At 36.4% G+C, this 144,179-nt stretch overlaps 2 protein-coding genes across 2 annotated transcripts; both read right to left on the bottom strand.

The window, feature by feature from the left end:
* Positions 1–8,407: 8,407 nt before the first annotated feature.
* On the bottom strand, positions 8,408–9,076 carry LOC131876352 (NADH-ubiquinone oxidoreductase chain 5-like). Its single transcript, XM_059221483.1, has one exon. It carries the CDS (start codon positions 9,074–9,076, stop codon positions 8,408–8,410), a length of 669 nt encoding a protein of 222 aa, XP_059077466.1.
* A 31,337-nt stretch (positions 9,077–40,413) lies between these two features.
* LOC131035746 (proteasome subunit alpha type-6) lies at positions 40,414–137,947 on the bottom strand. Its single transcript, XM_057967485.2, has 9 exons — positions 137,618–137,947; positions 136,717–136,811; positions 136,322–136,403; positions 117,925–118,021; positions 67,427–67,485; positions 67,187–67,269; positions 43,218–43,313; positions 42,554–42,613; positions 40,414–40,724 (listed from the first exon to the last, which is right to left on the bottom strand). The coding sequence occupies exons 1-9, from the start codon at positions 137,691–137,693 to the stop codon at positions 40,632–40,634; spliced, it is 741 nt and encodes a 246-aa protein (XP_057823468.2). The 5' UTR covers positions 137,694–137,947; the 3' UTR covers positions 40,414–40,631.
* Between the last annotated feature and the right edge of the window lie 6,232 nt (positions 137,948–144,179).

Below are 144,179 nucleotides of genomic sequence, written 5' to 3'. Positions count from 1 at the left end.
AAACCATATCAGAATCTTCTAGTCCCCTGCAAGTGAAGGTTAAATAATTTGACAACTCGATGGTTGAACTTACTCTAGTGAGTTGTAGCCTTGATCTTGAGTAACTGGAGCAACCCAATTGGTAGAGAGTTTTCCAAAAGAGTTTAGGTGTTGGAATTGATTAAAGAGGAGAGCGGGGCATAAACAAACATGAAATCCCACAATAATACATCTTTCTAACCTACGAACCAAATTACCACTCTTTTGTGAGAATCTCCCTATCAAAGTGGTATCAGAGCTAGTTAAGATTTAGGAAGGAACTAGTTGATGTCAGAGACTGAGTCAGTGGGTGAAAATAGTCCCAGGATGGTGACCAATGCAGAGTTAGCCAAAAGGGTAGAAGACCACGAGGAAGAGAATATATTCTTCAGGGAAAAGTTGCAACGATTGGAGAACAAACTAGGTGAAGTAGAAGACAAGACTAAGAAGGTGACTATCAAAATCAATGAGGAAAAGGGTAAAGGAGTGGTAGAAGAGGATGGCACACCTGAACCAGACCCTATCTTGCCTGAAGAACCTTTCCATAAAGCCATCAAAGCCTTAGTAGGTAAGTCCCTAGAAGGAGTGCCACTTTTTTTTGGAAAAATGGAACCAAAAGTGGTTATGGAGTGGATTGAAGGGTTAGAGAATCACTTTGAATGTGATGGAATTAGTGAAGCACAAAAGGTGAAGGTAGCCAAATCTAGATTGAGAGGAGTAGCCTTGACTTGGTGAAAGTTCATCCAAGAGGAAAGACAAAAGGAGGGTAAGAACCCAATTGCCACTTGGAAAGGAATGCTAGCTAAGGTGAGAGAAGCTTATATCCTAGAAGACTATGAAATTTAATTACACAAGAGGAGACAAAATCTGAGACAAAGAGAACTAGATGTGAGCAGCTACATTGAAGAATTTCAGAAGTTGTGTTTGAGATCCAAGGTGGTAGAAGATGAAAGCATTAAGGTTGCTAGGTACTTGAATGGTTTGCGGTAGAATATCCAAGAAGAGTTAAGTTTGTTGTGTCATAGTACTATCCACAAGTGCTATCAATTGACACTCAAGGTGGAAGAGAAGAGTAAAAAGAAACAGGAGCAAAGCAATAGAGGCAGAGGTAGGGGAAGAGATGGCAGAGGTCATAGAGGTAGCTATGGTGGAAGAGGTGTAGAACAAAGATCCCAAGGGGAATCCATGTTGGTGGAGAAAAGTGGGGATTCCAATAGCAAGAGCAGCTTTAGAGGAAGGGGATCTAGCAAATCTAATAGAGGAAGGTCTAGTAGATCAGGAAGAGGGTTCTATTTCTCCACAATGAAATGCTACAATTATCATCAACTTGGACACCCGACCTATAGATGTCCTGAGAAGTCTTCTTCATCCGTGAAAGGAGAGTAAGTTATATTCAAGAAGATGCAGCAAATGTGGAGACATCAGAAGTAATCTTAGATTCCGAGGTTGGAGAGAATCTCATGATAAGAAGAGTTTTGATCAAGGAACCGATAAAGGAGGAACCTAGTCAAAGAAGATCCTTGTTTAGGATAAAGTGCAAGATCATGGGAAAGGTGTGTAGAGGGGTGGTGGATTCAGGATCCACTGATAACATAGTGTCAGAAGAAGCAATAAGCAAACTCAACCTGCAAAGAATCCCACATAGTGATCCTTATAGGGTTACTTGGATCAACAAGGGGCAACATGTTCTGGTGAATGAGAAAACTTGGGTAGAGTTCACCATAGGAGGCTACAAAGATAATATTTTATGTGATATCTTGCCAATGGAAGTCTGCCACCTACTCCTAGGTAGGCCTTGGCAATTTGATAGAAAGGTAATACACCATGGAGAAAAGAATTCCTATACCTTTCAAAAAGATGGAGTTATCTATAAAATTCAGTCCATAGGAGATGAAGAAGAGAGCAGATCAAAAGGTTCAAATGTGTTACTAGTTGGTGAGAAGGAGTTCATAAACACTCTCAAAGAAGGTGAAGGAGTGGGGTTTGCACTTGTTGTGAAACCAAGAGAGGAAAAGAAGGACATGAAGGTTTGTATCCCTGTTGAAGTGCAACAAATACTCAAATAGTTCAAGGAAGTCATAAGTGATGGAATACCTACTACTTTACCTCCCCAACGAGCCATAAGTCATCAAATTGACTTCATACCTGGAGCCTCATTTCCTAATAAAGAAGCCTACAAAATGACCCCAGAGCAGAATAAGGAAGTGGCTAAGAAAATCCAAGAACTTTTGGGTAATGGTCTGATAAGGAAGAGCATCAGCCCATGTGTAGTTCCCACCATTTTGGCACCTAAGAAGGGAGGTACTTGGAGGCTTTGTACTGATTCAAGAGGCATCAACCGGATTACAATCAGGTATAGGTCTCCCATTCCAAGAATTGAAGATTTGATGGATTGTTTAGGGGGTGCTAAGTATTTTACCAAGATAGACCTCAAGAGTGGCCACCACCAAATCAGAATCAAGGAGGGAGATGAGTGGAAGACAACATTCAAAACCACAGAAGATCTTTATGCATGGCTTGTTATGCCATTTGGACTCACAAATGCCCCTAGTACATTCATGGGGCTCATGAATGAAGTACTCAAAGATTACATTGGTAAATTTGTTGTTGTTTATCTAGATGACATTTTGATTTTTAGTAAGTTTAAAGAACATATTAGGCATATAGAGATAGTATTGAAGCAATTATGTGATGAGCAACTAACTATCAATTTGGAGAAATGTGAGTTCATGAAACAAGAGTTGGTATATCTTGGGTTTCTGATCTCAAGTGGTGATTTGAAGATGGATACCTCAAAGGTGGAAGCCATAATTAGTTGGCCTACACCTAAAACAACAAGTGAAGTGAGGAGTTTTCATGTTTTGGCACAGTTTTACAGGAAGTTCATCAGAGGGTTCGGTGAGATATGTGCACCTATGCTGGATACAATCAAAGGAGGTGTAAAGACTAAGTTTCAATGGACAAAAGAGGCACAAAAATGATTTGAACGCTTGAAGACAAAGGTGGCTACTAAACCTGTCCTTGTTCTTCCAAGCTTTGACAAAATCTTCACCATAGAATGTGATGCAAGCAACATAGCAGTTGGAGCGGTTCTAAGTCAAGACAATAGACCGGTTGCATTTTTCAGTGAAAATCTCAATGAAGCCAAGAAAAGGTATTCTTCCTATGATTTGGAGTTATATGCACTTGTTCAATCACTTAGGAAATGGAGGCATTACTTATTACCTAAAGAATTTGTGGTTTATACTGATAACTAAACTCTTAGTTTCCTTAACTCCCAAGAAAAGTTGAATCATAGGCATATCAAATGGATAGAGTATTTGCAATCTTATACTTTTACCATTAAGCATAAGAAAGGTCAATGTAATAAAGTTGTTGATGCATTAAGTAGAAGGTTGCTAATAGTTCAAGAAGTGCAGCTCAAAAGTATTGGAGTTGATAGTTTCAAAGGGCTATATCAAGATGATGAAGATTTTGCTGCCATCTACAAGGTTTGCCAGGAGTTTAGGAATCGTTTTCATAGTGAATATGCAAATTTTACTTTGCAAGATGGTATTTTATTTAAATGAGGAAAACTTTGTGTGCCAAGAGGGTCCATGAGAGAGAAATTGATGCAAGAGAATCACAATGGTTCCTTAAGTGGTCATTTTGGGTTGAATAAGACTTTGGAACTTGTTCAAAGATTCTACTATTGGCCAAAGATGCAAAGGGATATCAGAAAGTATGTTGAACAATGTGTTGTTTGTCAAAAGGCAAAAGGAACCTCTTCTAATGCTGGACTCTATCAGCCATTACCTATCCCAAACCGGCCATGAGAGTATGTAAGTATGGATTTTGTTGTTGGTTCACCCAAGACCAAAACTGGATTTGATATTATCTATGTTGTGGTAGATAGATCTAATAAAATGGCCCATTTCATTCCATGTAAGGTGACTCATGATGCTATCTATATTGCTCATTTATTTTTCAATAAAGTCATTAGGATTCATGGTTTACCAATCAGTATAGTGTCAGATAGAGATACCAAATTCATTGGTCATTTTTGGAAAACTTTATGGCAGAGATTGGGTACTAACTTGTCTTTTAGCTCAATATACCATCCCCAAACGGATGGCCAAACAGAGGTGGTAAATAGGACACTTGGTAACCTTATCATATATTTGACAAAGGAGTATGGACAAGCTTGGGATCAGATCATCAATCAAGATGAATTTGCTTGCAATGACAGTGTGAATAGATCAACCGGTAAGAGTCCTTTTGAAGTAGTTTATGGGATTCATCCAAGAGGTGTGTTGGAGCTTAGAGACATTGGAAGTATAAAGCAGAGGAGTGGACATGGTGTTGACATGTCTCAGTCCATTAAGGAGATTCATGAGCAAGTTAGGTAATCTTTACAAGAAAACTCTCAAAGAATCAAGGACAAAGTGGATGAAAAGAGGAAGAATGTACAATTTGTTGTTGGTGACTTGGTAATGGTTCACTTGAAAAAATTAAGGATTAAAAAAGGTGTCCCAATAAAGATTCAAATGAGAAGGATTGGACCTTGTAAGGTCTTGGCTAAGTATGGGCAAAATGCTTACAAAGTTGATCTACCTGGGGACATAGCTTTATCTCCTATTTTTAATGTTGCAGATTTGGTGCAAAACAAGGGCACACTTCCAGAGGAATGCAGTAGAGTCTCAGATGTATCCCACTCACTTTCAGACTTGCCTTTACCACCTACAACTATTCTACAAGCCGAGAAGGTGTTGGATTCAAGAATCCTCAAGAAGACTAAGCATACTGGCTATATGGAGCATTTGGTTAAATGGCAGCATCTTCCAGAAACTAAGGCCACTTGGGTACCTGAAGAAGACTTTCCAAAGTTTTTAATTTCCCTCTCTTTGTTTCCTAAAGGAGTCACTTGACTTCTTTCTCATTGGGGGGTATGGTGCAAGAGCACCCTATATTTCTTGATGAATTTTCATAATTTTGGAGTGAATGATCCTCAATTGGATAAATGAGTGAATAAAGGAATATTGGTAGGTCCAAAAGTGTTTTTTAAGGTTATTGGTAGTTTGATTGTCTCTAGTGTTAACTTATTTTCTCGGTTTTGGCCAATGTGCCTTTGTAAGCCTAAAATGGCATCATTTAGCAAAATTGGGTAAAACTCCTTGTAAGGCCTCATGTGGATTTTGGAAATGTTGGTTTGATGTTAGGGAACCATCCTAGGGGGTTTAGAGTGTGTAGATATGCACAAGTTTCAAAAATGCATTGTGGAGCAAAAGTTGTCATGTTTGCTTGACAACTTTTTGCAACAATGTGAGCAACTTTTGAAAAATGATCAAATCGGTGGTTAGAGAACCGATGGGTGGTTGGTTGTGAGTGAGTAGGAATATATAAGGCTTTTCAAATCATTGTAAAAGGGCTAGAAGATCCAAAGAGAAAATTTTGAATAACAATTGAGGCAATTTCCAAATTTTGCATAAAAACTTGTTAAATTGCTTATAGCAGTCCGGACTAGATGGATTGATTTCGGTACTGTTCTTTCATGGTGGTTTAGGATTCATTGTTTTGGTTCTTCATAAGTACTTGTTCTCTTCCATTATGCAGGATTAGTGGTGTGTTTGAAATATTTCTTAATTGCATTGCTCTCGGCCTGAGCAAAGGGTTTAAGACCCTAGAAATGACTCCAACTTGAATTCCCATTGTGTTTTATCAATGGCCTTTGGGATTAAATGAATGGAGTCTATGTAGAGTGTAAATACTCATTTTTGTGTCCTGGAAGTTGCATTGGAGCAATTTACTATCATGTCCTAGGCGAGCTCTGCCATAGCTCAACTAGGGAACATGACTGCTATTTTCATTATTTCTTGCAGGGATGATCAAATGTGATTAGGCCAAGTGATTGGAATGGAATATGGTTGTCTATAAGAGTCTCAGTGTGAGTATGGAGGTGTGAAAGAGTGTGGAGACCAGTAAACCCTATTGGAAGAAAGCTCATAGACCTTAAACCCTTGAAAAGTGCCATTTTGGGGGTCGTACTTGTATGGACATATCAGACCATCTAACCTCCTGAATATTAAATAATGTCCAAATGGGTATCCAGATCACAAAATATTTTATGAGGTCATTTGGAATTCTTTTGTGCAAATGAGCAAAAACCGTGAAGGTAGGGCTGAAAGGGGCTCATAGGGCTACTAGGCCTTAAAAATAGGAACTTATGAAAGCGATGAAGAAATGAAGGGAAACAAGATACAAAACCACATGGTAGGAGTTTTAAACCATCTCAGACTCCTCCTAGGCCCTTGCAAGTGAGGGTTAAAGAATTTGACAACTTGATGGTTGAACTTACTATAGTGATTTCTAGCCTTGATCTTGAGTAATTGGAGCAACCCAGTTGGTAGAGAGTTTTCCAAAAGAGTCTAGGTGTTGGAATTGATTCAAGAGGAGAGAAGGGCATAAACAAACATGAAAGTCCACAATAATACCTCTTTCTAACCTACAAACCAAATTACCACTCTTTTGTGAGAATCTCCCTATCACTATGCCTGGTTGGGAGACTATGGCGAGTATGAGGCCCGAAATGAGAAGGGGGTTGGGATACATTACAAGACCTGGCATTCGATGACTAGTTGTACACTTACTTCATGACATAAGGCATAACATTGAGGGAAGAAGCCAAACTAGATAGAAAGATGGGGGATAGGTTCAATGGCGGTGGTACCAGCAAGGTCAAGTGCAAGTGATAACTGGATAAGCAGGTTAGTAGCATTTGTAAAGGTTTAAGGACGATGAGAGCGGTCCTGATCTTCGGTAAGGTACTTAAAGTAAACCCTCTATACTGGAAAGTGTAGAAAATAGGTCCTAAAAGGTCAGCTTTGCTTCCCCAGTGATGCCTTACTCCCTCCTTCCAGAAGGCCCTGACCCGCTTACCCATCGTAAGGACCTCCTTCCTTGCACTATGCTGGAAGGATAGAATAGATGGCCTGCCTTAGCCAGCCTTAGTGAGAGTGAGGTTAGCCTCAGTGATAGTGAGTCAGAAATGAGCTTAGCAAGCAAGCCAGGGGCTGCAGGCCTCTCGATTTGGTGAATCTAATGGATATACTATAAGGGATTATCCATTTTTTACTTTCCTGGATAAATAACTGGGGATTTTTAAGATCTCTCTTTTCCCAGTACACAACTCCATAGAAAACATTGGATTGTTCGGCTTCATTCACCCTCCCCTACCCCCTACTATTGTACCAATAGGGGAAGGGGAAACTATCCTACAACTAGAATTCCCTTTGCACCAGAGGTGGAGGATGGGCCCCTACTATTCGAAAATGAAAGCTCAGGTAGGCGGGGCTGACTCCCTCATGAATTCTCTTCATTCTCCAATTTGTTAGGCCGCCAGAGTTACTTCCTTCTCGTTCCCCACCCTCAGAGCTAGACCGATTAGCTTTCTCACTCCTAAGCCCCTGCACAGCGATCTCCTCTACATGCAGAGCCCCATTTGCGTAAATAACGGGGGGACAAGGATAGCTAGAAACAAACACTCTCCAAAGATTGATCATCTCACCCTTAAAATAGTAGGGGATCCATTGAACCCCCCATCCTCATAGTAGAGATTCCCTCGGTCTGGTACACTTTTACACCCATTCTCTTATAGATAGTAGGGGGTAGGTCGAGAACCCTGAGGTTTATACCTTTGGCTTATACCTTTTAAAAAGTAAGTTGTTGCCTTGTTTTCACATAGATAAGACGTTGTTGGTATCCTTCCTAGAATTAGTTGTTTTTGTTTTTCAGAAACTAATCTTTCCCTTAAAAATAGTAGGGGGCCAATTGGGAAGATAGTTGATTCTATACGTAACATGCTTGAAAAGACCAAAGAAACTATAGGCCCTATAGAATAGTAGGGAAGTTCTTCACCTATGCAAGTCCCATAGAATAGTAGGGGCAACCAAGCTTTGTTTCTTGGTGGGTCATTCCTATTCAACTCTTGTCCCTATATATAGGCTCTGATCATGGTTATTCCCCTTGCAATACCGATGGAGGAATCAACGCATTCTCTCTGCACGGATTGACTACACGCAGAAGGCCCCTGGGACTGTGAGGAGATCGTGACCCAATCTATTCTTTCTATTGTTGTTAATGCTCTAGACATAGAGTCAGCTCTGCCTCAATATCTAGATTGGAGAAGAAAGCTTCGACTTGCATTAGCAACAACAGGTGAACTCGAAGCCTCTGTTGTCGCTGAGAGATGGGATTCGGGTGGGTGGGAAACTATAGATCGTGCCAAGGCCCGGATCAGAACATGATAATATTGTCGCATAAGCAGCACTTTCTACCCTATCTTGACCCGACATCAGAACAGTATGTGAAGCTTCGCTGCCTCACACAGATCCTTTCGTTGGATCAGAGATAGTTATAATATTCCAATGGTTGCCACGGAGGATGACGTCATAGCCCCTGTAAAAGAAATCGTAGATAACGTCGTGGGTGGGTATTCAAATGGAGGGGAGCAACTCGCTATCATGGAAACGCCCGTTGTTATCGTAGTAGCTGCATGAAGCAAAGTGGATACTAGAGTGGGACCCTCCATCGCATCGGGTAATAGACTATGCAATCCTATCTGTGCGGATTTTCCAACAACACCAATAGAGAGTGAGATACAAATCACAGTTATGGCATGAAATCTCACATTGCTGAAGATGAAAGAATTTGGGGGTTCAGAAAAGGCACTAGCACGAGCAAAAATGGTCGAGGACTCTACTGTTTGAAAGAGAGTGAAACGACCCAAAATCCTGAGAGATAATCCGAAATCACCTACTCGATTGACAAGCATAGCTTTGATAGCTTCTTTATCCGCCTGAAGTCGTGTGAACCAAAAATTGATTAGAAAATAGGAAGCGAGACCTACTCCCTCCCATCTCGAGAATAATTGAATTGAGTTATCCATGGTAACCGACATGAGCATGAAGAAAGTGGGAATGGATGAATAACACATAAATAAAGGGCTATGTGGATCCTCGGACATATAGGAAATGGAATAGAGATTGACCGAGCTACTTACGAATGTAACCGCGATTAACATCACTACGGTCGGGCTATCAAACACAAGGTCAAAACTGAATTCTTAAATATATAAATATATATTTTTATATTTTTTATATATATTTATATTTTTTAATATAAATAAATATATATTATTAATAAATATATTTTTATATGTGTATATATATGTATATATGTGTATACATAAATATAGATCTTTAATATAATATATATTTAAGTTACACCAAGTTATGGGTACTTAACATCATGGTCCCACACTATGATGGTAGTCATAATTAATTATTTTAATTTCCATAAAAAACTTCCAGCGACAATCCTAATGGGTTGTGCAAATAATCTCATATTTGAACATATATTAAGATGGAAAGTAACCCTATTCTCTTATTTGAACATTTTCCCAAGCTTTCTAACCCTAGCCTCCTCCATTGAAGCTATTGTTGCAAGTTTCTCAAAAGTGCTTCATCAGACAAGCTATGGAATCAAAGCTCTATTTTTTTCTTATATTGTTTGTAGATTTGCAGGTTGGGAAGGAGTGGCGGCCATATGAATTTGTGGGAGATCAAAATCCCCATTTTATTTGTTTTGGGTTTGTACCAATTTTATTTTGAGATTTTTTTTCTTTCCCTCTTGTTTTTTGAGAACCCTAGATCTAATTTTTCTCTTATATTGTTTGCAGATATCTAGTTTGGGAAGGAGTGGCGGCCATATGCATTTTTTGGGAGATCTAAATCTTCATTTTATTTGTTTTGGGTTCACACCAATTTTCTTTAGAGATTTTTTTTATTTCCCTCTTGTTTTCTCAATAAAACCCTAGATCTAATGTCATTTTTCTTTTGTTTGTAGGTGCAGATTTAGAAAAAAAAGGTGACCATTTGATACATGGAAAATTAAAATCTCCATTTTATTATTTGCGGAGATTTTTATTTTGATATTTATTATTTTTTAAAAAAAATTTATTTGGTTTTGGGAGGGTGCGGGGAGTCGAGGCTCTACCCACGAACCCCCCCTCCCCTGGGCAGTTACCACAACCGTCACAGCCACGATTGTGGTTTACCATAGTCGTGGAACCCACAACTGTGGAATCCATGGCCTATGGTTTCCCACTGAGCCGTGGGATTTCCATGGCCTATGGCATCCATAGTCGTGGAACCCATGGCTTGTGGTTTCCCACAAAGCCATGGGGTTTCCATGGTCTGTGGTTTCCATGTAGCCGTGGGTCTCCGCATAAGTAAAAAGTTTTTTTTAATTAAAGTTTTTTTTAAAATTATTTAATGGTACACACACACACACACATATGTATATATATACATGTGTGTGTGTGTGTGTGTGTGTGTGTGTGTGTGTGTGTGTGTGTGTGTGTGTGTGTGTGTGTGTGTGTGTGTGTGTGTACACACATATGTATACATAATAGTGAACATTTTACTAACAGAGTTGCAATATTCTGAATTAAAATGAATTTAACCAACATTTCATATCTAGATGACATCCAAACTTATGAATAACGGTCACTATCTCTTAACTATTTTGATACAAATGACTAAATATACTACTGATAGACATAAATCAATTGGTATTTAAATGGCATTTAATGATTACAATGACTAAATAAATGACTACCATGACTAAGTAAATGACCAATTAACAAGAATCAATGACTAAATTAACCACTAAATATATTAGTATACTACCAAATTCATGACTAAATATATTAGTATACTACCAGATTGATGACTAAAATAAATTAGTTTTTGTCAATTTTCCGACAAAAACCGGTTCATTGCTATTTCGACGAAATTAGGTTCGTCACTTTTCCACGAAATTTTTGCGATGAAATTCACAAAGGTGTTTCGTCGGTAATATGAAATTTTTTTATCGATATTTCAACAAACATTCATCGGAAATTGGTGCCAAATACAATAGTGCAAGCATAAATGCTCTCATCCTCAATCATGCCAACACATAAAGATAAGAAGCCATCAAAAAAGATGTCACGCTATCTATAACAATAAGCATAAGTCTTACCTCAATTGTCATCCAAAAAAAAAACACTCAATCCAAAGGTGACAATACGAATCAATAACTACCATGAAATAATGTCCATAGCTGAAATGAAACCTATAACAAGTTCTAAAACATCTAACTATCCATACCTCAAAGGTATACAAATCATAACATGTGAAACTCATGTCATCAACATATACAACCCATAACATGCAAGCATGAGCTCTAAGTGCCAAACTTGTCAATCAAGAATATACACAACTAAGAACTCCCATTGGATAAGTAATGTCAAATCTAAAAGCGATCAATACATCCAAACATCCATTGATAGAATCACACAAAAAGTGTAATCATCATCATTTAGTACCAAGGAACATCCATAATGATATGTAAAACCTATAAACCAATAAGTCACAAATACAACTCTCACCACAAGTCTCCATAGATCTCCCAAATTCTTCACACTAAACAATGGTAAGAGATAAAGTAACCTCCATATCATCACCAATAAACAATGAAGTACAAGTGACAACATATGACCACAAACCCAATGATTACCTTATCCCCACACAAGACCTCAACTTAAATGTCATGTGAATTGAAACATCTAAAAATATAACCAAGACCAAGGAGGGAAACTATAAATCAAAACCTATAGCATGTCCTTCTACACACACCTCTAAATGCTAAGTTGTGATAAGTATTATCTCCTCTTAAATACAAAGAGAATAACATCAACAATACCCACCCATTCAATCCCATAGATCAAATACAACATATCATGTAACTAAAATGGATGTAAGCCTCTCAAGCCAAAGAAGATTTGACCAAACACATCCACAAGAAAAGGGAATAATCCCAATGAGATCTCCCAAACTCAACATAAATGACTCACAACACATAAGGAGATAAACACGTCATACACTCAAATGAACCCTCCAAAATCAAATGAACAAGCTCAAGATCCATATCCATGAAAATTTAAATCATAAAACATAATGTATATGAAAGAAATAATGCACAATACCTCTCAAATGATAAATCGTTGAGTAGACAATAAGAAGGGAATGATAAATCTCCTCCAAGTTATCCAATCATCATGACTCACCCAAGAATATTCTCCTCATATGTCCATGTTGAACTCACATCCAACCAAGGTGTAGACTTTTTGAACTTTCTTGTTGAAACCTCAGAAAAGGAGTATCCTCTCAACATATGTTTCTAATCATAAGAAAACTCTTAAGCCTCACCTATGTATCCATTTCAAACTTAAAAATGCAACACAACAACATCATGAAGCAATCAAGAAAATGAGCAATCAAGAAGGTGTACTCAATACTAAGAGAACCAAATAAAATCAATGTCAAATCTCTAATCTTGAGAATCGGGAACATAAACATAGCAACATGATCTCACATCTACACAAAGGAAGAACATAGGCTCAAATGAACATAACAAGCACATATATCATGTAAAAACTCTAATGTTTACAAACAAGAGTATACCATGACATAATCTAGAAAATATCTTGTCAAATAAGAGTAACATGTCAAATGAAAAAACATAAACAACACCTCAACCAAAGACTCCAAGAGTCCTCCATAGATCAAAGATGTCAACATATCTAAATAAATTGAAGATAATAATCTCCTACCAAAGAAACCTAAGATGTCAAAGAACACTAACTGCATAGGAGAAATGGAATCCAATAGTCCATCCATGGCACCAAAGAACACTATACAAGATCATCCACCATAAAATGGTGAATCCACATCATTACCGCAAGATCCCACTAAATTGTTGTCATGAGTTGTCAATGGCATCATGAGGAACCATCATCTAACTGAAGATCATTTGTGGCCCCAATGATGAGTAGAAATTATGACATTTTAATTAGCACGTTTCAAAAACTTTGTTAAACTATTTTAATGATATCTAGAACTAAAAAATTATGATATAGTTATATTTTGTAATATGTTAAATTTAATAGTTAATGAATATAGGAATTACACTAGTATGTGAATTTTTTCTTTTTGATGAATTAATTATGGAATGACTATGTATGGATTCTCTTTTCAATTAATATTTGTAGGTTATACCTCCTAAAATAGGGAGCTAATGATAGCATTAATAATTTTGCTTGTGTTTTGCATTGAAGTGTCTCCCTATTACTTTAATGATATAGTAGAGCACACTTTAACTCTAACCAAGTGGCTCATGATATCCTTGATCTTTATGTGCTACATTTTGAGTATAAAATAATTGTATGTAGAGGGAGTGATTATATTCTCTATCTCTTGTCCATATAATTATGTAAGTATACTTATTGTCTTTTGGAGTGATTGTTTCTTGATAATTTAGGATGGTGAGGTATTCTCCTTTATGTAGGTATCAATCTTTGATGAGAATTCGAAATGAAGATCGGTTCAAAATAGTGTTCTTATGTATATTCCACCAACATGCAACATTGTAAACCAATGTGTTTTGTCATGATGTCATCCTCACTTTTTCCTCTTTGAATGTTTTCTCCATTTTTGAAATATATTCATTGACATATCAAACTCTAGAAAATAAAGGTAAATTAATATGGGAGATATATAGTTTGATGTTTGGTGTGTCCAAGACCAGTTCTACATTATTTAAGGTTGTAGGTGTATGACTCCTAAACATGAATTATTGATGTGAGATTTTGCCAAGATCAAGGGCACAATGAAAAGCATAAAAGAGAAACAAAAGAATGACAAGAACAAACCGTATTCTCATCAATATGCAAATGATCAACAAGATTAACCAATACAATGAATATGAGCCTGCTTATATAGGCAAGGCCATATGGATGTACGAGCACACAATCATGACATGTGGCTCAATGAGAAAAAAGGGTAGGTAAGAAATACTAGGGGTAGGTAGGAGAAATAATATAATATTCCACTTGAGAGATGGATGACCCACCGAATGTGGAGTATAACAACAAAATAAGACCACAAAAGGTGGAATTTATCCTACAAGCTATATCCCTATGTGCACACTTCCCTAAGTGTCTCATATCCAAACTATGAAGAGATGCATTATCCTAAGTTAACTTAAGTAAAGTGTAATAATATCCATGATGAATATATATTTACACCAACACCCCCCCTTAAGTGCAACTTAGGGGAATGAAGACTCAAGTCAACAATGCAAGATGGGTCTCGGCTACTAGGCCATTATAGGTACCCATGTACAATATGCAAATGCAAGCAAAACTATACAATGCAATCTCTTACAAACGGAGAAAGGGAGAAAACCCAGTGGGAAAAAACTCCCCCCCAAAAGAGAGATAAATGTACAAAAGACTCTCAAAGAAGAAGGACAAAACCTCAAAGAGGAAAAAGTCCGCCCCATAAGAGAGGAAGGAGAAGTCAGCTGACCCCCCCTAATGACACATCTCGCACCCCCAAGAGAGCTCGCAACTGTTGGAACTTACTCTCGATGAAAGGTTTGGTGAATATGTCTGCAACCTGCTCCGTTGTAGGACAATACTGCAAATCAATGACATGCTCCTGAATCAACTCTCGGATATAGTGCATATGGATCTCGATGTGTTTGGTCTAATGGTGTTGGACTGGGTTCTTCGAGATTGCAATAGCACTCTGATTGTCACAATGTAGAACTGTCGGTCGTGGAATGGTGAACCCAACCTCTGTGAGAATCTGCTAAAGCCAAATGGTCTTAGTCGCTGTGTTAAGAACTCCTCGATACTCAACCTCAGTCAAAGAGAGAGAAATAGCATGCTGCTTCTTGCTTTGCCAACAAATGGGGCCTGAACCAAGGTGAAAATTGTAACCTGAAGTAGACTTACGATCATCAAGATCGCCAGCCCAATCAGAGTTTGTGTAACCAACCAAGCGAAGTTTTGTGCCTGCTGCATAGTGAATCCCATAGTGATGTGTACCCTGGATGTAATGAAGGATGCATTTGGCAGCTTTCCAATGAAGCTCATGTGGTTCCTGCATGAAGTGGGAAACCATGCCAACCACAAATGGAATATCAAGGCGTGTGTGAGTCAAGTGGATGAGACTACCCACAAGCTGACGATACAATGTGGCATCAACTAGTGGAGAAGAGCATTGAGCCTCAAGCTTGACTCCTGAAAGAAAGGGAGTCGGTGTAGGCTTACAATCAGCCATATGAAAGTGTGCAAGAAGATCAATAAGATCAAAAGAACTCTTCACATCCATCTGATGTACAACCCAACCATGAGCTACGACAATAGCAAGTGTCAAGCGAACGGAGTTCATCTTGGCTACGGGTGCAAAGGTCTCAGTATAGTCAACACCTAGAACTTAAGAGAAACCTTTCACAACAAGCCGAGCCTTATACTTATCCACACTACCATCCGCTGCAAACTTAGTATGATAGATCCACTTACATCGAACCATCTTTCTCCCCATAGGGAGAGGGACTAACTCCCATGTGTTTTTCCTCATCAAGAAAATATACTCTTCTTCCATAGCTTGGTCCCGCTCAGGAACCCCCGATGCTTCCCAAAATGTCTATGAATCGAAAGCAGTAGCAATGAATGCATGTGGAAGGTCTTGATGTTGTGATCGAGTTCTCCGTGTATCTGAAGGATCCCCAACAAGAGAACCCGCTGACTCAAGTGTTTTTCGAGCCCAATGAGGTCTAGGTGGAGGTGGAGAACGAGGTTCCTCAACTGCAAGTGGACCCAGCGGAGGTGTAAACCTGCGAGTAAGAGTTGAAGGAGTCTCATCATTTGAATCACTAGCATCACTATCCACAAAGGAGGAAGGTGGAGGAGGTAGAGAGGCCAATCTAGGAGAGCTTTCCTCAAAGTGAACACTCCTCTCAATAAACACCTCATGTGTCTCAGGATCCATCAATCTATATGCCTTAACACCCTCAGGATATCCAACAAAAATACAAGGCCTACGTTGCGGTTCCAATGCCTTGCATTTCTACGGAGGTATGCGAGCCCATGCTGGACACCCAAAGACTCTGAAATGTCTCACAATCAGTTTCCTACTATCCCAAGCCTCAAAAGGAGTAATACCTTGCAAATATTTGTGAGGAACTTGATTCTAGATGTGTGTGGCACAACTGATAGCCTCTGCCCAAAACACGGGATCAAGAGAACATGCATGAATCATACAACTAGCCATTTCTTTGAGAGTTCTATTCTTGCATTCTGATGTGGAGTGTATGCAACAGAATGCTAAAGATCAATCCCCTTAAATGTACAAAAATCCTTAAGTCTTTTGTTCACATATTCCCTTCCATTATCTATGTGAAGAATCTTGACCACTTTCTCGGATTGCTTCTCCACATGAGTCTTGAAGTCTTGAAATCTGTCAAATACTTCACTCTTATGAATAAGAAAGTAGTCCCAAGTGAAGCGGGAGTAGTCATCAATGAAGGTGAGGACATAGTGGGCCTTACTAAATGAAGGTGTTGTAAATGGACCTGCTACATCGATGTGAACAAGTTGAAGAACTTCCAAAGCTCTCCAAGCTTTCCCCTTATCAAACTTCTCTTCGGGATGCTTGTTCATGGAACAACCTGAACATTCACCCTCTGAAAAATTGATTCGAGGTAGACCTGTGACCATTTCTTTAGTGTTGAGCTACTGAAGATAGTGGTAGCTGAGGTGACCCAACCGCTCATGCCATAGCTAACTTTCTGAATTTGAATGAGTAACCTTTGATGGCTCCAATGAAGAAAACTGCTCCTTTGTAGAACCCATTTGATAAGAGGCACCTGAGTCAAGTATCCATTGCTATGAAGAACCTATTGTAGCCACAAATGCTTGCCCTTTTCCCTTAGATTGTGAGGAAGAGGAAGGAGATGAATGCTTCTTTGTGTAGGCGGATGGAAAGTTGATGTTGTTTTTCTTAAGAAGATTTGTCAACTCATCAAATTGCTTGGTGTGGCATCGATGCTCATCATGACGATACTTCTTGCAATAAGCACAAGTTGGTTTATCCTTCTTAGGTGGAGTCTCCTTCTTGGAAGAGGATGAAAAATCGCCTTGTGATGGAGATAATGATTGCCCTTTTTCTTGATGTGGCTTTGACTTAGATTGCTTCTTCTTGTTGTTGTAATCTTTTCCTTGACTCCCTTGACTCCCTTTATTAGCCACCAAAGCCTTGGACTTTAAAGACTTGAGAAGCCCCATGTTCAACAACATAGATTGTTCCAATATCAACATTTATGTGAAAGCATCAAATGAAGGCATAATGTAGGAACTCCCCACTGTCAAACGATGAGTTTGGAAGCTTGAAACAGATGTTGCATATTCTGATGCAAGCTTGTCCAACAAGTTGAATATCAACTGAGCATCCTTTTTGTCAATTCCACAAACCTTAAGCTTTGCTCTTAGCTCATTTGCTTTGGTGACATAATCTTGGATTGTATCAAAACTCTTGGGATCCAATTTGGTGAGCTCATTGTCAATCTTGTAACCTCTGATTTCATCAACTTGACCATACAATTTATGAAACATATCCCAAGCCTCTTTGATTGTAGTACACTTCTCAATGTGAAAAATGAGGTCATCTGATACATACTTACGCAAAGTTCCAAGAGTCATGCAATTCTTAATGAGCCATTCTAACTGAGCATTAGGATAAAACTTAGGTTCAGGCGGTGCTTCTATTGTTCCATCTATGTAATGCGTAAGACCTTTTTCCATTAATTTGCTCCATACTTTAATTTTCCAAGATGCATAATTATGTGGAGTTAAAGGTGGAAATTTATGAGGAATCATTCCAACAAAAATGAAAGAGCACAAGGAAAGAGAGGCACAATCACATAAGACACCACCCCCCCAAAAAAAAAAATTCACTCAATCAAAGAAACCCCCCCCCCAAAAAAATGATGATTTGGCACTTTATACAGTGCGTGTACAATGGGCCACTTGCAAAAAATGGCAAAGTGGACTTCTAATTTCAAATTTACAACTGCCTCAATGAGGCCAAAGGAGACTCAAAATAATAATGCAAGAGATCTAAATTAAGATCCAAGCAAATTACAAGTACCAAATAGGCCAAAAAAGACCAATATCTGAAAGTACAATATCCACTCAAAATCTCTGAAAACTGATCATAGATTATGAAAGTATTCAAAAAATTATGCACTTTCAAAAAAAATGACACCTGAAAAGGAGGTCGTATGAGCCCAAACGAAGCCTTTGAAGTTGCAAAATCGAGGATTGGATAGGTACAACTGAGAGAATCCGAAAATTCTGAAAAACATGTTCACCAAAATCAGAAAATAACCACACCACTATGAAGAGCACAAAAAATTAGCCCAAATAAAAAAAAAATTGAACCCAAAAAGGAGCAAAATTGAGCAAGTTATGAGCCTCCAAAGTTGACCCAAAAATCCAAACTGCTCAATGGAGAGGGGTCTAAAATTTTCAAAAAATGCTAACATCAGCAAAACATTGTGCTAAATTTGACGATCGTCCGACCATCAAAATGGTCGTCGCACCCCTGGACCAGGCTGACTAGGTAGAAGGTACAGACCCCCCAAAAAAAAAAATTGAAAAAATCCAAAAATTTCGTACCGTACCGCCCGAATTGGGCAAAAAATTTCTCCAACACCCAAAATGCAACTTTCACCAAAATAGGTCGATTTTTATGGAAATGGCCTCCCAGACGCAATGGTGAGGTCGAAAACGCTCTAGGATGCCTCCAAAATGTGCAGTACCTCAGCTCTGAAAATAGAAGCCTACCAAGATGTCTCCCAAAACCAATCAATGAAGCCCCAATAGCTCTGATACCATGTGAGAGTTTGCCAAGATCAAGGGCACAATAAAAAGCATAAAAGAGAGACAAAAGAATGACAAGAGCAAATTGTATTCTCATCAATATGCAAATGATCAACTAGATTAACCAATACAATGAATATGAGTCTGCTTATATAGGCAAGGCCATATGGATGTACGAGCACACAATCATGACATGTGGCTCAATGAGAAACAAGGGTAGGTAAGAAATACTCCGGGTAGGTAGGAGAAATAATATAATATTCCACAAGAGGTGGATGACCCACCGAATGTGGAGTGTAACAGCAAAATAAGACCACAAAAGGTGGAATTTCTCCTACGCGGTATATCCCTATGTGCACACTTCCCTAAGTGTCTCATATCCAAACTATGAAGAGATGCATTATCCTAAGTTAACTTAAGTAAAGTGTAATAATATCCATGATGAATATTTATTTACACCAATTGACATAATCCAAAGAGTGTGTGAATTATGCCCAATGCATTTATGACACTTACGCATTATGCCTGGTACATTTATGACAAGCCTTATGATCAAGATCTCATTACTTTGACATCATCAGGTCAAAAGACAAAGTGCCTCAAATTGCTCCAAAGCCTCATTAGGGACCATTTGGTGAGGATGACAGTACATCATGTAGACGTATGTGTTGCGCTAACATCCTATCAAATTTCGAATCCAGAATCGTGTATCCTACATCAGATGTTTTCGGACATGTGGCCCTTCGCTTGAATTCATCCATAATTGATCTTCACGCCTGTTTGTTGCATTAAAAGCTCATTTTCTTGCTCATTTGTCCCTCTAGATACTCTTGGAAAGAAAGCTCTCAAAAGATCATTCTCTCATTCTCTTGGCTCTCATTGTGAATACTTGGCAACTATCTCGCAACAACAACACCATCTCAAGCTCCATCATGCTCTTATCTCAAGATAGAGGTTTGGTTGGAACGCTTTGTCTTCTCTCTTATGTCTTATCTTGTAACATTGTATGTCTTTCATTGTTGTATTTCTGAATGTATCTACTGACTAGGTGCATTTAGTCTATCATTTGTAATTTTATCTTACATCTATTGCAATAAGGGATTTCCTCCATTAAGCAAGGCTTGTTTCTATTGCATTTATCATTTATCTTGCATCTCATATAGTAGGGATTTTCCTCCATTAAGCAGGGTTAGTTTCTATTACATTTATCTTTTTATCCAATCTAGTTATCCAGTTGTCTGTGGCAGTGGAAACACCAAAACATGGGTTCGATTGAGGAAAACCCCTATACATCCCCAACATTTTGCCCCCATCTTTATGTGCACAGGCAGTGAACAGGTTCTGGAGCATTCTGGGCACATTTCATTAATATTTAAAACTTTATTAGTCTTTTATATGTACTTTGATATTCTGCAAATTGATAGTTTAATTTAGTGTTCATTCCATTGTTGCATTTTTATCCCTTGGCTCACCTTTAGCACCATTTTAAGTGAGGTAGCGACGACTAGTTTGTTCTTTAATATTTTGCATCCTAGAGGTAACAAATTCCCTCCTCTACTTTTTGGTGAACCTAACGTGAATGTCTCATGTCGAATATTTTTCTCTTAGAGTTTGATGCATTTGACAAGGCATTTTCCAAAGATGATTTTGATATGTTAGATGAGGTCTTAGATGATTTCTTAGAAGCATCTCCTTCTAACAGAGATGTAAAAGATAGTTCATCTTCGAACTCCTCTTCATGGAAAAATAAAGTATGTGAATGTCATTGTTGTCTTTGCAGTTCCACGAAAGCCTAAGAAACCATGCATTTATTTGATTGCAACTAGTCCTTCTCCAAAGAAAATTAAAACCATTGGTGGGAAACCATTCAAGGGAGATGCTCCTGATTTGTATACTAGGTTTATACAATCTAAACAACCTTCTTATAATACTATTGCTCATACATTTAATACGAGGAGTAAACAACATCTTGATCAACCACAACCTTCTTTACCACCTTCTCAACCTAGTCTTCCTCAAGCACCTCCACTTGTGGTCAAGTGCCCTAGTGACTATGATCTTGTTGAGAAACTTCAAGTTACTCTTGCTAAGATCTCACTATGGGATTTTCTTCAGACTGCTCTTGTGTATCAAGGTATGCTACATGAAGCCTTACAAAAGATTGTGTTGCCTTCTTCTGCAAGATCGACCGATGTAAATGCATTGATGGATCATATTCATGCGGATACGTTGAATATTACGTTCTATCCCCATGAACTCCCACCTCTACAATTAAGAAACTTGGTTGATTCTTTGATGATAATTGTTCATGTTAATGGTGTTGGGATTAGATGAACACTTATTGATATGGAATTGACATTTAATGTGTGTAGTTTAGATTTTTTGTTGAAGATTAAGGTGGATTTAAATGCCTTAGCAACGTCTTCTTTGTTTATCCAAGGTTTTGATAACAATGGAAAGACTGCTTTGGGAATGGTCATATTGTCCTTGAAAGTTGGACTGGTCACCATTCCAACTCTTGTACATGTGATGTACGGTCCTTTATCTTATAAACTTCTCTTGGGTAGACCATGGCTTCATGCTTTGGGAGTTCTTTCTTCCACACTACATGGCATAGTGAAGTTTGTGACAAATAATCAAGTGGTTACAATCAAGGCTGACCCTGATGCTATGCATTTGTATCAAATAATGGTAGTAGGTCAAGACTTGGTTAATCCATTCTAGAGTTGTGCTCCAACATTGTCCTCTATAGTGACGACTTCTACTTCTGTTGTGTCCCCTAAAAAGGAAATTCAAAAGAATAAAGAAGTTATGAAGGAGGAATCACCTAAGAAGCAAGGTTCCTTGAAAGAGGATCCTCCTAAAGAAGATCTCTCAAAGGCACAAAACTTTGTGTCTACCTCTACTAAATCATCTCCTAATGAATCACTTTCTCCATCCAAAGTGAATGCATGTCTAGGTGATGATTGGGGTTCTTTGGATTTCACTGATTCTAATGTTTGTGAATAAAAAGCTGACCCTGTTGACTTGAGGTTTCCTAAAATCTCATTCACCTCGGCTACAAAAGATGAGTCTGCATCCATAAAGTCAGACAATAATTATCACATTGATCATCTTTTCTATACCAAACCTCCAACCTTCAAAGAGTTGTGTGATATTTATGTTCTAGGGTATAATCTTCTATGAAAGCTTGGTTATGATGGTAAGGGTTGTGGACCTAATGAACAAGGTATTCAGATTCCTTTGGAACCTGAACGTCATCATCATAACATTGGACTAGGATATTGACCTACATCTCGCAAAGCTAAACCATGGTTAACTGTCAACATGGATTATATTGAGCATTTGCCACTTAAGCTTATACATCATGAATATATTGATACTACAACACCACCTGACGAAGTTGATTTGGACCTCTTCCCTTCAAAGGAGTCTTTAAAAGAATTATTAGGTGTGTTTGCTAAGTTACCTTCTTATCATCATAAACGTTGATTCCCGTTTTTTTTAAATGCTCAATTATACTTTGGGGAATATGTTGTGAGTGTTGATAAAGAAGCCTCCTTATCCCATGATGAGGAGCACATATCTTCATCTCATCCAGAAGATCGTAGTTCTCTCCTTAACAGAGAAACTATTGATGTTTCTATAGATGACAAAACCCTTGATAAAGTTATCAAGGTTGGAAAGTGTCTGTCCTTGGAGGAATCTAAGGAATATTCAGACCTCTTACACCGATTTCCTAATATCTTTGGTTGGTCAAATGAGGAAATGCCAGAGATTGATGAATTAGTTGTGGTTCACAATATTGTGCTAAGTCTTGATGCCAAGCCTATCAAGCAGAAGATATGAAAGATGAATCCCAAGGTAGCCTTGTTAGTCAAGACCGAGATAGAAAAGCTTTTAAAGGCTGGTTTTATTTGTCCTATTAACCACTCTCCTTGGATTTCAAACATTGTTCCAATTGGTAAGCCTGATGGTCAAATCTGAATCTATATTGACTTTTGAGATTTGAATAAATCTTCCCTCAAGGATGACTTTCCAATCTTGAATATTGATATGATCGTTGATTCAACTGTAGGTTATGATTTTCTCTCTTTTATGGATGGATTATCAGGTTATAATCAGATTTGCATTAACCCAAAAGACTAGTACAAGACCGATTTCATGATCCCTTGGGGTACCTTTTGTTATGTCATCATGTCATTTGGGTTAAAGAATGTAGAAGCAACCTTCCAATGAGCCATGACTCTCATATTTCATGATTTCATCCATAAGATTTTAGAAGATTATGTTGATGATATCCTTGCGAAGTCTATAATCTGTTAAGATCATGTCAAGAATCTTCAATCTATCTTTGAAAGACTTCGATTGTATGAAATGAGGCTAAATCCTCTTAAATGTGTGATTGGCGTGGATGGTAGAAAAATTTTATGATTTATTGTCTCTCATCGAGGAATCGAGATAGATACAAACAAAATTGATGCAATTTTTAACATGCCTCCACCAACGAACATCTCTCAACTTCGTAGTTTGTAAGGGAAGATTCAGATCATTCATAGATTTGTGGCTCAATTGGCTGATCACACCTTTCATTCATGCAACTGTTGAAGAAAGATGTACACTTCAAGTGGAATACAGAGTGTCAAAAAGCCTTTGATTCTATAAAGAATTATTTGGCTAATCCACACATTTTGATGTCGGCTATGTCAGATAGACCCTTCCTTGTCTACATCTCCACCTCATCTAATGCTCTGGGAGTTTTATTAGCTCAGTATGATGATGATGGTTGAGATAGGGCGGTATATTACATTAGTCATGTTCTTGTTGAATATGAAACTTGATATTCTGCAATGGAAAAATAATGCTTAGCTCTTGTCTTTGTACCACATAAGCTAAGACATTATGTCCTGCATGCGGAAATACGAGTAATTGTTAAGAATTATCGTATTAAGAATCTCTTTTCAAAGTCGGATCTCTTAGGGTGGCCAAATAAATGGGTAATGTTGCTTTCTGAGTTTGATTTAAAATTCATGACTCAGAAGTCAATCAAAGGATAGGCTATTGTCGACCGATTGGCTGAAGCCGCTTCTATCAAATCATTTCCTACTTTGGATCTCCTTCCCAATGAGGATTTATAAATAATTAGTCAAGATCCCATATGGGATATGTATTTCTATGGATTGATATGTTAGACTAGTTCAGGAGTAGGTGAGGTATTAATCTCACCCGAAGGGAAGCAAATCCATCTTTCTTTCCATTTAGAATTTCATTGTACTAATAACATTGCTAAATATGAAGCCCTAATTGTTAGGTCACGTGTCGGGATTGCAATGGAAATGAAACATATCCGCATTCATGGAGATTTTGAGCTCATTGTAAATCAAGTCACAAGAGAATATCGTGTTAAGTAGTTGAAACTATCCCAATATAAAGATCTCGTAATTACCATATTGAAATATTTCACTACTTACACCATTGATAGCATATCTTGAAGAGAAATCGTCATGCAGATGCAATGGAAAGCATTGCTTCCCTTGTAGGCTCGAATTATGGTCAGAACAAGTATCATTTCATGGTACAAGTTCTCTGCTCTCCTGTTGTATATGATCAGCTTGAATTTGATAGTTTTATGTGCACTCATGTAGACTTGTAAGAGTAGTTCACACCTATTTATAACTATCTTAAGAGTGGAATTTTTCCTGACGACACTAGTAAGAGTACACGTGTTCATATTTGAAAGCTTGCTACTCGGTATATTCTCTTATCTAATGTTGTTTATCGAAGATCCTATAATGGCCTTCTTCTACATTGTTTGACAAAAGCTAAGATACCCTTCACCCTTCAAGAAGCCCATTCAGGTTTTGGAGGTGGACACTTCAAAGGTAAATCTTTAGTTCATAAGTTAATCCATGTGGGGTATTATTGGTAGATGATGGAACAAGATTCCTTTCCCTTTTTCAAGAAATATTGTCTATGTCAACAACATAGTAACCTTATTGAGCTACCACGTAGGAGCTTCGAGATCAAACTTCCCCTTGCCTATTTCAAACTTGGGGGATGGATATTATCGGTAAATTATCCCCTCCTTCTAAAGGTCATACCCTCATTATTATTGCTATAGATTACTTTACGAAGTGGGTTGAGGCCATACTGCTAAGGTCTACCACTGGTAATGTATTTTGTATATTTCTCTTGGATAATATCATTTCTCGCTTCGGTTTACCTACTACCCTTGTGTTTGAAAATGGTACACTATTTAAGAACAAGGAGGTGAAGCAGTTTCTAGAAATAATCCATATTCAACATCGCTTCTCTACACCATATTATCCTTAGTCTAATGGTCAAGTGGAAACATCCAACAAAAGTATTGAGCGGATCTTATGTAAAACTTTTAGTAAGCACGGTAAAGATTGGCATACTCGATTAATTTATGCATTGTGGGCCTATCACACAAGTGTATGTATAGATACGAGAATAATGCCTTATAACCTCATGTATGGTGTGGATGCAATCATGACCCTAGAGTTGTAAATTCCTTCATTACGGATTTCCCTATAGGGGCTCATTGATGATGACTTATTGTACCCTTCATCTGAATCAGCTTGAGTTGTTAGATGAGCGATGTTTAAAATATTTTCAACATCTCCAACCTTATAAAAAATCCTTATCTAAGTAGTACAACCAGAGTGATTTTCCTTGAACTTTCAAAGTAGGTGACTTGGTCCTTTATGAGAATCAAAAGAATGCCAATGCGCTACCCGACCAAAGAGGAAAATTTAGTCTGAATTCATTAGGTCCATACATCATCACCTCTATCTCTGGCTCTAGTGCTTATGGTTTCTCTCATATAGATGGCATACTCGTTAAACAACCCGTCAATGCTTGCACCTATGTTGGTATTAGCGTAGAAGAACTTTATGTGTCATAAGCATAACACTTAGTTCTCTAAGGTTGTTTTTCTTTGATATTCCTTCATTAACACAAACCTATATATCTATGTGTTATGGAGTGACCATGCATGTGCGTGTGGGTGTGTATACCTATCTCATACATGTATCCTCTATATCTCAAAAGCATGTGAACAAAGATCATCATAGAATTTAATCATGCATGAGTCAAACATATGTACATTAAATCATAATACACATCTAATCTAACAATCCATCACATGTGCATATATAATAAGCATACAACTGATATACTTTCATCCATATGATAAGACAAGATATGGTTGAATCAGTGAATCATGTATATGTATGTATGTATGTATGCATGTCAATATCCAATCTCAATGTACATGTATCACATCACTACAAAAATACGTGATGCCAACATATGTGTGTGAAACTAAATTAGTACATCTATATACATCAAAATAATGTTGTACATCTCTGTCAAAAATGGATAAATCTATACAATATCGTAACTGTGCCCGGGACCCTCTGGGGGCATGAGTCCTTGATCCCACTGGTGTCGGAGGATCCTGATCATGGCATGGAGGTTGTTGGACTAATGTAGAGTGATTTAACAGTTGTGGTGCTCCACAAACGGAGTCTTGAACTCTCCTCACAATTCCGCCAAGGTCTCTCTTTACGTCATCAACTCCTTCCATAGGGCAACCTCCCTTTGTCGTGTTGCATCCAGATATATCATCAGCTAACGCACTTTGGGATGATCAAGATGGCCACCTACGCCTTGCTATGCAGTCATAACCTATCGACAGAGGTTATTGACCTAGCTCTACATAGCATCACGTGCCCTCCTGGCACTCTCATCTCGTGTCACCAGTTGGTCTCTCTCTTTGATGACAATCTACATCTCAAGCAAGGCCTGGTCTCTTTGTCCCAACACCATGACCAGTTGTGTTTCTCCCTGCACCAGCTCCATACGGGCCTCATCATATGTTGTTCTGAGTCATCCTACAATATTGAATAGGTGTGTGTGTGTGTGTGTGTGTCTCTCCATTGACTGGAGGAGCCGGTATGCATCCACGACTGGAACTTGGATTTGGACAAATGGGACAATGTGTGACAACACCTAGTGGATGAAGCTTAGCACTCAGTGATGCTCTTTGTAATCACAAACAATATATCAATATCAATAGCTTTATCATATCATATCTACATCTCATATATCAACATACCAGGATCACCACTATGTCAATTTGGATCTTGTGATGGCACCCTACTCGAGGATTCCCTCGCGGTCCTTGCATGTTGTTGTTGGTTGTGCTGATGGTGCAACAGGTGACGGTGGCAACCCCCTAGGCGGTGTAGCTCGTGCAACTCTCACTTGTCTCCAACTCGCTACCCACTACTTTGTGCTAGTCTCTTGCCCTCACTTCTTGAGGATGACCCCTCGTCAGTGTCTCCTCCCAAGGCTCTAATGTCTCCTCCCTCGGTGTCAACTAGGAAAATGGGAGCGGGACCTGCAGTGCTCCATCACTCGACAAAGTATTGTCACCCCAACATCATTTATGTCCAGCTGGGGCGGGGTGTCATCATCATTATTGCCCTCGAGACTATCCTATACATTGCCAAGGGCACAATGGGGTAAGTCATGCGATCGTACCACGCGCCTCGCCGACTAAACATATGTGGGTACAATACGGGGAATAGTTTGAACTTGTCCAAACTAGCACATACATTGCCGCCAATAGTAGGGGACAACTATATGGGCCTATTTCCCAAGAAAAAACCTTTCATGCTACATCTGTAGAAGTTGCGTCCATTATGTAGCCTAGACTGTTATCTCCTAGAAAGGCTACCAAATAACGTCTCAAATCCCGAGTCGATCGATTGTGATCTGCTAGTAAGTTAAATCATCGATCCTCCACTCATTCCATCAAAGTGGATACATGTGTGCTCGTGACATATCTACGGATGTGTCTATTCTGGCTCCAAAACGACAGTACGGATTGACTTACACGCGTGTTAGTCGCGCGTTTTACATAGTCGATTTTGCAATTAACGGTTGTGATTGACTAACCTATTGCTAACACGCTATACGAAAGATCTGTTTTGGAGCCAGAATATCTACGGGCATCAGACATGGGAACCCTATCAGCCTCGTAGAGGTGATGTGTTCAAACATCCACACCTATAATAGGGTACACGCTATCAAGCTCTGGAACTCATGATGGATGTAGAGGTGGAACTCATGATGGATGTAGAGGGAGATCTTGTAGTAAAGGTGTGCGAGCATGCTCTGTCCCCATCAAAAAATGGTACCCTCCTCTTCCATCTCTCGAATTAGTGGAATGAAGCCAGTTGGTAGCTCTGAGCCTCGTCCACTGGTCAACACTCGTAGTGCTACGGTCATGATCAGGATGTGCCAGATCAATGGTATCGACCTCCATCACTGGTCGAGTGCTCAAAGGTAAATGTGGTCGATCGTGTCTATCACCGGACCTAGACCCCAATCCTATTGTGATTGTAACTATCATGCAGATGAGATGGTCGGTGTGACCCGTTGGCCATGGATGGGAAGACTCAAGATGCGGTAGACGTCTATCAGAGTGACTATCATCTCACATGTAGGTAGGTTAAATGACATCGTGTCCACGTCCCACCTCTCCATCAAATCTCGCAACATCGACACATAGAAGTGGAACTCTGTTATGCGGTATACCCACCAGAGTCCCACTCTCTGGAGTCGTTGACGATCTGCTGCAGGAATCTCCTTTACTCTCTCTTGTAGCATGCTGAGGAGATATCTGGATGTGTGCTCACGGACCTTTGGTAGAGTCTACATCAAAATAAGATTCTAATCACTCTACATTATTATTTGGACACCAGCATGTCCTGTAGACACCAATGCGTCCACCAGATGACAACGTGCCTTTAGGATGAATGCAGGAGTCTAACACCCTAGCGTGTCCCAGGGATGCATGTTGTGTCAAAAATGAAATCATCATTAAATGCATAAACTAATCTAGAAGAACGTGATTCGAGACTCACCTGCTCTGACTACTCACCTTGCTCCACTGCAGTGTGTAATTCCTCAATCCTACTCACTTGGTGCTCTCATCTGCATGGAATTTTCACTAACGCTCTATAAAAATATCAAGGAAAACACCCATGATGAGTAGTGCTAATGACCCTTCCCATCGGTACTGAGCATTCTTCTCGACGTAGTAGCTTCCTCTGTTTTCGTGCTAATCAAATTTTGATCTTTGCAGTACTTGAATTTCCACGATGTAACATTGTGGTTTTTGTGGAGACATGGGGGCATCATTCGTGTTTGCCTACTCGACCTCTACAGTATCCTTTTTGGTTAGGTAGTTATTGCATTTATTGCACTGCATGAGCTTAATGAATTCATCTTTATAGACTACTTTAGTGTCGTTGATCCATTGAGTCGATCAATTCACTAAAGTGGGGGTAAAATGTAGCGTCCTAAATTATGCCTAGTGTATTTATGACACTTACGCATTGCACCTGGTGCATTTATGACAAGTCTCATGATCAAGATCTCATTACTTTGACATCATGAGGTCAAAAGACAAAGTGCCTCCAATTGTCCCAAAGCCTCATTTAGGACCATTTTGGTAAGGACGACAATGCATCATGTAGACATCTGTGTTGCGCCAATGTCCTGTCAGATTTCCAAATCTAGAATCGTATATCTTGCTTTAGACGTTTTCGAATGCATGCCTCTTCGGTTGAATTCTTTCATAATGGATCTTCACACCTGCTCATTGCATTAAAAGCTCATTTTCTTGCCCATTTGTCCCTCTGGACACTCTTGGAAAGAAAGCTCTCAAAAGATCATTCTCTTGGTTCTCAAGCTCTTGGCTCTCATTGTGAATACTTAGCAACTATCTCGCAATAGCAACACCATCTCGAGCTTCATCACACTCTTATCTCAAGAGAGGGGTTTGGTTGGAACAATTTGTCTTCTCTCTTATCTCTTATCTTGCAACATTGTATGTCTTACTTTGTTGTATTTCTGAATGTATCAATTGTCTAGGTGCATTTAGTCTATCATTTATCATTTTATCTTATATCTATTGCAATAGGGGTTTTCCTCCATTAAGCGAGGCTTGTTTCTATTTCATTTATCATTTATCTTGCATCTCGTGTACTAGGGGTTTTCCTCCACTAAGCAGGGTTAGTTTCTATTGCATTCATCGTTTTATCCAATCTATCTATCTGGTTGTTCGTGGCAGTGGAAACACTAAAACGGGGGTTTGATCGAGGCAAACCCCTTATACAGCCTCAATATTTTCCCTCTGTCTTTATGTGTGCAATTGGTGAACAGGTTTTGCACGGCTAAGGATAAATTTTGGAGAATTCTAGACACATTTGCTGGTCTCTACCCGTACAGATAATATTGCAGCACATAGACGTCCCCACGACGTGCTGACATCTAGGACCCGAGATCGAATAATTTCTATAGTATAATTTATTTGTGTTCCTGCATTTCCATAATAGTTATAACTTTATTAGTCTTTTATATGTACTCTGATATTCTACAAATTCATAGTTTAGTTTAATGTTCATTCCATTGTAGCATTTTTATCCCCTGGCTCACCTTTAGCGCTAGTTTAAGTGAGGTAGTGACAAATAGTTTGTTCTCTAAGATTCGTCATCCTAGAGGTAACAAATTCCCTCCTCTACACAACTACTTCAAATTTCACACGTTTAATTCCTTTTACATTTACCTCAAGATTTTTCTAGGTGCCTAATGTTTCCATTTTAGAATCATCAACTAAACAGATATTTATTGGTGTTTAACAAGCTTTTATCTCCCGAACTTCTCCAATGTGGTGGATGAAATAATATTTATATCTGCACCCAAGTCCACAATGACATACTTCACTTTATGTTCATTCAACTGAACATTAATCAATAATGGACCATTCTTCAAGTTCTGGTCCCCTAACAATTGATTTACCTACTTCTTTTAATTCCAATACTTTTCCCATTATTTTCATTTTACTACCAGATATTTGGTTCCATATAGCCTGCCTTTAAGTCGGAGGTTGCGAGTTTACCAGTAGCAAATCGTATAACTTCTTCTCGCTCTTCGAGAGTGAGGGATGATACAGTTTTACGCCCGCCCTTTAAAACTTAGAACGGTACTCTGTAGTAACTGAAGATCAAAATAGTAGACTGGTCTGTTACTAAACGTTACTTAGAGACAACCACTTTGGCTATTGTAGCTAGGTCTTTTAGTATCTTCACTTCTTCCTCTACAAAGAAACCTACTTCCTCTTGTTATTGTTGCACTATTGTTTGTTTTTCCTATTCAACCACCTTCTCGTGTTGTCTCTTACTAGGTTGGAATTGTTTGGGTTCCCCCTCCTCCTCCTCCTAGATTGTAATACTCAAATCATTCTTCTACCAGTGGTTTCTTCTTATTTCTCCTAGTATTAGTTCCTTGTCTAGTCAAAAAGTTAATTTTTTTGTTTCCTCCATTTTTATTCTTCTTTTCCTCGATGACTATCTCTTCTTGAGAGTTTTCTTCTATAGAGGTGTCTAAGGACCACACATCCATTCATTGACACCCTCTTATGCCTTGTTGTGGTGTCCTCTAGATCACCCTCACTCATCTTTGTAGCTCGTCACCCCAAGAAGGTTGGCTATTGTCCATAATCAAATAGAATGCTCTTGCAACATCTCATGGAAACATAATGTGAATGCCTTGACAAGAAAATATGCACTTCTACTTCTTCTCTACCCAAGACTCTAATGCATAGTGATCCATCTTTTTAAAATTGAAACAAGTAGCATCATTTATCCTCTTCCTCTATAGTTGGATTGTTTGTTGTCATGTTGGTAACCAATTTGATTGTTTTGCAATGCACAAGCATTCCACTTGTCAAACCAAGGCGAGATCCAATAACTAGCATCACTCCTTTCATTAGCACTGCAATTATGCTTTTCAGAACTTTGAGTGCTTACATTCCACAATCGAAATTTGTTCTTTGGATAATCTTCAGTAAAGTGCATGTCTCCTCCATGGTTGGGCTTCAATCTGATAGACCATGGCAATAGGATCATCATATTTCTCAAATTCTATGTCATCTAGTCCTACTCTAATGTCTTTGTTTAGTTCGTATATGAACTATTATATCTTTTATTTCTTAGTTAATGGTTCTTCTAATTTTCTACATACTCAAACTTTTTATCGTAACTCTTGACAGATTCATAATCTTGCATTAAATTTCTCATTTTAGAAACATAATCTGTTGGGACTTTTGGGGTGCCAAAACCTGCTAATAATTTTTCATTAATTATGTCCCATCTGGCTGAATGTTGAGGGTAATTTTTGATATACCATTCTATCTCTTCTTTCTCAATGACCATACAAAGTCCGACATTGTCTTTATCTACAAATTTTCCCAATTTCTTCTATATTCATTCTAAGAGAAAAACATGTTCAACTGCTTTAGTGGTGTCAATCTCAAATAAAGGGGTCTTGATTGTTGTTTCCATTGTTTGTGAATTTTGTTTATGAATTTTGTTTGGATTTTGTGTCATCTTACTTTTGGAAACCAATTGTCTTACCAATTTTGGTGTTGCGGGTTTTTATCCTTTTTGATGTTATTTTGGGGTTTTGATTCTTTTTCCTTGTCTCTTGCAAGTTTTATGTCAAATTACTCTTCTCCCAAGATTTTGTTCCAAGGGATTTCCTGCTCTCTACTCGCTTATTTCTTCCCTTCATTCTCTTCTTGCTTCTCCTCTTTCTTTGGTGACTTCTCTAGTACAACACTCCTACTTTTAGACCATGAGAGGGATGGGTCTTAGTTCGGGGGTTGTGACTCCTAAAAACTTCTTTTTGTCCTCCTATTAGTAAACAAGTTTCTCATGACACTAGTGCATGAAATTTGTTACAAGAATATATTAAATGAAAATCTCATACTACTAGGACCTAAGATAGTGATGGATGAACCAGATGATACTATGTTCTGCTCAAGAATGATCAAACATTTATACTCATATGTGCCTTATATTTCTTGCCACACGTACCCAAAAAAATTATAATTTGATCTCAATTTTGTATTTTGAGGTTTGTGATGTTTTTAACCTATGACTAGTTACACCAACATGCTTTGTTGATCTTAAAATTTTACCTATCTCATATAATAGCTTTTTCATATTTAAAAAGTGACCTTGTGGATTAGCGATCACAACCACTCAAAATAAAGTTGTAGTTTTGACAAATGTTTAACGACATAGAATGACAAATAACTGTGTTGCCAATGAGTGAATCAAATCCCTATGACTTGAGGACCCATGAAACCCTATGAATCAAGGTATACTCCCAAATATTAAAAAGGAGTCATAGCACCATATAACCAAATACATTCTTATATCACATATCCTTACGTTGGCGTGCTACAATGCATGTCTACCCCTTCTGAATTCAAGTGAAACTCCAAGTAAATGATTAACGATATTTGACTTCCACATGCACTCGAGCTTGGGCTTCATCTTCCCTATATAGGGGCTCAACTTGCTCACTTCTTGTAACTATCTCATAGATGTCATGTTACCCTTATGGAACACTACCCAATGCTGAGAAGTGGGGTAAATCAACATATACTAAAACTTGATCATATTAAAACATTTATTCCATATCAACCATTCATCATATGTGCAAATGAGTAAAAAACTGAAATACCAAATACATCCACACAAGAACATCGAAATTTTTATGTGGAAAACCCAAACTGGGAAAAACCACAATGAGAATCAAACTCACAATATATATAATGTGTTTATAATGGATTAGGCCATAGGCTAGGGAGCTCACTGCTCCAAACTTGCAGGCTAAGGCACACAACCCTTGAGCAAGATACAAAAAAGAGACTTGCACAATTGAAGATCACTTCTTCAGGGCAAGACACAAAACATATATCCTGATAGAATAGGAGTAAGAAATTGAACTGCAAAAGAGAATAGTGTCTACCAACATGCAGATAACAATTCACAACTTAATACTCATTTGATTCATCTTTCATCTTTGCTCCGTAACATATTTGAACATTTTTATCAGATCAAACTTGCATCGCATTCACATCCTCCTTCACTTCATCTCGTATACATTCGCTTACAACATTCTATCTATATGATCTATATACAAATAGCTCAATTGATCTATCTTTATATATCAACCAAATCATCACTATTCTCAATTAGGTATGCTTAAAGATGTAGCGTGTATATTCATCATCAACCCAAAACATTGCATGCAGAAGGCAAAGAAGACTTGTGAAGATTCACACCAAGTAGACACACCTTCCAATTATCCTCATAAAGGTTCTATGCACAAACACACAAACCAAAACACATAACCTGGTTCATACCAATCTGCTTTACCCAATATATTTTAATCCCGACCCAATAATAAGATATGTAGTCAACCACGAAAGAAGCATGATGTCCTAGGAACAATGTCAAAAGATCCACAACAACCTCAAAGCAAAATTCAAGATGAGGAATGCAATGTGTTCCTCTGCAAAATCTTGAAACTGCACCAACACTAATCACAAATATAAATAGCACTCATAGAGAAACATTCGTCTAATTGAGAAACTGAGATCGGTCTGCCATACTCATTCTACTTCAATCCACATAGCCATCTAATACATATCAAGTACCTCCATACATTTCAGACAAAGATACTATTCACCAAAAGAGTCATCGAAGATAGTAACACGATTTTCGAACCAAACAAAAGACATTAATCTTCTAAAAACACAACATATCATCAACATTAACCATATAGAATGCCTACAAATAGTTAACATGTCATATCCACCTATTCCTAAAAAACCACATCATTCTACACAAGAATCTGCATACAACTTTGCATCATATTACTAACTAATAGACATCTGGACCAACCACCAAATATAACCAATATCAAGGACTTAACTAGAGTACACTGTCAAACCATATACTTATGCATCACATTACGTCTGGACTGGTAACACCAACAATCAGACCAAACCAACTACTAGACCACCAATAAGTCAACCAGACTAAATAGGATTCACATCCCAAACTACAACAATAGGTTTGATATCAATAACAACAAAGACTCATATGTGCAACAACACTTTTGTGTGAAGCTCTAAACTATGATTGTAAGTGTTCCACACTTCAAGTGTCTCCATTATTGACCTTCCAACAACATTCAATGTTATGATGCATAACCATTAGCTTTCAACATGTCTCTCATAAAAAAATTGTTGGAGCTTTTAAAGCACCATTCAAACTTATTCATGAGATTCAAAAGAATGCAACTCCTACTGTTACAACTAAGATTGCTCTCCTAGTGGATGAAATTCTCAATGGAAGACAAATCTAGTTGAAAATATGAAGCATGTTGGTACCAGGGACCATCACTCCCTTGCAGACTACAATTTTTAGACTCAAATGCCACAATGATGCCAACCAAAGGCAAAAGTGTGCACTCCTAGGAGTTTGTTGGCCTTTGAAAGTATACATAAAGGAATCCCTAGCAGAGACGATGGCCTCTGTTATAGTCCAAGTGTTGGAAGATCTACAAGCCTCTAATTAGGTGGTGTTTCTAGCATTTTCTTTATGCTACTAACATGTTCTTAGAACTCCATACACAAGGTCGAATGTTGTGGTTTAAATCATCTAGAGGGTCCACAAAAAGAAAATTCTCTCAACATACCATACATATTCATTTCTATTGTCTACTTTTTATTAGAATAATATTGTAAAATTTAGATATAATGGTGAATTAATTTGTTAGGATATACTTAAAGAATATTATTTATTTTTAAAGCTTTTTCATATGTTTTTGTTAGTTGTTGATCTTTCGTAACTCTTATTTAAGGAGACATTTTCTCCTTTGTTAATATTGAATATCACAGTAATCATTCTTTGTGTCATTCCTTTTCATAATGTGATATTAGAGTTTGATTCATTCTCTAAGCCATTACTTTTTGTAATATGATATTAGAGTTCGATTTTTGAAAAACCATCCAAATCAAGATCAATAAATGTGTATTTGTATTTTGTAAAAGAAAAATTATCAAAAGCACACATATGGATTCATACAATGTCCTATAGATCAGCCAAAGAAAATTTGTGATTTTAATCCTCAAAGTTTTGGCAAATAGTTTCAATAAATTTGTAACACAAATTTGTGAGTTTTGGATAGGAAAGGGTTTTTCAAGAAGGTTTTTGAATGAATTTTTGAATAAAAATTGTGGTCATTTTTGTTAAAAATGTTAAATTTATTTTTGAAACATGATTATTGTTTTTTAACAAAATCGAGAGGGTTTTATGCTAGGAATCATGTCAATTATTTTCAACAAAATCATGACTATTTGTTTAGCATTTACACACCTGAAATCAGCTTTTTTGCATAGTTTTTTCCTTCAAAAATTACATGAATGATATTTTTACGTTTAGTGACAGTTTATGCAAGGGTCTTGGTGAGATTTTTAAAGAGTCGTGGCTTGAGTCTGGGCCACGAGGCATTTCTTTGGCAACGAGTTTTACTCTCTTTTTTGTCCATTTTATTACAAAATGGAGGGTTCAGCAACACATTTTTCAAGCTTTTTTATTGCGGCTACGGTTTTTAGGCATCATTTTCCTTCTATTTCGATGATTTTTATATCACAATTGAGGTTTTTAAAAAAATTGATACCAAGGTTTTTTGTACAATACTAATAATTACAAAATTATTTTACAAATTAAAAAAATCATGGGTTTTATTTTTTATTTTTGTGAATTATAATTTTTGGAGGGATGGCTTTTTTTGACCAATATCATGTTGCAAGGTAGCCAAATGATCACAAGCAAAAATTACACCACCTAAAAACAAAGGATGCTCACTATCTTTGAATACAAGTGCCTTGATCAATCATCCTTAGGACTAAGATCAAGACAAGATCAATGAGCATAATCGCAAAGTCCTTATGCTCAAAAAATTATGAAGAATAGGACTCAAGTTCTTTTAGATCTTCTACTAGGAAAGAAACCCATTGACTACATGTGACAAGTACAAAGCACAATTGGTGGCTAAAGAACCCTCCTAGAGAGAAGGTACTAATTATGAGGGAGTTTACAACAGCTAAAAAAAAATGCTTACTATATCTTCTAAAAAGAGTGTCTTGATCAAATCGTCCTCGGGACTAAAAGACAGACAAGTTCGATGAGCGTAATAGTGAAGTCATTATGCTCATTATATTATGAAGAATATGATTTGGATTCTTTTAGATCTTCCACTAGGGAAGAAACCCATTGGTTGCAAATAAGTGTACAAAGTCAAGGACAAATTCAATGGCACACTTGACAAGTACAAAGCACAATTGGTATTACTACTACCGAATTGTTATTGTTAAGCACGATAATGACTCGGCACATAACTAATGACGGTTGACAGTATATGGTGAAGTGCTATGGATACGTAGACATAACCCTTCACCAATATATATATATAGGCCAATGATATCGGTGCTTGCTGATAATGAAATCAATAACTGTGGCAATTACATTATACAACAAGCAATCGATAAGTAATATATTCATTAGTTATTATTTGTCAGAATCAAATACATATCAGCAATCACTTTGAAAATCTGTTCTTACCATATAGCATTATTCTTATTGTATTCTCAGATCAAATCTGAGATTATCCTTACGAAAGAATATCTGAAGATTGTGATAAAATCTAAAAGTAAATATCAAATATACATTGAAATAAAAGACTATTGTTTTTCTCTATCACTGATCTATATTCCTTAACAAAAAGATCCTCTCAAATAGAAGGTATTGATTATGAAGAGACCTTTACTCCAACAAAAATGAACACCATGTAATTTGTTATGATCATGGCAACATAGTTTGGCTTGAAAGCACATCAAATGGATGTAAACAATGGCTTCATCAAGGTGACTTCAAGCAAGAAGTGCACATGATAGCCTCAAGGATTTTAGGTTGTAAAAGAGGAGAATTGTGTATGCAGATTGACAAAGGCTCTTTATGGTTCGAATCAAGCACCTAGTGCACGGTACATCAAGATTGCCAAAGTCTTGGATGAATAGGGGCTCAAAGAACTTTGATCCTAACTTACATGTCAAAAGCATAGAAAAATGACATCAACCTTTTTGTCGTTCATGCAAATGATATCATTATAATATGACAAACTTAGACCTCCTACATTATTGCCTCGATGTAGAGGTTTGCTAGACAAGTAGTAGTATTCTCACTTCTAAATATGCCAACAATTTGCTAGACAAGTTTAGAATGATAAATTGAAAGATCTCATCCACATGACAATGGAGAAAGGGTTGAAGCTTTCAGCCAAAACAAACTTAAAGGTGGTCAATGAGTCAACATTCAAGCAACTAGTGGAAGTCTTATTTACATTTTAAACTTCATGATAGCAGCTAAAGCAAACATTGTGTTGCAACAAAAATGGTGTTGAGATATGTGAAAGGGACACTCGGCTTTGGCATTCCATATAGCATGCAAAAATCCTAAAGTAGTTGAGTTAAAGATTCCAATTAGGTAGGTTTTGTTGATGACAAGAAGTCCACTTTCTAGACATGTTTTCAATGTGGGTACAAGTGTAGCCACATTAACTAGCCAAAAACAAGCAATAGCTCTTTCCTCGATAGAAGCAAAATATCGAAGATCAATCAAAACAACATGTGAGACAGTATGGCTATAGAGGATACTTTCTGGCATGCAAATGTCAAGCGATACATTGACCCTTGTTTACTAACAATCAAGAGGTTCTAAAGTGAGCCAAAAATTCAACCTTCCACAAACATTCAGAACATGTCGAGCTTCATTGTCATTTCATAAGGCAATTTACTCTTTTAGTTGCCATTTGTTTTTCTTAGTTGTTGATCTTATCATATAAATCATTTGTAACTCTTATTTAAGTAAACTTTTTCTTTTTTGTTAATATTAAATATCTTTGTAATAGTTCTCTATGTCATTACTTCTCGTGAATGTCAAGTTTGCGTTTTGAAAGAATGTCGAGATCGGTGAATGTGTTTCTATTTTGTTAGAGAGTTTATCCAGAAGGCACACAAATACAGATTTCTACATTGTCATATGGATCAAACAAGGAAAATCTATGATTTTATTCGTTATAAGTTTTTGGCAAATTTTTCCAACAAATACATAGCACAAATTTGTGAGTTTTGGAAAGGAAAGGGTTTTCCAGAAGGATTTACTAATCTGTTAAAACATTGTTAATAGGTTCAAAAAAAAATTGATGAAAAAAAATCACACAATCAAATCCAGAAAGCAGCTATACATACTGTTAAATGTTAAAAGTTAAAAAAAATCAGTGCATTCTCAAACCGAATTTGGATAAATCTGAATTCGAATTTATATAGTTAGACAATATAAGAAACAATTTCATAACAATTTATGGCCAGAATTCTCAAACTGCTGAAATATATAGACAAGCAGAAATAATAAGAGACTTCTAAACTTAAAACAAACACATATATAGTAACATCCAGCATATCTTTGTTATTTCATCTCTTCCTTATCACAACGGCAGCGAAGCGTGAAAGCAAGATTTTCTCATCTGAGTCAACTTTTAGTGTTTTTACTTCAATAACACAAATATATAATAAGTTCCAGCGTCTCTTTATTATTTTCTCTCTTCCCTATCACGATGGCAACCAAGCATGAAAAAGTTAAGTTTTTTCTCATCTCTATTAGTTACTTTTTAGTGTTTCTTTACCTACGTCAACATTAGATTATAAAATTTAAATTCCAATGAAAATGTGAACCAAACTGAACTGCACAGACCGAACCAAAAAAGGCCATTCCATCCATTAACCTGATAAAAAATAACAGATTATCATTCCACCGGGACCCTATGTATATGGTGAAGTTTTTTTTCGTGAAAATGACACTTCAATTGTTACCAAAATGGAGAGTTCTAAGGTTGAATTGACTCGTTCAATTGTTGTCACAATAATAGACCTACCTTTTTAAGATTCTCCTGCAACTATTTGAAGGCATATCATATAATCAAAAATGGATGGGCTTGTCCTAAATTGTCGCTTAAATTAACTCCACGATAACTGAATCAGATTTTAAAGACTTGTATTAGTCTACTTGCCTTCATGTGAATTCCTTGGTCATGATGGGTTTTTACGGCTCAAATAAGTATGCATACAAAAACATTAGCTAATGTGATGTTCAAACTTTTCTCTTTGCTCCCTGTAAGAGAGATTTAACTTCTAAAACAACATTTTTCTGATTAAAACAAGAAAATATAAAATTAAGAAATAATTATTTTGAGATGCGTATCTCTGTAATTACAATTCAGCAGTCCCTTAAATTCCAGCTTACTGCCAGGAGTTAAACTATTAGAAACTAGAATTAAGAAGCAAGCTTTTCCTTGCAATTTAGCTTTACAAATAAAATCCTGTGAGCCAAATCACTTCTTTAACATAAAACAAAGACTAATTAGGACTGTTAACACGGTAGACTTGCAAATATATGGAAAACAGAAGATGACATTCTAAATATTCTCCTGTTATATGTTGGATTTGATTATATGGAAGAAAATCTGAAAATTAAACAATTGCATTAAAAAACACTAATACAAATCTGTAAAATGAAGCCTTCAAAAATTTGCTTTTCAATTGTATGGAAATAAAATTTGGAGTTACTACTCAAGATACAAAAATAAATAAATGTCGGAAAATTCATGAGATTGGCACTCCAATGACATTATGGTACTTCTGTGCTGGATTTTCAGAAGAAATGAGTAAAGCATTTGGAGATGCAGTTTTTTTGGCAATACAATAGATATTTGTCAGACAGAAAACCTAGTCCCGCTCACTGATTGCTGTCAGATGCTCATCAATCTCTTCTGTCGATAAAACTCGAAACTCTGAACTTTGTTTGGTAACAACACCCACCTAGGGCACATCAAAATGATTTCATAGTTAAAGTAGGCAACTTCAATCAGAGTAAATTACATTCAGGTTATCACTGAACTTTGTTTTAAATTATGAGAAATGAAAACTATAGAATAGGTCTGCATCCTCCTAGTACATAAAAAAGGTCCACGTCTGCACATAAACTAGCCGTCCAAAGTCTACTCAGAATATAGGGAAATTCTGCATTTCAACGAAAGCTTAGAACCATGATATGCCTTCAAACAAAAATGGGTAAGAAAAAACTGATGAAACTGATGGATTAGCCAATAAGAATTTCCAGAAAGTTTCAGACCAAAATCCTATCCCAACATTCCAGGGATCAAATTTTGGAAGGTATAGTCATGAAACAAAACAATCAACATTTGATCATTACATCTTTTACATGGATCAAAAGTTAATTCCATTCAGCAGGGCAAGATGCAAGATGTGTTGAAAGAACTCCAAATATCAAGCAATGATTCCACTTACTGAATGCTTCTAGCAAATTGATTTTTCAATGTTTGACAACGTACTCTAATCCTACTTATTAATGCAATGGATATCACATCTGTACTAACATTTAATGTAAATTTAATCTCAAATTCAAGGTTATCAAAACTAAATCTGGTTATTTACGACGTTACCCGGGACACGTCCCTGGTTTTTTTTTAGGCATCCCCATAAATTCTGCATATAGACAGTAAATTTTGACAGTGAATTCTACAGCAATTTGACTTTGACTCTCAATTTAACACAAGTTTGCCATAATTACTCTACTAGTTCTTATATGTTAAGGTTCTATAATGTATATGCGCATGTTTTATCCATATTTTCATATGAATATTTTAATTTTCCCTTTTTTTAATATAGCTGTCCCCTTTGCCATAAGAACTCTGCTAGTTCTTATATGTTAAGGTTCTATAATGTATATGTGCATGTTTTATCCATGTTTACATATGAATATTTTTAATTTCCCTATATATTTTAATTTTCCCTATTTTTATATAGCCGTCCCCTTTGCCATCCCCTAGCCGTCCCCAAAATTGGCAAAAAAAAATCACCATCCTGGAAACATGTACCACCGTCCCCATCCTGGAAACCCGGGGTAACATAGGTTATTTACCAGCATCATATACCTAGGCATATTTTTACTTTGTGAGAGGCTTCTATATTCTTAGAAAATTTATTTTTAGGTCTTACTAATAGCAGATTGGGCTTTCGGTGTCGACATCAACCTAAAAGAGAACCTCACAACAAATGTACACTCACCTATTATTCATTTATTGTGAATCAAAACTGCTTTAGAGAAAATCATATTCAGCATGCTTCTATAGCCACAATCTAACGATTTGCAAGTTGACCTTGACTGAAAGAAAACAAGAGATACAACAAGCTTTCCTGTGACATGTGGATATTTTTCTAATTAAGCATTACAATGGTTTAAAAAGAATTTTTAATTTGACAGCTCAGGTATTAAAATAGGGATGACATGTACCTTAAACATATGTATCTTCCAGTAGAATGACCTCACCATGGTATGTGCAAGTAGTTTGTTTATCTCCAACATTAGCATGTTTTGAAAAGATGGTTTATTTTGATAAGTCAGGTATTAAAATAGGGATGGTGGGCACATTAAACATCCATATCATCCAGTATGTTGAAACATAAACTGGGACAATTGAGATATCAAAAGGCCCTTTCCCCAATCCATAAAAAAATTTGAATGATGCTTGATGTTTAATTTGGTCTTGCAAGCTTATATCTTTAAATAAAATGGTTTTCTCATAACAACAGATAATGTCCTTTGACAGGAGAATTTAGGTGAATACCTCAATTTCTGTAGCTTTAAAATCCTCCTGAAGAACAGACTGGAGTGCAGAAATTGCTGTCTGTGGCAAACAAGAGCACACAAGTGAAAGCCAGAACAATCAAACTCAACAAAGCAAGTTGAGATATAATGTATACATTATCAATCTAACTGAATTCTTTGCGTGACTTTTGCATGCACTACAAATTGATAAAAACAATTGAAGACAACAAAGAATGGCAGACAGTGTTAAGGGTTGTTTCTAGAGTCTAATAGACCTAGGCTAAACTTGAATATGTTAGTTAAAGCAGTTCTCAGTATCAATGAAAATGGTACACCAGAGCAGTATTTCATAAGCATAATAAATTGATAAGTCAGACTTGCCATAGCTATAAAATTGAGATGGGTAACTCGCAAAGAAGCCACAAAAAAATAATAAGAATTGTGACATGGATACAAAGATCATTTCCCTAAATATTAACAAGATATTTGGCAAAACTTACACAATAGATTTAATAGGTTGATAAAAAAGGTTCACTTTAAACCCTATAGTACGACAATTTTCCAAAGAGAAAAATGAGACTTCCCAATTCAGAAAAGTGATAAGTAATACATGGAAATAACTCCAACAACTTATTGACATCATGTAGATACTGAATAATAAAGTTCCCAATGCAAAATATCACCTGCACAGTATCTTCATAAGATAATCCAGAAGCATTCTTAAGTTTCTTTTCTAGAAAATTCATTGCCTCTGTTTCCTTCACACCCGCAGCTGTTGCCTGAAAAAAATGAGATTTATAAATTACAAAATGAACAGAACATTAACAAAACAACAATTTAGTTTAAATACTATATATACTGGAATCATTAGAGGCAGAGCTATTTTATTTTCCACTGCTAAAGTCTCAAGTTTTAATCAGAGTATTTAAAGGAAATCTTGAGGAGGATGAAGGGCAAATTCATTGTCTTCCAGGATCAATTCCAAGGTTATTTGCCTCAATGGGCATGCATTCCAACTCCAACAAATCCAAGAAGCCTGTCAAAACATTGCCCCTCGAAAGATAAAAACTTCTATTTTGGCAGACTTCAAAACATGCCTTATAAATTCGTTGAAATTTGCCTCACGTTCGAGCATGTCTAGTGCATAGTGTTTTTTAATAAAATTTATATAGAAAACATTTTTTTTTTCCGCTCCAGTTCAGGTTTTTGCCATTAGGGCAAGCTGCACGGGCAGAGAGATCCCTCTGGTAGGGATGTGGAGGATCTTGAAGAGAGAACCGTATTATGAATTTTCCAGGTCATTGTTTCCCATAATCAGCCAAGGCCCATGTCCACGCACATAGTGGAGCTGCAAAGCAAAGCATTTCCATCAACCTGGAATTTGACTTCGCATATGATACAGCTATATTTGTTAAAAATTCTAACATTTTAATATTATAGATATTAAAAAGTCGAATATATGTTGAAGCTTTACTAATGGGCATCTTTAATATATTCATGAAATTATTTATATGATAAATGTTAAATTTGTGACCTAGTTCAGTAATCAGCTTTGGAGCATTTAATTATTTGCTAACATTAAGTAGACCATAATCAAGTAAATGCGAGAATGAAAACAAGAGAGCAAGAGACCAACACAAATACCCTGGGAAAACCTCCAAGGAGGAAAAACCCGGCACTAAAGACCCACAGGTCAGATTATGTATTTAATCTTAATTGTATCAATACAATACTTAGCTTGACTTTTCAGACCTGCTCCCTTTTAACGTATCAGATCTGCCCCTTCTAATTACACCAAGTCTGCATCAAGAAATACCAAATGCCTTCTATCTTCTTGAACTGATTCGAAAAGTCCTCTTCTATATTTCGCACCTTCAATTGCAGAGTTATTTTGCTGATTGCATGAGGAATGATTGATTGATTTGAGTTTGCATTTGATCTTTATTTATATGAGCTCTTAACCCATATAACTCCTAAGTCGGCCTTAATGGATTTTGGCGCCAATTTGATTTAATTGTGGCGTGGTACATATGTGGCGTGGAGAAATGGGGCTGGTCCTGTCTTGGGGGCACGTTATCCTTTCTAGGATAGGACCCAGTCCCATATGGGTTCGGATGTTGCCTTAATGCAATCCGAACCCTTCTTACCTAGTTATAAACAACATGTCTAGTGCATAGTGTTTTTTAATAAAATTTATATAGAAAACATTTGTTTTTCCACTCCAGTTCAGGTTTTTGCCATTAGGGCAAGCTGCACGGGCAGAGAGATCCCTCTGGTAGGGATGCAGAGGATCTTGAAGAGAGAATCGTATAACGAATTTTCCAGGTCATTGTTTCCCATAATCAGCCAAGGCCCATGTCCACGCACATAGTGGAGCTGCAAAGCGAAGCATTTCCATCAACCTGGAATTTGACTTCGCATATGATACAGCTATATTTGTTAAAAATTCTAACATTTTAATATTATAGATATTAAAAAGTCGAATATATGTTAAAGCTTTACTAATGGGCATCTTTAATATATTCATGAAATTATTTATATGATAAAGTCATATTTAATATATTTATTATTTATATATTGGTAATACTTAAATTAAAATATTTATTTTTATAGATTTACTACTTACATTTTATAAAAGTCAAATTTATGTAAGATGGATTTAATCACAACTTTTTTTTCCAATTTTTTCCCTAGTCGAATTTCATCCGAATTTTATTGGAGCCGAACACAAACTCGAACTCAAACCTTGTCACATAGGAGGCAGCTATGAAAGATATCAAGAATGAGACGTCTTTTGGATATGAGAGTCTCTCAGTGAAATTTTACAAGCATGTGTCAGGTGATTAGCCCAGCTTACTTGAAAATGTGTCAAGGTTCCAGCAGAAGTGGATGTAGAGGAAAGGTGCTTATTGCAAAACCTATCATGTTATCCCTCAAGGTTCCAAGGTTTTTGTAATGTTTCAAGGGCAGCAAATATTTTAGGGATTGGGACAAACATCCCCTCCCAGTCCCAAAAAATTTATTTTGAGGGGAATCAACCCCAAGGGATCTCCCCAAAGTGGCAAAGTTTCAAAGAAAGTACTTTTTGGGGGAAACACTCAGGGCACCCCCACTGCCATCAAATTTACGACTCCAAAAAAAAGACACTAATCCTTATGTTGAGGCACTCCCCCAACATTAAAAAAATCTTCACTCCCAAACACCAGCCCAAATTAATTTTTCTGTCTTCATCATTTGTCATTTGAATTATTAATTTAATTGGCAGAGATATCCCACATTAGTAATAGGAGACCCACAATAAAAATTAATAATAATTTCAATTCTTACATACGTATACTCAAAAAATTTGGGTGAATGTAAAGCCACTGTCATATTAACAGATTCAATCATTTCTTATCTTAGGAATTCCAATTGGTCTAGTTCTCTAATTTGCTCCATTCTTAATGCTACCATTCATCTACAACAGAAAATTTCATAAAATAAAAATATGCGTATACATGACTAATAACTCAGTACAGTAGACTAAAAACTAGGAACTAGAGTTCCTAGTTTTAGTATTGCTCATCTGACAAATATTTGATTAGTATTAGTATTGATTGGTTCAAATCTGTTATTTGCAGATAAAAGATGAAAAAAGGTCACCATAAATATGGCATGCACTATGTTAGTCCACGTGGCCAAAGAGGCCTTAATTTAGATTTGCTGAAGACACAACATGGGATGAACCTGCTCTGGTTTTAAAAATAAGCAAAAATCAAGTTTGTTTTGTGCTCTGCTGGACTTTTTCCCAGTTAAATCCAAAGTAATTGAGTTCCATTCACACTTTTATTTTGCCGAGTCAATCCCAATTCCGATTAATGTTATTCTGATCATCAATTATCGTTTATCTATTATAATTTGACAAATTATCACTTATCTGAGTTTCATTTTTTACATTTTGTGCAAACTGCAGTTCCATCTATACATATATTAACTGTCCACCCTGTTATTTTAAACCCTAGGTATGTTAACCAGATTTATATAATTGATTATGCCCTAGGTTGTATTCAGATTTGCAGTATTTTAGTAAGCCAACATAAATCAGAAATAGAACAGAAGACAAACAAGCATACCCTGGGAAAACCTCCAAGGAAGAAAAACCCAACATGAAAGACCCACAGGTCAGATTATATATTCTCCTCTAAATATAAGTACAATACTTAGCTCGAATCTGATCTTCACATATCAGATCTGTCCTTGTATGCTTCAATGACTTGCATCAAGATCTACTATGTCCCCTTGGACAATTTCGCACCAAGCTGAATAAGTTCGCACTCTTCCTTACGTTCGCACAGCAGAGCTAAATCGCCTTTTGATCATTTGATGTAATTGAACTTGATTGTGATTGACTTGCAAATTGTCATTTACTTATATGCATCTTTATTCTTTGTAAGTCGGCCTTCTTGTTATTTTTGGCGCTAATGTTTAGATGGTGTGTATTTAGCGTGGCATGGTGAATTAGGATAGGGTCACGTTAGGGTAGGACCCGGTCCTAAAGGGGGTTCGGATGTTGCCTTAAGGCAATCCGAACCCCTATACCCCTAGTTACAATCAACACTCCCTCTTAACTAGGGAGGAGGAGAATACATAATCTGAACCTTTTAAGTTCCATCTAGCCACAAGCATAGAATGGATCTAGCACACAAGCATAGAATTACATCTTCCACCTAGCACACAAGCATAGGATGGTTCTAGCACACAAGCATAGAAAGTGTAATACACCAGTGGGTCTTTACATTATTACAATTATCCATCTAGCACACAAGCATAGATTGGATGTAATTCATTCTTGCAAACAAGCAAGGAATGATTCAAAGTGCTACAAATAGTCACTGAGATTGAAGCTCCCTCTCAATCAGGGTTCCATTTTCCATGACACCAAGTTTATCTCTGAAGTACTCGAACTTCACTCTGGATAAAGGTTTGGTAAGGATGTCAGCAATCTGTTCATCTATGCTAATGTACTTTAGATGAATGGCGCCTCTCTGCACCATATCCCGAATGTAATGATAGTGTGTTTCCACATGTTTGGACCGATCATGAAATACAGGATTTACTGACATCTTTATACAGCTTTGATTATCACAATGAATGGTGGTGGGATCATTGGCTTGACCAAACAATCCAACAAGGAGCTTACGAAGCCACACTGCTTCTCTGGATGCAACAGATGCGATAATGTACTCAGCTTCTGCAGTGCTTAATGCTACCAAAGATTGCTTTCTGCATGCCCAAGAGATTACTGCGGAGCCCAAGTTGAAGCAGATGCCTGAAGTGCTTTTCCTGTCCTTGACACTTCCTGCCCAATCTGAATCTGAGTAGCCTTTCAGGAGAATTGGGGTATTAAGTGAATACTTCAGCCCATAACCAATCGTGCCACGTAGGTATCTTAGAATGTGCTTGGCAACAACCAGGTGAACATGTTTAGGTGAGCTCATGAACTGGCTGAGAGCATTAACCGCATAACAGATATCTGGCCTAGTATTGACTAGGTACATCAGGGAGCCAATCAACTGCCTGTACTCAAAGGGATCTGCAAAATTAGAGATAGCTGCAGAAACACTTAACTTCTTTAAGTTAGATTCCATAGGAGTACGCATAGGTTTACAATCTATCATTCTAAATCTTTTCAAAATATCAATAGTGTATTTTCCCTGACTTAGAAAGATTTCATTAGCTCTTTGCCATATCTCTAACCCTAGGAAGTAATGCATTAGACCTAAATCCTTCATTTCAAATTCTGAGGCTAATTCCTTTTTACATCTCATTATTAACTTATTTTCACCCGTGAGAAATAAATCATCTACATACAAAACTAAAATAAGCATCTCATCATTATAAACTTTCAAGTAAATGTTAGCATCAGCATCATTCTTGGAAAACCCTAAACTTAGTAAGTACTTATCAATTCTTTCATACCAAGCGCGAGGAGCCTATTTGAGCCCATATAAGACTTTCTTCAACCTGCAAACATGAGAATCTCTTTTATGGATTACATGACCTTCTGGTTGCTCAATATAGACTTCCCCCTCAATGACACCATTAAGGAAGGTTGTCTTAACGTCCATTTGATGCAGCTCCCAACCTTTGGCTGCAGCAATAGCTATTATAGACCTAATAGAGGTATATCTAGCAACAGGGGCAAAGGTTTCTTCATAATCTATTCCTTCATTTTGAGAAAAACCACGTGCTACAAACCTAGCTTTATATTTTTCAATACTACCATCAGCATTATGTTTAATCTTAAACAACCATTTAGAAGAAACGACAGACTTACCTTTGGGCCTGGGTACAATGTCCCAGACATCATTCTTGATGATAGACCCATACTCTTCATCCATGGCTAATTTCCAAGCATGATGTGACATAGCTTCTCCGATATTGTGGGATTCAGACTCAATTATATTGCACATCACAGAACTGTAGTTGGCATGATTTTGGACACTCTTGCTATTTCTGAAGGTTCCTCTGGGAGCAGCAAACCCTTCAGCATCTTGAATCGTATTTCTAACCCAAAGTGGTCTCTTCTTGCAGACCACAATGTCCTGAGGTATATCGGTAGATTGCATGGGTTCTGATGAGTCATTATGAACTTCCTGATTTGGAAGATCAGTAGACTCCTCCTATAACTCAGGGTTAGCATCAACAATTGAATCTTGATTTTCCATTACCATATCATTATTGTTGGTTAATGAACCTTTAGATCTTTTGAAAGCAATATCTTCTTCAAAAGTTACATCTCTACTTACCTCAACATACCTTTGACCTGAAATGTAGATCCTGAAGGCTTTGGAAGATTCGTTGTATCCTACTAGGATGCCTTTCTTTCCAGATGGATCCAGCTTGGTTCGTTTTTCTTTAGGCACATGAACATACACAGGGCTTCCGAATAACCTAAGGTGACTGATGTCTGGTTTGATTCCAAAAAAGGCTTCTTCAGGTGTCACATCCTTTAGGACTCGATGAGGACATCTATTATGAATATAAACTGCAGTTTTGGATGCTTCTACCCATAGAAAAGGTTGCAAGTCCTGATCGTATATCATGGCTCTTGCAGCTTCAACAATGGTCCTGTTCTTTCTTTCAGCAACTCCATTTTGCTGAGGATTGTAGGGAACACAAAACTCCCTCTTAATTCCTGCTTTGACACAAAAGTCATAGAAGCTACCTGAGGTGTATTCACCTCCATTGTCAGACCTCAAACATTTAATTCGATTTCCTGTAGTATTTTCAACTAAGGCTTTGAATTCTTTAAATCTGTTTAGGACTTCTTCAGACTCTTTAGTTTTAAGAAAATAGATCCATGTTTTCCTAGAGAAATCATCTATGAAGATAACATAATATAGGAAACCACTAGGAGATGCTACAGACATAGGACCACATAAATCTGAATGGATAAGTTCTAACCTTTCTTTAGCCCTACTATCGCTTTTATGAAAGGGATTCTTTACATTTTTACCCATTGCACAACCTTTACAAGCATCATCATGAGATAAACTGAGGTTAGGCATACCTTTGACCATTTTACCGAGAGTGGGAAGAGCTTGAAAGTGAAGATGACCCAATCTTCTATGCCATAGCTCGCATGATTCAGGGGTCTCATGAATGAGAGCTTGAATTGGATTAGCTACAAGCTTATATAAACTATCACATCTATTTCCAATAATATAAGCAGATTTGAAATTAGATTTCTTAGGCCAAGCAAGTACTTTCCCTTCAGAAAATGCTATTTGCAAACCCTTATCTTCTAAAGCCGAAATGGAAATAAGATTTCTTTTAATACCAAGTACAAAGAGAATATCACAGAGTTGTAAGGAAATACCAGAATCTAGTTTTAAAGAGGTAGTGCCAGAACCTTTTACCAAGTATCGAGCATCATCACCGATTACTACATGAAGATTGGTGTCTTTTTCCACCAGATCTGAGAGATGTTCACGAAATCCTGAGATGTGTCTGGAGGCACCACTGTCAAGTATCCACGTATTGTTGTCCGTAGGAACATTGTTGGAAAGAGCAGAGATAAGAAGGTAGTCTTCACTTTGTTAAGCAACTTCATTTAAGTTGGCTTCCCTTTCCTTTGGGTCATTCTGACAATCTCTGGCATAGTGACCATATTTGTCACATCTGAAGCAACGAATGTGAGAGGAATCTCTTGACTTTTTCCTTGGATCATAGGAGGAGGATCTAAAATCTTTGCTTCTCTTCTCTTTCTTCCAATGACCACCTTTCCTCGATTTAGATAAGAGAACATGATTATCTTTGAGAGAGTTCTTGAGTTTTCCTCTTACCTCAATTCGAGATTCCTCTTCGATGCAATCAGATTGAAGACGTTCAAAGTTGGGACGATGGGCTCTTCCACCAATGCTACGAATGAATGGTTCCCATTCATCAGGTAGACCATTTAATGCAATCATAACAAGGTCTTTATCTGAGATTTGGCAATCAAGAGTGCTTAGCTTGTCCTTTAGTTCATTGATCTTCATGAAGCAAGCTATGATTGAGTCTTCTTCTTTCATTTTCATGTGTAGAAGTTACTGTCTTAGGGCAAGAGCTCTGCTGAGATTGTTGACTTCATACATCCCTTACAAGTGTTTGATCATTTCTCTAGTAGATACAAACTTTGATATGATAGTGACAAGATGATTCTTGACGGATTCAATTATGATCCTTCTAGCTTTGAGGGAATCTTTCTTGAATAGTTTCAGCTCTTCAGCATCTTCTGGAGGAGACAGCCTTTCTTCTTCTACAAATTTCAGTAGGTCATTTTCTTCAAGGACCAATAGAATACAAACTTTCCAAGCAGCAAAATCAATGGCTCCCTCAAGCCTATCTTCAGCCTTCAAACCTGACATCTTTAATCTGAACACAAAGAACAGCTATATGCAACAATTGATTTGCTAAAATCAGGAGTTAATGACACCTATAGCTCTGATACCATGTTATTTTAAACCCTAGGTATGTTAACCAGATTTATATAATTGATTATGCCCTAGGTTGTATTCAGATTTGCAGTATTTTAGTAAGCCAACATAAATCAGAAATAGAACAGAAGACAAACAAGCATACCCTGGGAAAACCTCCAAGGAGGAAAAACCCAACATGAAAGACCCACAGGTCAGATTATATATTCTCCTCTACATATAAGTACAATACTTAGCTCGAATCTGATCTTCACATATCAAATCTGTCCTTGTATGCTTCAATGACTTGCATCAATAACTACTATGTCCCCTTGGACAATTTCGCACCAAGCTGAATAAGTTCGCACTCTTCCTTAAGTTCGCACAGCAGAGCTAAATCGCCTTTTGATGTAATTGAACTTGATTGTGATTGACTTGCAAATTTTCATTTACTTATATGCATCTTTATTCTTTGTAAGTCGGCCTCCTTGTAAGTCGGCCTTCTTGTTATTTTTGGCGCTAACGTTTAGATGGTGTGTATTTAGCGTGGTGTGGTGAATTAGGATAGGGTCACGTTAGGGTAGGACCCGGTCCTAAAGGGGGTTCGGATGTTGCCTTAAGGCAATCCAAACCCCTATACCCCTAGTTACAATCAACACACCCACCATCCAAAAACTAATGATCATTTTGCCATCCCTAAAACTACATCCTCACATCCCCATCTTGGAAACTCGGAAAAACATAGGTGTGGATGGAGTGCCATCCAAACTTATGTGTGGGAGAGAACTATTTGACAGGAGTATCCCCTGGCTCTATCTATCTGTGTGATAGCAGCAGATGCACTTGACTACTTTCCAGAAGCATGGTTTCTTTTTACATAGAGATAAACAATTACTCAATTTCCATTGTTTTAATGACTCAGCCTAGGCACCATGCTACCTTTTGCAAAAGCTGTGTGAACAACAATTAGTGAAGAAAACACCATTCAGCTATCTAGAGTTCTAATTGGAAGTAAAAAAAGGATAAAATTGTAAATACAGGCATGAAGCATTCTTGATCTTCTGCTTGATGGGAGGTTACAATTTTTTATAGAATTATTTCAGCACAGCACATCTATATTCTTCCACCATCTTTCCTTTTCAAGCAGCCTAACAAATGTTGAAGAAGGTTGTTAAGAAGTATTCTCTACCAGCTTGGTTATCTGCTATTTGACAAAGGATTAAGTGGAATAAAGATCCATGTTTTAAAAGAGCAAGGATCTATCCTGGCTGCGAAACGAGTTGTGAGATCAATAAAGGGTGATGCTCTGTGCCAGATTTTAGTCCATTAAATTCATGCTGCTCAATGCTTTCAGGGTATCAAAGATCCATAACAATTCTCTGACATCATCGGTAATCCTGAGGTCTCAAGCTTTTGGGCTCAGTTCAACTTAAAAGAGTGGGCTGCTTGGAAGATTAGGTCTTAGTTCCTTGGGCAGTTTTAGGTGCCACAGAACATTAGGATCCATATATCCTTCCTTATTTTGATTGCTCCACTAAATCTTATATTTTCCCACGTTAGCTGATAGAATCTTGAACAAGAAAGTGCACCTCTCTATTGAAGGTGTCTTGGGATTCAACAGTGGTGTTCTTGGCAGTATTTAAATACTTAATTAGGACAAGCAAACCTGCTTATCCAGAGTTGTGCAAAAATGAACTGTAAAAATCTCTCTTTAAAAAGTGACATGGTACAGTTTCAAACTGGAGAAACTGAAAATTGTTTAAAAGAGAGACAAAAGAATGACAAGAACAAACTGTATTCTCATCAATATGCAAATGATCAACTGGATTAACCAATACAATGAATATAGGCCTACTTATATAGGCAAGGCCATATAGATGTACGAGCACACAATCATGACATGTGGCTCAATGAGAAACAAGGGTAGGTAAGAAATACTAGGGGTAGGTAGGAGAAATAATATAATATTCCACAAGAGGTGGATGACCCACCGAATGTAGAGTGTAACAGCAAAATAAGACCACAAAAGGTGGAATTTCTCCTACAAGCTCTATCCCTATGTGCACACTTCCCTAAGTGTCTCAAATCCAAACTACGAAGAGATGCATTATCCTAAGTTAACTTAAGTAAAGTGTAATAATATCCATGATGAATATTTATTTACACCAACACAGTTGACTACACGTGGCAAAGTTACAATCAGCAAATTGCTAGTGGTATGGATATATGAATTCCACCATTGATCATGCACAAATTTCTCTCATTCATCTAATCAACATGAAAATGAATTGAGAAGTAGAGACCATGCAACTTGTTGAAATAACCCATTAAATTCACCATAGCTTCAATGAAATCATATGCTCTTTACAACAAAGTCTTGGGAACAATCTGTAATGTCCCCAACTTGGCTCAAGACAGTTTAACCATAATTAATTGATTTCCAATATATTTATAACTTAACTAAATCGATTAAGAGACAAAACTATCTTAACATGAATCCAACCTAGGATGTTCTACCTTTTCTTTAATCCCTCAAGTACTAGCTATTTCACCATACTAAATAATTAATCCTAATTTTGATTTATAAATCATTTACGCATTTATTAATTTTTAATTAATAAATACTTATTATTATCAATCAATTAATAAATACTTTGTTCTGGTGATTTAATGAATATTTACTAATTTACTAATTAATAACTACTTTTTATTATATTAATAATAATTGTAATTATTATATTAATATTTATTATTATCCATCTTTATGTTATCCCTCATTGATCATTCTAATTATATAGATACATAAATAAGTAAATATAGTAATGTGGCAGACAGATCTGACACATGACAGATCTGGTTTGCTATTCTTATGTTCTATACATTGGCTTTACATATGTTTCACTCTTATACTAGTATTATGTAATTTGCCTATCTGGAAATTTCCTTTATAAGTCTGCTGAAGGTCAGTCTACAAGAATAATTTCTGAGTTATATTGCCACATAATATCATTACACTATATAATAATTATTATTATAGCTTTATTATCATTATTATTAAAACTATATTGTTATTATTAAGTTTATTAAATCCTACATAAGGATGATATCGGCTCCCATATATTATGCATATATATTAAGCACATTCCCGTGCATACCACAAGGAACAAAGATGTCACTGCCTATCACTTAATGACAGTTCTGATCCGATCTGATCCATGGTGATCTCTACACTATTAATTCTTGAAGTATATGCAGCCAGTTCTGGACACTAGGTCAAATGGTCAAGTTGGGCAATCTGAATCGCATATAATAAAGATATCCCCCTTGAAGTGATTTCGAAAGGCTTCTTATATGTTGCAATTTTGAATTACAAGATGTGTCCCTCCGTCAAGTCTCTTCCTCATACTAATCGCTGAGAATTCTTTAAAATTTCTACTCTAGACTAATGATAATTTTTAATTCCTTATTGAATTGATAGTTTCGGTAACCATTGTCACTAACAACATAAATGCTATCTATTCCTTCGACGCCCACTATGCTCATCCCTTCTGGTCTCTTCATATCATAACGGTAGACTTAAGGATGATTACGGGTAATTGTCTATGTTCTCAAACGCCTCCCTCCACGGTAATTGACGTCACAGGCTCCAAATGATGGATGTCCATCATTCCTACGTAGCTCTTCTTGGTGCCAATACGATTCTTGGCAATACTCGATATTCATCGATGTTTGTTCCTCCCGTGCTAATTCCATTGTGTAGGCATCTTGCGGAAGTAATTTTCTTCATGGATTATTAACCTGCCATTTTCTCAGTCATGAATACGTTTTGCTCCCTACATATCGTATTTCATCTTCCATGATGCATTCCCGACCATATTCGAGTTGACAACACTGACCATGATCCTACAGCATTGGCACGTCATGACCAAACCTCCGCCTTCGCCTTTGTCTTCGACAGGGCTCAGGCGGTGATGTAATATGATCCGATTTAGTTATGCAGAGAGGATGTATTGATGGTTCCTCAATAAGTTACATATCTTTAAATATTATTTCGGTTGTAATATTGGTAATTTGATATTATTTTGCAATAATATAGTATTGTAAAATAAGAAATTAATATTAATATTTAATGAATAAATTATATACTTAATCTTTGTTTATTAATATACTTAATATTGATGAAGTGAAGAGTCATATGGTCCTAGATACGTCTCCTCCTTATCCTTAACGATTATCTTAATGACTCCATCGCATAACAATTATTCCCCCGCATTATTTAACACACCCTTCTATATATATGGTAATTGCTGATCTTTGTAAATGGATTACTATTAACATCCATAATTAATTACATAATAAATGATAATTTATTATTATGATGAAGAATCACAAAAACTAGTATTAATTACATCACCAGGGTGTGGGGTTATGACAACCCTCTCACTTAAAGGAAAATCGTGAGTCTCATAAATGAGACGATTTTCCGATATTATTAAATGTAAATTAATAAATGGTTTAATTATCGTATTTATTTAATCACAATAATCCAATGTCCAAAGAGGGGTTATGACACAATCTTTGCCTTCTCCTAATCTAACTTATACTCTACTACTCTTGTCTTGCCTTTTACAAATGAGAAAACTAAACCTTATATAGATAACCCTTTACAATGAATGGCTCAAATTAATTCACAATCAATGGTCAGGATTAAAAGATGGAAACCCTAATTAGGGTTTGTTATAACAACTCCCTTTGGCAATGAGAAAATTACATTTAGGTCCAACATTGAATGTGAACCAATAGGAAATGAGGTTAAATATCTTGAAATTTGTGCTTCCATGGGTGAGTTAGGTACATTGCATCATGTTGACTTAAAGTCCTCTAGTTAGTTGGTGATGACTAGGATTGCCACCTCAATTTGTTCGTACTTGGTAGATCAACACAAAGTGTTTGAGCAATATCTCTTGATGCTCAACACCTCCTAAGCTTGGTGTGGTGATGATGGTATCATCACGATGAAGTCAACCTTTTACCCTTGCTTGCCTATCTTTGAATTCTTGAGGTTGTAGAATTATCTCAATGGGGCAATTAAACCCTTGAGGATATGGCGCTCATGTCTCTATCTTGTCTTTGACTCCCCTTGTTATGACTAAACTTCATGTTGTTGGAGTATTCTTCATGCTATGATGTCTTGATCCTTTCAATCACCCCTTGATTGTCTTGATGAATTGAAGATCTTGATGATGTAAGTCCTAATGTGATACACCCTTGAATTTATCCTTCAAGTACTGAAATTCTTCTTTCACATTCCTTGCATGATCTGAGCTTTATCCTTGGTCTTCTTAACATTTTGTAAAGCAATCCTTGAGTTTTTCTTGATATTGTAATGTTTAATGGTGTGAACTGCGAAAGTTGTTCTCCTCTAGCTTCCATAATTGTTCATCTTTCACGCCTCAGAACTGCAAAACAGAAGGATTTGAAATTACATCACATAGTTTAGATATCAATAAAAACTTAACAAATACAGAATGCTAAGTCTGATTTTATGTCTTCCCAAGGTTCAATTTTCAAGTTTTTAAGACCTGACTCCTTCACGATCTGAGTTTGATGCTTGCAGATCAGATTTTAATGTTCCATGTATGAATTTTTAACTTTCAGAGTCTGACTTCCAGACCTTAAGGTCTGATCTCAACATCCCTTTGGTCTGGTCTTAAGCTTTAGGACCTGATTTCCAAGCTTTGAAGGTCTATTTCACATGTTTCCAAGTTTTCATTTCATTTAACGTCTGATTTCATGTTTGCTACAGGTCTGATCAAGTGAGGAAATTCTTCTAAGATCTGCCCAGGTCGCCCTCAAAGTGAGCTGGAAATGCTTCAAAGTTAAGTCTTAAGACTTTTCTAAACAAAATCGCACCTCCTTGAAAGCAATGCTTGATCAATGAAATGATCAACAAATTCACTGATCCTAATGTCATTCACACTGCCTGAAGGGCTTCTATCAAATTCACTTGGAGAGATTGCTTTGGACGATGTTTGAAATGAGGTAAGAGACTCCCTCTATATAGGTATGGATGAGTGAAGGGGTAGGTCTCTTTACCTTGATCTTAGGCCGACCTGATTTAGCATATTAAATGTTTTGAATTCTCCTCTTGCTGAGCGGTTATACCTCTGATTTTAGTTTGATGACCACCCTAGTACTATTGTTTGAACAAGTTGGCATTTTAGCCTTCATTTACACAATGAAATCAGTACTTGTGGTCTTGTTTGCACAATGATTTCGGCTTAAAACTCTTCATTTGCACATTGAAGGCGGCATTTTGACTTTCATTTGCCCACCGTAAACTTTGCTTGAGCGGCTTTATACCATTCATTTACACAACTTGGGTGGCTTTTATGTCCTCATTTGTACAAATTGAGCGGCAAATTCATCATTGTTTGCACAAGGGCTTCTCATCCTAGGCGATATTTTGTGCTTCATTTGCACAAGTTGGGCGGCTTTTGCCCTTTCATTTGCACAATGATTTCCTGTTTATATCAAGCTTGTTGTGGCAGCATTTCATCCTTCAATTGCCCAAGGCAAGACTTGCATTCTCCTCTCTTTATGTCAAAATGTTGGTTTTGAATACTTTGCCTTAGCCAAAATTGAAAAATAAATTGAATGAATGATTCAATAATCGGATTATGTATTCAACAATATACAAGTGTATATATAGAGATTACAAGACAATGTTCTAAATTAAGAACAAGTCGTTTAAAGTGAACTACCAAAAAGCTAAACGCTAAATAAAGCTTAAAAGCTAATTAACTAAACAGAAAAAGCTAAATGCTAAATAAAGCTTAAAAGCTAATTAACTAAAAAGCTAAATGACCATTAAACAAGGCACTAAATATAGGTGACTAAAATATAATTAAATATTCTAATACCCTCCCTTAATGGTCATTCTATCTACTAACTACCCTACAGAAGACACTGCAGGTCTTTTGATCACAAATGAAAAGAACACTTTGCTATAGTGGAGACCCTCCCTGGATCTAAAAAGTGTTAATGACCAAGAATACCAAAATCCATCCAACCTGATGTTGGGTAACCAAACTGAAACCATGATTTTGAGGAAAAATCGGCAAACCCTCCAAAACTGAAGATACAAATCATCATTTTTGTGGAAAAAAATGGTAAAAACCCACGAAACGATTTTTGTGGAAAAAATCGAACAAAACCTTGAAACTTCGCATGGCAAGACCCAAAACACCACATGGTAAGACACCAAACATCATGCAGTAAAACATCAAACATCATGCGGGAAAACACCAGACAACATCACATGGTAAAACCCTGATTTTTGAGGAAAAAATCAAGCAAAACCCTCCCATGATTTTTTGTGGAAAAAATCAGAAAACCGAGACAATTTTTCAGGAAAAAAACGTGAAAACCCTAGGACCTGTAAGACGAGGTCTGGCCTAAATCAATCTGATAAAGGTAACGATATTCAGATATCGTGAGCATGCACTGTTTCCAAGTGTTGTGGTTGAGGCCACTGAACTTTTGACTATGTTCCAACATGATGTTGGTCAAAGGTGCCATCACGAAAATGGAGGTTGAACGAGGTCAACCTAGTGAAAGCATGAGACAGAAGAATCTGATTCAAAAATCAAAATAGAAGCAGCTGCGCAAAAAATCTGAAACCCTGGAGGAGAATTCTGGCACGAATTCCAAGGCGTGAATTTCGAGGTTTGGAAGAAACCCAAAAATTAAAAAAAAATCTGCAAACTTAAAACAGCATAAATGGTGCCCAGAAAACATCAAAATTCCCGACGTCCACAGAATTAGCAGAAATTGCGAACTGTTTTTAAATTCCAAGGCAGATTCATTGGCACAAAATTTGAGACACGGAAAACGAGGCACCCAGAAAAATCTGATGATGACCCAGTTGAGGTCTCGAAAAACCTACCAAGAATCTGCAACCAAAATAAATTTCGACTTGAACTGAAGGGTAAAACCCTAGTCAAAAATTGCAGAAACCCTAGGAAAATTTTCAATTTGCAAAAAAAAAAAACTCCAGGTTGCAGGCCCGAAAATCTCCAGAACCCTAAACAAAACATGAACTGCTGCCCAACACAAAGAAATTCGCCCACGAACCAAAAACTCTCAAAAAGCCTTCAAAAAAGCAAAATCGTTTTTTTTATAAAAAAACAATTAAAAAAAACCTGGAAAACATTCCAGAAAGAAGGCCATGAATTTTTATTAAAAAATTTGCCAAACTTTAAAGAATCCCATTGACCCGCTTTGATACCATGAAAAATAAATTGAATGAATGATTCAATAATCGGATTATGTATTCAACAATATACAAGCGTATATATAGAGATTACAAGACGACGTTCTAAATTAAGAACAAGTCGTTTAAAGTGAACTACCAAAAAGCTAAATGCTAAATAAAGCTTAAAAGCTAATTAACTAAAAAGCTAAATGACCATTAAACAAGGAACTAAATATAGGTGACTAAAATATAATTAAATATTCTAATAAAAATTGCCACTTGCTTGGGTGGATTTCCTTGCTCCAATTGCACAAAGTAGGGCAGCAAATTTAGGTTCAAACATGGTGGAAATTTCATGTTGGTTTGCACAACTTGCTTGGTTCACATTAAGTCCTCCATTTGCACAATGAAGGTGGCCTTAAACCCTTGGTTTGCATTAGACTACTTTGCCTTGAGCGGTGTTTAGTGCCTCAGTGGCACAAGTGAGTTTGTTTGATCAATTATTTATGAACTCTTTGTGCCAAGACAAGGTGGTGTTTTGTGCTTCACTTGCACAAGTTTGAGGGTGCATTTTAGTTGCTGATTGCACTAGTCAGCTTGATAGGGTGGCCTTTTGGGTCTCAATTGCACAAAATTGACGGCATTTGAGGTTTCATTTGCACAAGTTTGCAAGTCAGCATTTTGGGGTTGGTTTGCACAAGAATTTCAACCTTTAGATGCTCATTTGCACAGCAATTTTGGCCTTTAAGCTCTTGCATGTACAAACATAGCGGCTTTGATCCCTTTGCATGCACAAATGATTAACTTGCTGTTGGTTAACAGATTTGTCTTTCTAAAAAAAGTAACAGAATGACTCAATGTGCCCAGCATGAAAGACAAATAAGTAACTAACAATCGGAGAGATCGCCAATTACGTTGGCAATCTTCCTCTGAATTTTAGAGGTACAGCTCCCTCCTAAATCGACTCCTAGGTTTTGCAGTATGCTTTTTACCCGAAAGCAAGAAAGGAAAAGATACACACTTCCCATATGCAAAAAGATGAAATTTAGATTCAGATTATCGAACGGGAGTGTGAACAACACACAGTCTGGTCACAGCACAATTAATTGCACGGAAAATATTGAAACGTGATGTAAATAACTGAAAAGAGAACATGCAGAATCCAAAGTTTCTACATCATTCACATTTAACCATAGCAAGTAAATAAATATCAAGTGAAATAGCAGTAATTCAAAGCTTACTTCCAGCATGAAAGAATATAGCAAACACAAAGTTTTGATATATTAAATCATTCCAAAGATGCCCAGAAAACAAAATTCTTCAAAAGATGGCTAACTGTTCAAAATGTAACAGCAATTTTCCAGTATTCTCCTTCCACCCTTTTACCATCTATCATCTATCTATTTATAACTAAAGTTTGTTCCATTTTCAAGAAACAGTTCCTTTTAAAGTAACGGTCTTGAAAAAAACCACTTTAAACATGATTTTAAAGAAAACAAAAATTATCGAATAAATCCTATTTATGGACCATTAATCTCATGCTCCTTCCTCATCAAGCACTGGATTTTGTCCTGCAATCTGACGGTCAATCCTATCCGCTTTCCTTTCTTCTTCAAACAATACCCAATGGACTTCAGTAAATTTATCTTCATCAAGTATAGTTGCCTAGACGAAGTCACTCATGTCGAGAAGAATATCATCCTGCAAATATTCATCATCTGGTTGGATCAGGGGACCTTTGCCTTTGAGCACCATCCTTGACATTGTTTGAAAAGACCAATTACCAGGAATCCTCTGTATAGCAAGTTCTTCCTGTAAACGTCGTTCGTGATTCTCTTCCTAATCCGCGATTTCTCTAACAGGGTGATAGCCTTTCTATATTCATTGAAATCGGTATGCCTTTTCCATTCAAAAGACCGTAATTGTCGGATGATATCTTCCTGTTCAATTTTTGGCCAATTCAAGTCTGGGTTTCGAAATGGCAATTAGTCGTCATGAGGCAAAACCATTCTGACAAGGACAACTCATGATAGCATACGCTCCTTTGGTAGTTTTCAAAAGGTGTTGTATTAAATATTATCTGCAACGGTGATAGTATCAAGTGCTACAACACATGTTGCCACCTTTACGTGTCCTCAATTGGTTAATCTTGTCATTAATGATAATACCAAGCAAATCTTCTTGATTGGCTTCTTGGAGAATGTGTGTCGCATGTTGGCACGGCGGGTCGAAGTTGGTAACGGCACAAGCGATTGTGTTCACAGAGTAGATAAACTCAAACAATTTCCATCGGTGACTAATTATAACATGCTCCCTGTCAATACTCATGTCACCACCTCAACAGGCCTATTGTATCAATCTTGAGTCGTGTTCTCGAGAAACGCACCAACTTCTAAGTCAGGTGGTGGTTCCCCCTTGAAGGCTTCATGAATTGACAACACAAGCATGTCGGGAAATCGGTCAGAATCGCAACTTCCGAACTGCTTCAAAAATCAATCAGAAACCCAACCTCCTTGGATCTTCATGAAGAGCAATCGGCCCTTTGTGATTTCCCTCAACCATGTCGGGTGATCGGGTACTTTCTAAACTTGAGAACCCCACGACAAAGTTAACAAGGCAAGAGACTAGCGGCTTAGTTTTGAAAATGCATAAAGCCACAACCCGGGATTCATATTATTGAAGTGGATGAAGGAAGACCCTAAAGAAAAACTTCAAGGCATGGAAAAATTGTGACACGATAGCAAAATTTAATATATGTGGGTAACACTTGCTAAAGCGGCATTTAGGGGGTCATTTGCACAAAATCTTTGCTTGAGAGCAAGCTCATGCCAAGAGCAGATCTTGAGCAAAATCTTGCCTTAACCAAACTTTATTGCAATGAGCTCAATGCTTTCATTCTTAATCATCTTGGGATATTTGTTCACCATTGAAAGCAACTTTGATGACCACTCCTTCAATCTCACCTATGCCGCCCTAAGACCCTAGAGTCTACCTCATGCATGCAAGTAAGACCTTGATGATCCAATATTCCAAGCAACTCAATCAAGCAAGATTTAATACGAAATAACCAACCTCCTCACAAGAAAAAGTTAACGACTAAGAGAGATGCCTAACTAAGACAACTAACCTTAAACCCCAAGCAAAGTGAAAAATTGGGGGTCCCCATTTGCAATAGGGCGATGTGTGAAAACGTCACAACATGTCCATTAAGGACGATTTTCAAAAACTAGAAATTGACTAGTTGACCACTTTTGCCAAATGTCAACATGAGATGGACCTAATGGAATACAAGATTGACAATTTGCCAAGTATCCCAATGGAAGAGGTTGACCCCCTAGTGACCAGGTTCATCGAATTTGCTGCCAAGTAAAACGATAAGGGACGTCCACTTCTACAAGAATGTTGGATTTATTAGTTGTTTACTGCTCATTGGTACATTTTGGATAACTATGTTAGCTTGCCCTAATTAGAGTTTGTTGTTTAATCTTGGCCATTGATCTTAAATCAATCTACGTCATTGCATTGTAATAAGGGTGCCAATATAAACCCTCCTCATTTCATTTGTAGCTCATATCAGAGATTTCGGAGAAATTGTTGTAGTGATACTTCTTAAGTGCTAAGACATAATTCATTGTTCAATTGTTGGAGAATCTTTGTCTACTTTTGCAAGTTAGTATGGTTTCTTGGCTCTCATTAGAATAGATTTTATTTCCAAGTTATTAGATTGAATGAAGGATTTGATAAAGTTGCTCAATGTCGAATGATGTGTTCATACTTTTTATAATTGGATGATTTTCAATTATTTTGCAAAGTAGCCTAATCAAATACATGAAACTTAACTTCTATTGCTATATTCATTGTTCGAAAATCTTTTGAATTCCTTACAAGATAGCACCGTTCTTGTGTAGTTGTTGAATTTGGCGAAGCAGGAATTAGTTTTAATTCCACGTTTGCAATTTCTATCTCCCGAGTTCATAGGATTAGCTTAGGGTTAGAATTATCTTCCTAAACCCTCATCCTTTTGCCTTTTTTTTAAATCTTGGTAGAAGTAGGATTAAATAGAACTTATTGAAAATCATTCCAAAAAGATGAAATTAAGAATCGGCAAAATCCTTAGAATGATTTACTCCTCGAACAATTGTGTAAGTCCCCCTTGAGATTACCAGCATATCACAACGAACCAACTGAGACTACCCACATGAATTTGGGAACCTTGGAGTCGTCTTTGTGATCACACAATCCATCTATTTAGCACATAAAATATTTTCAAGAGAGAATAGGATATCTCTAGGTATTTTATTCTAACTTGAGCATGCATAAAAACCACACCAACAGGTCGACACTTACAAGTTTCCAATTGCTAAAAAATAAACCATCCATTACTAGACAAATCTTGCATCAAGTCACTACCACAGTATTTGGGTCACTAATGCAATTTATTGTCACCTATGTGTTTCTTGTGTGCAATCAACTTGTAAATGAATTTTCTAGCCTTCAGCCACTTTCGACAATCTTCCACCTTCCAACATCAAATTAGAGTTGCTCCCCTAACCTTCCACGCCTTTTCATTTAAGCTATAGCAATCTAATTTTCAGTTTCACCATCTCTTAGCATAGATTGTAGTTATTTTGAAAAATAAAATAGTTACTGTTTTACTCCTTATATGCAAAAGACTGGTTAGAATCTTTAGATACAGTTTTATATATAGTCAGTTAAAATAAAAACACACTTAGATCGTAGAGGTGTTAAAAATTTATTTACATAAAGAATTTAGTTATCATCAAAATACACAAATTGGATCACACATCTAGCAAGTGACTATGTTCATGAAAGGAAAATAACATTAAGTACCAAGAAAGAACTAATCAATGAGCAATTGTTTTAAGGTAGAGTATTACCATAAAAATGAGAATCCAAAACCAAGAGCAAGCACACCATAATCCAAAGAGACACAAAATTTGTAAGGGGGAAAAGTAAACTAAAAACCCCCATGATTATGAAGATGGCATAACGCCTAAGTAAATACAATAAGAAAGAGAGAATGAGCTTAGCATAGAAATGTTTCCATGGAAGAAAAGAGAGAGGCACCTCAAATATATAGAGGTGAGAGAGGAGTTGCGAATGTAACTCCCAAGTCTAAGGATGCCATCTATCATCCTATGTGTGTGCAAAGTGTCACAATCCTCATAAGGAGGAAATATAATATTCCACGTATATGGAATAAATAAAAATGAGTTGTGAGAACTCAAATAAGACAGGACGTGTAGGGATACCTTAGGAATATTCCTACAAGTAACAAATAAAAGGAAATTAACTTTACCAAGTAAAGATTAATTCCTAACAGTTCATATGACATAACCGTATTGGAACATGAATCAGGTATGGATATGGGTACAGGTATGTGGCAGCATGTCGATACGAAAATTCTTTGGGGGGGTTGGATACATCCGTACAAACATATAAAATCATGAATATATGCAAATATGCAAATAAAAATGAAAGCCAAAATAGTAAATACCATACCAATCAAATCAAAATATATATTGAAAATACGTAATAAAATTATGCTCAGTGACTTTACATTTACTAATAATACTTAATAAATATAAATATTCTTAAAAAAATCATTTCAAAATAAAAATGGATCAAAACAATTATATTCATAAAAAGATAGAATAGAAAGGTTAAAATATTTAAAAATTAAAATATTTCTTTAACAAATGATTCTAATTTAAATATAAAAATAAGACGAAACCATATAAATTTAAATATTAAAATATAAAAGATTAAAATATCAAAACATAAAAGATAAACCTCAAAAAAAGGTTTAAGGAAATATTCAGAATTATTAAACTAAATACATTTAATAGTATGCTACTTCATCATTGATCAATGCATGATGAAAACCCAATGATAGAAGGGGCGCTTTTAGGGTTTTTGGATGCAAAAAAAGGTCAAAAATGTGTGTTTTTGTTATGTTTTGGCCCCCAGCACCTTTGGATATGGCCGGCTTTGTACCTGGGTTCATACCTGGCGAACCCAAATGCCTAGGTGCGTACCCAGGGCAAACCCCCACAAGAACCTGAACCCTTCACCCGGGTTCAGGTGCGTGGACCAAAACAGGCGAACACAGTAACATAGCAGAAAGCTAATCTTCAAGTTCGACGGAAAGTTAAATCAGAAATTGTCTCTTCATTGTGGTTTATTCTGCCATTTGCACTTGGTTTCTTCACTCCTAAAACTCACAAAATAAATGAGGATAAGCAACTAAAAAGAAAATGGAGGACATAGATGAGCAGCACAGAAACAAGTCGGAACATTTTTTCCACCTGTCACAACACGAAAACAACAAAAAATGATGCACATTTTACCTTTCGGTTTTTCAACACTTTCTCTAAAATTGACGTGGATTTTTCTATTAAAAAAATAAGGCATAGAACTTTCACGAAGTGCCAAAATCATATCGAGTTCCATGAAAAAATGCCATGGACACATATCGGAATCTTGTTGCAGATCAAACAACATTTCAGGCTTCACAAACACAACCCATTGTCAATGCAACAAGGTTTTTTAACCATATCCGAGTCCCAGACATAACATACTCAGAATCAGTGGAGGAAATTGCCATTCGGCAACCTAAAAATAATAATTTATGTTTGCAGCTTGGATAAAGGTCAGCATTGGCAATCCAGTTAGCTCAAGTAATTGGATAGCTAAACAATGTCCCTGGCATTAATAGTTAGTTTAAACATAGAATTATATTCAATTCAATTAAACTTACCAAACATATTTACTGTTTCAAATAGCACATCAAAATAATTTTAGAATACAGCAGGCATAGCCTGTTTTGACCTCTTCAACAGAACTTGTTAGATTTGATATTTCTGACATTAGTAAGTCTGGCGCTTATCCTCAAACTTCTTGTGATTCTGACATTACCAGTCTGACCTTGTACTCAAACTGCACTCAATTAAATAGCATGGAGCACCATTAATTAACCTAACCATCCTGGTTTTGAATTCTGTACCAGGAGTCTAATGTGCACCACAAAGGATCTATAGTATATTTTTATACCCTTATATTTATAACAGGTACACAACCTATACCCTTATTTCTATCCATAAAACTCCAACATTTTTATCATACCGGAAACACATCCCCCAATAAAGAAAATTCAGAGAAACATAAGGCTATATTTGTACTAGTGCCAAAACCCCTTTGTTATGGAAAGCTTCTATATCCATATCGACCCACATTTTCTCTCTCAATAAATAATCTTTGAATCACACTGATAAATAATACCACATTCCATTGCATTAGTGCTTGATAATGCAATAAGAGGTTTAAGACCCTGACAAAATGACAAAAATAAATTTACAATTGCATGCTATCATAAATGCATTTATTGCCATAAAGACCACACACTATGGGCTGCTGGAGGTAATATGATTCATACCTTGTAACCAACATAATGACCTGCAGGATCACATTTATAAAGTTGAGGTCCTAACTCTTCATCAATACCAAGAACTATGGCCGCTGCATAACCAACACATGTATGTAAATCAAAAAAAATATGGTGTAGTGGCACAAAATAGTTTGTTCAAAACTTGTACTTCTTCACAAAAACAAACAAAAAGTGCAAATTGCAATACCCTTTTATATATCATATTATTAAAAAAAAATGTATACCAACCTACTCCCAGAGGTCTCATGTACGCATGTTGTGTATACACTTGAGACTTATCTGCAAGCCTGTATGTTATATACAATAACATAAATATGTATGATTATGCACAAGAAAACAGAAAGTTTGAAGCAAAAGAATATTTAGGATGTTAACAACCAGCAAGAAAGAAACAATATGTTGAAAATTGAAATAGAACCCCGCTGTACCCATTTGGCATTTATTGTTTTTTCAAACTACTAATTGGCAAATTTAATAATTAAAAAAATTGTGAAAGTTGATTATTTGGGTTCTGAATGGTGTGAAAAGATATTCTTGCAAATTTAACAAAAAAAGATAATACTTAAAAAGAAATTAATTTTCATCATCAGGGAAATTTTGGTGGCTTCAGCAGCAAAAATAAAAAAGTTCCATTCAAAACAGCAAGCTATCTCAATAGATGTTTTCTGATTAGCTAAGAACAACAACGATGTATGGAGAGCACAAAAAAGCACAGACTAACGTATAATTACTTGATTTTACGTAGTGACATTGTGTCAATATAAGCAAAGTGAATTCGTGAAGCCAAAAGTATCCCCTAAGTAATAGGCAAACCCACACCATGATGATAACCTTCAAATTTTTAATGAAGCCTCCCACAACTTAGGTGCAACTGACTACCAGCAAATCAAATATGTAGATAATATCCTTAACTTATTGATAAAATGCATATTGCATTGGTTATATTCTAAGTTACGGAATTCGTCCGTGTAGACTCTACACCCACAATCGGGTACAGGTGCGAACCAGGTTCGCTCCCCGTTTCATCCCAGGTCCGGCCCGGCTTCGTTTTTTTCCTGCAAAAAACGTTTTTAATAAAGTCTTCATTGGTGCGAAGGTTTTTCACGTTTGCGCATGCCCAAGCACTGAAGAGCACACAGTTATACTGAGAGGGAGGGGGGCGCATAGGGGGGGTGAATCAGTATAACAACAAATTTTACCAATTTAAACTTTTTTAACTTCAATAACTTATCTCATTAACATATTCATTGCGTAACAACATTTATATGTGATCTAACTAATATGAACACAAGTAGAACACAAGATATATACGTTGAAACCCTTACGAGAGAAAACCACGGCAAATCAATGCTTTTATACAATTCTTCTTTTACAATGTTTGTAGGCATCAAACTACTAGAGACATCAACCCCTACGTTTGTGAGCACCAACCCACTGGAAGCACCAACTCCCAAATCTAATTTTGTGAGCACCAACCCACTAGAAGCACCAACTCCCACTTCAAAATTCGTGAGCACTATAACCCACTTCACATAAATCTGATTTTCCACCTTGACAATGTTGCTATGACACCAACCCCTACGTTTGTGAGCACCAACCCACTGGAAGCACCAACTCCCAAATCTAATTTTGTGAGCACCAACCCACTAGAAGCACCAACTCCCACTTCAAAATTCGTGAGCACTATAACCCACTTCACATAAATCTGATTTTCCACCTTGACAATGTTGCTATGACACCAACCCCTACGTTTGTGAGCACCAACCACTGGAAGCACCAACTCCCAAATCTAATTTTGTGAGCACCAACCCACTAGAAGCACCAACTCCCACTTCAAAATTCATGAGTACTATAACCCACTTCACATAAATCTGATTTTCCACCTTGACAATGTTGCTATGACACCAAACCCTACGTTTATGAGCACCAACCCACTGGAAGCACCAACTCCCAAATCTGATTTTGTGAGCACCAACCCACTAGAAGCACCAACTCCCACTTCACATAAATCTGATTTTCCACCTTGACAATGTTGCTATGACAACGGATGATGGAGGATTTGATCTTTTCACATCTGCCTATATTACTTTCTCAATTGTATATTCTCTTCTTCACAAATCTGCATATACAACTGTCTCAATTCTCCTTCACAAATCTGCTGTAAAGTCTTTCTTACATCTGCTATAAATTCTTCCTTAAATCTGCTATTATGATTACCTTAAATTTGCCATAAAACTGGTATCAATCTCTTATTAAATTCTTTACAATAAGCTCTTCAATCTTCACTTATTCTTCTCTATAAGACTACCAGAAGTCTCTTACAAATTTATCTTTAAATCTGCATCATATCCTTCTCTATATTTGTAAAATATCCTTCTTTATATCTGTATAAATTCCTCTTTGACATCTGTGTATACTCTTCTTTTATATCAGCAAATACATCAGCAATCTTCCTTTTTCTTCTGCAGTAATATATCTGAATTATATATTTCTTTATTACTCACCACTCATTCTTTTATTTCACTCACACTCCTCATCGCACACAACTCACACATACTACATTCTTTACACACACTCACCAACTACTCCACACCAATTTTCTTCTCTAAATATATTACAAGTCATGCCTTTATCGAATTGGCATGTCCTTTTGTTATGTTTTGTTAATTACAAGTCATGCCTGTAACAAGTCGTATTAATTTGAATCGCACTTCACCTTGAAACATCACACTTGTCTTTAATCAAATCGCACCTCTTGTATCTAATCTATCAGTAAATCTTTTAAGTCAATTATTCACTAAATGAAGTCGGCTGTAGCATTTAATTAAATTCTTTCACAATGAGGAAATTAGTATAGCTGCTTTGTTCCAGCACGATCAATGCTTTCTCACAAAACAATTATTACTTTGAATGTTAGTGATAATCACTGCATTCTTTGAATCAATGTTTGACATCTCTTTTAAAAAGACATAACCTTTCTTAATTACTGCTTATCCTTTTCTGATTTGTTTTTGTTTATAGACACAAGTCTAATACAATCGTTTCTTTTTGACTTATTTAATCACTGCTTACTAATGATTACTCATTCGCTTCATTAGCTATAAGAATTATAATCGCTGTGCATGTTCTCCATGTGCATGATCGTTCATAATCACTTCTTCCTCTGTGTCTAAATTACTTCTTTCACAAACTTTCTAATTTGAAATCTCTGAAACCTCTCCCTCATGCTGTATTTCAATCGATACATGTATATCAGCAAAATCACCTTTTACTACACACCCGTTTCTCTCATAAGCTATATTGACAATAATGGTTTCATAGTCTAATTGGCATGATAAAGCTCTCCACCTGTTTTCTCCTGGAGTCTGTTGATATGTAATTCACGGCCTGCTCTAAATTCTGTGTACCAAGGAATTAATATCATTTGGCTGTAGAATTTGTATTGTCCACAATATCTGGTTCAATCAACCATTTAAAATATATGGTGGAGGTAACATCACTTGAAATCTTATATGCGAATGTGGATATCTGGTGTGAAGTCTTTATTCCTTCAATATTATTGGGAGTCAATCACTTCACTACCGGGTTTGTTTCATCAACTACTTCGCTACTGTTCTTCATTTGAAGATCTGCAGTCACATCAATTTACTTCACAACTTGGCATAATCTCTCGCTTACTGAGAATTAATCTTTGTCTTTGTATACTCTTTAACATTCCCTCAATATTGATAATTGTGTCTTGAGAAAATAACAGTTGTTTGTCTTCACACCATTGTTATGGCTTCAAGCACTTCATTCTTACCAAGTAAATAAACCAATCAAATATAGAATGATTCTTGATATACTAAGAAACTTCTCAGCTAATCATACTTGACAATACACTTTAACAAAGCTCTTCTTGACATCAATGACAATATTTCCAACAAGCACAAGGTGTTGGGAAGGTTTTCACAGCTGGTAAAATTCGTTTCATATTAATATATGATTCTGACATTAAAAATAAAGTATTATTTATAGTTAAATTAAACTGCTATAAGAATTTAACATTTATTTTTAGTACAATTAAATTTATTATTGTTTTATTTTATTTTTATAACTTTTATTTTTAATATTTACGTTTAATTCAAATATTAAATAATTAATTTAAATTTTAAAGTATTTATATATAAAATTTAACTAATTTAATTTTAAAGTATTTAAATTAAATTTAACAAATGTACTTTTATTTAATATAATATTGTTTTATTAAGAATTCACACACACATATATATTGTGTGTGGGGACGTACCTGTACCCAAACCCAAGGAAAAAAATTCCCATATCCGCGAATCCGTACCTGTATTTGTATCTGTATCCGTACCCGTATCCGAATCGATAACTTAGGTTATATTAATCAAGGGCATAAAATTGCAGAAACTTAAAATTATATTAATAGACCTCAAACAAAAATGTTATCACAATGGGGCTGGTAACTACCCAACCCCTACAATTGAGCATCCTGCTCAAACACCAAACATTGCACTCACTCAGTCAGATTCTTCCTAAGGCTATCAATGAGAATAAACTTAATTACCCTAGTCATTGCAACTTTCTTCTTGCCAAATTGAAATGAGAACCAAGGTTTATGGTTATCTTAAGAGGTGTCTTCTCCCTTTAATCATAATTCTTTTCTCAACTTCCTACTCTTGTCATAAACAAAATGATTTGTAGAACATAACATATACTCCTCCTCAACCAATTCTTTCTCCACTTATTCCATTATGTGCTCTTGTTTCTAGCCTTCTTCATCATGAGGTCAATGTGCCCATCATACCCTTTAATTAAATTAACAGATATCTCATTTATTGTAGACATTATGCAGCTTTCTTTCATTACTCCTCCCATTAAACAAGCATAAAAAGTCAAATATTTTGGAACTCTTAATTCCCCCAAACTTGGTGTTAGGCAAGAAACTAGGAATCTTCTCCGTTGTGGTTTTCAAAATGAAAACATAAGATCTCTCCCTGCCTTGTCTCTCCTATCATGCTTCCTAGCATGCACAAGGAAATACCTATTGAAAACAGATGATAATAAGTTCATTGTATACTACAATTCTCTTGGACAATTGTATTCATTATGTTGACAAGAACAATGTATACAAAAAAGTACCAAAAAAGTGAGCTCGAACCAAAGTTGTATTGAGATAGGTGACATCCTAGGAAGGCTCAATACTTCGCACTCGTGAGTATCACTTAGGCACAATGAGTGCCAAGTGGACCATCCACTCTCAAGAGAACTGACTTATTTTTAATCACAGCTCAAGAAATATGAATCGATCTAGATTCACTCTAAATCATCAATTGAATCCCAAAAAATCATCACATAGTTTGATACATTGCAAAGAACCACTTGTACGGAAAAGAATAATGTACTTCAAGGGGCAACAGAATCCCCACAATGAACTCTTGCTAGAGAAAGTTGTAATTAGAGAAATCTTCCTATTAATTATATTTTACTTGTATATTGTAGCTGGCAAGATTAGTTTACTTTTGTGGGTTGTATGCGCTTGCTCTTGGTAGTTGTCGATGGTTGGAAGTTATTAGCAACCATTGGATAGTTTATATACACCTATTGTACTTATGAAAGTGTACCACATGTTATGAACATTCCTTGAACTGCAGATATATATATGCATATGAATGAAACAAATTGTGATATCTTAATGCAAATACTGATATGAATCTCATATAATTATTGGTATTCATCTATCCTATTTACTCGATTATATCCAAAGCATATTGAGTTAGGAAATAGCCATTTTGCATCGCTGCCTACAAGAGGTTAGGTTGAGTTACGAAGTCGAGTTGGTAAAAATGACCATATAAATATGGCAGCCTATAGTGTCCCCTTATCAAGCCTGATCAGCAGGGGTGACCATTAGCCCATTCTTAAGCTCCAATAGGCTAATCGGTATTGGCAAGGAGACCACATAGATCTTGGAGTGCATCGATTCAGTCTTTCTTTGTTTTCGTTGATGGATTTGAGTCCAGTTGGTGTTATGGATTGTGTTTACACTTTTTGACAAGTTTTCAGACTCTCAAGGTGTTCTCCAAACTTCTTGGAGAGAACGCCTACTTTTAGTAAGTCTCCGAGTTGGCACCAATTTTCATCCCACTGCGTCAACTTCATCCTGGCATGCTCAGATTGGATTTTCAGAACTCGAACAGTAGCATTAAAAATATACACTAAAGTTCTAATGTTAATGTTATATTATTTTACTTTAGTGTTATATTTTTATAAAGTGATGTTATGTCCCATAACGTGAACCCCTGGGAGAAGCAGACTTACACACAAGTCACTTTCATATTTGTAAAAGGTACTTTGGGTGGGAAATGAGTAATTTTAAATTTCAAATTGGATTGTTTTCCCTCCAAAGCTATAAAAGGAGGTTTGGGCTATCATTTTCTGTATGCAGAAGAGTACACATAACGAAATGTTGTCAGATTGAACCTACATGTTCTTAGATCTTGTGAGGACGAAAACCCTCATTACATAATTGGCTTCAGATTTGGAATACAACCCCTAGCTGGTTTAGAGTAATTCTACACAAGTCACCATTGTTATTAAAAGCACTTGTAGATTTGAGGTTTCACAAATGAAGCTCTTTGAGATATTTTGATTGCAGATTTTGAGAGCGAATATATAATTGATTTGCAGAAGATTTTTTCCCATGTTTGATGCTTTCCTAGCAAGTTTTAGTTGTTCGTACATATTCCAAGAAGCTGGCCATACGCACATGTGTTGAGTTGTGAAGACCTGAGATCAGTTTGAAAACCACTGGAGCTGTTTGGATAGGGTTTTCCTTTGTTGGCCAACTCCATTTGATCGGTTTTTGGTGACTATTCACAAGGGAGTGATTTCTTAAGGGGGTCATACAATATGCCCTTGTTCCTGGTGATTGGCAAGGATTACAGTTACAAAATGCCTAAATCTTGGGGTTTGTTTCACCTTGAAAGGTGATGCCTAGGCTCTTCCCATCACTTTCAGTCATTTGTGTATATTGAGCAAACAAGGATTTGGTGGTTGGATATTGGTTTTGTGCTGGTAGCCCTGTTCTAGCACTAATATCAGACTAGTATTCTACCTACTGTTGCCATTTGAGGGCTGTTCTGAGAGTGCTGGGAGCTCTTGAGGCTGATGTGTCAGGCTTAGAAAAGTTCTAAGCTGGAAAAGCCGATGATCTTGATGTCTTGCAATGCTGCTCGACCTTAATTAGAGAACAGAAAGGGTTGATTCTGTTATATCAGACTAATGTAGCAATACTTCTAGGGTCTTCAGACCTGGTACACCTTACTTTCATCCATCTTTGAGGTATTTACTGTTACTGTTTGTAGCTTAGGGAGATATTTTCTCCTAAGTTAAAATAATAAATGATAAATAAGGCAAGTCGGTCTTATTACAAATCATATCATTATTTGCTATTTATCAAAAGGGCCAACCCAGATGAAGGGTCGCCTAGGCTGATATATATACAAGGTGATGTTATTTCATTCTATAATCAATAATTCTCATCTTCATTTGCACCTTCAAGAAGCAGTTCGATCTTTCAACAGCAGATGGCCATCCTTGAGTAGCCGATCAGATTGCCAGGAGTTTTATATATATATATATATATATATATATATATATCAGATATATTTTTGCTGGGTTTTTTCTCCCTTGAGTAGGAGGGTTTTCCCAGGGTAAAATACTGTGTTCATTGTTCATTGTGTTGCTTCTCTGATCGCTTACATTTCTGATCCTAAAATCAACATTTACCCTATGAATATTTTCATATCTTGTCATCTATCATGCATTGACTCCATTGGTGAATGTTCCAACAAAACATTATAATAGCAGATGCATGTAAGCTGATTTCCTCTATCAGACTTTATGACAGAAATAAACAATTAAAATGCAAGTTAATGATTTTCAGAGGAAAAATTTTCAAAAAAAAAGAGGTATGGTGGTTATTACACAGCCAGCAAAAGAACCAGTGTAATCTAACCCAAAAAAAAAAGATAACCTTCCACAAGACCTCATAAATTTGTAGGATATATCCATCAAGGAGCACATATGAAAGGAAGCCATGAGGAGAAAAATACCACAGGACACGATTTAAAATAACTTGCAAGTAAATGAAGTAGATCACATCCTGAACTATTTTCCAAGACTCCTTGCATGACATTTTATAATTTTACAATATCTGTGCAGGGAAAAAGAACAAGAACAATGTGTTCTGCAAATACTCCAGCACTACGAGGAAAGGAACTGACAGGCACAAGAAGTAGCACCAACCGACAAGGCAACTCTCAGAATTACTGCCCTTGTATCCAAACAAGAACAAGAAGAGATCACAAAGTGGTCCCGAATCATTAAAACGTCGAATGATCCTTGAGAATAAGAGGACAAAAGGAATGAAGAAAAAGGCTAAGGGAAATAATTGAAGAAAATGAAGGGTTATTAAATGAAAGTCCCAGTCATCCCGAGAACGAAGTACAAAGACGAAACATCAATCAGAGTGGTAGTGGGGAAGTGAAATAGATTTACACAAGAAAATGCACAAAGGTAGAGTAGGAAACAATAGCAAGGCACTTTCCACTCCCTAATAAAGCATGTGTGCACCTTGTTGCTTCAGTCAAGAAATCTTCAATACAATCACCACCAAAGGAAAAACAGTGGAAAGGAGAGTCCACAGACTGATTATCATAAACATACGAAAACAATATCTAACGCATCAAAGAACTACTTATAGAAGAGTCAATAGTCCAAGGATTTGAGCATTCAACTTGAAGACAAAAGGAGCACAGGAAACATTATGAAGGCAACCCCTACATGCAAAAAGTTGAGATCGTGCAAGTATAGTATTCTTACATGGTCAAGAGTGCAAACGAAGCACCAAAATATATGAATCAAAACTCCCCAACCAAGTTCCAGTCACAGATGTTGCATAAGAGAAGAAAGATGGTGACTCCCCCAACAAGTCTGAATGTAGAGAGGCAAAACTCCCAAAATTCATATTTATCTTCAAATTTGACCCTGTTCGCCCAAAAAGCAGTAACAACAGCACCAACAGTTGGAGAGATTGTAGCAAAACCACAATCCTCCTCTACGTTTGAGAGGGGCAGCTCTCTCGCATGATGGGGGCTATTTGTAATTTTTGTGTACTTTTGGCCTAAAAGTACAAAAGGAAGGAAAACAAAACTAAAGAGGATGAATAATAGAAACCCCAACAGTAGACATACGAATACCAATTGAGATTTCACAATAGATAATGATTACAAAGGAGGTTTAAGCACAAGACAAGTTTTGATATGCAATGGTGACGAAATAAAGGAAATACATTTCAACATACAAAGTAACAAATTGCCTTAGCACTTTCAAACCAAGATACCAGGGTATGACTGTTTCATCATTTACATATATCATTTGAACTGCAGATCAAAAGAGTGCACAAGTAAACAAAGGGATTATCAATTTAACATACGAGAAATCGATACTAATAACTAAGAAACACATTCAAGACATACGAATTAAATGCATTCTTTATTATTCTTTTATAAATATACAAGTTCAAAAGTTGAGTACAAAATGTGAAAGCCAAAAGTTCTCCAGTGTTTCCCCCTCTACATTTGTCACTTTTACATTTGAATGAGCCTTGTATTTATAGGCTCTCCTTGAAATATCCCAGGTAGTAAACAAGGAAAATAATACAAAATCTTTCAAAACCAAACACAGAAATAATACTCTCTTATAAAATTCAACTTTCCCCATCCAAAACGCTACACAGAAGATTCTGGAAAGTTATTCCTTAAACAGTAGATTGACCTACAGGAAAATATCCACTACTCTTACCAGCAATAAAGCCATTTAAACTTCAGATTCTGCTCTTGATACAGACTACATAGAATGATATTCAGCAGAATAGAATATCGTACAGAAGTAGGAATACATCTTATTGAAAGTACTAAATCAGAACTGTGAACCTGGGACTGTCGGTTGTTGATGGAAATGCAAGCCTGAATAATGTTTTCCTATTTCTTGCTGGTTGTCTGTCTTTTATTTCTGGTGGGTCACAAAACTGTGCACAGAGCAACTTCAGGTGAGCACACAGCTTCCTTGTGTGGAAAGGAATGAATTGTAGCTGCAAATGGTTGCAGAACTGCTGCCAGAACCTGGAGAAACGTCCAAGCTAGACCTACAGGGGCTACATCCTGTATTGATTGAGAGGGTTTGCAGATAAGAAAAATAACGTATATCGTGAATGACAAACTAACCTTTTCCTGGCATCATAAATCAATCCTTCCAGCTACAGAAACAGCAGTTCTCTTTCCAAAATGGTGTGATGGTAGAAAAATGGAAAGTTTCTAATTCCGCCCTAGTGAACTTGTCAGCAAAAACATTCCAAACTCAAACCTGGGCGCCAGCCTATGCCAAGTCATAAAAACAACCTCATCTCTTATCTTAGCGACAGGGTAAAACAAAATACCCCCACCTCCTAAGGGCGCAAAGTCATGACTTAAATTCTGGCCCCTCCAACGACTGAAAAATAGGAGTCACTTAAGTGACTTAAGTGAAACCGGCCCCACACACTCGTCTCCTTTAATTTCATAAAATTGACCAAGTCTGGGAGATGCACAACTAAAACAGACTTAGCAAAGTGATTATTGCAGTTTGATGCTTCAATTGAGAGGGGACGTTACACTCCTCTCGGTAACCACTTATAACAACCTCGATAACTACTTTTTAACTACATTTTTTAAATATAATAAACATAATGAACCTTATATATTTATGTTTTGCATAAATTTTTCAAAAATAAGGTCTATTTCCTAACTTTTGGTTACATTAAGTGACATAAGTCATTTTTTTAAATTAGAAACTTGAAAACTTCAAGGAAGAGATCAAATAATTGATCTTGACGAGGTGGCATTGAATCTTTGCCCAATACAAGAATCATTCATTCATCAACAAATTAACCTTCAAGGAAACATATTCCAATTGCATCTGAAGTCAACATTCTTTCCTTCCATTGAGTCGATTGTTTCCCTTTGCAAGCTTTGATAGAAAATAACTCCTCAGTCAAGCATTTTGTTAAAAGAGAAGACTCTGTCGTTGGAACTTGTGTCTATTGTTGAAATTGAATGACTCTGTCATTGCAACAAAAATCACCTTAAAAATTATTAATGATATGTTGGTTTTTGTTTATTCGCACCATTTAAATTGATAGATGTCCATACATAGGCTTTATAACATCAAGGGTCAATTCATGATGACAATTGATACCACCTAAGAAAAACAAGAACCAACCCTCCTTTTTTAAGTGTTTCCAAAAGTCTCATGATCGATCACATGTACAACATGTTACAACAGATATCCTTTCACTCCCAATCCCTTCCCATCTTTCTTTCCATTTCTCTTCATGAGTCACAAGAAGGGAAATCTACAATGTCAATAACTTCAACACCGAATATCAACTTTCATCCATGTTTTTTTTGGTGGCTTACACATTGCTTGAACAGTCTCTTGAACATCCAATATGGAGCTACAGTATAAAATTGATCAAGAACACCATGATGAGAAAAATAGCAGACATGGGATGATGAAATAAAGAGGAATTCTGCATATAATTCGTGGCATGTGAGAGCATATGAATCACCAAACGCACTGAGCATATTCTGCTATGTCCGTGTCCTCAAGACTATATTTATTGGATGTATTTTGCCAAATGGCTCACATGTATTGTCTCTATTTCCACACTTTATGTGCAGACCTGCACACATATTTGATTTTAGAGGTTTTTTTTTAACTTGGCATGAGTATTATACCATTTTCAATGCTGTCTATGCTCCCATATTTTGTATTGCATCCACCACAATAGTTGCAAATACAACATCAACGATATTGAAATGTTCTTCATAAATTCATGAATCGTCATAACCTGTGCGATAGGCGCAAGGATGACGGCAAGGTTGTACACTTCTGTCGTATAATAGCCCATTACATTTGTTCCAAAGTGTCTAAAGCCTTTCCAGCAAATCTATTTTGTATTCAAATATCAATCATCCCATTTCATTCGCAGAGATGACATCACTTTGAGACATTCAGTCAAATAGTTCAAATGCCTTGTCAATGCTCCGCATCCTGCATACATCTACCATAGTGGTTGCCACTAAAACATATGAGGGAATCCTGATAAAAAAAAATATATGCACCATTATGCATTTCATGAGATGCCAACTCTAGAGACATTTTGTCAAATAATTCACATGATGTGTTTAGGATTCCACATCTAGCAAAATTTCTCTATAGCTTCATCAATCTTCACAAACCTTGCATTGCAATTCATTACATTCCATTAGATGGCATCTCCTCGAGGCGTCTTATTAGAGAGTTCATGTGTATTGTTCATCCTCTATATACGTCAGCTTGCATGTCTACAAGAGCATTTCTAATCATAATATCTGACAAAAATATCTATACCAACATGCTTTGATGCACATCCATACACAATCTTCAAAGATTCTATTTCGACACGACAATGAGGATGTTGGCCAAGGTGGTGAATCAAGCTTCACACCTGCCAATCATATTTGTTTGAAAGTCTCTAGAGCCTTTTCAATTATTTTATTTGGTGCATTCTCTACAAATATTTCAACAAACATTTCACCCGCCTTGTATACACTTCCAAGTTTTGTAAGCAAGTCTATCATAGCATTTCAAACCATATATCTGACAAAAATCTCCCTACATCGTGCTTTGATGGATGTCCATCTTTTGTTCCTAAGCTCCCATTTTAGCATTGGCGAAGAGGATGATGGCAAAGGTTGTGGAATTTGGTTCTATGCACATTGCACATATGTTGAATGCACATTGCACATATGTTGAAGTTTCTGAATCTTTACTAACAAATCCATTTGCGCCTTTCCCCGTGACCATTGTATTCTTGAGATCACATCTCTTTGAAGCATTCTGTCAAACATTCAAGTGGCTTGTCGATGCTTCCATCTTTTGCATGTGCGATGCCCTTCTACTGCGCGAAGAAAACCTATCCACACATGCACCACACACCTAACTTGCATCTAAATAATAAAGATTAGGACACTGTCAATATAGCCGGCACGGGCAACAAGGTGAATTGTGCACGTATAGTGATAAAAAAAATTGAGAGCTTCTTCACGAAATTCATTTTCAGCACATTTTGTTATCATTTCATTCCGTGGGAACATATTACTTTGACATATTCTTGTCAAAAATTTCACCACCTTGTTTTTTATTCCACATTTTGCAAGTTCTTTGAAGAATACTTGTCAAACATTACGCTGCCATCATATCTCCATGAGATGATATACCCTCAAAGCATTTGGTCAAACAGTAAGCACGATTTGTCTCTGCATCTTGCATGAGTGATTACCAATGTAATAGCAGCTACAACTTCCAAAAAATCTTTTATCCTTCCGGATTTGATGATTGCTTATGGTCTATTCAAGACCTTTCATTTTGTACACGAGTAGAGATGATGCAGGTTGAGGTTGCAGAAACGAACTTTACAGTTATCAAAATCTTTTAGAGAGTTTGATTTTTGGAGGTATTAATATAACTACCTTTTAGTTGTGTTCTCAAAATTCACAACTCACAAGTTGTGAGTTATGAAAATGCATTTCACAACTCATTTACATTCAAATTTCACTATTCACAATCCGTGCTTTTACTTTTTACCATTTTGCATTCACTTTTCACCTTTCATAACCTATAGCTTTCACTTTTTGAAACTCACAACTAGTTAAGAGTTGTGGTTTTCAATTTCACAACACATAACCCCTTTGCATTCAACAACCCCTCAACGTTTGACTTTTCAAAGTTGTGATTTTGGATTTTGGATTTTGGATTTCACAACTAGTTGTGAGTTGTGATTTTGGCTTTTACAACTCATAACCACTTTTACATTCAACATTCACAACTCATAACTCATAACTCATAACCTCTTTATCATGAATTGTGAAATTGATTTTGAGAAATGAACTTATTTGATTTATAATTTTATTTTATTCATTTCTTCTTGCCCTTTTTCAAAGATTTAATCACAACTTTTGAATGAAGAGGTGTTTGGGCTTGAAATTTTCACCAAGTATCAGATGGGCTGAGATGATCATAAGCCGAGAGAATTTGTTCATGATGGGGCATTCAATAATGCGATTTTAACGTTTTTCAAAAATAGGTTTATAGAAATGTAAATAATAAAATCTTATGAATAGAGAGGTGGGTAGTTGTGAAAATTGGTTGCACATCTCAAAATGGTACTTAAAATACATCTGTAAGGTGGTTTTCTTTGTGGCCTCATGATTTTAAAGATTTTAATGTTTCGATGCTTTTAACTCTTTGACCAACACATGGTATAACGGACACAAAGCTGATGGCCTAGACTTAAAACCACATAATTGAAAAATCTTTTGAAATACGCATTCAAATATGCTAGACATTGGGATTTAATGAAAGTTCAAAAATATGAGCGTTTTAAATTCGGGGTAACACATTCAGAGGCAAAAACTCCCACAATTCATAAGTAACAAATCAAAGGATCCTATAAGGCATTGTAAAACTTGCAAAAACATTACGGATAGCTAATGGCGAGGATGATAGATCTTACTAGTTAAGATCATTCCTAGCAACCTTGAGTGGTATAGAATTAAATTTATACACAAAGCCCAAAGCAACCTCCAAAACAACATGGGACTTGTTTAAAAAGCATTTGAAGAAGAATTCAAAAGTCTCTGATATGGCACTAGGGAAGCATGATAATATGAAAATGTAGGCTCAAAGAACTCTAGTAAAATTAGAAAACCAAGCAGTCAATGGTCTAAAAAAGCAATGGTTCACTAAAGGGTTACTTCCTTCGCTAGGGAAAAAATATGAAAGTAGTGTCACCAAAGCTATCGAAAGACACATCTTAGGGACTACGACGTGTCTCCAGTATCGGAGATGTGCCCAAAGCCACCTCTGATTGCAAGGAATGCCCACAAACATCTCCTCAAGTCTCCCAATGGAAAATTAGTCTATGTCTCCCATTGAAAGACAACCATATCAGAATCTTGCGCTACATTCAGCTCTTTCAGCACCACAGAAAGCTTATCTAAGAAGAGGATTTCTTCAACCACACCACGCAAGAAAAAATGCATCTTGTGGGCGTTCAGACCAAGGTAAAGCAAAGGAGAACTCCCAATTATAGGAATATTCTACTCAGCAATGGATAACCCCCAAGCCAATAGCTACAGAAATGGAGGAAACAAACATCCTCAACAACACGATATATATATATATATATATATATATTTTATTGATATAAAATTAAATATAGATAAATTAAATTACATATTTAATATTTATTTTGTATAAAATACATTACATTCGTATATTAATATTTTGAATATATAGAATATTATACTATATTTTGGCCTATTAATGGGCATATTCGGGTTAATCCGACCATGGAGGGCTCAGCGAGAGCTGAATGGAATAAACCAAGGGAGTGATGGCACAAGGTGAACTTCGATGGTGCATCCAAAGGAAACCCTGGCCCCTCTGGTGCAAGGTATGTTGCGTAGGATTGGCATGGTAGCATCATTGCGGTAGGGCCAAAAAAATTACCTGATCGAACAAACAATGAGGTAGAGGCCTAAGCGACTTTTCAAGCGGTCAAAATGAGCAAGTGGTTGGGCCTCACGAAAAAACATTTAGAGGGGGATTCTTTGATCATTGTGAATGCTATAAAAAATGGGGAAGCCCAAGCGTGGCAATTAAATAAATTTATCCAATCCACCAAGCAATTGCTTCTCACCTTTGAGGATTCTATGGTTTTGCACATTCCATGTGCAAGAAACGATGTGACGGATGCCCTTTCAAAATGGGCAACTAAATTGAATTTGGATTGTACAGAAGGGGTTTTGGAGGATTTTCATAATCTCACAGATTTTTGCCAATTGGATTGGGAGGGTGATCACTTGATGCCATGAGTAGTTGGCAATCATTATATGGCATGTTGGAGAATGTGATCTTGCCTGTGTGAGGTGTGTTTTAAGGTGGCGAAGGTGGCGTGGAGAGCATTTGTGTTCGCGGCTGGCATCTCTCTACTTCGACATGGAGGCCAACTTCTCGCTCATTACTACTCGTTAGCAGTTGGCCTTCCTAGGAACGATTACAACTAAAAGAATCAAAGCCCTCTTCAATTTTTAGGAGGATACTTTTGTGGAGATTATGATGACCCTGTAGGGCGACAGTTACATGCATTCGGAATTTCAGAGAATAGGTATAGGACCAATGTTGAGATTGTGTCAATGGTGGTCACCTAGGGTCCGGAATTGGATCGTGACGAGGAGATCAAATGGGTCATGAACGCATGCGTCCACAAAGACTGGACTCACAGGTCCGGCTCCATTTTGAAATGGGTGATTCCAAGTTCAGGTTTTCACATCCTTGAAGGGATTGAGGGTGATGAGGAGGCACAAGAGATGTTACCCTTCATGCAATGAGCAATTGGAGAAAACCAAGATGAACAACATGCGCAGGTGGCTATTGGGTGGGACACCTTGAGATTTTTTTCTACAAGAAAAGGAGATGGTGTTGAAGGGTAATTCGTCGGAAGCAAAGATGAACACGAGCAAGCCAAGGAATTAGAGGCTAATTTTGAAGACGATGGCAAGAAGCGGCATAAAGTTTGGGTGGGGTGCGAGAGTAGGCTCCTCTCGGTGTGCTAGTTAAGTTTACTATGAAATTGTTTGTAGTTTTGAAAATTTGTATCATATATTGTAATTTCCAAACTGTATCTTTGTTTCCAGCCAATTTTGGAGTGTAGGACTCGTATTTTGATGAGGGTTCCCCTTATTTGTTTTGTTGGATGTTGAGGGTATGTAATTTCGACAATATTTAGGAGTCTCGAGTTGTATGAAGGTTGTAACAGTGGAGTGGTTTGGAGTAGGGGCAGGTTGTAGTAAAAGTTGGCCTGATTCTGCATACAAGCAATTTTGATCCGAACAATGTATAATCTTTTATACTATTAATAAAATCAAATATTTCTTTTATTACGTTTTATATATTTAAAATTATTAGAATAATATCTTTCTCTTTGTGTTATTAATGGTCATTTAAGTTGTTTCTAATTTCGCCTCTAGTTAACGATTGTTTCTTTTAGAAACATCGTCTTTGTAACTCTATTTAAAGGAGCTTTGTCTCCTTGATTAATTAAACAACATTGATTCTTTGAAATCCATTGCATGTCTCACACTGTTTTATGGTATCAAAACCTGGTTCCTTAAAAATTCGAAATTTTTTCAAAGCAAAAAATTCAATGTGAATTTTTTTTGTTCTATTGTTTTGAAAAACAAAATCGAAGGATTTTTTTTGTTCGAATTTTTTTTGGGAATTTTCTTCCACAAAATCACGGATTTGTTTCAGCCTGTTCGGACTTTTTTTTGAAACCACGGATTTTTGGTTCGCACGTTTTCCAAGCGCCTACATTTGTTGTGTAAAAAATCGCAATTTTCATCCTTAGCCGCGCGACTTCGTTTCCTGTGCCTATGCGTGTGGGTTTATTTGTGATCGCGTTTTTCCCCGCCTGCAGATTTTTTTCTGCCATTTTTTGGACGGAAATCTGCATTTTCGGCAAGGGTTTTGACCCTCTAGATTCAGTCGAAATTTTTTTCTGATTACAGATTCTTGGTGGGTTTTTCAAGATCTCATTTGGGTCGTCATCAGAATTTTATGGGTGCCTCGATTTTTGTGCCTCGATTTTCAAGCCAGCGGATCCAAATTCCAACAGCAGATTCCTTTTGGGTTTTTCGCAAGGATTTCTGGGTTGTCTTCGAATTTTTCTGGGGTCAGCCGGAATTTTTTTCTTGAAATTCGTGCCCGTCGTACTTCATTTTTTTGAAGTCTGTACCTGCATCTGCCTCTGTTTCTGCATTGGGATTCAAATTTTTTGAATTCCGTGCCAGCGCCTCTTCTCAGTTTTTCATTTTCCGTGCATTGGGAAACGTGCAAGATGGCGTCATTGACCAACTTGATGTTGGAAGGCAGTCAGGTTTTGTGCACTTAGCATCTTCTTAGTACCTAGTTTTTCGTGCCTCAGAAAGCGTGAAGATGGCTTATGGGCATCGATGTTTGTTTCGGTTTTAATATTTTTTTACCTAAAAAAAATTCTGATGGGTTTTAATATTTTTTCCCTTAAATAAAATCCAAGGGTTTTAATAATTTTGTCCTAAAAAATTATCTGTGGGTTTTTAAATATTTTGTCCCTTTAAAAAAAAAAATCATGAGGGTTTATGATTTTTTCCTCAAAAATTGTACTTTGCTGCAGTATGTTTTTTGTCACACCTGGAGTTGTTGTGCGAACATCTGCACTGGTCTCTTATTTGCAGTTTATTTTCGGGCATCTTGCTCATCTGCAATAGTTTGGAGGGTTTGCCGATTTTTTCCTCAAAATCGTGACAGTTGTTCTTGGTGTCTCTCTAGTTACAGGGAGGAACAGTTCTCCAACATCAAGTTGGACGGTTGGTGTTGTTTTGGGTATCTCCAGAAGTTCTGCAGTTTCTGGGAGAGTTGGTGGCAGACTCATCTCAAGTGGCAGAGTTAGTGGCAAGCTCTTGTCTTCTGTTGCAACGTGTTCTGAGGAGGCAACCTTCTCTGTTATTTCTCTTGGTAGTTAGAACGATGACCATTAAGGGAGGGTATTAGAATAATATCTTTCTCTTTGTGTTATTAATGGTCATTTAAGTTGTTTCTAATTTCGCCTCTAGTTAACGATTGTTTCTTTTAGAAACATCGTCTTTGTAACTCTATTTAAAGGAGCTTTGTCTCCTTGATTAATTGAACAACATCGATTCTTTGAAATCCATTGTGTCTCGCACTGTTTTATAAATATTATTATATTATTAGTTTTAATTATTTTATATATTCAAAAATAGTCGTACGGTACAAATAACAATACCAGTTTCTTGGTAACCTTGAGTGCCACACTCCTCTTATGACAACACATATAAAAGAGCAATGGACATAAAGAGTGAGGATAAATCGTCTTCCAATATGAGGGAAAAGAAGAACAAACAAAAACAAAAGCAAAAGAAGATGAGCGTTCAGACAATAGTAGTGATAATGAATCTAAAACCATCCAGGCTCTAAGAAAGGACACAATGAGAATGATGAAAGAATTGAAGACCGAAAAAGAACCCACAAAGGAATACAATGGACTATGGTGCACAAAATGCAAAAATGATGGTCATATCAAAATATAGTGTCCCAAGAAGTTATTATGTGATGTATCCCAAGTTCTACAACATTCGATAAAGGAACGCCTATACAATTTAAAAACATGAAGCACACAAGTGCTCTTTACACAAGGTGAACAATCTACCCCACCAAACACACCATCAAAGCAAAAGAATAACAATGACAAAAATGCATCATCTGTTGGGTATCAAAATAGGAGAGGGAATAAATGTGGATTCAACAATAATGATGGGGCAAGAAACCAAATCCAATGCTATGCAAAAGCATGACATATAATACAATGTCGTCAATGTCGTAATATTTCGCTAGAGAATGGCAAAGTAACCAAACCAAGGCGGGGATGTTCTGCAAATGGTGTTAACCAAGCAACCATAAAGATACAAACTACCCAAAACAAAAAAGTAGCATCAATACAATTGATGTGAAAGAACAAGATAATTCAATTCTAGTCATCACTCAAGCACAAACCAAAAAGGCGACGTATCCAAACCATTGTATGAAGGATTCTGATAAGTAAAAGCGGAGGTAAGATAAGCCATGGCAAGGGAAAGGAGCTCCAATAAAAAAAGCAAGTACTTCTATATGATCTAAATTCCACAATAACATTGAAAGACAAGTACTACACCAAGATCATAGACCACTTTAGAGAGTATAGGATGAAGGAAAAATGTCCATGATCAAGCAAAGAAGGCAATTGCTAATTTTTGGTACTCCTCTAGCTTGCCATTCCATGATGGCAAATCTCCATATTGGCAAGGTATGGTAGATGTCATTGCAGTTCCAAGTCTTGGGTTTCAAGCCCCATCTTACAAATCATTAAGGGTTGGTATGCTCAAAGATGTAGTACATGATGTAGAAGATGTTGTTAAAGAGCATTGTTTACAGTGGGCTAATAGTGGTTACAGCATTATGTTAGATATAGTGAAATCTGCAATTGCATAGTTCAATATGCATGACATCCTAGTCATGTATGTAGGGCCACAAAATGTTGTTCAATTTATCACAAACAATGTTGTTGCTTGTGTTGTTGTTAGAAAACTCCTGATAGACAAATACCCCTCTATGTTTCTTACCCCATGTGAACACATTGCCTTGATCTAACCCTAGAGGACATTAAAAAAATTGAATTGGTTAAGGAGGCATTGCAGAGGGCTCGTACAATACCAAATTTATCTATAATAACACAAGGGTTTTGCCTATAATGTGCTCTTTCACAAGGGGCAAGGAGCTAATTCGATCAGGGGTAACAAGATTTGCAACACACTTCCTTGCACTACAAACACTATGTGAACAAAAAATTAATTTGAGGCAAATGATTGTTTCAGCTAAATGGATGGAGTTTGGCTTCACAAATCAAACAAAGCTAATCTGAGTGCGTGGACAAAATGTTTTCAAACTAGGATCAATTTAATGAAGTTTTTTATTAAGGCAAAAACAAGTTTTGAAGGGACTAGAAACCCTTTACAATCAGATTTTGAATGGATCTGGAACCCTCCACCAAAAAGTTGTCCTAACAAAAGGAACATGAAAGCACCAGACAACCATGGGTAAAAATGGCACCATAGCCAAATACATGGGTTTTAAAAATAGGCTCCCACAACCTAAAACAAAACTGCAAAAAGAACAGCCAACGGCCAGCCTAAAACCAGCCCCCAACCAAGAACCATCAAGATTTACATTTAGAGCTACTCTTGTGGGAGCAGATAGTCATGTCAAAAGAAGGCTTAGAGAACTTAGCTTTCTTGCCCTTAACAGAAATCTAGCCCTCTTCCACTTGTGTTGCCTTATCATGCCAAGCCAGCGAAAGACCACCATTATCCTGAGAATGAATGCTTGCAACCACTGTCTCAGAGATATCATCAGTATTCCTCCCCGCAAGCATGGCATTATCAAAAAAGCCACCAGATTTGATAGCTGGAACGCTATCACCAGAAATTGCAGCCTAAGGCCCATTCTCTCTCTCTTTAGGGGTTTCAACATGATAATCTTGCATAGCTTTAGCAACCCCACCATTTATGATATCCGGAGAGGATGCCCCAAGACCATGTGTGTCACAACCCTATTTTCGAATACTTATTTATTTATTTAACATTTACACAATTGAAAATGCATAATGGTAATAAGAATAATAAATTTGATATTTTAATATTTATAATAATGTATACATATATATTATATTATTATCATTAAAAATATTTTATTAAACTATATAAAAACAAAACTCAAAATCTATATAAATTTTCATGTAACTTGAAATTATCTTATTTATTTTCATAGAGAAAAAGTAAACTTTTTTTTTAAATTAAAAAGCTCCTATTAAATGTGAAAGATTTAAAGCCTTATAAATGTAGCATTTAGAAAAATGAAGGAAAGAAGGAGATTTTCTAGCTTTCCACATAGGAAGAGAAAAAGATAAATAAAGAATTAAATTAAGGAAAGCTTAGTTTATGAAAAAGTTTCTTTTAGTAGCTTCTAGGAAAATTAAAGGGAAAAAACTTATTTAACATAAGGAGTAGTTTCTTAGAGATTGAGGAGATAAAAAGCCAAATCAAACAGTGCTAAGAGAGTCATTGTTGGGGATGATTCTGAAGAATTAAACTTCATAAATAAACCTGCACGATGAAATATATAATGGTTGCATATCTTATTACAATTAAACAGATTAGAGAAATTTAGAAGAGGCTAATTTGGGGGGGGGATAAAGTTTAGACAAGATAAAGACACTGTTAAAAATTATTATTACAGTCATAATGCATCTGGCGAAGGGCAGTCTGCATCATTTATTAACCTTATCTATTGTTTCTTCCTTTCAAAGCTTATCGTACCTTACCTGCATATTTGACTTAAGATGATGACAGAAACCCATACCTATTCCATGCCTAATAAATTCTATCTTATCATATCATTAATATGTTACAGTCACCCCTGCTCTACAGCAGTCCACTACTTCGATATATTGTAGTATGTTGTATGTGGATGGGGGGGCCACTGGAATGAATCCAACTGAATAGAACTGTAAGATGTCAATGGTGTTGTGGGAATGAGCAGAAGCTTAGACTAGATGATTGTATGAGAAGCGAGATGCGGCTTTGTTTTTCTAAGGGAGCAATAGGTAAAATTCAACTAACGAATTAGCACTCCAGGTAAGTCGGCTTAGCCGCGACTGTCACAATGTGCGAATGAATAGATTTTCAATTGTAATATTCCTGTTGTTTGGGTCTCGATTTAAAGTCCAATATTTAGTTATTACAAACTATAAAATGTAGCCTGTTAAGATCTTTGTTCATTTATATAGTTCTGGATATAATATTTTACTGGAATAGTACCTTTGATACAAAATCTTAGTTGCAAAATCATGCATCCCTCAGTGAGTCAATTTCAATTAGAGCCATGACCATTAGATATTTGTTCTTGTGCAAGGAAAAGACTCATCATACAGTTAGATTTTTTATTTCTGTAAAAATTACCCAAACTCCATCGCTGGGATCTGGCCTTTTTAGAGGTTAGTTTATTTCTTATGTTATACTTTGCAGCAATTCCTTTTCTTTGGTTGCCTGTAATCATTGCCTCTCCATGCATTCAATTGAGATAACCGTCTGTATAATCTTAGCAAATGGATGGTATCAAATATTTCAAGGGATGGCTTATTCTTTTAATCCTATAAAACACCATTGATCTTAATTCTGAATTTTTTTTAATACTGCAGCAGTCATCTTAGTGACTACAGCCAATTAACTTCTATTACAATATGAGTTTTCTGTACTGTCTATTTTTGCAACTATATGACTGCATAAATCATTGATTTAACATTAAATCTGAACTATGGATTTTTCCTTCTATAATCCTCAATCTTTGAAATTACTTTGTTTATGTGATGACAGAAGATATTGGATGTGTTTGCATCGATCTAATTGGGATAGGAAATCGACTGTCTAAAAGTTCAACGATAAAGTATCTGATTTATCTCCTATAAAATGAGTTGAGCTAAATACTCACAAAGTGAAATTTTTGCTTCAACCAGTTCGTATGTGTTCCAAGTGTCTAAATCTTTCCAAGCCACAACCACAAATAGGTAGGAGGTTGGTAAAGATTCTGGTATTTGACTTCACACTTGACCAATGCTTTTGTTTGGAAGTATCGAAAGCCCTTTTAAGAATCCATATTCTACAAATTTTATAATCAGTGAATTTTGCCTGTACACAACACTTTGTTGTGGTTCATACTTTGTATTTCAAGTTGTCAATCTGTACATGACGCCTCTCCTTATCTTTGATTTTCATCCTTGCGAATTTCTGTTGCTGTGATATTACTTGCTTACATCAAGACATGTTCAAATCTTGCTCTCTTTGTATCAAATGACTTCATATATCTTAAACGTTTCATTGTTTAGATTCTTTCCGAGGCAAATGTTTGCCTATACCCTTGTAATGCCCACCTGTGCATTGGTAATACAAATTATATGATCTTGATTCACCTTGTAGCCAGCACAAATCATAAACATAACTCGCTTTTTAAATAAACACAGGGCGTTTGGTGTAACGGTTAAATCTATGACATCTTTAATTAGAGGTAATGAGTTCAAAGGTTAGGTAGCAGCATTCCCTGTCTTGGCTCGATGGCTGGCTACTAGCATTGCCACAACATTTTTATTTTGTCACCCGCTTGTAAGTTAAATTATATAAACATACTAATGACAATTACACTTGTTCAGGAGTGTTTGGTCCAAAGGTTTAGGCACAACTCCCTTGTACCATAGGTCGTGAGTGTTACTCCTTAAATATCTTTTTGTCACTAATATATTTTATTGACTACAAGAAGGCGTGGTCTTCAGAAAAATTAATGTAATTATGGTGGATGTAATTTCATTGAGGTTAGTTGCTAGTCTAAGAAAGAACCAAACTTTAGATCTCCCTCACCCTCTATAGGTTGTGTGATGGAAATAATATTTCATTGATTTTGAAACTTGTATTCTTGAGGTCTTGTTTCTATGATATACAAAGGTGATACAACTTATTAATTATCTAATTGAAATCTAGACTGATGATAAGGAAACCAAATTTGGAAAGATGAGTTAATATCACCAAATTAATTTGTTCTACATAAGAATCTTTACCTTGTTGATAAAGGAAATGAGCTTTGAAAGTAAGGTTTGCTTGATTGTCCATGGAATTATTGCTTCTCCTTGCAACTAGGTGTCTATTCTCCTTGAGTGTACAATCTTATCCTTAAACCAATATGGAGCCAAGGAATGTTTTGTTCCCTTAATACTAGTGATCCACGATTAAAATTAATTATAGCACGTTCAAGATTTCACAATATGTTCTTAATCTTATCTCTTGCAGTTTAGAATTTATTAATTACTCATGATTCAATTATTATGAATAATTCTGATCGGAATGACTTCTTTAACTTGACCAATTATCTAGGAGGTTATATTGTGTATATGATGCTTAAATGCTTAGATGTGTTTTCATAAGCTTCCATACACCCGACTAAAATGTATTTAAACATTTTAGTTATGATGCATTCTCTTTTATGAATTCATATGCTTAATTTGTTATCTTGGAGTAATGTGCTCGATGTAATTGTCATAGGCTTGTACTTTATCACTGAAAAGATAATGCAAAAATAGATGCACTTGTAAACCAAAGAGTGTCTTTTGTAGACTCAAGGATATGTCTAGATTGTTGGGTTATATGCTCCTTTGTGCTAGCGTATGCTCTTATGCATAGATGCCTTTTTCTTTGTGTTAAATGAGTGTAAATTTGTATGTTGGACGGGTGCTGAATATGGAATAAAGAGAAGGATGATTTTCCAGAGAATCTTAAGTCTCTACTTAAACTCATCTGTCGGTAGTCAGCACAAAAAGAACTTTGGCCAAAGTTTGTTGATATCTTAGTGTATGCTTGCTAAGTGAATCATTATATTTTCACTCTCTTCCATATCTTAGTGTCATTACAATAGCATCATAGATTTTAGATACACTAAGTTGCACCAGATTCCATCCCCTGCTACTTTCGAGTCGCTAGACTTCCTCGTGCAGGGTCGGCGGTTCTTCGTGTCATGAAAAACTCTGAAGAAGCGTAAATGCTTCGCAGTTTGGTGGTAAAGCGCTCCGGCAATGTTCTCGCCCGTGGTGTGCTCGTGGGAGATAGATACTAGGAGCCTGGGAGCTCCTGTCAAGATTATCATCAGCTTAGAAATTATGTATTGTTGCATTGACCATATGGTCTTTTGTAAAGACATTTGATGTCTTATGTGTACTTAATTTTGAGCTTATGTAATTGGTATTGTATATAAACTTATTATCATGTTTCTATCCTTATCAAATGAGAGATTTAATTTTTTTTTGATGTGTGCTTAATTATGCATGAGATAAAGTCTAAATATGTAGTTTAATATTTTAATAATATGATGGTCCTTACACTGTGAGTCCATCGCAACCACCTCAAAAAAACTCCTATGTTGCTCAGATTTCTTTTCAACCGTATAATGTAGTTGAAAAGCACCTCTCCACCATGTAGTCGTCATTGACTTTTTTTCAAATCCACATTGTACAGCCGCATGACCTGTTTTAAAACATCTTCTACATCGGAAGGGAATCCCTTCATAGTGCAAAGATTGAACCCAAGAACCCTTAGAAGATTTGAGTAAAATCTCAACAAGCAACCCATTTGAAATATCCATTTCAACCAAAATGAGGGCAAAGGTGGAGTGAAAAATATCAGAGGATTCATCATCCACCATCAAAAACTCTACAAGGGCATCACCCACTTCCTCTAAAAGACAATCAGCCCATAAATGAAGGGGGAGAGTAGGAAGCTGAACCCAAATCGAGATCTAATTAAACGTTTCAGAAGAAGGGTTGAAATCAGAGTGCCAAGGCTTAATCATCAACAAAAATCTGTCCTCCCAGCTAAAATGATGATCACATAAGATTTTGTTTCTATCCTGAGCATTATCAAACTTAGCAATTAAAAACCCCTTACCCATGGGGAAAATATGAACTTTACCAATAATAAGAGGCTCCCACTGTTTTGAGATCCAGGTGTGTAGCTGAGGGAGGCTAGGCCAAAAACCCCTAAACCGACATATCACACCATGTAAGGAAAGAACAAAAGCATTATGATCTATTTCCTCTTTCGTCTTTGATTTCAGATTAACAGAAATGGTATTTGCAACAGGATTGAACCCACCATCAAACGGTCGTTTCCCTTGTCGTGACCTCGAAGCCTCACCAGTCCGCCTTTGCCCGACATCAGCAATAAAAGCAAGCGAGGGGTTTTCTCTGTGCTAGAGCTACCATGGAAGGCAGAAAGACCTTCCACCCAGGTAGACTCTATAAACTTTTGACTAACTCTTTATTTTATCAACATGGTCATTAAATTTGTGAAGATTTTAAGATATTCTTACAGTATCATCTCCATATAATGTGTTTTTCGGCTCAATGGTGGGCTTAGTTTGGTGACGATTTCAAAAGTCTTAGGTGGATGGTGGTGTGCATTTTGACCCAACCATGCAACTCATCCACTCGGGAGCATAATTGGAGTGCTTTTAAACACATACATTCCAAGAAACGCAACTGCCTAACACAACAAATGAATGATTTGGTGTTTGTTCACCACAACCTCTGCTTGAAGCTAAAGAAAGCCCAAGGTAAGAATATTAATATATACTTGCAATAGTTGACATTGTATTCATTGTGTTTTTCACTTGTAAGGCAAAACTAACTTCTGCATGGGCAATAAACAAGAACTATTGAGGAAGATGAGCCAATTGATCTCGACGAGATAGTTCCAGAGCCTGAATGGATTGTTGCTGATGATTATTATTTTCTTGGGCCTGATAATATTGATATCATGAGGCAAGCCAGTTTCGATCCTCATATTATTGAACGAGTTAGGATACGCTCTCAACCAAGAGCCTCATCATCAAGGCCTTCTAACCTCTAGCTATTAATTTTTATGGATCAGAATTAAGACTGCAGAGATACAGAGCAATATCTCTGATACTACTCTTTTAATTCAAAATTATAACATAAGTATCTGAATATATATATATATATATCAATATCTTGAAGTTATCAATTAATTTCTTATGTGCTAGATATCTTCAATAAATAAATTGATTATTTATTCTTGCTCTCACAATATGTATATTGCAGTATATATATTGCACTCAGTATATATATGTATCGCAGGATATATATATTGCACACAGCATATATTTCTATTGCAGCCTTTACAAGATCACACCTGGCAGACTAATCACCCTGATTGCAGCATATAACCACAGAGGTCTTCACGTAGCATATAAGCGCAGAGGTCTTCACGCACAGCAGTCTAGAATTCGCACAGATATAATTTTATGTGTATTGCAATTATTACGCACCAATATCTCTCCTTCAATAACCCCGATCAAGGGATATATAAATACAAGTCAATGTCAATGAAATAACACGACTTTCAGTTCGGAAAGAACACGATCATAGACGAGGTTGTGATCCACTTATCAACCCGATAAGAATATTAACTTAATCCCATGAAATTAAGAATACTTAACAACCAGTTAACATATGAAGAAATCGCATTTTGTAAAACAGTAATTAGGTAAACAAAGTGATGCTAACATGCAGTTGTAGAAATAATAATAGAGTTAATTAGGAATTTATAAAGTAATTATAATAACTAATATAGCAGTCAGGGAAAAGATATCTCCTGCTGCTATAACATTAACACTAGCATGTCATTGGCTACATTTGATTTTTCAGAATTTTGTTTTTAGTTTACAAGTTGACTTTGTACAAAGTCACAAACTACACTGTAATTGGCATTTTGACAATTGTCACCATCTAGTTATTATTTATGTTGTTGTGGTATGTTTTGCGCAAACCAACAAGGGATTAAAAAATTTAGTCTCAATGATACAGAAAGTAATTGTTTTAACTCAACAATTTATTTTGAACTTGTAGTCATTCCTCTAGAGGAAAAAGCCTATGACACACTATTGGATAGAGAATGATTGATAATCGCCAAGACAACCAAGAATTGGAAGAATACCTTGTCAGCAAAAAAACAAAGAAAATACATTATAGACCAGACAAATTAGGCAATGAGCGAAGAACTCACTTCCTCTGATTCAAATTTGGATGCAGGGAAACATGGATATAAGGAAAAAAAAAAGTCACATGGGCTCAATGGTAAAGGAATACTTGATCTTCAAAACTATTCAAAAGATGAAACTAGCTCCTTAAGTGGGCTCTTTTATTGGCAATTAGAAGATTACGAAGTGTCCCAACAAGAGTATAACATAACACAAATTGGAGAAATTAAGGGACAAGTAAAAAAAAAATCTCGAGAGACAAGAATATTTACATCAAAATATGAGTACAACCAAGGAGTTGCAAAATTGGATGACACTGACATATTTTTGAACAAGACAAAATAATAGAGTAAATTTGGGAGAAAATAACTCCAAGGTAATTATGGTAGTAGATAATTGGGATCATACACTCAAGGCTACTACATTCAAAAAAATTCTAGATTAAAAAGATTCTTTGACATATAAAGATTTGAAAACAATATTGCCAAAACTTTGTGTCCACATAATCCCTTTGATACAGAAGCACAATCTATATGGAAAAGGCCAAATAGGATGAACAAGAATCATGCAAAAAAAGTCCAAGAAGAAATAAAGACAATGTTGTAAGTAGGTATAAGTTATAACCTTCAAGGTATAAACGCGTGACTGTGTGACTTTAACTGTTATATCACTCAAAAAGGAATATAAACAAATCCAAATATACAAGGATTGCAAAATACTTGACACGATTATCATAAAGAATATATTTTTTATTCCTTTCACCAATTTGATTCTCAAGAAAGTCGCGAACCATGAAATCTTCTCCTTTATGGACATCTCCAAGTCTAATCAAATAAGCATCATTGAAGAACATGAGTTGAAAATCAAATTTGTGGTAGAAGATGGAGTTTATGCGTAGAGTTGGATGCCTTTCAAACTATGGAATGCTTCAACTACTTTCCAGAGAAGAAACCTCTACATCTTTGTCGTGATATCAGTAGGGAGCTTCAAAGCATTCTTGGACTACTTGACAATCTACAATGACCAAGAAACTCACTTGAAGACCTTAAATGTGTGCATGGAACAATGCAGATCCACATGGCTGGCCCAAACCCAGAAAAACGTCAATTCATGGTGGCACAAAGCAAGCTCCATGTGCACATAAAAGTTGGGTTGAAAACTGATCCGGATAAAATAAGAGTGATTGTACAAATGGAAGCACCAAATTATGTCACAAGAGTATAATCACTCTTGGGCCATGTGGTTTGTTACCAATAATTTAAAAAGAGTTTTGCCCAAATATCATATCCACTGGACATGCTCATGAGAAAGGGATTAATAGTTACATGGATAGAAGAACAAGAGAATGTATTCAACAAACTAAAGATGTGCCAAATCAGCTCACCCATCTTAGCATCCCCAAATTGGAACAAAGAGTTTCATGTCCATGTAGATGCATCAAATTTCTCAACTGGAGCAACATTGGCACAGCTTGGGACTCAAGGATTTGATCATCTTGTCTTCTTTGTCAAACAACTATTGTCAAATCCTAAGTATAACTACAATACTACAAAAGTGGAAAGCATTAGGAATGGACTATTCAATGCAAAAGAATTGACACTACCTTTTGGTGACGCCTTTTACATTCTCTATGGATCACCAAAAATTAATGTACCCAGTAAACAAACCAATTATATAAGGACGAGTAACCAAATAATTGGTATCACTTCAAGATTTCACATTCACTATCATTGTACGGCCAAGGAAGAGTCCTATAACAGTAGATCAACTATCCAGTATTAATTCAAGAGAACCACCTGAAGACCTAAATGATAATTTCCCAAATGTTCATTTATAGATTTTGCCACTTAACTCGATATACTTAGATTCTGCCCAACAAGTGGCAACCTGAACTACCAGTTGAGCCAAGTGTGATGATCTTCTACACCTACTCTCTGCTTATTTTTGAAGGCGCAACTACCTTCTTACAATTCAAACTAGAAAATAAAAAACACGTAAGCTTTTAACCAAAAAGCAAGGCATTGCTTTTGACCCAAAAGCTTTTACAGGCCGAAATTCTAAATATAAACAGGATTAAATAAGAATACAAAGATTCTCCACTGCATATATATTATAAAGCATTTAAATACTATTGTTTCATCTCATTCAAAGCTAATCTTTAAACAGCTATATAAATTTCAACATCTCTAAACCATTCTATAGACATTAAGAAAAAACCATCCAAAACGCAATACATTTAACATAGGATGAATGAACAATTCATAAATCATAACATAGTTTATGATCCACGAAAGCCTCTTTCAAATGTTTTCCATCAACTTCATAAGAAACAGTATATCAACTTTTTTTTTGTTAGTCTAGGGTATCCTCGCACTCAACCCAACGACACAGGTTTCCCATTATGGGGCGAGCTGAGGCGAGACTAGTCCCTGGAGATGTACCAAGCCACCCGTAAGCCAAGTCCATCGGTTGATTCCAGGCCTCGGAGTCGAACCTGAGACCAATGGGGAGCAAACCCATGGTCCAAGCCAACTTTGCTAACCGTCCAGGCTAACAATATATCAACTTTTTAAGAGCAGCAAAGTTTCTAAAAATTCAGAACCCTTAGCAAAACCAGCAAAACAACATAAATACTTTCAGTTCCTAACTGACTTTAGTAACCAATGATTTCTTGAAGATAACTGTCCCAAAGATCAGTGAGAGTCTTAGAAAATATATAAAAAGATAACGGCTCACCAGAGCCAATAGTTTCAGTTACCCAAACATAAAGATATAACATAAATTAGAAAATTTCAATTGATCATGATCGCCTCTCCATCCCCAACTCTTTGGTGCTCAACTCCTTGATCTACATGTGCCTCTTATCCCACTGCATCAGCTACTTGTAATTGTGCTTCCTAGGCATGTATCCTCGCTCTATAAGCTCAGTATTTTGAAATGACTGCAAGCAATGGCTTAGAACTCGGATTTCCTATTATTCTTACCCTCACTGTTGGTGTTGGAAATAAGCCACACCCGGACCGATGATGGACTGGTCCAAGAAGGGCCAGTAGCTCAATGGTAGAGCACTCCAGCAGCGTATGGAAGGTCCTAGGTTTGAGTCCTAGCTGGTATGGAAGGTCCTAGGTTCGAGTCCTAGCTGGTCCATGTCTCAACATGGTATCAGAGCCAGGTCCAGGCTAGGAGCCCCAAGCACACAAGAGGTGTGGCTTAAGGGGGGGTGTTGGTGTTGGAAATAAGCCACACCCGGACCGATGATGGAATGGTCCAAGAGGGGCCAGTAGCTCAGTGGTAGAGCACTCCAGCAGCGTATGGAAGGTCCTAGGTTCGAGTCCTAGTTGGTCCATGCCTCAACACTCACTTTGTATTTAGCCAATTTTCGTTCTGTTTCAACAACCTTGGAACGCAAATCATCGACTTCCTATTTAAAGTTTGCAATATTATTTGCCAAATGCCTCAAGCTATCCATCATTTCTTCGTTTACTTTTTCCGCAAACAAAATTTCTTCCACCTTTGCATTGAATGCTCGGCCTACCTTAGCACTTTTACTTCTCTTCTTCCTCAAACATGTCCATTTCCACAATTAAGAAGTAACCTCTAAGATCTTGGAGGTCATGCTTGAACTGAATTACGGCATCTCTTATTACACCGTCCAATTCTTCAAGTGTGGCAATTTTCCATTCCAACATATCCATCCACGTTATGAATTCAAAATCATTCAGAATATTTATTATCCTTTCACGAATCGAGGTTGTTGGAGGCATTTTCGAAATATCTTGTAGTTCATTAAGAATTACTAATAAAGTGTTTCATTCCTTCTTTACATTTTGTAGATCATTACTCCACACCTTCATTTTATCGAATGCCTGGGTATACATCTTCATAGCTTCCTCAATAAGCAAGAGTCCATCAAAAATAAGTTTCTCTAGTCATTTATCTATTGCAAGGGTGACATTTTGGGCTCATTAAATTTGTTTCAATTTATTAGGATCTAACCCTTCAATAGGAATGGTTATATTTTGCTTAACGGGCTTATCCTCTATTTGGAGGACAAATTGGATGAAAGAGATCAAAGTATTTACCTGTTTTTGCAATACTAAATTCTTTTGTTCTTCATCCTTAACCCTTTTTGCCAATACACCTACAGAGGCTTTAGCATAGCAAATGTCTCCCTTAGTCGTACGTGGACCCATATCTACCTTGCTCAAGGTAAAATCCTGCTTTGTCACCTCATGTTCATTCTTGTCACCAATGGGATCAGCTATTTCCAGGAATCTATGATCAGTATTGGGATCAATTACCACTCTGGACATTAATCTAGCTCTTTTTGGCTTGGGGATTCCTTGCAGTAACTTAGCTACAGTGTCCACTTCAGTGTCTTCCGAAGAGATATCTCTTTTTCTTTTCAATTGCCTCCTTTAGCCAAGGAGGAGTGATCACAGTAGAGCCAAGGACATTAGTGATGGCATTGCTCAATCATTGAGTACAACTAAGTTTGAACTATCAAAAATTGTGTTTGAAATATCATCTTCCCCAATCTGGTGGCAGATAAGAGAATCATTCTCTTGGGCATTACCACTAGCATCTGTCAAGTCAATGTTAGTTGGCAGGGGTAAAGGTTCCTTTAACTATTATCTTCTTTGAAGATGATGGCACATCTTCCTCGCACTTATATTTCAATTTTCTCCTCTCTTTTGGCTCTTCCCCATCTCCTCCTGATTGAGAAAGACCTCCTCGAGTTATAGAGACTGGAGTGGTCTAAACACTTGTGGTGCTGGGACCTTGTGATGCACTCCGTTTTGAACAGGTTGACTCCTTAGGAGCAAAAGAACCAAAGCATTCTTTGGTTTAATTTTCTATCCATTTTCTTGTCATTTCCACTACACGAGCAGTCATTTTCTTACCATGTGTTGTGACCATTTCACACATCGCCCCATCGCAAATGGGGACCCCCTCCTTTTGCTTGTCTTTTGTTCGTTTTCGCTTTCGTCCTTAGGATTTTGTTAGTCTGTTAGTTGTCTGGATTTAGGGTCAAGCCTTAGGGTTTTCATTTTTGTCTCTTCAGGCCAGAATCCAGTCGTTTTGAGGGCTTTTGAGCTTCCTTTTCTAGGATGCAAATTTTGAATGCAATGAATTCGCCAGAATGGTCTAATTTTCAATTGGAATGTTGATGCAGAGCTTAAATTTGTCTAAGTGTTGACAGTCAAATGTGAATTTTTGTCCGATTGAATATTTTGACCAAATTTTGACCTTTTTGATTTTTGATCCTGGGCATTGGAATTGATTTGTTTTCGCCTTGTGAAGTGTTAAAATGTGAAAAATCATGTTATTTTGGCCTGTAGGAGCAAAATCGCTCCTGTCCCTCAGTGAAGGACGGGAGCTCGTTTTCAAATATCTCACTATTCCTGCAGAGTCGAGACGAATTTCAAATTGGAAGTGATGGAGAACGGCGAGATCTTTCCATTGAATATAAATTGAAGATTTTCATGAGCACAGAAACGCCTCCAGGAGGAAAATCGCTCCTGTCCCTCAGTGAAGGACCGGAGCTACAAATCAAATTTTGCCTTGTCCTTGCGAGATTTCGATGACTTGATAATTTGAAAGGGTCCAAAGGAAGATGCTTTACCAAATGAATATAATTTGAGATGCAAAAATGAAGGAGAATGACCTAGAATGACCAAATCGCTCCTGTCCCTCTCCAAGGGACCAGGGCGAAGTACGTTATAGCTCCCGTCCCTCTCCAAGGGACCAGAGCGATATCCTTCATTAGGCAAAATCCAGGCAAAAACCAAGGCAAGTTTACGTTCAAAAGCAAGAGAAAGCATGAGAGGAACTCGTTGAATACAAATTGAAGATTTTTTAACGTCCACAAAGGTCCCAAAAGGCCTAGTTCGCTCCTGTCCCTCAGGAAGGGACCAGAGCGATTTTTGTTATAATTGATTTTCTTGCCAAGTTACAAGCAATGTCAAGGCGTGGACGAATGGAGTGGAGTACGACGAGTCCGTTGAATATAAATTTAGAACCTGACAAAGTGAAATAAGAGCCACAAAAGGAGGATCGCTCCTGTCCCCCTCCAAGGGACCAGGGCGATATAGTGAATATATTGCTTTTCCTCCAAGTTCAAAACCGACCCAAGTCAAGACAAGGAGGCAAAGGACATTTTAAGACGTCTTCATCAAGCACAAGCACTTAAAGGTTATCATAATGAAGAGATTTGCACTCTAAGACCTAGATCGCTCCTGTCCCTCAGGAAGGGACCAGAGCGATGTCAAGTATATTGGTCATTTCAGGCAAGATTTACGTAAGATCAAGGCTTCGCAAGGTTACACAAGGTCCAAGGCGTTCTTTGAAGATCGCATGCAAGAGTTTTTGGACGTCCAAACGTTGCTAGTCATGCTAAAAACTCACATCGCTCCTGTCCTTTGGACAAGGACCAGGGCGATCCTATCAAAAGCACGCATATTCCTTCAAGATCAAAGCTAGGCGAGGATGAATAAGGTGAAGGACGGCGTTTGGAAAACATCACAATGAAGATCGAAGTTTAAAATTGCCAAGGTTAAGGAGAAAATTATGGATCGCTCCTGTCCCTCTCCAAGGGACAAGGGCGATGATCCCTTTAAAATGTCCAAACACATCATGAAGACAAATGGATCGAGCGCAAAAGGAATGAGCATAGATGTTATTCGCTAACAATGAAAGATCGAGGAGCAAAGATGCATATTGAACGTGGAAATTTGGAGATCGCTCCTGTCCCTCTCCAAGGGACAAGGGCGATGAACACTCAAAAGGCATTTAAGTACGCATGCAAGATGATCAAATTCGAAGGACTCATCATGACGATCAATATTGAACGTGGAGATGAAGGAGTTGAACGTGAAAAATGCAAAATCAAGACAAAATAATGGATCGCTCCTGTCCCTCTCCAAGGGACAAGGGCGATGAGGTACGTCCCTTTATTTTCATAATCTTGGCGCCAAATAGACAATTCGAATTTCCTTAAATGCTAAGTTCGATAAAATTGAAAATCCATTTAATTTGGCATTTAATATGGCGTTAAGCATTTATTAATTATTTTGCCTTTATTAAAATCGAAATTTGCAAATAAAAAACGTAAGGCATTTAATAATTAATTAATTAATTAATAAAAATCGCATGGAGCGCTCATGTATCCAAGTCGGCCTTGTTATTTTAATTAAAAATCATTTTAAAAAAGTGGTTTTATCTCCAAGTCGGCCTAAGGGATGAAAGGGTGAAAGCGCTATATATGGAGGGTGAGAGATATCATTTTCACATAATCATTTTTATTCTACATGCGAATTGAGGAAAGCAAAGAAGGTGCGAAGTGTGCTTGAAGTGTGGAGTGCGAATTACGTTGAAGACCAAAGGTGGCGCTTAATTATCTAGGGTGATGCGAACTTGAAGATCCATTTGGGCGAATTTGAAGATCACATCAAAGGCGAATTTGCTAAAGACTTGAAGATCACGTTGAAATCCAAAGGTGGCGAAGTCGATCTTTTGAGGAGATAACATTGAAGATCATTTATACCTCCAATTTTGCCTAAGCGATCTTTTCCTTTTTGCATTCTAGAGTTAGCTCTCTATCGAGGTATGGCGAGTTAATTTTTATTGCTATTATTCATTCGTCGTCATATTTTAAATTTTGAAGTTTTGAATTTTGAATCTCTTAGCTCAATCGTTGTTTTTTTTTAGGAAATGATAACTCTAAAGACTTATCATGAGGTTTCCTAAAAACTTTTTCTCTCTAATCAACATTATTCATTGCAAAATATAGTTCTTATAATGAAATGTTGTGTAGGTATGGCGACCCCAAAGGCGGGAGCATCCACCAGTCGCTCAGCTCTCATGAAAGAAGATCAGAAGACCGAAGAAGTGGAGACCAAGATCGTGTCGAAGTGGAGCAACATTGGAGATACAAGCTTGGGGAACTTTAGCACGAAGAAGTTTCGAGAGGTCCCTTACATTGGCAAGCCATCACCTGTCGCCCGGAGAATAATAGAGAGTGGCATCATCAAGGCGGCCGGTTTTCCTCCAGCTATTCAGTGCCACGAGTTGATGATCGAGTGTGCCCGTCACTACAATCCACAGTCCAGGACGATCGTGTCCAATGAGGGAAACACTTTGGCGTACCTTTCAGAGGAAGCTATAAGTGAAGCTTTCCATCTTCCAGAGCACAGGGACATGATACATAAGAGCATTGAAGGAGCCAGATCAGTGTACGATGATGATCCAGATGCTTGCCTAAGCATAATCAATAAGAACTGGTTACTTAAGAGTCGTCCCCGTCTAAGCAAGGTACCGAACACACCGCATCGGATTGATTTCCAGGAGGAGTACAGAGATTTGATTACCATGCTCAACCGAGTTACAGGAGCACCTCATGCCTTCTATTTTGAGAAGTGGATGTTTTACTTTATCCAGGTGATTGTCCAGGGAAAGGGTACGATACATTGGGCTAGGATAATTAGCCATTGCTTAGACGTACAGTTGAGGAGACTCAGGGCTACTAGGTCCTTCCACATGAGTTCATACGTCATCTATGCTTTGATCAGGAGTGTTGAGTACGCAGGGCTACCTCACAGAGGAATGATTGGAAGAGGACCCGGCGAGGTCGGAGCTTGTGAATCCTATACCTACTTGCATCATCCGCCAGGGAAAAACTACAAGTTAGTTAACGATACTTTCACGATGAACATCACAAGGACGTTGCAAGGAGGGATTCACAACAGATTATCTCAGGATGCCCAGGAATTCATCAAGAGGTACGGTGCTTGGTTCATTCAGTTTCCCAAGTTCACTTACATTAGAGTGCATGGATGTCCTTTACCCCCATACATGTTGCTGAGGTATCCGACAGACAGAATTGTGTTACTTGAAGTAACAAGGCAGTTGGCAGCATATGTGAAGGCATTCAAACACAGACATCAGAATGGAGTTCAGGTACCTATTATTTTGGGTAATTCAGTTGAGGTATGTCCTAATGTCTTAGCCATGGATGACGCAGAGAAGGAGTTAGCCTTGTATTCTTTTTCATCTTTTGCTTGGAGAAATAGCTTTGATCCACATGGACATTTAGAGGAGACGGTTGGTAGAAGATTTAGACATGAGCATCAGATTGAGGATTTTATGATGAACCTCCTAGATGATCTTGAAGTGAAACGAAAGATACATTCTAGATTACCTTTGGATTTCATCAGGAAATGCAGGATTTACAGAGTGGCCGACCAAGCTCAGGACAATGGCAGGCACATCCAGTCTTCCTATGATAGAGAAAGCAAAACAATAAGGTTGGATTGGAATGAGCCCGAGGTCGTGGATTTAGATGATTTGATGGCACCAGTCTTGTCTTGTACTCGCAGATGGGTAGACGTTCAGCATCAAAAGTTGAGAGAACAAGGCATAGCTATGTCTTTTACTTTGGAAGAGAAACCAGCCGAAGGTGGAGCAAGTGTGAGTGAAGGCAATCCTAATCCTAGGAATTCAGGTGAAGGTAACCTTCGATGTGCCAGTGAGGGCAATCTCCATCCGAGAGGTTCGAAGAGAAAGGAAAGATCAGAAAAGAAAGAGCCTTCCAAGAAAAAGCAAGGTGCCAACAAAGATCAAACACCAGGTACTTCTTCCAGACCAGAAGATAGAACAGTTCGAGTGGAAGAGTCCATGGAGTCTATGGTACAGAATGACAGGCAGGAGGAAGGGCAGGCACAGCATGTTTCGTCAGATGGATGTCTCCAAGACTATGATTTAGAAGAAGATAATGAAATAACATCTCCTCCCAGACAAGAAGAAATAGTACATAAAGAAATTCAAGTTCAAGAGACAAGATCGAATATCCCAGATTGGTTGAAGGAAAGATTGACTAAGGTGATCGTAGTAGAGGACGAGGACAGTGCAATTGATTTAGAGAGCCTTGTTGGGCATTCACATGTGATAACAGAGAAGAAGAAGGCTACAAAGATGTCCAAGATGATTCGAGATGAGACTGGATCTAGGAAATTGCAGATAGCTACACCGGCAGCAGACAAATATGAGGGTGAGATCCTAGCAGAGGATTATGATATACAGACTTTTGAGTTAGGACCATCCACAGATGAGCAGTATGATCAGATGTATGCCACCATGCTCCTGATTGATAGAACAAAGGAACTTGAACCTACTTGGGACGCAGCTCTTCTAGATGCATTCGATCAGATCATCCACTTAGAAGAGAGTATCAAGAATCTTCCCGAGATTCCAATCACAGAAATCGAAGGAATTGTGACAAAATTCATTGCATATGCTAAGAAAGAGAATTGGAAAGGGAATAAGATTCTAGATGAAAGGTTGTTACAGATGACATGACATCTTATTTCTCATTGGTTGATACCTCCTAGGTTTTTGTGCCAAATTTAATATTTGTTTATGTATTTAATATTGTTCAGTAAAAAGGAGGTCATTTGTAACAAACCCTAATTAGGGTTTAGGTGTCGTGATCTTGTCCGTTGATTTACTTTCAATATGGACCTTTCATTGTAACTGGGGATGCTATTTATACCCCCATTTTTCATTTCATTTAGTAGTAGTCAAGAGATAATGGTTGATGTAATAGAGAATAGAGATTAAAGCAATTTTATTTTGTAGCAAGATTGAGTCTTGAAGAGAGAAATTCAAGCAATTGTTGTACATGATGATTTGGAAATCAATAAAATATTGAAGTTATGGTGTTTTGTTGCAAATTTCTTGAGTTATCTTCATGGTTGTTTGATACACTTGAATCGTGCTCAATCGAAGTAGTTTGTTAATTTGAAAGACTAAGTGTGAGATTTGATATTTGGTAGGATTCGCAATCCAAACCACTAGCTTCTTGCTGATTGTAGGAACGCCTTGCGTGGTCGACTGGAGAACACTTTGAGTCATTAATCTTCAATTATCATTGTGTCTTGGATATGTACCTTCGTAGTAGTGTCCTTGATCTTTGATGCATTGAATATCATTATATTACCTTAGAAGATCGCACTAATTTCAATTGAGTTGTTATCTTATGGCAAAATTGAAGTTGGTTGAGTTTTGCCAAATCTCGTCCATACTAAGTCATTCATAGGGTTAGGCTAGATTAGACCTCTTTAAACCCTATCTTTTGCTTTTTTTTGAAAAGTTCCTTTTAGTTTAGTAAAATCTTCGAGCTTTAGAATGCGTAAGACCCCTTGGAGGAAACAGCAAATCACATCATACCACTAAAAAAGCTTGTCCACACGTGGAGACCCCACTAAAAGAACCTTGGAGTCTACCTAACTGATCCTTTACGCGAATCTTCAGCAGTTAGAGACTATTTTCTCAAGAGAGGATAAGATGCCTTTAGGTATTTTATTCTGTGTATGATGGTGTACAAAATACACGTCAACACCATGCCATGTGAGCGATTGGGGAGATGAGAGAACAACATTTTGATAAGCATCTTCAATCATTTCCAAGCCATCCTCAACCAATCCTTCAAGTATAGGTATAGGCAATCCAAAGGCTCTAACTTGGTCTAGGGTCATTCTCATCCAGTCTTTTCTTTGCACTTCTCTCATGTCTGAACAATCTTCCCAGTAATACTCTATATGACGAATGCAAATAAGAGTGGCACCCATAAAATTGGCATGTATACTGTCATAATAAGACCTTGGAGATAGAGATTGGAAGTTGAATTTTTATAGAAGCCTTTTTGTAGTTCCAGCAGCATAATTGCTTTTACAAGTAAAATACGATAAGGAAACAAAGAAAGAAAACCCCCCCTTCTTCATCTTGCCAACATATTTAACATTGACTCATGCCATCTATCGGCAAACCTCCAAAAATACAAAGTAATCGGACACAAATCTAGGCAATTTGCAGGGGTTATGATTGAAGCCTCCAATTCTGAGATAGGAAAAACTATCAAAATGAATGAAATAGCTACCATAACGCATTATGAGGACCCCAATTTTTGTGCAAATTCTCTTCTCTGGTTACCCTTCAATTCTTTTGATCATGATCCACAAGAATGAATCATTGAAAATGTAATAATCTTTCTTTCCCATCTTCTTCTGTAGCTACTGAAAAAGCTCATAAATAGGTGTGTCTGGATTGGGAGAATCTAGGGTTCACAAGCTTGCCCAAGTAGCCTCACTACTCGCCAATATATAAACTAACAGAACACATATGAAAAGAATTTCCTTGCTTGAAATTGGACAATTGCTAATGCAAATGGTGGCTAATTATCTTTCCCCAATCGATATACTGGTTATCATTGCAAATGATTATTAGAAATTGACACATCCAATATACAAATTCTTCCGCCTATGCACTCCCAAAAATGCGGTGCAACAAAACAACCACATCCTCAATTTCTTTCACAAAAAGCCCTCTTCTCAAGATTGTGGGAAGCCGCAACTTGCCTTTCAATTTCACCTTGAACCAGGCCATTGCAATTCTACCCAAACACCATTCCTCCTTGTCGAAGAAATAATCCCAACCACCATTGAGTGATGCATCAACTAATTCTTCTCGGTCTGGCAACTTGAATGCATCAGATACAATCTCTGAATTAACTCTGGCAACCATCGAGCCATCAGATGCTCTAATTTCACGAGACTCTGGGTGATGAGGATTAACACAAGATACTATTAACTCACGACAGGGAACTGCTTTGGGAAAACCTCCAACTTCAAGAAGGCCACTCTCTACCATTTTCCTTACTATTGGAGAAGTGGAATCTACCCTTAACCTGCTAAGAATTTTAGGGACAATTGCATCTCCTACATCAATGTCGAAGACGTCTTCCAAGTCATCATCTATAGCAGCAGGCATGGCAAAAACTAGGATTTGAAGACAACAAAGTAGGAAATAAAGAATGCAGGACTCGGCTATTCAGGTTAGCAAGGAATGAGCATGCAGGAAATTTACAAAGGGCTTGCCAAGTAAACTCATGGAGGGGAGACAATCATACTTCTTAGCTTGAAACACCTCTTTCAACCAATTTGATTTCTACTAAAATAGCAAAAAGAAGAAGTCTCAAGCCTAACTTGAATTATGCATGCACTCGCAATATTTTCTTCGCTGTCCAAGAGTTTTCTTCTGCAAGCTTCCCACAATGAAAGCAAATTTTGGACCACACCACCTTTAAAAACCAAGTCATTTAATTCTGCTTGTTTTGGCAGCGACGTACATTCAAAATTCATGTCGATCTACTTGCATGTCTTCCACCACCTAAGGTAGTAGTTAATGCCTGGTACTTGCCAACTTTTTTGAAAAGACTACTCCTTGAAAGATGGGACATCTTTCATAGTTGGAGGATCGTGGACTTTTTGAAAACTTGAACCACCGTAGAAGAGGTACAAAGGTTTGAAAATCTCCCGACTTACCAATAACAAAGACTCGAATACGACTTAAGATGCTTTCACCGAGTAGTCGGAGAATCGACAGTTTTATGAACTAATGAACCAATAGACAAAAAGTACAAAGGTTCAAGAAAGGCCCAATCTGCCAATAACAAAGACTTGAATAACAAGTAAGAAAACAGATGACTTACAGTAGTCGAGCAATAGGCAAAAACATGAACTTTTGAACTATACACATTAGGTAGAAAAACTTGAAACTTTGTCAATTAGGTACGTGAAAGGGACAAAAGACCGACTACCAATGAATACTTAGCGAAAACAGGAGAATTACTTAGGTCAAGTATCATTTTTAGACCATGACTTTGAGTATTTAGCATGGAGACCAAAAATTTAGATTATTGGGTAACACCAAACACCCACGTATTCTAGATAGTTGCATTGCCTCCCTATTACAAGCACATTAGGTAGTACTTCTACATCAACATTTCTTGAAGACTTGCCACTAAGGGAAACGAGGAAGCTAGTTGTAAAAAGTAAAACATTCCAACTCGTCAATAGGCTCCTATACAAATTGGGATCCAATCACATTCTTCAACAGTGTGTTATGAGTGAATAAATAAAAAGGTATTAAAGGAAGAGCACAAGGTATTGATAGGAGGAGATCTAAGGCTAGAAAAGTCCTCTTGGCCAACATATGGTGAGCAACACTACCTGCTCCTGCGAGAAAAGTCTTTAGATCCCTCTTTGCTAAACTTTGGCAACTTTTCCCTCTACATTCAAACTTGCTAGATGGGTCACCATTACTCAAAGTGACTACAATGTCTAAAAGCTTCTCCTTCGGAAATACTGGTCAAGACTTTCCTTTCATCCTAAGGCACTATCAAACACATCCAAACCCTTGACCTTTTTAAAGACCTTGATAATTCAACAACTACTATTACCACCTTTAAGATATCTTCTCGCTCCAACCCCCAATCCTGTTGTCCAAAAATCAAGTTACTCTTCAATCAACAAATCTTTGACAACTTGAAGATTACTCTTGTACACTTCTTGCTTTTCATTTATCAAGAAGTTTTCAAACTCTATTTCACCATGAACACTTACCTCGTCCAAAGGGGACTTAGTTGAAACTAGAGATCCAATTGTCGCTTCCTCCAACCAGTGTTGCTCTACAATATTAGAACACAATTCTCCAATAAGGGGTAGTTGCCTTGAAACCTCAACCCACTCTTTCTCAATACACTCTCAAACATTCACTATTCCTCAATACACTCAAATATTCATAGTAGGTTGGATAAACTTGTGTCTTCATTGCCAACAATGACAATAAATTACACTTCAAATCAGACTTCTACTTACAATTTGACTCTTACTCAAGTCTAATGGATCTTTGGAGTTGGTGGCTTCCCACAAACTCCTCCATTTGTTTTTCAACTAGTTGAACAGATTGTTAGATTTCCCAAAGTTTCCCCCAGCTACACTCCAATCTTCTCTCACCTTTGTTCTTGCTTAAGCTATAATGTGCCTTTTTTGAAATAGGATTTAATCAATAATAATAATTTAATTAGAATATAAATAAATAAATAATAAAATATAATATACTATATTTACAAGTTAATTAAGTTTAATGAAAAGTCAAGAGGCATGCTATGAAGAGTTGTGATTCCCTCAAACTTGACATATAAAAGCGAGAAAAGTTCATTTGAAAGAGGATGAGTAAGGGAAAAAAAAGAATGGTGCATAGGAATTAAGAAAAGGTAAATTGAAGAAGAAGGAATGGGAAGGAAATAAGTAAGTGATTCCCTCGAAAGAGCAGAAATAATGAAGGGTTGTGACTCTTTCAAAAGGTGATAATTATGAAAGTTGTGGCCATTACAAAGGGCAGACATGATGAAGAGGTGTGACTCCTCACTTGAAGATATAAGTGGGAGGACAAATTCAATTAGAGAGGAGGAGAAAAGAGGAAGAGAATAAGAGGAAGCAGCATTTAATCTATAATCAGAAGTGCAGATCTGATTTGAATGATAAGGCAAGCAATGAGGAGATATGACTCTTAAAATGGGTGTCTCTTTTCAAAGGGATGTGTCTCCTCGATATAGTATGAAAGTGCAAAAGGAATTAGGCAATCGAAGAAGAGCAGAAGTAAACATACATCAAACACAATCAAGGAAGAAACAATCAGTTTCATAATTAATCAAAATGGTCAGCAGGCTTATATATTTTCAAGTGATGGGATCTAAATCAAGATTTAAAGATTGGCAATTTGCATTTCCTAAATATACTTCATAACCTTTTGGGAATTCTAGGGCAAAATATAAGAAATCCCAAAAGGGGTACATTGCAATTGGTATCAGTGCTATCCCTCCTGCCATCTTACGAAAGGTAGTAAATGCAACCTAACCAGGGCACAAAATGGATTATGGGCAAAAGGATGGGTTAGGCCCACTTTCTGGCTCAAAATGGATGATGGGCAAAAGGATGGGGTAAGGCCCACTTTCTAGCTCAAAATGGATTATGGGTGGAAGGATGGAGTTGGGCCAACTTTCTGGCTCAAAATGGCTTAATGCGGAAGGATGGGGTTAGGCCCACTTTATGGTTCGAAATGGATTATGGGCAAAAAGATAGGGTTAGGCCCACTTTCAGGCTCAAAATGGATTATGGGCAAAAGGATGGGGTTAGGCCCACTTTCTAGCTCAAAATGGAATATGGGCAAAAAGTTGGGGTTAAGCCCACTTTCTAGCTCAAAATAGATTATAAGCAGCAAATGGTGTTAGGCCTACTTTCTAGCTCAAAATATATTATAAGCAACAAGATTGGGGTTAGGCCCACTTTGTAGCTCGAAAAAAAAATAATGGAACTAACAACACATGTAATTATGTGTATACTCCATGTCTGCATATATATATTCATGTGTGTATACTAGTTCTTTATGAATATAGCCCAACTTCATCTAGGCAATGGCACAAATGTTTAATAACAAACAATTACGACAGTGCTTGTACAATTGTAATATAATTGGAATGTAATAGAACATGCAAGCGAGTTGTAGATGACAACAATCATCCTTATACAATTCAAAAAATAGGCTAGCAAAGATCTTGTAAAAATTAAACTACCTTCCCAAACTTTAAAAATCATATTTAAAGCAACCCACAAGAGTCAACAACCACTTACAAACAGCTCCAAGCAATTACCCACAACTCAAAAAAAAAAAAAAAACATTGCCAAATAAATTACAAAAAGGGAATCAACTGTTTCATATTGGTAATTTAATAGTACTTTCATTTTCTAGAGCAGCGTGAAAGAGAATTATATTAAGAGTGTGAAAGGGAAATTATATCACAAAGGAAGCAATTGCAAAGTTCAACTTAATAGGTTTTGAATCAAATAGCATAGGATAGAGTAACAGAAAATGTTTTTGAAAAAGAATCTTACATCTCAAAAGACCATAAATGATATTGAAATGTTCTCATTGATAACTATTTTAGCAGGTTTTTAAAATAGTAAAGGAAGTGTTATATATTTTTCCATAAGATTACAACGACCTGCAAGTACAAAAGAAGAGAGCAACTATTTGACCCACAACTTTAGCTATTATTATTCAAGTAAGATTTCCTTGATTTTGCATATAAGTGGATGATGGAGCTAAAAACATTGATGGACTTTGAGTTGAGAAATTGAGACAAGTTTCAATGAAAACTCAATCTGGACCGTTAAAGAGATTATAGGTACACGAGGAGCATTCCCTTTCAACGGACAGTTGCTACTAAAATCTAAATGGACCGTTAAAGAGAATATATGAGGCCTACTGCAAGAGGGATCAAGATAAGACCACGAGACTAAGGCATGACTTCTCTCAAGGTATGTATTAGTTTTCCTGATACCTATCTAACATGCATGGAATGCTATGCTATATGTCTAAAGCATGCATGTATTGTTATTGTACTCCTTATAGGCATTTTGAACCTCCATGCGTATGGCGAATCTAAATGCAATGTAATTCCCTAACAATTGCGAGGCATGCATTTAAGCTGAGAGTTTCACCAATTAACAAAGCATTAAGCCTGTAGAATGTATAGAAAATTTAAAGATATCTAAAACAATCCTTCATTTTGATATTAAATATTGGTATAGTCAATTTTTTTCAGCACTACAAGCTGATTTCTATCTTTTTTATAGGAACCATTCTGCTTTTCATTCCCCAATATCTATATATTGTTAGGTATATACTTCTGCTTACCATTTGATTGTACAACTATCACTGCCCTACCCACTGGTCATTAAAACATGATGGCTAGTGTCAAATTAAAGCTCCAAATTATCACGCTTTGTTAGCATCTGAAAAGAAATTTGTCCCAAACTAACCTTGATAATCTAAACAACCACCTTGGTGTTATTGTTGACAATTGAAATGTTAAAATTATTTTGAATAGTCAAGATCACAAGAATTCCAAGAAAACAAACCTCTTTAGGTTGATATTAAGCCAATAGAGTTTCACTTCAGTACAGTTTGGCTTTCTATAATTACTTTTGGCAAGTACTGTTAAACAGTTCAAATATGTTAAAAAATCAGATACAAGCCTTCCTTAGCATTTATGATACTGTAACCTATTTCCCACTAAACTGAGTCTTTGGATTTCTATAAATGGAAAGCATTACAATGAGCCTAAGCCAAGTGATAGTAGCGTCAAATACTGACAAAAAAAACAGCACATCTCTTAACCATTCCATGTTAATGTCCTTAACATCAGATGTAGGAACATACCAAAGAACGTGTCCCTATTTTAATGTCCTTAATCAAGGTCACTTACCTACGATTTGCCTTAGCAAATTGATGAAATCTGGCAATCCTTTGATGATGAACCACGTCCTAGCAGCTAACGCTCAGTTCTATTAGAATAGCGAATTTGTGCAGTTAGGGTATCATAATAGGTTGGTGGATAGTAAATGTGTTGATACATAGGAGATATTTTCCACAGCAAGTCAAATTATGATATTTTCCCAAGAAACTCATGAAACATGGGTCAAGGATTTTGACCCGAAAACAACACAATTGAATCCTAATAGCAATATCATAATAGTAAATATGTTTCTTGGGTGATTTTTTCACAATTTTTTTCGCGATTTAAACCTTTAAAAATCATTGAACATTGTTGAAAACTGTAGCTGATTAAATCGGGATTTTCTGGCAGGGAAATTTTTTCAGCTAGGGATTTTCTAAAAATCACAAAAATTGGGATTTTTTGAGGATTTATGCTTCTATGCTAGGTTACTGGATTCGCCTCTGGGCCCCCCTGGTATGGGTTTTAGTTTGACCGGGTCTGTGGTACGGGTCCGGTTCGAACTGGGTTCGACCAGGGTTCGAAAAACCCAGAGGTGGTTCGACCCTGGTCGAACCCAGTCGAACCCGGGGTCGAACCCAGTTGAACCCGGGCGGACCCAGGTCGAACCCAGCAGTGTTTATCTTGACAGCTATATGTGTGTGGTCTGGAGCAGTTGATTCCTTGTGTTTATTCTTGAGCTTCGTTTCTTTTTGGCAGCCGTTGTATTTGGCACATATTAAATGGCGCATATTCCAAGTAATATGCGTTATTCTTTTGTGGCTGTGAGTTTGTTCGATGATTTTTTTTGTCAGAAATGTTCTTTCCAGCGCCAATTTCTGCTTTATGCGTTTCTATTTGAAACAATTTTGGGCTGCAGTTTCTTTTGTCTGTCAGAGCTAATGCGTCATTTGTTGGAAAATGATTTCTCTTTTCTACAGAAAAACCCGTATATGCCAAGGTAGGGATCTCGTGTTGCTTTTGGAAAAGAAAGTCACTTTTGGATGATCCATTTGATGATTAAACTTTAAGTTTATATTGTTGAAAGTTGAAACAATGATACTTGAATATTTTGTCATTTTGATATTAAACTTGATGTATATGATGCTATTATAGTATTATAGTATGATCATGATGCTATGATTACAAGTTTATGTTTGTTTTGTTGTTTATATGATGCTATGTGACATGCAAATTTTAATTCATGCTTATAGGCTTCACAAATATCAATATATATATATACTAAGTCACCAAGTTAGGCCGAATTTCATCCTTGAAGTTCAAAATTCACCGAACTTTTTAAAAAAAAAAATTCGTTGAAATTCGCGGAGCTTCAAATTTTTTATTTATTTTTTTTTTTTTTTTTTTTTGGCCTTCTTTTTCTGTTAATATTTTTTAAACAAATCTTCAGTCTGTCATGAGTCGCGGCCTGCAGGAGAAGTTCGCCTGCAATTTTTGCCTGTCGTTCGTGCCCTAGCATATGTTTCCTATGGTTTATATTTTATAAATAAGTCATCTTTTTGTAACGATTTCAAATCTATTTATCAATGTTAAACTATTTAGGCAATTTTATAGATATATTACATATATTTATTGAAACAATTTAAAAATTACATATGGCAAATTTAATTTGAATTTTTCCCTCATCGAACTTCATTCGAATTTCAAAGTTGTCGAACTTTGAATTCGAATTCGAACCTGGTGACTTAGTATATATATAAAATTTACATGTTTTTGTACTAACGAACCCAAACGAACCCAAACCCCTTTTCAAAATTTTGCCGTACCGGCGTACTGGGTTCTTTGAACCCGAACCGGTAACTTAGCTTCTATGGTTTGAACAAGAGAAGAAATCTTGTTTGTATCACATGTGCAATTGTATGGACAGGTTTGGTGCCAAGTATTAATTTAGTAAGTTGCAACCAAATTTAGCCTTTTCGTTTGTGTACGTTCTTCCAATAAATTAACTTTTTGCTATCATTCAATAAGATGGTGTTCATGCACCGCAACCATCGATATTTTGCCTTCAAAATTTTGAGGTTTGAAGTTAATAAGTTAAAGCACATCACTTTTTTTTTGACCATTTAAATTGCTATTGATTTGAATTTCTTGCATATGAAACTATCCTTATGAAACCCATATATTGTAATTACTAATGTAAGGTGTTGTCAAAAAGAATAAACTAACTAATCTGGACAAGGTTGATCTTGAATCATAATAGATTGTTGTTGTGAATAAGGTTTTGTACCTAGCTAGTTCCTAGTAGGGTACTTATTCACATGACTTAAGTTTACTTAGGTCCTGGGTGTTCTTTTGGAAGTTTTAGTTGTCTAGATAAGATCATATCATATCTTATCTTTGTGACTTTTGTTTAATTCTAGTTACCTAGGTCATTTAATATTTGTTTGAGGTAATTGTCTCATAACATGGGATTACAACCATTGTATCTTCTCTAATCATATCTCTCACCTTGTCTTTATAAGCAAGGCCTCTCATATATATTTCAAATTCAATCAATTAATCTTGCATCGTTAAAGCGAGCTATTCTTTCCATTTTCTCTCTTCTAGAAGTTATTTTGGTCTTACAGGTGTTCCTAGAGTGTTGGGAGTTCACAATTAACTCCTACATTAGTCACTAATGATGCTGAAACAATGTTTGAAGAGAGAATTTGACCATCTTCAATGAGGCATTGTGTGAATTCAAACAAATTTAAGAGAACCAGGAAGTAAGAGCTTCAACTTCACATTAATTAGCCTTAAAAACCTTGGCAGATTTTGTTGTGTATCATACATTGTAATTGACTTGTTGAGAGTGAATATTCGACAATTTTTATAAAAAGGTTTGATTAGGCATTACTGGATTACTGGACAGTTCCAATTTTTATGTTGTTTTTTTTTATTTATCTATATGCAAAAATTCGGCATGAACTAATAAAATCAATATTCTTTCCTTTTTTTGTAAATATTACATTTCTTGCTTTTATCATTTTTTTCTGTTTAAGCCCATATAATTTAATTCATTTAAAAAATTTGCCTCTAGGGTGAATATCGTGTTAATTCAATGCTATTACTGTTTTGTTATTATCATTTTTCTTATCTGATTGTTTTCGTTGTTCCATATGGGTGTATACCAGCACCCTTGACAGCTTTTAAGCACAGAATTTATCCACAGAAACAAAACATAACAATCTTTACAATTATTGTTTAGTTTATTTAGCATTAGTGATTGTGGAGTCTGTCCCCGTTTGTTTTTTGTTTATTTTTATGACATTATTTGTAATGTTATTATTTCACAACAATTATTTTAAACCTCTTAAAATGGGAAATTATGTTGAATTCGTTTGTCTAATTTCAAAGTAAATCTTAGCTATTCTTAGTTTTATTGTTTTTAACCAAATAAATTCAATATCATATATTCATATGAATCAATATTGAATAATCAGTTAAATATTTTTAACAGATTCAGTTAATGTTTGATTAATTAATTCCATAAATTGTCCTCAAAACTTCTATATAAATGCCTTGCAATGGATGAAAGATAAAACTGAATGCCTTAAAAAAAATTAACAAATCTAATTAAAGTTTAATTAACTAATTCCATAAATCGTCCTCAGAACTTATAAATAAATCCCTTGCTATGGATGAAAGATAAGACTGAATGCCAATTTGGATTTACAACATCAAACCTCAAAGGATTGCTTTGACTTTTGAGGAAGGGACAAGTATGAAGAATATGATAGTGAATGATGTATCAAACTAATTAACCAAAATAAAGACAAAGCAATAAAAGCCCACAGGACACCATTTCTAAAGGCTTGGACATGGCATCCGGTGAGAATGAAAAGGTCCTAAGAACCACAAAGACCATATGCAAGTTAAGGGAGAATCTAACAAAAGAGAACCCTCTATCAGGGCACCTAAGCCAACGGGAACTTATTCCCAAACAATGAAAAGCAAGAATCAACTCAAACTGCCCCATAACATGTCAAAAAATTAATTAGCAATACCATAAAAAGGATAATAGATGGAATATTGTTGGTCTTTCTCCTTGACAGACATCAGATTATTTGACTGTTAGCTTACCAAGATAGAGTAATCAACATTACAGCCACAAAATAACACATTGAAATAAGAAATTATAGACTAAACATACCGTTTTGCTAAGACATCTATAGGCATTTCATAGCCCCATTTGAAACGAAATTCTGCAGCCTCATTCCGTGCATGCTGGACCAATGACCTTGCATCAGCTGTAGAAAGGTAAAAGCATCTGACATTTCAAAAAACTAGCTTGTATAGACACAGATTTGTGCATAAATATTCTAGATTTTTCAAAGCAACTTATTATTAATAATTTTTCCTCTGCGAAAAGTATAGTATGAAAGATTTAAAAGAGATTCTCTGGTCGGTGAATCTGGACCAAGTGGTTCAATGCTTTTAGCTAGTGTGGTCAATAAAGTTTAACATCTACTCCAAGTTGTTGGATTGGACTTTATACTGAAAACAAGACAGATGTCTGTTAAATCTATTAGTAAAATTATAAAAGTTTACTGTAAAAACTGTGAGATTGAATCTCACATAGCTTAAATTGAAGATTTGCTATGACATCATTACTGCTGAATGGATAATAATTCACCATATTTCATATGAAATGCCTTTAGGCATTCCTAAGTGAATTAGCACAAAAATATGCCATAACATACATTTTAAAGAAATCCATAAGATAAACTTGAAATGCCTTCAGGTTTTCATCAGTAACCTTATAATAGAAATACGCCATTACATACATTGAAAGAAATTTATATGGTACAATAGACTTTCTAAAACTTGTCTTATTTACTACATTAGAAAAGAAAAATATGCATAGTTTTACTGCAGGTAATCTACAATGGCGTCTATAACATGAATTCATTCATATCAAGTGTTTGTAGGTTTTCTCTGCAACAGGGCTTTAAGCCAATTTAATTTGTTTCTGGGTTTTAAGTTATGATGATAGGTGGGCACTTGGGTGCTTTATTATTAAAATCTGTTTTTGGGTTATACTAGTCACCAAGAGACGGGGATGGATACTGACACAGGAGATGGGGATGGGTAGCAGTACACCATTTTTTTTTTTAAATTGGAGACAGCAACTATATATGCATATATATTTCTACAGAAACAGTGAAACGTGCAATGTTTCTCTCTTTTCTATTTTTGTTGCTAAATTTTTGACAAAACTACTGAGGCACATGCTGGACAGATTCCTTGGGATTTACTGTTTTTTGTGTGTCTATCTCATTAAATGGTTGACCAAAGACCATACACGAGCATAAGGAAATTAAATAGACGTTTCACAGAATTAAAGTTAACATTCATTTCACAAACAATATATATAGATTATATCAATGTTGGAACAGAAACAGTTAACAATTTTCTAACCTCAAACATAAGTCTAAAACACTTCTTGTAGTCCCACAGAAATAGCTTAGGTCTTCAAATGCTGGATGTTGAAAATAAATTTCAGTGTCACCCTCTTTTGTTCAAGGCCTTTCCAACCTCACGAATTCCCTTTTTTGAATGTAGCATGTATTTTTGACCTGCTTGTGGTGGTCCAATCTTTTATTTCTGCTGTCACAACCTCCTATATTTTCTAATAGAGGAGATGCAAGAAATGCTGATAATTTAAGGAGGCGAGTATGTAGTTATAACACCCTTCTAAAACTCCCCACATCCACCATGAATAAACAAACCCTTGACCTGCTTGTTTTAACCAGAAAGGAAGCCCTTACGCTACCTCCAAAAATTGTGATTCTACACTAGGAGACCTTTGAATCCAATAAAAAATCTCTATGCAAGGTCGCATGACGTTTAAATCTGAGCACAAGTCATAAAAACCTCCAGAAAGCTGCAAATGTTTGCAAATAGATGTCCAGGTGGTCAGAATAGTTAACACCAACATTATTTTTCCATGTCATAAACCCTTCTATGCAATCCTTGTCCCCATGCATCACCCTTTTTACACTAATTTTGTCATTTAATGATTCACACAATCTGAACTTACCTATTTAATGTAAAAATTGCAACTTTGCAGCTGGAAAAAAATGTGACCTATTTAGTTGATCTTCCTAAATATTCAAGACCTTTAGTATAGCGCGACCTACTTGGTCATTCCCACAATTTTTTTGTAAGAATTTAAAAATTCATAAACACCTCTTACAGCTGCAACCAGTTGAAGAGTATTAATCTAGCTTCAAGAATTTGCCCATAAATCTTTGGTATTGCTCTTAGCAGAAAAGATTAGTATTGCCCAAAACGAGCTCTAAATTCCCTAGAGGATCCTTCCATTTCAATTATCTATTTTCCCTATAAATCTTACTAACAAACTTCAACAATCTTTGCTTAATTCTTAGCCTAGTCTGCCATTGTATGATTTTCATTTTCTGCAAAGAATTATTTATTTTTCATGGGCTTAGTTGGCCCTCTTCTAACAACCATCATTAATAAAATTTCGATGTTGTATATTAGTTGTGGTTGATTTGAAATGATAATTCGATGTTGTATATTAATTACAAAGGAGATGAAGGCTCCTTATATAGAGAAGGCAAGAGGAGATCTTTCCATAACAGAAACGATCGAGAATAAAAACACGAAAAAACAGAAAGGAAACTTCCTAAAACTAACTAAAGACGAAAAACATAAATGGAAGTTTCTAAATACTAAGTAAATGACTAAGATGACCATTATATCAATATTACAATATTATTTTAATACCCTCCCTTAATGGTCATTCAACTAACTACCCTACAAAAGATGTGACATAATTTGCAAGTCATTTGGCCATGAATGCATAGAAGGCTGCCCTGTTCTCCTCAGAACGCTCTACGACATGAGCCTGTTGCTGAGACCCTCCCTGGTTCTGCTAAACTTTTGGATATGACCAAGTTTACCACAATCCTTCGAACATGATGTTGGGTAACAATGAGATCCCTCCCTTTATCCAGAGACACCGAGATCAGCTTCTCAAAAAACTTCAATTTCTGTTGACAAAAAAATCAGCAAAAAACTGAAACCATGATTTTGTGGAAAAATCGGCAAACTCTCCACCATAATTTTTTTGGAAAAAATCAAAAAACCGACTACCATGATTTTTTCCAGAAAAAACCAGAAAACCCACTACCATGAATTTTTACGGAAAAAATCAGAAAACCCAAAAATACTACAAACTAAAACCCTTCCCTGTCGCTGCCAAAAAAAATACACGCAACCAGAGAAACGAAAATCGCCCGAAATCGCCCAAACTCGGCGAGTCCGAGTCCGAGTCAGGCCAAACGAGTCCCAGGGGCTCGGACTCGGACTCGGCCAAGTCTGGAGAGTAAACTCGCCAGACTCGCCGAGTTGGCGATTTTGGCTCAAAATCGCCAAACTCGCCGAGTCCTGAGCCCCAGACTCGGCTACTGGCTGGGTTAATAAAATGACAAAAAAAAAACATTTTAAAAAGTTTTTTTAAAAAGTAATAAGTTTTTTTGGAAGGGCGAAATTTGACATTTTGGTCTCTCCGTCAGGATTATTTTATGGAATATAACATTTAAGTATAAGCTTATACTTTAAGTTATATTCCATATATACTGTCAGGATGTTTGAGAGTGGTTTCGGGCCTCCAGGAGTTATATTGCAAAATCTAGTTTTTGGAGGATTCTTCAGTTTTCCAGACTTAGTCAAATTTCAGGATCAGGACATTCCAGACTTAGCCAAATTTCAGGGCATTTGAAGATCAGGATGACATTCCAGAGTTTATCACTCACCAACTTGACCTAGCTTGGACCTTCAAGAATGATACTCACCAAGCAAGACCCAATTAGCAACAAGTGCAAAACCAGGCCCTAAGGAAGACTCTCAAAGAAACCCTAATTCAAACTTGTAATAAGTTTTTTTGGCCTCGCGGGGCGCTGCCCCTCGACCTCGCCCTGTATCGCGACAGGAAGCGCGCAAGGGGCGCTGCCCCCAAACCCCCGTCGAAAAATATGGGGGAAACTGTGTCGATAGAAGTAGAGAAAATTTAACCTCCGAGTCTGACATTGATTGGATCGACCAGGTAGATATAGAGGTTGAGACTGTAGCCATGGCAGAGGAGGAGCAGAGAGCACGAGCACAGACAGGAGATTCAGAGGCAGATAGTGACACGGATGTTCCTGATGTTGGTGAGCATGGCATGGTGTCACGGGGAGCGGCTATGGCAGTCGAATCATCCAGGAACTACCTTAGACGCCTTCGCAGGGGGCTGGGGCCGGATGGTGCAGGCTCCTCTGAGCCATAGACTTGTAGTTGTATTTACCTTTGGTATTTGTATGAAACATTTGATGATGATCATATGATGACATGGATTTTTTATTCCATGAGTTTTGTAATATTGTATACATTTGACAATATTTATATATCTATGTTTGTTATTTTCTTCAGCTACAATTTGCATTTATGCTTATGTGATTGATGTATACTTGTGTATGTAATCAAATGAGCCGAGTTTGATGATGTTATTGTGTCTTTAAGGTGTATTCAATAAAGGGTGTCTGAAACAAGTTTTAAATATTTAAAAATCTCTAAATTTCTTGAGTTTTTCACTATCCCGAGTCCAGCCGAGTCTGGAGCCGAGTCTGACGCCGAGTCCCGAGTCCGAGTCCGAGTTGGCCTTGCCGAGTCCGAGCCGAGTCCGAGTCCCGTTTCTTTGCACGCAACAGACCACCTTGTCATTGCGTGGAAAAAACAGACCCAACACGCAGCAGTCACAGCCCTCACAACCCTTCATGATTTTTATGGAAAAAATCATGCAAAACCCTTCCATGATTTTTTGTGGAAAACAAAATCAAAAAACCCTCAAGTTTTTCCTTGAAAAAATCTGTGATTTTCCTTGCTAGAAACCCTCGCGCGAATAAACCCTTCCACGATTTCAAACAGCAAACCACATTTTTCCATAAAAAAACAATTCAAAAAAATTCTTAAAAAAATCAGGTAACAACATGACTTTTCATAAAAAATCATAAAAGAACTTATGGAAATAAATTCCAAGTAAATACCCATGAATTTTAAAAAAAAATCGTCAAAAAGACTTAACCCGCTTTGATACCATGAAATGATAATTTGATGTTTACAAAGGAGACGAAGAGTCCTTATATAGAGAATACAAGAGGATCTTTCCATAATGAGAACGATTGAGAATGAAAACATGAAAGACAGAAAAGAAAACTTCTTAAAACTAACGAAAGACGAAAGACATAAATGGAAGTTTCTAAATAATAATGACTAAGATGACCATTATATCAATATTACAATATTATTTTAATATAATTTGTATATGGATCACTGGGCATTTGCCTTCATACAGTTTAGGAAGGCAAAAAATGGTGAAGTCTTATTAATAAGACCATTTTCTTGAGCATTGATACCTTCCTTATGGCGGGGGCATGAAATACCAACATGGATAGGCCTTGTTTGAGTGAGATATATGATGGCATTGACTCAATGATTGAGAAGATGAATGCCATCATAAATGACAAAGAGCAAGATCCTAAAAAAACTTTCTTCAAACAACTACACAATATCATTGAAGAAAGATAGAACAAAATGACCACTCCACTACATCCTCTTACCTTTGCATTGAGTCCCATATAGTGATGAGCTCCTATCAATGTCAACAAAGATTTCTCCATATAGAGATGTCGAAGTCAATCAAGGTTACAAGGCAACGCTTCACAGACTCTTCATTGATCCTAACATGAGGGATGTACTGAAGATTTGAGTTCATGGATTTTGTACACCCCATCAACTTTGGTATTGATGCTCTTCAAGACGAGTATAAGGTTGATGCTCATAGTTAGTGGTACTTTCATGGCTGATCATTCACACACCTACAACCTCATGCAATCAAAATTTAATCACAAGTCATAAGAAAAGAAAAAAATTGTTTTTAAAGTTTCATTATATTTTATAATTTTATAATTCTTAACTCTTTAATTTTCTGTCATGTCCCCTCCTTGATCGTTATATATATCCCAAATAGAATAATTAATTATTATTAATTAATATATTAATTACCAACAAATGGTTACTCAAAATTTATTTACTAAATATTATTATTTATTACTAATAATATTTTGTAATATAAAAATAAATTAATATTATAAACATAAATTATTAATTCCTAAAGTGTAAAAGAAAACATATATATATATATATATATATATATATAATTATTAATATTCAATATAATAATCAACCAAACATAACATCGGGTCATATTAATTATGACTGAGATGATGGAACCGATAGGAATCCTTCTTCAAGGTATTTAGTCATCGGTAAAGATTTGGCAAGCATATACCAATCTAACTAATCATTGATTAGTAGTAGCAAGGCAACCGGTAGGAATTATTAGGCAAAGGAAAAGAAAAGCGGGAGGAGGATGGGGAACGAATATTGGGAAGCGGTGACTTTTCAAGGAGTCACCGCCATTCCCAAATTCACTCTAACGGACATGACTCCCCACCAAGGACGTGGAGGAGAATAAAGGGAAGGCTCGGTTGGAGAATAGGGGGGGAGGAATACCACGGGAGGGAAGGAGACACACAAGAGGAAGTTCGATTGCCTCGGGAAAGCATTCGCACGGTCACCAGAGGTAACTCCCTAACCGTAAGGGAGGCAGCAGGTATGAACCATTGCACTGAGGGTTCAGAGTATTAAGATAGTAACTTTAATTAAATTCTCAGTATTACCGTATGCTCACAGCATGATAATGATAACTTAAATCACATTTACAGTATCACTGGATGTTCACAGCATTATAATAATAACTCTAAATTCGATTCACAGAATCATAGCAAATTAATATAAATATAACATGATATGGGACTGAGCATACTCTAAACACTGGGAACAATTAAACAGAATATAGATAGAGATTAATTCTAATTCATTGAAATTCTATTCATAAAGTAATAAATCTCTGCACTCTCAATCTTATTTGAATAAATGGAATTGATCTGATCAGATCAGAACTGTTATTAAGTTATAGAAATTGACAGTGTCCTAATAGGAGACATTACAACAATTGCCAAGTGTCGGGACATAGAGCTTGAGAAATGGATACCTCATACCACCATTATTGAATACATCATAAATATTCTCCAATTCGTATGTCTTAGAACTCCAGTTCGTAGGTGCGATGGATTGTGTAATACAAAGGTATTTAATAAAACTTAATGCATATGTTACAAAGGGTAAAGTACATTGCTATATATATATATATATATATATATATATATATATTCAATCAGAACAAGGAGTAACATAATGATTATAAATATAGATATTGATTATAATAGATAGGTAATGAAAGAAGTTAAGGTTAATGAATGTAATTAATGTATACGTAATGTGTATGATAATGAATACTTAATGAACATATTAATGAATGGTTTTCAGATATTAAGGAATAAGTATAAACCATATGTTAATGAATTTGTACTAACATACATTAACGAATATACGTATCAATGAACAGTAGGGATATAAATTAATAAATGTAATGTTCATTAATATTGATTAATGTGTAATGTTCATACATATTGGTAATGTGTAATGTTCATTAATATGTTGATATTAATCGTAGTCTAGTGAATGTATATATATTAATTAATGTGTAGCGTTCACTAGTCACTAAACATAGGTAAAAGATATAATTTGTTAATTGTTGTATACATAAGTTTGCGTATTAAGAAAGATTAGGAATACAAAGGTATGTTAAGAAATGTAATGCATATGTAAAAGATGGAAGATTATATATATCTATGTTAATTAAGATTACATTAAGAATTCATGTTAACACAAGGGATAGTTTATGAACTGAAACTATTATGCAAAATGTATGGCTTGGTTGACTAAAACTCAATCAAGAAGAGAAGGATCTGGTCATAACCCCTTGAGGACTTGGATGATGGAGGCATCACCCAAGACAAGGTAAGGCAAGGGTCTTCCTTGGCTGGCTTGGGTATAAGAGGTTATACCCAAGACAGGACTCAAAGTCGGACCGATCCCCTTTGAGGACTTGAATGATGAAGGCATCACCCAAGGCAAGGTAAGACAAGGGTCTTCCTTGGCTGGCTTGGGTATAAGAGGTTATACCCAAGACAGAACTCAAGGTCGGACCGATCCCCTTTGAGGACTTGGATGATGAAGGCATCACCCAAGGCAAGGTAAGACAAGGGTCTTCCTTGGAAGGCTTGGGTGTAAAAGACAGGATTCGAACTCATCTTCGATTTCCTGGAGGGCTTGGAACCAAGGGGTTCCAAGAGGGCGAGCTTCACGGCCGCCTAAGGACATCTTGGAACCAAGGGGTTCCAAGAAGGCGAGCTTCATGGCCGCCTAAGGACATACCTTGTATGGTATTCGTATCCTTTTTATTAGATAAAAATTATGATTATGTTAATTAAGCATTGAAGTTATATTATAATTTAGATTACTTATATATACATATATGTTGGTCATGTTCTAACAATCTGTTTTGCAGGTTAATGATCCCTAAATAGTAGGGACATTACATTTTCTCTTAATAGGTTACTAGTTCATCTGCATTTGCAAGGAATTGGGGTGCATACTCCTTCACCCACTCAATAAACTGCAATCGACTACACTCAAAAAAGACAGAGGACTTGGTGTGTGTGCAGTTAAACTTATGGCTCCTTTCACACAAAGAAAAAAGCTACAAGGAAAGGACACAAGGTGCTGGGATATCGAGCGAGAGCATATTGACTTGGATACTTCCACTTCCCATTTTGCTACACTTGATGTTGAAGATGAGCCAACTTGCAAGCATGAGGGTTCTAGTGCTAGTGCTAGTGCCAATGTTAGTGTCACCGTTGTGGCAAGTTTTTACGGATTTGACTCACACAATTTTTTGGTAAGTTTTTCAATGAGCAACCACCAATAACCTGTCAGAGTTTGCAGCATCAAATTTGTATTACAAAAACAAGTAATAATACGTATAAAATAATCATGAATTTGGAACGCAAGGGTGTTGACATTTTTGTCATTAATGTCAGAATTGTCGAGCTGCTTGTAAGCATGGTTGTTTGAGCTATCTGTAGTATTTGCCAGAGCTGTTTGTATGTGTCATCTTCAGCCAGCTGTGTGAGTGCCTGTCTGTCACTCTTGCCAGCTGTTCATACCTTGTCAGCTTTGACTATTCAAACAAGTTGGTATAATTTGGTTTGACGCAAGATATAAAACAATTATATAAACTTATGGAATGCTTTGGAATAACTATTTCAAACTGCCGTGTATTTATGTTTTCGATTCTTTTGGAATCAATAGTATTTTTTTTTAAATGTGATTCTGAAAAATTGTGGGCCTATATTTCCTCATGGAATGATTAGGTTTTGGTGTCGTGGATGTATCGCAGGTGTGATGGAAAGCTTCTGGAGAAAATCACGAAAGCCTCTGTATTCTTGTTTTGCCGAAAATGGCCATATAATGATTGTCGGGAAATGCAGCATATTCGAAATAATAGCTGGTGCGTGGATATTTACGGAGGAACGTGTATTAAGAATATGGGCAGAGATAAATGAAGCTAAAATAATCAACAACAGATAATACGTGCTTCTTCATTTTTTGTTTAATAACACATTACATATTTATAGGAGTTTAGGTTCCTACATTATAGGAACAACTCACTAATTATTTGAGTTGTTTTAAGTTTTAACAACTCAAACAAACATACTTCGGTACAACAATATAATTCTACAGATGATTAACAAACCTAACAGATAATTTAATATCACCAACAAACACAATTACTACGTGAATTATTACTTTACCTCACACACTCTATCCCATGTGAACATTAAGATATATTTCCCAACACGTGACCGTAAACGAAATAGTCAGAATCGTGGTGGACATAGAAATTTATGGCTCGATATAATTTCTGTAAAGCACTAAGTGCAATGCCAAAGGAATTGACTTCATGTAGAAGACGTGGGCTGAATGAGGTTGGAGGAGTTGTGCTGACCATTTATGGTGAATACAATTTAATGAAAATTTGTAAAAAAATATATTCTTCTTCTTGGTTGGCTGGCACTTATTTGGTAGAAGAGATATTCACAAATTTAAAGTTTTGGAAGGAAGTCGTATATTTTAAATAACATCTATCTTTATTATTCAGAGCCATTTTTCACATACTGGTTTTTGAAAGGTAGCATCGTGGCCATCATGTATTGTTCATGCTCTACAGGTTGTGAGTAGTGCATGCGATAAAAATAGCAGGGGTTTTGAAGCGACATCTGATAGTCTATTTGAAGTATGGTGTAGCATAATATGCAGATTTCTGGTTCTCAACAAAATCTCTAGTGTGGAGTTTTTGGCATATACGTGGTTTGTGAAAAATAAGTGTTAAGATATCTGCGCACAAACACTCCACAAATAAAGTTAAGAAGAGTGCAGAGCTGAGAAAACTTTTTTTTTTTGGTGTATAAGTTTTAAAGAAACGGTCTCAAAGTTTTGGGTGAGAGCTGGATGGTAGTGTTGAGACTCTTTCTGTGTTCATGAGCTCATATTTTCTGAAGTACAGCAATGTCTTCATGTTGGTTGATCTGATTGAATGTTAGAGAAAGTCTGACATTGTGCTGTGGTTTTCAATTCTTAATAATTATGTGTAATTGAGGTTGGTGCTTCATCTAGATGGAGTTGGTGCTTCGGGTGTTTAGGAATAGGTGTTTTCTGAGAGTTGGAGCTCTCTTCTGTAACCTGGGTTGGTGCCCATTCAGGTCTTTGAAAGATCGGTTGAACCGTGGTTTTTTACCCAAAAGGGTTTTGCACGTGATAAATTCTGTCTCTGTCTTCATGCTTTCTTTTCTGATAATTTTCTGTGTTAAAGAATGGAATTTAATTGAAATGTTCAAATACTGATTCACCCTCCCCCCCCCATCCCCTCGGTATTTGCTATGTGATCTTCAAAGGGTTCCATAAGAACACTAACAAACAACAAATATATCCCGTATATGCCCACACGGGTAGCGGAGTTGGCTTGGGCCGTGGGTTTGCTCCCCATTGGTCTCGGGTTCAACTCCCTCCTGGACTAACCCGGTGGTCGGCTTGCGGGCTGCACGGCCACCCGCAGAGGATTAGTCTCACCTCAGCTCGTCCCTTCCTGACCCCAACTTGCACGGCCACCTGCAGAGGATTAGTCTCGCCTCAGCTTGCCCCTTCCTGACCCCAACTTAGCAGTCTGTAAGCCCAAGGTAAGGCGGGTTGGGCACTGGGCTGGGTCGCGGGGATACCTCTGTAGTTGAAAAAAAATATATATATCCCATATAGACTAACAAACCAAAACAAACTAGCTACAAGACAACAATGATGGAATATACCAACATTTCCCCCTTATTACATCATTGTTTTAAACTTCATGTCCAAGAGGCTTGGTGAAGATGTCAGTAGGTTATTTTTAAGTAAAGCAAAAATGGAGTGGTTTGTTGGACATGTTCTTGTTGTTGGAAATGTTGTCTTGATGTCAAGAAGGTATTCATTATTGCTATCATTAATAGATAGACGAGAGTATTAGAAGTTGTCATTGATGTCAACGGTGAGAAGACATCATTATCATTGATGTAAAAAGGTAAATCACTGTCAAAGGATAAAATGACAGCTATCAAAGTAAATTTATTAAAATTAATTTAAAGTTAATATTGAAGAAGCAATATTTAATTTATAAAAGGCAGCAAATTAAGGATTGAAATTTAAGGTGGTTAGTTAACAAATGGTCATACCTTTATAAAAGGTTATCTCCATTCAAAAGGATGCCTCCTTTCATGAAAAGGCATAAGGATGATATAAAGGTAAAGAGAAGTTGGAGAGAGGAATGTGAAGATGTAATTAGAGATTTGTGTCATTCGAACAGATTTATTAATGAAGAGGTGTGATTAGCATATGAAATGAGGAGTTATATTTTTTAAAGGTGAAAAGAGATGTCTTTAAATGAAATTGCCTCTCTTGGGAAGATATAAAGAGAGCATCGAGTGAGCGATGATAGTGTGAGTTGTGTGTGGGAAAAAAAAAATATATGAGCTATAAAAATCAGATTGATTTGAACATAAATAAAAGCATGTTAAAAAGGCTATTAAAAGGTAAGATTATTAACAAAGGGTGATATATTTCCAAAGAGTTGTCTCTTTTCTAATAGATGCCTCTCTTCAGCGAGGGATGAAGATATATGTTAAATTTGTGGCATGTGGAGAATATGATGTGGAATAAGTAAAAGATGTGTGTGGAAGACAAAAAAAAAAAAATATCATTAATACACCAGCAGATTCAAGCATATGAAGAGCAGATCTTAAGGAGTATATTTGCAGATTTTATGAAGGGATTGTGAGGACTGTTAGAGTGAATTTGAAGGCAGACATTATTGCAGATTTATGGTCAAAAGATTTGTGAAAAGACTTACAGCAGACCTTGAGGAGAAGAGGATATCATAAAGAAGGAAATATATATATAAGGCAGATTTGTAAGGAAGATAAATACATGATTAAGACAGATTTGTAAACTAAAAGACACATCCATTCAAATAGTTGTCTCCTTTCTAAGAGAAGAATCATTTCATGAAGACATAACGATATGAGATGTGAGTGACATTTGTGGAGATAAGTGTGTGGAGTAAAAAGAAAGTAGAGTGAGTGAGGTAAAAGATATATGATTCTGATATGAAGAATATCACATACTAATGAACGGTTACCTCTCTTGGTGAAGAAGTATGTTGGAGTAGAATAAGAGGAGAAAAAGTGAGAGGTGTAAAATATTAAAAAAGTTTGATGTACTATCCTTTCAAATAGTGAGCAAATGTATGAAGACTTTATAAGAATATTTATGAAGACTGCGCATAATTGTGAAGACTTTATGAGACTTGTGAGTAGGGTTTCATGCAAAGATAAAGAAGACTTTGAAGCAAAATTATAAAGAATATTGAAGAGAGTTTTGTGAGTAGTATGGCAGATTTAATAAGTTTTATGAGGAGATTGTAATCAGTTTTGCAGCAGATTTATTGTCACCATAATAGCAGATTTGAAGAAGAAAGTTATATTTCTTGTAAAGACAATTTGAATGAGAGATTGGTGCCTCTAAGTGAATGAGGGGTCAGTGCCTCTAGTGGGGTAGTGCTGACACATATTGAATGAGGGGTTGGTGCCTCTAGTGGGCAAGTGCTCACGAATTGAATGAGGGGTTTGTGCCTCTAGTAGGTTGAACCTACAAAATTTATAAGAGATTAGTAATTTACTATGGTTTTCTCCCAAAAGGGTTTCCATGTAAATATTATTGTTGTGTTATTCTCATGTGCATGATTATTGAAATTGAGCAAATAATACTATTGTGACTGATAAAGTTTAAATTGATAAAAGTTGTTATATTGATTCACCACCCCCCCCACTCACTATAACTATGTGTTCATCAACTTCAAAGTATTCATGTGTTAATGAAACGTTAGGGTACAAACATGCTTAAGAATACACTAGTTGTCACGGTAGAGGATTGTGGATTGCTTTTGAGGTATTCCCAATCCTTCTAAAAGACAACAAAGCCAAATTGATTCACAAGCTACTGCACTTGCCACACAATATTCTTCTTCTATTAAGGAAACAAGCAACTATGGCTTACTTCTCACTTCCCCAAGAAATAGGACCTGCACCTAAAAAGAAGACAAATCTAGATGTGGATTTCCTATAATCAACAAATACTGCATGATCTACATCTATGTACCCTATTAAGAAGAACTGATCATTCTTTTTATATTCCAAACCATGATCCATTGTACCATGGATATACCTCAATGCTTGTTTTAATTACACATCTTTAGTTCTTGCATGAATCATGAAAGATAATTTACAACAAAATTAACATATGGTCTACTATTAGTCAAGTAAATCAAACCTCCAATCATCTATTGATAAAGAGTTGCATTTACCTAAGGAGATGGATCAAAAACGATAATTGCAATCCATGGGTGTAGACATATGTTTGCAATCTATCATTCTAAACTTCACGAACAATGCCTTGATATATTTGTTTTGAGATACAAAGGTATGGTGATTAGTTTGCCATACCTCTAAAGCCAAGACAATAGTATAATAGCTCAAGATCTATCATATCAAATGCTGGCTTGAGATCATTCTTGGTTGTCTCAACCATCACTTATAAGCTGCTTGTGATAACTAGGCCAGCAACATATTCATCGATAATCACAATCTCCCCCATTATCCCTTGAGGTAGAGATTAGAATCATATGGATACCCACAAAATTCATGTTGTAGCAAATGTTCATCAATTTTGGTATACCAAGCACTAGGTGGTATGTTTGAGACCATAGAGAGATTAGCAAGTTTGTATACCTTTACTTCTTTACTAGGTGCAACATATCCCTCTAGTTGAGTCATATAGACCTCCTCCATAAGGTCTCCATTGAGAATGGCACATTTTACATCCATTTGAAACAGCTTCCTATTGAATATATTGTCATTGATGTCAAAGGATGACGATCAAGGTTGCTTGGTTGAGCTACTTGGTTGCTAGGTTGAGCTACCTGGTTGTCTGGTTGAGCTGCTTGGTTGTATGCTTGAGCTGGTTGTTAGTCTACTTCACCTGGTTGGTTGTCTACTTGAGCTGGCTACTCATCTACTTCACCTTTCCTTGTGACTTGTCAAGTCGACACGTCATTGGTTGAATGTCAAAAGGGTGTTTTTTTATGGAATTGAATTAATCCTCTTTGTGCGTTGGTTTGTTTCTAACAACAATTGTTTAGTAAAGTTTATTTTTTGTGAGTGGAAGGTCTATTTTTGGAGGCGGTTTTCCTTGGAATAAGAACGCAACAAGATCATTAATAAGGCAAGCACAATACATGTATAGTGGATGCACAGCACTTAATATATGCCTTTCGTCTATTCATGAAACGTCTACTGCTGGTCTATTTATGAAACACCTGACGCTGGTCTACTTATGAAATGTCTGCCGCTGGTCAGGCTTTAATGCACGAAGCATATGAATAGTGTGTGTGGAGGAGATAATAAGTAAGAATGCGTTGAATGAATATTATGAAGTGATGCGATACCAAGATGTGAGTGTAATGCTTTATAGAAGTCACCCGAGTGTTTTTAAAAAAGTGTGTTGCTAAATATTGTGGGTGTGTGTTAAGTGATAACAGTGTAAATGTGAGAAAAATGTAAGGACTGCAGAAATGATGTGTGTTTGCCGTAAATTCAAAAAAAGTGAGTAGGTGCTGTGAGAAAATTTTGGATAGAAGCTAACATGATAGCTGTGGCTAAGAAATATATCTTCTTTCTGCTGTGACTGTGTCATGTTATTCCTATTGAGTCAAGCATGTTATTGAATGGATAGATGCATGAGATTGTGAAATAAAAAAAATATCATACAGAGCTACAGCAACTATTGGGTGTATTTTTCTTAATCTGAGATCAGGCAGGTGATGGAAAATGCAGATGCGTTCTTGAGTTGAAGATTTTTGGAGGAGCTGTGTGTGTTCTAAAATTTTACGGAGTTTCAGTGTTTTTGAGTTGGTGCTCGAACTGAAGTTGGCACCTTAGCTGATAGGAGTTGGTGCTCTCTGTGGCTCACTCTTGTATTCTGGGTTGGTGCTCATTCTGTTAATGTAAGCTATTGTGTGTCATGGTTTTTTACCCAAAAGGGTTTTCCACGAGAAAATTGGTGTTTGTGTCTTGATGTTTGCTCTCTCTATGTATTATGAAGACTGTTTCATGTATTTACAAGTTTTAAAAAACTGATTCACCCCCAGCCCCCCTCTCAGTATTTTCCATGTGCATTTCACTTCCATCCAAATTGAGCAACTAAAACAAAAATCATTATGATGGTTTTGATCTTAGTTGTGGGAGCAAATGTTTCTTCATAATAAATCCTTTCTTTCTAAGCATAACCATTAGCCATAAGTCTAGCCTTATACTTATCTATACTTCCATTAGCATTATACTTGGTCTTGAAGATCAATTTACATCCAATAGCTTTCCTACTTGGTGGAAGCTCAACAAGCTCCCAAGTCTTCTTTTTCATTAGAAATTGATATTCTGCATCCATAACCTCCCTCCAAGGCTTTGATTCAGAGCTTCCCGAACAACATAACATTCAAAATTATCAATTACTAAGCTCATCTGTGCTAGATTTACCTCATTGTGAGCCATACTACAAGTCCTCAGTCTTGAAGTTAAAGTGTCTAGGACTCCATCTAGCTTTGCATCATAAAGGGTACTAGAATAACACTTGAGCATAGGTCATGTGACATTTGTAAGTATTGAGTCAGATTGATTATCAACATTCACATTACTTTTATCATCCAAGTTGAAAATTAGAGCACCATCCAGAGTAGGTAATGATGTGTAACACTCTTCTGATCAAAAATAGCACCTAAGTTGATGTATACCTTCTTTGTGGTGGGATTCATTAGTTGTCAAGCGTTTTACTCATTGCTATACCCCTAAAGAATAAATTTCATGAATTTCCCATCAAACTTCTTTCTCTTTTGCTTGGAATATGCATATATGTTGTGCAACCAAATACACGAAGATGAGAGATAGATGGCTTAAATCCGAAATTGCATGGACACGAATAGTGGTACGGTATCGAATGTAGATACAACCATTATATATATAACACATTTTTCTAAATTATTAAAGAATATTTTCTGACTTTAAAGGCAATATTCTTGCCTCATCAGGCTTAAGTTTATTATTATTATTAGTTCTTTTAGCTTTTGTAAGCCACGCATCAACACTTTAAGAAAATCCTAAGTAATTTATGTGATAAAACTTAGAAACATCTATTGGAAGTTTACTAATTTTCAGGGGATGCTTATAAGAGATGCAAAGAAACTTCATCTAAAGATGTCTAGAGACATCACTATATAGGTCTCTAAGGTCAAGATATGAGCCTTTAAGTAACTCTGGTCATACTAGATGCTCACTCGTGCTTGCACAAACCCTAGAGTAAAATGTGGATATGCAAAGTGATTGTATGGGTGTTTTCGTAGACCCATTTTATGATTATGTAATTGGAGGTAATTAGTTTACCTAGCCTCTCTCAGGTCTTTACTCACTACTATCATAGCAGCATCACTTGTACAAAGCCACACCATGGCATGGTAAAAGCTTAAGCATTTTTCTATTGAAGTTTAAACCAGTTTAGTATGGAATAAAAACCACAAGAAAACATGGAAACTGGATAAGTGACATCTAGTGCACAAAATTTTGATTTCTGCTACTTCAAGCAAATAAGTGCATAGACATAAAAATAAATATATAACATGTGTCATATATCATATTTATCATTATAATAAATATCATAATTATGATAATAAATGCCAATAACCAGCTCAGACTCAAAAAAATCGATTTTCAATACCATAAAATTTTCAAATGCCCATCCCCAAAAACTTTTGGTGGAATTCTATAACAAAAAACAAGACATTCCATTTCTTGAATAAACCAAGAATATCTGTTAGCCTGAATTTAAGATGCAATTATAGATTTTTGAATTAAGCAACATCCATTTTACTTTTTAAACTAGGTTTGACAGAGTAAATCCTAGGTTTGACCACTGAATTTTATAGTATGGTAAGTAATTTGGCTCATGATTGTTTTACAAATAATGCTCGTAGGGCTACTGTTAATTTTGACGACAGTGTCTAAGTTCCTAGGAATTTTTACAATGTTAAAATCAGTTTAACAGGTCCTCCGGTGGATGTTTCGGTTCTGGAATATCATAAAGAAGGTAAAAAGACAATGGCCCACTTGGTACATTAAAAGTTGAATACATACCCTTGTGCCAAGCAAATTCCCTATAGTATTTTTTTAAATATTGATTCCCTCAAGATTCTACCTTGTGACAATGTTCAAGATAACCCAGGTCTTGTCAAAACACCTATATTTTGTGTAATTCCTTTTCTTTCATAAAATACCATAATTTCGTAGTTTAGTAGACCTGACCAAGCAGTAAATTTGGGTTGTTACAAAGATTAAGACCCAGGTTCAAGTTACCCCAGGAACCATTGGGTTAGCTCCGGAGAGTTCATGCCTCAAGAAATGTGTGGTTGTGAAAAGGAGTGCCTATGCATGCCCAGGAATCAAGCCCATCACTATAACCCAGAGGCTATGAGGCCATTAACCCCTCAATTTACCAATCAAAAAAAAACATAATTTCATCCTGACATTACCTTACTTTCATAACCAGGAGAAGCTTTCAGTCATACTTTCTATACTCAAGTTCAACAGATAGGTGAAACCCTAGCTGACTACACAACATAGAAATGTAAGAAGAAAAATGCAGCAAAAATTACAATGTCCAAAGGATTGTAATGTTATGGTAATGGGACACACTTGTCAGATCATGATATAGATTTCAATTCATATATGACTCAAGTTAACAACTCCTACGAATGTGATGTAAAGTTAGCCCACGTATTAAGAGCAACATATACCTTAGCAAGTATTTACCAAACAAAAGAACAATCGTACCTGTCATTCCAGTTGCCAACAAACCAATAAATTTTGTAATTGGAAAAAGATGGGTAACACTAGTCTGGTCAAGAAGCTTGTCCTGCGTATAAAAGTGAACAAAAGGTTATCATTAGAAATTGCAAAACGGGAAAGCATCCAATAGCATATGGTTCCTCTGGTTGTGATTACAATGATAAATGGGGGGCAATAGTACGGCCATGGCCAAGCGTCAAGTCCCCACAGCAAAAATAGCAAACATATGGCATAGGTGTGATCTAAAGATTATGGAATGAGATCCATATTTACAAGTCATAACAATGTTGCGTACACTTACCCAGAACAGTGTTAACAGTGGAATATAAACCTAACCCAAGATTTACCATTTAAAATAATATAAAAAGATAAGATCATACCGGTACTTTTTTCTGAGTTACAACACAAACTGAATCCTGACCACGAACACCAATGGATGTAATACCTGCGGCCTTGACAGCTTTAAATGCATATTCTGCCATTCAAAATCAAAAAATCAACATTAACTCAATGCAATAAACAAACCCGGGATCCTCCTACAGATAATTTAAGCAAAATTTCAATGTCAGCGCATCAAATTAACCATTTGTCACAAAGAAAATCATCTTACCAAATTAATGACAAACTCCTAGTATTATCAATTTTATTTTCCTTGGAACATGGCTGACTGATCAAGATTGCAAGTCGTCGAGGAAAAGACCTAGGCTTGAACTCAAGAAGGCTTAGAGCCCCAAATTTTCAAAAAAATCAAAATAAAAAACAGAGGTTTCACTTCCAAAGCCATTATTTGCATTGGGAACGACAGCAAAATAAAAAGAGTGTAACAGGAAAATCCCCACAGTTGAAAATTAATTAAAAAAAGCGTTTAGCAATGGCGCCCTCAGCGAGATAAAACAGACTTTAGCATAAAACCCTTAGGTAAATTAAAAAGGGTTTTTCTCCATACCACCCGCTGGTGAAATTATAAAGTGTGTTTAACCCATCGCTCCCTCTATTAAACCAAAAAGAACTTTTGCATAAGCTATCAAAACTATAATGATCTGAACATTTTTTTTTATCAGAGCATCCTCTGCACATATGATTCATGTAACATTAAAATTAGTTACAACGAGAGACGTGACCGAGTGCAAGAAACAAATAAATTTAATGGAAGACTCGTCAGTAAAGATTATCCCACAAGAAGAATTCATCACATAAGAAGAATGAAAATAATAATAACCATCTGTGTTAACCCTCTAAATAATTTTCAAGGGTTTTACGTTAGAGAAGAAAAAAACTAACCGACTTGGTACAGTCGACCTTCTGGTGAAAATATAGTAATATGTCGATCATACCCAGCTCCTGTACCCCGGCTCATTCTGATAAAATCTCGAAACCCTAAAGAAGGAAAAGCGTCTAAGCCCAAATTTGAACTTGTTTGTCAGGGATTTATTTTCCCCTGCGAGGTTTTGGATTTCTTCTCCTCTACGTTAAAGTGTTTTGGGTCATCTAGCCAACAGGCTATTTAGTGCTAGATCAAGTCCAAAAACTGCCTGGAAAGTTGTCTAACGCCGCCAAAAGAACGACGGTTGCCGGTAAGTAAAGTTCGTAAGTAAAGTACTCAAAAGCACTGGATCACAAGCGAATGCAAAATAAAAGAAATTCTTTATAAAATTATGTAAGGTGGAATGGAGATAGTTGCCTGTTATGGTCTCTCATATGATAATTTAAAAAAATTGAACAAAGAAAAAGTTCGTAGATGGTTTAAGTAGCAAAAGAAAAAAAAATATGGATGAAACAAGACAGTAAATAATATATGTATTTTAATGTTCATTTCATGAATAATAAAGAGCTAAAAGTTTTTGTTTTAGGTAAGTTTTGCAAACGTAAATGAGGTAAAGTGTTAAGGAGAAAGAAGAAGTGTTACCTTCTACGTGTAATCATCAACAAGAAATGTACATGGCAACAAAAATTTCATGAAGATTTGAGATTCTTATTGCTAAATTAAGAACTAACATTGAATAGCTACAATGTGAAAGAAGGAGATGAAAAATATATAAAGAAGCATGCGAAAAAAGGGTGTGTATTTTTTGTAGTACTAGGACAATGGAATTATAAAAATATTTTACTATGGAGTGTGATGCCTTAAAGACATCAAAAAGACATCAAAGACAAGCATGTCAATATAATCACAATTGTTTATTTGCATAGTTTATTGTTGATGGCGGTGTTAGCACTACCAATGACATGAGATCCAAAATGAAACTCCTCTCTTGAAAAGTGTACAAATGTACGCTCCAGGTTCTAGAAGACCCTTAGTCGCATAGAATGGATCAATGGGAAGAAATGTGTTGTAAACAAGGGGGCTTGCTAGTTTTACCACTAGAAATGTTACAACCTTTCTCAAGAATACAAATCTATTTTTGGGATTTTCAAAAATATATAAAATGTGAATCTAAGTAACTACAATTATGCCGAGTATTCTATACTGCTTGAGATTGTAAAGAAAATTGCAAAAGATGTGGGTTAAGAGAAATCAACATTGAAAATGAAATCTAGTGGATAATGTTAATCAATGAATCATTCAAAGCATGGAAGATCAAACTACAACGAGAGGACCATATTTGCATAAATTAGATTATCACAATTCGTGGAAATATGATGCAATCATCTATGGAAACAAAACAATACTATAATAGTTTTTCAGAAGTCATCAAAATGCAAAGCCATTGCCCATGCACACATGCAAGATGGAATTCCTAATAAGCTCTTGGAAATTCGTTGTAGCTAAGTTATCCCTCACTTTTAAATTACTCAACGACCAACAATACCATTTACTAAGTTGTTTGAACAATTAACACAAACTGAAATACTGGAATTTGAATAAAATTCATCCACACTTTATAAGGTTTAGCAAAAATTTCACACCAAAGTTGTATTAATATTTCATCAGAATGTCTATGCAAAGTATCCAACCCTTATTGCAATCCAAAGGATGGTTTACATAGAGTTGGGAAATGAAAATCCATAAACCCAAAACTAGGGTTTTTGGATAAAATTACAACCTGAAAGTAATTAAAAAAAGCTAAAAAAACTACATAAAAACAAGTCTAAGCTAAAGCTTGACTCCTCTAAACTCTATCCAAGTGGTAGACAACTGATTTAGGCAGTCAAATCCAAGGAGGAACACAGTTACATCCACCTTTTCAAATTGTTGATGACTATCAATCTTTTATCCATGGATTTGCATGAAAAACGGGTTTCTTTTCCTTCCATCTGCTTGTTGCACTTAACTAAAAGCCACTGGATTTATTATGACATGAAAAATAAGGAGTAAATGATAGTTATTATTAATATTTGGCACCATTATAAACTAAGAATTATCTAGTACAAAATTGAAACCAAAATCTTTTTTTTCCCAATCTGACTTTTACCTTATGTTTTTGGAAAAAAATCAAAATTGGAACAATTCAAAGTTAACTCTCAGCTGGAAAATGTTGCTTGAAGCTTTCCATCGCCCCTCACAACTCCGCTACATCTGGTGTTTTAGTATATTGTAATGTTATCACCAAGTTCCTAATAAGAGACATGGATTTCTTATTAGCGTATTCCAACTGCAATAGTTTAGCTTGCATGATCTTCAGACGCTTCTTAGCTGACATCATTTCCTCTATAATTTGCGAAGAGCAATTTTTATACATTTTCTTTTAAAAATATTGTACCACAATCACAACACTCTCCTTATCCAACTTCTCAATTGGAAGATTATCATGCAAACTCTCAACAAAATCTTCCATGTGAGACAATAAAGAATTAATAAAATTGATTTGTTTTATAATTTTGTCTCAGGTCTTAGTGTACTCCTTAGTCACCATCTTGGTGGCCCTTATCCACTCAACTATTGTATCTCTATTTGCATCCTCCAAATTTGTCTTTTCGTTCAGTAAGTTCAAATCAATATTCTTTATTTGCTAGAGTGTTGGGAGATAATCCTCACACAAAATAATTGAATCTTGAATATTTATTCCTTCCTTTCCACTCCATTGCAGAAGATCATTCAATGAAATTAATTGAGTTTGCAATTGATCATAATTATTTAAAACTTGATGAATGACATTTTCTCCTAAATTTTCAGTTTCAACTCTCCAATTTAGAGCTGAAGGAATAAAGAATCTCTAGCTACGCCTACTCCAAATAGTCCTTGTGTAAGAGCAGCTTGGATGTAAGTAGAGGGGAAGTTGAATTGATGGGACCCAAGAGTTGGCATATACTTATTTAATTCGGAATTATAAACCTTCAACTCTTCCTTGGTCTCGTCCTCTTTTTCCATTCTCCAAAAGATCCGGTCTACTGCTTGTTTGGGAGGATGTCTCTCACCTTCTTTATTTTGCTCCCTCAAATCTAATTCTTGGATTTGGTAATCTTCCAAACTCATCTCATTCTCTAGTTTATCAACCTATGGAAAGACAATTTGGGTCTTTTAGTGTCTAGATTCATCTACTATTACCACTACTAATTTCCTTCCATGTTTTCTAGTTTTAGGATTCTTGAAGGTTTTCTCTAATATAGAGGAATCTATATCTGTCAAATCCTTATATCTCCTTCTCTTCAAGCAATCAACCATGCAAGTCAAGCAAGAGTGGAACTGTACTTTCTCATGTTTATTTGCAAGGCATCTCTAGCATCTTGGCATTGTTGCTCTTGTTCATCTTCTTGCTTCTCTTCTTCATCATGTTTTTCCTTTTATGCATACCTTGTAGGTTCTTCAAAATGGGCATGTTGTGGTTGGGTCTCTCTTAACACATCTTCTTGTACTTGTTGATTCATCACAATCTACTCCTCATGTGTCAAAGTTTGATCAATTTGGTGATGTCGGTCAGGGGGAGAAATATTCTGACTTCCTCCTTCCACTCACCCAAGTCCTTCCCTAACATGGAAAGCAAAACCTCCACGGTCACCAAGTATCAAAAATTTCAACATCAATAGCAGCATTGTGAGATATTTGTTGCTCTTGGCCCGAAGGAACTGATGAACTTATAAGGCACTAAGAGGGGGGTGTTGAATCAGTGTAAACAAAAAACACAACACAAATTTGATCACCACTTTAGATAACTTAGAGCTTAATAAACATAAAATAAATATCATCACATAAGCTAACACCCAATATATCAAGCTCCACATAACACAGATTTATACGTGGAAACCCAAAAGGGAAAAACCATGGTGGGATTTAGTACCCACAAGATTCACTATCTGCATAATAGAAATGTTTGACCAGTTAAGGTCTTACAAACATGCCTGGTTAGGAGAAGACCTTGTTAAGAGTCACTCAGTTAAGGGATTTACCTCAACCCTATTAAAAGCTTTGCCCTATTAGGAGAAACCTCGCAAGAGGATTTAGATTCAAGTTAATGAGCTACCCTTTAGGGGATTTACAATTTCAGGCCTGTTAGGACCTACCCGGTTAAGGGATTTTACTACTGCAACTGTTAGGAAAACAACAGTAAAATGATCTGCATTTAGCACCTTTGTGCTTGATAAGATCCGCTTTAGTTCTGCTCAATACATCAACAAGACATTCATACAGAGCTTCTCAGATTACCGCACAATCAAACTCTCAATATTCACTTTCAATCTCATAGTTTATCTCATAACACATCACACTTTTTATAGACATCAACTTAATCGGCTAACAACCTTGGAAGAATTTCCTAGGTTCAATGAAACTATTCGATCTTGCAATACACACTTTACTTATGTCGGCCACCGACATAACTACTTGACAATAAAACATCATTGTTACCGGTTTACTGATTTAAATCATTATGCTTCTACCGGTCAACTATTCTTCATGATTGACTGCTCTGTAGATCATAACTTGCTCAGCCTATCGAATTTGTCATTGCGGTGTGAAATATAGCTACCTGATACAATCTCCAATACTCTTACAAAACCGCATCACCTAACTCTTCATTGATTGCTCATACCGGTTGCTTGAATACAACTCTGTTCCTGTTTACCGGTTGAAGTCCAATCTATCGGTTTACTGGTAAATTGTCTCCTCTATCGGTTAAGCTTTACCGGTTGGCCTAAAAGACTTAGATGACTATCAAAACATAGTTGTCATCAATGACAACATTGAATAGGTCATAAATAAACCTATTACATCAGAACATCATCATCAAGCCAACAATCTCCCCCTTTGGCATTGATGGCAACACTTAGGAAAATATTTGTCTAAGTGTGCAATACAACAATTGACTCAACTCATGACACGTACTCCCCCTTAGCAATTGCATGCTATTACAAGATTTACAGACATACATACTACTACTCCTCATTACAATTCAAAATTTTGACTTCACTACTACTCCCCCTTTGACAACAATGGCAAAGGTAAGCAAATACATGAAAGATAAATGCAATGTACATCAAAATTTACATTATCATATATAGATATAAAAGTTCAAAATGTTTTACAATGCCATCTTAGAAAATGCATCTCCAAAATGAGACTTTAACTACTTCAAATCATTGTGTCGGGTTTCCAAAAGAGTGTTGGTTATCTCAACATGTGTTCTAATCTGGCAAGCCAGCTCCTCCATGGCATCAATTGTACTCATCTCGAGTGTAGCTAGAATAGCTTCATCTTCCTTGTAACCTCTCTGCAAAATTTCAACCTTAGGGATCAAAAGTGTATGTAGTTCCTGCAATGACTTAGTCCTTTTGACCTGTTCATCCTCATAAGCTTTTAGCTTATGTTGAATTTCAACAACCGATCTACCATAAGTTATAGCAGAATCATTTAGGGGGCTAAATGATTCACTTAGAACTTCAAGTTCGTTTTCAGCTTTTTGTTGCCTTTTCATCGGATCATCACAAAATAATGAAAACTTTGCAACAATGGAAAGGATTTTACCTCTGATTTCAATTGCATCTTTAATACGATCTTTATTAACCATCAGAGCAACTTTGTCTTTATCAACATCGTTCGTCAATTTCTCTACCCTTTTCTTCTTGTATTTCTTTTCCACATTCAAAAATGTTGCATCTTCAAAACTTTTTATTTGTTCACCAGCATCAACAACAAATTGACCTAACTTATCAATTGGTGTAGACAGTCTATTTGTGTTTGTCTTCGATAACAAACTAGACAAAATCTCAACTGCACATTGTATTGAGTGAGCTTCCTTTTGTTGTTCCTTCATTCTTTTCTTCTTAGCTCTAGATTGCATAGCAATTGCAATCTCCATTAAAATTGTAGAACTCAATGCGGCCATATTGATAGGTCCTTGTATACTTAATGCATCATCATCATCAATTTTCTTCTTATAAGTAAATGATAGGGGTGTCACTTTAGGTTCTGTTTTTACTTCTTTCTCTTCTTTCTTCTATTCTATCTTCTCCTCTTCCATTACTGATGGTGTCTATGTATCAACTATTTTAGTGATCATCGATGGCTTTGGCTCAGCCTGCTTTTCTTCTCTTCTCTTTGGTTCTTGTTCCTGTTGGTCAATCATCTGAACATCTTCAACCTGTATATCCTTAGTATGATCTTTTTTTTCCTCCTCAATACCGGTATCATCATCTGGAATTATAATTGTTTCAATTTGAACATTTACCGATTTTGTCTTTTCTCCTTCATCTACTGGTTGGTCTCCCATAACAATCTCATCAGGTGTAAAATCATTGATATCAATATTGTCTGGAATATCTTCTGTCTCAAACTTCTTTGGTTTCTCTTCCTCATCATGTATCAAACCCAATAACTTCTTCAATATCCGCTTAGTTTCCATATGAACTGATTGGGTCTCACCAATTAACAGTCTCGTCAACCTTTTCTTAGATCTAAAAGATTATTTAT

The sequence above is a fragment of the Cryptomeria japonica genome, chromosome 5 (genome assembly GCF_030272615.1).
Source record: "Cryptomeria japonica chromosome 5, Sugi_1.0, whole genome shotgun sequence".
Taxonomy (NCBI): Eukaryota; Viridiplantae; Streptophyta; class Pinopsida; order Cupressales; family Cupressaceae; genus Cryptomeria; species Cryptomeria japonica.
Note: the sequence above shows the minus strand (reverse complement) of the source record. Positions and strands in the feature narration are given on the sequence as shown.

Coding starts and splice junctions, on each gene's coding strand:
- LOC131876352 (XM_059221483.1), bottom strand. CDS start 9,076: ATGTTAATCGCGGTTACATTCGTAAGTAGCTCGGTCAATCTCTATTCC.
- LOC131035746 (XM_057967485.2), bottom strand. CDS start 137,693: ATGAGCCGGGGTACAGGAGCTGGGTATGATCGACATATTACTATATTT. Junction 42,614..43,217: donor CTTATGAAGATACTGTGCAG/GTGATATTTTGC, acceptor TGTTTGCCACAG/ACAGCAATTTCTGCACTCCA. Junction 40,725..42,553: donor TTAAAGCTACAGAAATTGAG/GTATTCACCTAA, acceptor GATGTGCCCTAG/GTGGGTGTTGTTACCAAACA.